This window comes from Schistocerca serialis, chromosome 2, assembly GCF_023864345.2.
Source record: "Schistocerca serialis cubense isolate TAMUIC-IGC-003099 chromosome 2, iqSchSeri2.2, whole genome shotgun sequence".
In the NCBI taxonomy this organism is placed as follows: Eukaryota; Metazoa; Arthropoda; class Insecta; order Orthoptera; family Acrididae; genus Schistocerca; species Schistocerca serialis.
This window is the reverse complement of record NC_064639.1, coordinates 966325654-966468184: the sequence shown is the minus strand read 5'-3', so window position 1 is coordinate 966468184 and position 142531 is coordinate 966325654. Positions and strand designations below refer to the sequence as shown.

The 142531-nt window shown below is 40.6% G+C and overlaps 2 protein-coding genes across 2 annotated transcripts in view; one reads left to right on the top strand and one right to left on the bottom strand.

Annotated features, from left to right (window-relative positions):
• The first annotated feature begins 44952 nt into the window (after positions 1 to 44952).
• LOC126458357 (protein OSCP1-like) lies at positions 44953 to 105637 on the top strand. Its single transcript, XM_050095328.1, has 6 exons — positions 44953 to 44970; positions 55049 to 55368; positions 57886 to 58045; positions 83007 to 83160; positions 100493 to 100729; positions 104006 to 105637. Exons 2-6 carry the CDS (start codon positions 55072 to 55074, stop codon positions 104166 to 104168), a joined length of 1011 nt encoding a protein of 336 aa, XP_049951285.1. The 5' UTR covers positions 44953 to 44970; positions 55049 to 55071; the 3' UTR covers positions 104169 to 105637.
• A 25089-nt stretch (positions 105638 to 130726) lies between these two features.
• Positions 130727 to 142531, bottom strand: part of LOC126458356 (enoyl-[acyl-carrier-protein] reductase, mitochondrial) — a 13017-nt gene continuing 1212 nt past the window's right edge. The window contains exons 3-4 of the mRNA XM_050095327.1: positions 135825 to 136099; positions 130727 to 131662 (exon numbers count right to left, since the gene is read on the bottom strand). Of these exons, the coding sequence (XP_049951284.1) occupies positions 131257 to 131662; positions 135825 to 136099 (681 nt within the window). The 3' untranslated portion in view covers positions 130727 to 131256. The remainder of the gene's footprint in view (positions 131663 to 135824; positions 136100 to 142531) is intronic.

The following is a 142531-nucleotide window of genomic DNA, read 5'->3' as shown; positions in this document are numbered from 1 at the left end:
AGGTCCAGTGTGTCTAGTACACAGTCAAGTTGGCCGCAGGCCCTCAACTAGACTCCTTCAAACCAACACACGGCCATCACTGGCACCGTGACAGAATCAGCTTTCATTGTAAAAGACAAGACTTCTACCCTGCCCTACAGCGAGCTCTCACTTGGCGTCACTGAAGTCGCAAATGGCGGTGGTTTGGGGTCAGTGAAATGCGTACTACAGCACTTCTGGCTTGGAGATGTCCTTGAAGTAGCCAATTTGTAACAGTTAGTTTTGTCACTGCGGTGCCAATTACCGCTCATATTGCTGCTGCAGATGCAGTACAATGCACCAGAGCCACGCTGAACATGATGGTCTTCCCTCTCGGTAATGCCACGTGGCCGTCCAGAGCATTGTATGGTAGTGAAACATGGACTCTTGGAAAACCAGAACAGAAGAGAACCTAATCATTTGAGATGTGGCGCTACATACAAACGTTGAAAATTACGTGGACTGATAAGGTAAGTCTTCTTGTGGGGATACATTCTTGTCACTACCACTGCCAGCAATCACGTACAGTGGCTATATTGCTGCCAAGCCTTTGCACAGAGTTGCAGAAGGAACATCCAGCCTCTCGTAGCCCTATTACATGACCTCATTCAAACTCAATGAGGTGTTGATAATGGCATCTTTGTTGCCTAAAGGCATTCTTGACCGACATCAACTCACCACGTTCAGTCTCAAAGGTAATAAACGCTCATGACCGTCATAGGGTGTATTTGAAGCAAACTTGATTTGCGTCCACATAGTGGTGCTACTAGCACCACTCTTATGTGACTGGTGCGAAATTTGAATAGACGTTAGCTTTCAGGTGTAGAAACTTGTCTGCCTGCTTTCGTTTGTCACACAACTACTTCTCAGTGTTGTGATTCTTTTCCTGTCGTCATATCTGAAACCTTCCAGTTCGGGAAGGGGTCTGACTGCATCCGAATGTACATACCGCAATCGTGCAGATGGTATCTTGAAGTGACCAAGGGCTGGGTGTGCATGACGCCCAACCTCCCTACATTGGCATGTCAGGCAGGTCTGCGTCCAGGTAGGACAGTCCCATTTGATACTAGGCCACACAAATTGTTTAGTCATCATGGGTTGTACACCCAGGTGGACCAGGTTGTGAATTAGCTCAAATAGCGTGCAGTGCATGGATGCTGGGAAGAGGGATCGCACCCAATTTTGTCAGATGTTGCACTGTAAATGGACTTTGGTGCCTGCCATAGTATGCTGTTCAACACTTAACTTTGATGAACTGTTATTGATGAAGTATACAATTGATGGGTCAAGTGCTTGGTCATGAGTGAGGGCATTACAGTCCATGTGGAAGGAAATTATTTTAATGCATGAAAGGTAGACTGCAAAAATCTGTGTGGCATAGAGCACCATAAAAATCGATATTTGTTCTGTGCGTAAGTGTGCTATCTTTGAGGAGAGGGCTTTGGAGAGCATGTTGGACGCTAATGGCAGTTAGCCTCCGGACTTGTATCTGTGTAGACGCTAAGTGTGAATAAATCTGTATATGAGAGAATTCTAGTTGTTTACCTACAACTATACCATATTCCCTCACTGGTGACCCCGTTTTTATGTAATACGCGTTGTAAGGGGTCCGTAGGCCCTTACTATAAGTTTTGCGACAGCACAGGTCGACAGGACAGACAATCGATAGTGTGTGTCGGGTTGCGAGAGCGAGAGCGAGTGTTGAGATAGCAGTGTGGTACGCGCTGCGGGCCGAGCCGGGTGGAGTTCTGTTGCTGGAATGCAAGACCGTACCGACAAAGGGAGTGGCCATCGCCGTGGTTTAACCCCTTTGTGTTAAAAATATACGGGAAAGTGAAAAAGTATAATTACTAGTGTGATTCAGTGACATTTTTGTGCCGATATTGTAATTACGCGTCTACCACGCCAGCATCATTTGGATTGCAGTGTTGGATTGTAGTGGTGAATTACAATGATTGAATTTGCGTGTGACGATAATGAATAACGAAAGGGCCTGTGCTGAGATTAGCCGTTATTAATTCTGTACGACGAAGGCAGTGGCTGTCTCCTTACTTTGTGTTTTTGTGATGAATATAGGTTGTTGATTAATGAAGCTGTGTTGTCGTTCTTCTTGCCACCAGACATTTTATTATTACAGCATTCGAGAAGGACAAAATGGAATGTAACAACTCCGTAGCAGTCCAATCCGATTGCCAGCCCCATTAGGTACACGGTCACATTAATTAATGTCTGTTTTGGGCTGCTATCAGATCTCGATCAAGCGGGATAAGTAAGAAGATTAAACCGGAGTGTTACAGCGTCCGAGTTACCGCCTGAAGGTTATTTACGCGCCTACCGTGTCGGGTTTCTCCGCGATCGCGAGGGCCTTTGTTCAGCTCCAGACAATGGCCTTTCAGCATTCACCGCCGCCCGGATTCCAGTAACATCTCTCCAGCACTCTTGCCTTCGTAGTGGACATGCCGCAAGAATCTTCGGAATCCTTCAGCCAGAACATGCAGTGGAATTCATCGAGTGCCACCAGTTTCTTCCAACCGCCAACGGTTGTGGACTCTGGCTTTGTTAGCCTGGACCTTCCCACGTGTTCTCCACAGAGTGTTGGTCGGAACATTTCTACTCCTGTGTCGAACACACAATTCAATACAGTTCGTGGCGTCGAGCGAGATTTTGCTACTTTGGAAAATCCAGTAGTAAATTCAAACTCGAATCAGTTCCCGCCACGTGTGTATCCTTCCGTGCCGGCTAGTCAACAGATGTTCAATGCTCGCCAAACAGCAAATATCACAGCGAGTGTGCATCCTAGTGGACATGTGTGGGATCCTTGTGTTGCTCCATTTCTACTCCTGTGTCGAACACACAATTCAATACAGTTCGTGGCGTCGAACGAGGTTTTGCTACTTTGGAAAATCCAGTAGTAAATTCAAACTCGAATCAGTTCCCGCCACGTGTGTATCCTTCCGCGCCGGCTAGTCAACAGGTGTTCAATGCTCGCCAAACAGCAAATATCACAGCGAGTGTGCATCCTAGTGGACGTGTGTGGGATCCTTGTGTTGCTTCTAATCAGGTCAACAATTCTGTGCTGGATAGTAATTACTCCGACATCTACAACCAGCCCCACCACTCACGGTCGAATGAATACTGTTTGCATAACGGACATTCACCGGCATACTTAAGCACTTGTGGCTTCTCTCCGAGCTACCACGTCAATGAGAATGCACATTTTGACTACGATCCTCACACCGTTCGAGCGTCCGTCGCTTCTCAGCCGCCCCCCCCCCCTCCCCCCAGCGTCAAGTGAATTTCGCGATTCCCGCATTATGGGACGCCAATAATCCGGACTCGCAATCTTCTGCATGCTCTACTTCCGTCCGAAGTAATAGGCGCACCTCCGCAGTGACTGCAGTGCCGAATCTGCCGAAATTACCAGACTTCAAACCCGCTCACCCGGAGTTCTGGTTTAACCTGGTTGAGCAAACATTCAATGTCTGTGCTTTGGATGACGACGCATGCTTCGCCTGCCTCATGAACCATCTTCACGACCACATCGATTTAATTTATGATCTGGTCAAAGCACCCCCCCTAGCAGGGAAGTATGCTGTGGCGAAACAAACGATACTGGAGCGCGTCTCTAAAACCAGGAGAGAAAATGTGCGACAGCTCATCTACGAAGAGCGTCTCGGCGACAGGTCTCCGTCCCAGCTGTGGCGGTGCATCCGTCTTCTCGTCGATGAGCAAGTTATGCCTGATGACATGCTCGCAGAAATCTGGACTGAAAAGCTGCCTTTGCCTGTCCAGACTGCAATCTCTGCGTATGAAAATAGGCCAGTAAATGAACGTTTACGCGCCGCCGACAGAGCATACTCCGCCAGGCAACGTGAGCTCCATGCACTGCATTCTGGACGTGACCGCACTAAGACGCTTTCTGACGCCACGCCCTTGTCTGGTACTGCTGATAACAAGTTTTTTAAACTAGCCGCCCTGCCTGCACCTTCAACTCCTCACAACGACAGTGCATCGGCCTCTGTGGAAGACTCTGGGGCACCTAGCAACTACCCAAAAGGGCCCAACCTTACTGTTTCTTCCACGCGAGATTCGGGGAGCAAGCTCGCAAATGCCAGTCACCGTGTTCTTACCCAAACTCCAACCGCAGGTAGGCTACGGTGCCACCTCCTGCGATGTAAACAACGGGCACCATCCCACGTTGCACTCCATTTCGGACAATAACAGTAAGTGTGGTCGAGTCTATGTTCGCAATTTACGATCAGGTGTATGTTTTCTGGTAGACACTGGCGCAAACGTCTCTTTGCTGCCGGTTGGCCTAGCAACCAATAAAGTGCAACCACACAAAACAGTACTTCGTGCAGTGAACTTGTCTACCCTACAGTGTTCGGGTTCCACTTTGTATGCAGTGAAACTTTCGCCCGAGTGCAAGCTGGAGTGGACGTTTCTAGTGTCAACAATTGAAGAACCTATTCTCGGAATTGATTTCCTCAAGCACTATCAGTTGTCACTAGATTTTGTGCAAAATACTGTGTTTTACCCCTCCCTTAACAAACATATTCCTTTCGCTTCGCCGAGTGACAGTTCGGATAACACCAAACATGTGTGCTGTGCTAAGAAGTGTGTAAACCTATCCTTGGAGCTGCAATCTTGGACAAACAAGTGGCTAGTGGAGTGCGCCAAGTCTTCTAAGTTGCGGATGGAACGTATGTAAATGCTGCTGCATCTCCGCGACATACACCACGAGTTGGCCTCCACACAACAACACCTCGCGGCACTACAAGCAGACGACTCGTCGGCTACAGACAAAGTCAGTCCATGCCAATCTGGTGTTCCCGTGCCCGCGCACGTTAATGACAATGTTGTGAACTCTGTAAACTGTGTCAGCACCCCATTTTGTAATGATAGGGTATGCCCGAGTGCTCGTGCTCCTTGCGTTCCGAATGGAAAATTAACCTGCCAAGCTTGTGGCAATAAACTACGGCCATCTGCTGTCCAGCCACACCCACTCGTGCCTACAGCGCTCGTAGCGGCACGGCCCGCTACCAAGAACCAGTGTACCAACCTTGCCCATGTTAACACGTGTGCGGCCTTTACGTAGCCTACGAGCGGGTGGCACACCTGTACTTCCGTGCCCTCAGCGCCACAGCTTGGCCCGTCCGCCACTGCCTGCTCCGCTTCACGGACGTCTGACTATCGTGCCGTGCCACGTATTGCAGTAGTCACTAACGGCACAGTTCATTGGTTACGTCTAACCGATGGGCCGCCCATATCGCAACGTCCACGCCGCCTCAAGCCGGAATTTATGAAAATTGCAAAAGAACAATTGGACGATCTGTTACAAAAGGGAATAATTGAACCTTCTTCCGGTTGCTGGGCTAGTCCTATCCTGTTTGACCAAAAGAAAGACGGTACTTGGCGTATGGTCGGAGACTATAGGCGTTTAAATGCCCTCACCATCATTGATAAATATCCGGTCCCACACATCGCAGACTTCAATCATGCGCTCACAGGTGCAAAGTACTTCTCTGTTTTGGATTGTAAGCACGCATTTCATCAGATTCCTATGGCTCCGGAGGACATTGAAAAGACTGCCATAACCACTCCCTTCGGGCTGTTCCAATACAAATTTATGCCGTTTGGGTTGAAAAATGCACCCCAAACGTGGCAGCGTTTCATCAATCAAACTTTATCCCATCTAGACTTTTGTTTCGTATATATGTACGACATATTGGTTTTTGCTTCTACTTTAGAACAGAGTGAGGAGCGTGTTCAAGTCGTGACAGATATTTTAGCAGCCGCTGGTATTGAACTGAACAATAAAAAGACTCAATTGCACCAGTCATCCGTCACATTCCTAAGTTATGTTGTGTCATTGGACAGTCTGACACCACCACAGGACAAGATCAAGCCTGTTCTCGAGATGCTACGCCCTCAGACCTACAGGGAATTATGCAGGTTCATCGGAACAGTTAATTATTACCGGAAACATTTGCCAGCCGCTTCTGCGGTGCAGGCTCCTCTCAAAGATGCTCTCGCTGGCCCACAAACTTCTGGCACCCGCCAGGTACCATGGACACCAGACATGGACAAGGCATTTAATGAACTCAAACAGCTGTTGGCCTCCGCTGTCACTATTGCTCACCCACGGGCGGACGCCACAATGTTTATCACTACTGACGCTAGTGACAATGCTATCGGCGCAGTACTGAGTCAGACATACAACGATGTTACGACCCCCCTGCAGTTTTTCTCAAAAAAGCTAAACAACGCGCAGAAGAAATACTCAGCATTCGACAGAGAACTACTTGCAGTTTACGAGGCCATAAGACACTTCAGAACTGATGTTGAGGGACGAGATTCCTATGTGCTCACTGATCACAAGCCGTTGGTTCCTGCCATAAAAAATCCTGCAGCTGATCCACCCCCACGACGCTTTCGTCACATCGATTACATCTTGCAATTTACAAATGACATTCGCTACATCCGAGGAGGGGACAATGTGGTCGCCGATTTTCTCTCACGTGTTGGTGCTGTTACAACCTTAATTGACTTAACGGACCTACCTCGGTTGCAATCGGCAGACCCCATACCATGCAGTTAATTTCAGACCACAGCTCCTCTCTCCAACTGGTACGCTCTACTTTCCCTGGCATATCTGACTTAGTATGGTGTGATGAATCGACTGGTACGTTGCGGCCATTCATTCCTAAGCCCATTCAACGCCAGGTCTTTGACAAACTACACACATTAGCACACCCCGGTGTCAAAGCTTCCACCCGTCTGGTAGCTGAACGGTTTGTCTGGAGAAACATGCGCCGTGACTGTCAGTCTTGGGCAAGGGCATGCATGGTGTGTCAACAGAACAAAGTTTCCAGGCACACTTCTTCACCCCTTGGCTGTTTTGCCCAATCTCCAGGCCGGTTTCACCATGTTCATGTCGACCTCGTAGGCCCTTTGCCCCCCTCCGAGGGTTTCCGTTACTTGTTTACAGCTATTGACAGGATGACTCAGTGGGCTGAGGCTGTGCCTATTCCGAACATTACCTCTGAGACAGTAAGTCGAGCATTCTTAGATTCGTGGATCTCTAGATTTGGCTCACCTGTTTACCTCACCACTGACCAGGGGCGACAATTCGAGTCTTCAGTTTTCTCTGACTTATGTAAAATGTGTGGTATTGTCAAAATTCATACTTCTGCATACCACCCCCAAAGCAATAGGCTTGTCGAGCGACGGCATCGCACCCTGAAGTCTGCCCTGCGTTGCCATAACTCACGATGGACAGAGGCACTGCCCTTCGTGCTTCTTGGCCTTCGTGCGACTTTCAAGGAAGACCTCAAGGGGTCCGTAGCCGAGTTTGTATATGGCCAACCTCTGGTTTTGCCTGGAGAATTAGTCACTCCGACCCCACTTCCACGGCCCTCTGAACTCCCTTAACTTCTCGAGCAGGTGCGCTTGCACTGCAGCAAAATTCAGCCACCACCTCCAGCTGCTCATACACCTCCGCGCGTGTACGTACCGCGCACGCTAGACTCTTGTGAGTACGTGTTTCTCAGAGACGACTCAGTCAAAGCCCCGCTTCAGTCGCCCTACACAGGTCCTTACAAGGTCGTCAAACGCTCTGAGAATAACATGGATCTCCTCATAAAAGACTCTGTAACCACGGTCTCACTCAACCAAGTGAAACCAGCTTTCATTGAGCCTCAGGTGAACCTCCCTGATTCTGCCCCTATTTCTCCCACTCCTGCTTCGAGCGGCCATCCATCTTCCCACACCATGCATTTAGGTATTGATTTTCCACAGCGTGTTTCTCTGCCGAGCACTGCTCCTTCTCCGTGTTCATCTAATTCGAGTGGCCAATCTTTTCGGGGCTTCACTCCTCACAGCCCTCGCATTCGAACTGCCAACCACTCGGATTCTACCATTGTGTTACCATCTTCGTGTGACAGCTCTTTGTCACGCCGTTCAACCCACGCTGGCTCCTCGTTGCCTTTGGTCATGCTCCCTCGTCTGTCAGCTGATCGCCCGAAGTTGTCTCCTGCACAGTCTAGTGCACCTGCCACCCCCCTCTTAGCAGATGTTTCCCCCTGCCATGGCTTTCCCACACCTCCCTGCCTCCCTACCATTGCCCGTACAGGTGCCATCCAAGAATTCACAACACATGTGCACCCTGATGACATACATAAATTATCTGTTGTCGTAGATGGCGATACAGTGTGTGTGGTACTCGCGTGTGACAATATTGAGGGAGGAAGTGCAGAATCTCGTGTGGTGCGCCGCTTTAAATTGAGCAGAAGTGCTGCGTGTGGCAATTTGCGTGCCTTTGTGTGCCTTTGTTAGGCCTTCTGGCAAGGTGATTCTCCGCCCGCCGGCTGACGAAGTGCTACACCTTCACTCCAGGACGGGACGTCGTCTTCAGCCGCCGGCGTCGCTTGCTGACTTCACTGTCGACGTACCGGGCATCACCCCCCGGTCTCCTACCAGTCAACCGCTTCTGCCTGACGCAGAAGAACTGTGCGTTACCTTCCTAACTTCTCACCCCCCCCCCCCCCATTCACAGGGACGTACTCCATACGCGCGGGGGGGGGGGGGGGGGCACTATGTGGCGTAGAGCGCCATAAAAATCGATATTTGTTCTGTGCGTAAGTGTGCTATCTTTGAGGAGAGGGCTTTGGAGAGCATGTTGGACGCAAACGGCAGTTAGCCTCCGGACTTGTAACTGTGTAGACGCTAAGTGTGAATAAATCTGTATATGAGAGAATTCTAGTTGTTTACCTACAACTATACCATATTCCCTCATCTGCATAGATATTCCGCAAGCTACGGTATGGAGCATGGCAGAGGGTACCCAGTACCACTACTAGTCATTTCTTAAGTCTGCAATATTATCAGCTCTGCAGAAATGTCAGACATTGGTTGTATGTTGATAGATGAATCACTAGAAACAGAAGCATGAGGTGTGACATCCTTGGACAGGTTGTGTATCACATCTGCCAGTGGTTTATGGTCCATATGTGTCACTACCTGTCTGCCTTCGATATCCTTCCAGAAGTATAGTACTACTGCATACATGGCTTAGAATTCACAGCCAGAGGCAGACCACTTCGATGTGAGGTTGTAAATTTTTTCAAGAAAAAACAAAGGAGTTACTGAAGAACTGCACTATTAGCCATAGCGCTTGTGTCTTTCCTGACCATGAGTGGTGTATCTGGGAGGGGATGGAGGTGCACCATTGCACGGTTGAATGCAATTTACACTTGTGATGTACATACCAATTTCTTCTTGCCATGTGTGTTTGGTCCAGCAAGAGTGTCATGATTTTTCTTCATTTATGACAACCTCGTGTGTCCGAGGGCAGCGAGAACTAGGTCAAGGTCATGGTCATGGTCTTGGTTGTTGTTGGAGAAGATCAGGGTCTCGTCAAGATATGTATAACAACAGTCTAATTCAAGAGGATACTGACTATGTATCTCTGCCAAGTTTGGGCAGCGTTTTTCAGACCATAAGGCATGAACACGAATTCAAACAGGGGGAAAGGGGTAATGATCACTGTCTTAGCAATGTTCTCTGGGTTCATCTGTATTTGCAGGCATGCCATTTTGCAGTCTGTCACAGTGAAGATTGTCGTACCCGCAAAGGAATATGTAAAATCCTGAATGTTGGGGATTGGGTAACTATCATATGTAGCTTGAGAACTGAGCACTCTAAGTAGCCACAAAGTTGGAGAGAGCTGTCTTTTTATGGAATGAGTTATATGGGTGGTGCACAATAACTGTCAGAGGGGCGAACAACCCCAGACTGAAGGAGGTCATTGATCGTCATTTCAGCTGCTCGCAGCAGAGCAGGAGCTAAGCGACATTCCTTGTGCCACACGGGCAGGCCAGCGGTAGTAAGAATGAAATGTATTGTGCTGTCGTGAATAGCTCATTGGCGAGCACTTGTGCACATCACAGAGAGAGTGGAATGTAAGGTCACTGGACTGGGAGACGAGGCCGAAGGCGGTAGACTAACCTGTATTTGCAGTATTGAGTTCAGCCCATTGGTGGCGGTGGTACAGCATGTAAGTGGGTGTCTGCAAGCATGTTGCACTGCTCAAGTCTGTGTGCAAGTTCTTGTGAAATGTTCTGAAGGTGTAGGTTTTCATTATCAATGTGAAGAATGGTTCTTGATAAGTGTCGAGGTACTGCTGATGTGTCATCACAATCACATCAATGAATGTTGCACATTCTTCAGTGATAGCTGAGCTTTCATTGTTGAAGGAGCTGGACCAGTGGACCCCATGAGGGTGTGCACCAGTTAAGGGGATACCAGAGCAAAAGACCCAGGCATGAGGTGTCGCATCATACGGTGTATGAGAGCTGCCTGTATGAGGTTAGTTGAGAGGCAGAAATGTCGAAGAAAGTCGAACACCTAACATCAGAAGGTTTACGTCGGTAGTGAGGAAGGTCCAAGGGCAGTGGAGATTTTTGCTAAGTTGTAACACATGGTCAACCATTCCATGTACAAAAATGATAGAGTCATTGGCTGCTCAGAGTTGAATCAAAGATGTCTCGTTAAACTTTCTGAACATCTCATTAGGGGCTGTTACATCACCGGAACCAATGTCCATGAGAAAGTATGTGTCTCAGTTGAGGGTATATAGTTGGCCGTGTAATAGCTTATTCATTGTTGAGGATGTGTGTCGTGCTTGGTACATGTGAAGGCGGCTTGTCATTTGCGTGCGGGGTGATGTGCCTACTTGAGTCTGTGCTTGGTGTTTGGAATGAGCGGGGAAGCCGGCAGTTGTGTGTGATATCACCGATTTGTGTACAGTACCAGCACAGCTGTTTACAGCTGGGCCACAGCCAGAGTCATGGCAGTGACATCACTGTCGAATATTCCTGGCTCCGTTCAGAGTGGTTCAGAATGTATTGCGTGTTGTAGCACTCTATGTTCTGTCATGGTATGGTGTCTTTGAAGTTTACACAGTGACAATCTTGTAGGACAGTAAACAATCAATCTGCTAGGGCAAATTTTTGATCAAGCAACTCCGCTTTGTGCGGAATCGGTGCTAATTGCTGAGGAAGTTTGACTGTCCAGAGCATATTGGTCAGCATGAGATTGGTCTCTAGCAAAGTTCTCAGCTGGCGCCACAACTGTTCATCATATATGACCTGTCACCAACTGCTGTTCGGGAATGTGCCAGCTGTTGTCATAAGGCAGATTTTGCTTTAATGTTTTATCACACACAGGAGGTGTGAGGAGACATCGCTAATGATCTTGGAATGTTCAACCAGGTCACAGTTCAATATGACAAATTTGGAACTGTTGTCCAGTATTCCCAGTGAAGCAAAGATGCAATCTGTCAATGTGACCCTTAAGGCTGATTGCTCAGGGCGGAATGGAGGGAGATTAGGTTGTTTAGGAAAGTCTTCAGAGGGTAGGCATGGTGTCCAGTTGTGATCGTCCATGAAATGTGTAAAATGGAGCGATTGTGGAAGTGTCATGGAGCACTAATGGCACAGATGTAGAACACATAATGGCATCTGGTATGTGATAACACTGGTGTCATACATTATCCAGCACGGCAGAGTGTTCGGCTGAATTTCACGGTCCAGTTGCTACAACTGGCTCAGAATTGGTCGGAATGTTTGAACATCGAGAATCAAGTCCCAGAAACAACTTGTGCAATGTTGGATCTTGTGCAAAGTCTAATAACAATAACTCACACGATGGGAACCATTTGTATTATGTGATATTTGCGAGGGCTTGGGCCTGTATCGCTTGCACACATGAATCACTGTTCCATTATTAAAGCACTCACTGCACTAAAAGTGCACATACTGAGGCAGAATCTGTATGGTGTCATCACGGGGAGCAGTTTATGTCTATGGCATAAATAAATAAATAGCACAAAATGGCTGGATTGATAGTGGTAGTTAGTTGTGGGTCACCAATGTAGTGGATCTGCACTACAGATATGGGGACATGTACTAATGACGTGGTTGATATAGTGACGAGTTAACAATTATTCATTGCGATGCAAAGCTCTGAACCAAACTATCTTTGACTCTCTGTCCTACAGGTAAGTACTGACTTGACCCGTAGTTTATTTTACCAGATGATGAGCGTGTTTTGAATATTTATTCATATTTCTTGTTTCATGTGTAGTTTGTAAATTATTAACAACGATAACTCACTCTGAGAGAGAGAGAGAGAGAAAAAGAGAGTGTGCACTCTATATGTACATAACATCAAATACTACAGACAAATTTCTACTAAATTAATAAGGAAGCCCCAGAACCGCTTAAAAACGTGAAGAAGAAGAAAAATTCGCATATGACAACAGGACGCAAAACAGCTACACAACTGCATCACAGTAATTTTACACTTATAACCGCTATACCAAGAAGAACAAGCGAAATTTTGATCTCTTTACTACAACGTACATCTCTTGAAAGCTTTACCCGCTGATGTGTCAATATGTGACGTTTAACTACAACAAATCGTTCCAAAAAGGCGTGTTTTAGAAAGCTACAATGTACTGTCGTTTTCAAATGGTGTACTTTCTTAATATGCAAGTTAGGATGCGAAATTACGAAATCCGGTATGGTGTGTACCAGGACCCCGCACTGAACGCTAAGGAAAGTCAATAGCAGTTACTGCTGTCTTTAATAACTTTGTGTGACAGTAAAATGATGTCACGTTTGCACAAAGTCTTGTTAAATGTAGGTCAACGCCACCTACGGAACAGGCCAGACATTGCTAACCATGCCTTTACCGCGTTTAGTACTCCTCCTTCCCAACTCGTGTTACGCATAAGATAAACTGACTGAAGTTTTGCTATGTGAAATTATGGAAATATCTCTCGTTCATTTTATTTTTACCTTTTCACTTTTTGTGGTTACATAGAAAAATAAACTTCATATTTCTCATAATAATATTAACATGAAAAAACTAACGTAAATATCGCATTAGTAAGCATGAAACTATGACGTTTCATTTCAAAAATATAATTGCACATTTTTAAATTACAAGGAATGACTTCAGTAAACAAATGAATGACACTGTGTAATGAAAGGCAAACAATTATTGTTTCTTTTCTTTACATAAAAGGTAACATTTTAGGCAAAGACACTCTTGTAAGAAATTTTTGGGATATTATGTACCAATTTTACACAAAGAAATGAATATTTTCGATACCGTACTTTCTTTTAAATAAACATTGACACTGTGAAATCTGAACTTCCTTACACCTCTTGCTCAAAATTTGGTACGTCTATAGTTCAGCTGTGTCAGGCATGGTTTGCCTTTACTTGATCAGTTTCGATTTAACGAAATTTTTTAGTACAACATCACTTGCAATGTGCACAGTTTGTACCTGGATCACACTAACTGAATGAGCAGGGCAACATTGTCCCCAAAAAATGTTAGGCAAACACCTTCCAGCCAAAATTTTTAATGCTCTGATTCACTCTTTGCAAAAACTGTACCCTGAAAGGGTTGAGTAACATGTTCATCGCAGCATATACAGTAGATGTCCCACTATCTACTGCAGCAGTTGAACTATCGCATGACATGTTTTCTCTTGCATAACGCTGTGCTGTCGTAAATACTGTATAGTAACTGCCTATTATCCACTTGCTAAAAATGGAAATGAGCGTAAGGCCTTGTGGGCCGGGAGTCCCTCATTCGGGGAAGTTCGGCCGCTGAGGTCAAGTACTTATTGCATCCGACGCCACGCTGGGCGACTTGCGCGTCGGAGATGGGGATGAAATGATGATGAGGACAACATAACACCCCGTACCTGAGCAGAGAAAATCTCCTGCCCCAGTTGGGAATCGAATCTAGGCCCCTTGGCGTGGCATTCCGCCGCGTTGACCACTTTTTTCCCCCTCATTTTGTTCGATATTGTTTGTTGCATTTGCTCGGTGCGGATGTCCCATGACACCCGTTCAAGTTCGGTGTTGAGCCGTTATTACAGAGGGCAGATGATGCTGGCGTTGGGTGTCCTGCCTGAGAGCGACCATGTCGCGCTACAAGATGGCTGCTTAGAGCCAACTAGCTGTTTCTATAAAACGGCGTCCCTAACCTGTAGAATACTGTAGCTGGAGAGTAAGGCTATAGAATTAGGTTTACTTAAGAAAATAAAATGAAAAGGAATGCTGTGCATGAAATTTACAAAGGGAGGAATCTCCATGGAGAATTTCATAAATATCATCAACTATGAGGATCACCAGACAAATTCTTCGAATACACGTGAATGAGCAGAGGAGCATTGGACTACCTCATCAATAAATTAATTACGAATGTTTTTTACATGATCAAGAACTTTTAACAGCCAATAAATGCGGAGGAATGACTACTACATGACTAACTACCCCAAATACAAGACATTGCTGAACAGAGGCTAGCTGTGGTGTAGGGGTAGCGTATAGAATTCCTGATTATGTGTTAGGAAAAAGTCCTGGGTTTAATTCCGGCCTGTTCTTATGTTTTTACTGACTCAGTTACAATTCTGTATACAAAGTTTTATGTATACTGTTTACACTGCATCGCTAAGTAATAAGTATATTTTTAAGGTCTTGCCAAAGAACTTGATCTTCACACCTATCCCAGTATATCACACACACTTAATTCCTAATAAATTACAATGAACCATGAAATTTTACAAAAATTTGATGTTGCAAGCGTAATTCATCAGCAGTCAATGTTAAGGCCAAGCGTTTCAATTACTCTAAATATTATGTAATGGTAAAGATTACAAAATTTTTGAAAAGAAAGTCAAACGTTTTGTGTAATGAATGATTTGTCTAAAAGTATGAAATAAAAAAAATAGGGAAACGTTTGGTGCACCTCTTTTTCTGTTCGTGATTTCGAGCATCATTCAAAGGCACACAGAACGTTTCTCTGATCTACTTATTTCCTTTACACAAATCATTTAATAAAATACTTGACTTCATTTTTAATTTCAAGTTTTATTCAGAAAGCATCATCTTACTGACTCCTCATTTGCTTTCCTAACATACTTGATTTGAAGGAAGCCTTTTTGACATTTAAATACCGCAGCAATGTATCTTTTTATGTGCAACACTTTATTTAAATAGCTTAGCAGCAGCTTTCTGTGAAATATTTCAATTTTTCCTCAGCTTATTAATTAAGTTTTCTTTAATTACCTTGATTACTTTCAAGCAGTTAAATGTTTTCATCTCAAACAAGACCTCATGCTGGTCACTGTGATACCCCGTTTACCTGTTTCTCTCCCTTTGTTTGGCTATGAAAATTTGGACAAAACGTCTTGGTGTAAGTTACAGGGAGTCTTGTTTTCATTCTGTTCACGCGTTTACAAACACGTATAGAGTGTTAATCATATGATAAAATAGTCCTTTCTGCGTGTTGTCATTTCCAAAATTCGTCTTTTCGATATCTTGAACCTTTTATGAGATACGACGATTTTTACGACCACTTGATTCCGTAGTGCAGGAAAGGTTCGAACGCCCCGCGAGCGACCTGTCCGCTGATATAACTACTAATGTTTCAAGAATGAAAAGAGATATCATTTCGGTCTCAACTATAAATACAATTTAGATATATTGGTTACATTTCATACACAATAATGTATGGCCATAAATGAACTACACAGAAAGACTACACAATGTGATTTTACTTCTGCAAATTCTTAAAAATTTCGTCCAGCCATTTACTCAGTTTCGTGCAGCATAGTAACTATGATGAACAACGAAAATAAATGCAGACTTTTATCGTTTAAAGACATCAAGCTATAGGGTGGGGAACATCAAATTTTTTCACCGAATAGTTTTCTAAAATCGGATGTTAAGTAATTGTGTTTATTAACATGGCGGAAAGTGTAAACTGCTAATGTGTTAGCTCTAAAAATATAAACGTAAATTGAATGAAAAATGTACGACATACGTAAAAACCAGTGAATACTGCAATCATAAAAGCATTGTGCGTGATATTATAACTCAAGTGTCCAGAAAATTCGGTCCAGAAATAGTGAATTACTGATACGTATATGAAGTCAAATGAAATGGCTCGCGAGTGTGATGTGCGCAATGTTATACCACGCGGAAATACAGCCGTTGAAAGTGAAAATATTCCATGTAACAAATGTGTAACAGATATGGAACATTTAAAAGAATGTATCATAAGCATGCAAACAGCGATTAACACTTTAAGGAATGATTTAACGAAACTTCGAAATGAAAATACCGAACTGTTAGGTTATCTGAAATCGAGTGCACCAATCAAAACAAAACCTACAAAAACTGTAAATAGTGAGAAAGAAAAGCAGCATTAATGGATTAGAAGCAAAAATACTACAGCGAGGGACTCAAGTGCTTGTGTTATGAAGTGCCCTGACAAAACCAACAGTGTTAATACAAATGAAAACTGTAAAAAAGGCAGTCGACCAGTGCCCCAACACAGTGATAACAAGAGACAGAACGTATTAATTCTTTCTGACAGTCATGGTAGTCACTGTGCAAAAATTATGAACAGTTCTCAAAATCAAAAACACTACATCTCTTCTGTAATAAAACCTAACGCACAGTTAAAGGACGTGGTTTGTAACATAGACGGGAAGACGAAAGAATATAGGAAAAATGACAGTGTCATCATTCTAGGTGGGACAAACGACATCCTAAAGAAATTTCAGGATTTCAAATGTGCCTTAACAGATTCTCTGCATAAGACAATCCACACAAAAGTCATCTTGTGCACAATTCCGTACAGATACGATGTACCAAAACTGAACAACAGAATCTATGCTGCAAACGAATTCTCAATGAGGACAGCAAACAGTTATGAGCATGTAATGGTAGTGGCCGTCAATACATTCTTCAGTAGAAGCGATTATACAAAGCATGGACTTCATTTGCGAATGGAAGGCAAAGAGAAATTATGGAGACATTTACAACTAGCAGTAGGTGCCAATCTGCAAATACCGGCTCTAACATACACACAATGTGAAGACCTTTCAGCAAATATGACAATGAAAAGACAAGAAAAATCAGCAGCAGAAATGGACTTACCCAACTCGATAGTTATGAAAGATAAACGAGGAGGATCGAAAAATAACTGTACTACACCTTCATCACTCAAAGAAGACACAGCGAAACAAAACTACCATCGACTAAACCAGCCTGTGATACCAGCAAAAGCATCTAACCCAAAAAAAGTAGCAGAACCAAGTTCCAGACCCGAAGATGTTCTAGATACAACAAGAAGAACTGGGCACTGGCAACCAGAAGCAGTACCTACAGGAAACCCACTAAGGACATCAGCATATCCAGTCTCAAAAGTATCACCAAGGACATATAATTTTACATCTATCAGTGAACACCAACAATCAACTAATACCACCCCAGCAACAGGAGGAAGTTCAGCAATTCCAGTGAGAAGAAATGTAAGGCAACCATGTCATCTACAAGATTTTTATTCCCAAAAAGCCTCAAGACCAAATTAGGATAACTAGAGCACCTATCAACACCACCTCCAGTAGCAGTCCTTGCATCAAAAACAGAAACCACCTCAACATCCACCACACAAGTAAAATGACCAGAGAGATGGAGAACTGCCCCTTTTCACCATTAGGACATTTTCTTATGACTAATGGAAAAAACCAACTCACGCTTCTAGATGAGAATGAAGATTTCTCACACAATTTAAATTCAGGAATAAAAGGTAAGTAGTCAACCAAGTACAATCAGCACAAACCTAAAATCTCACCAGGTCACTCTTCTTCATCAGAATATACAGTCACTTAGGAATAAAGTAAGAGAGCTTGAAATCTTGCTATCAAGTGAACTCAGATACGTTAATATACTGTGCTTAACTGAACACTGGCTGAAAGAAAATGAGTTAAAGACAGTGAAAATAACAGATTATGTGTTAACAGCACAAACTTGTTGAAATAAGTTTACACATGGAGGGAACTGCATATACATAAAGAAAGATATCGAATTCAATAACTTAGACAATGTTGAATCCTTAAACACTGAGAAAGATTTTGAAATGTCAGGCATAGAAATTCCAGCATTCAAGTTAATTGTAATATGTTTATATAGATCTCCAGAGACCCACCCAAAAAAATTCAATACTCGGCTAAATAAAGTAGTAACAAATCGAAAAGCAGTTCCTATATGTGGAGACCTAAATGTAGACTTTAATAAGCGAAGCCATTCAAAATCTGAGCTGCTGAACATATTAACAGCCAATAATTTGGAGATTACAATCCACTCCCCCACACGTGAAACGAATCATTCTAGCACTACCATAGACCAAATAATAATAAGCTCCAAAACAAAAAATAAATCAGTTGTAATTAAAGCTGTACTGGCGGACCATCATGCACAGGCAATATGCTTTTGTGTAAACACTAATCCATCCTATAATTATATGAGGAAGACTACACACATGGGCAGAACTTTCAGTAATACTGCAGTAAAAAAAATTCCAGAATTATCTCCAACAAGAATCACGGGAGATTGTGTATAGTACAGAAAATATTTCTGATAAGTTTCAGACATTCATGAATATTGTTAAATATCATTTTGATCTTGCTTTTCCATTGAAAGCCAAAACAATGCAAACCATTAAAAGCAACAAGTGGATTACTAGTGGTATAAGGAAATCTTGTGCCAGAAAATGGTACCTTCACAATATTGGAAGAAGCTACAACACAACTCAGGAGTTTGATAGTTACTTTAAAAAATATAAATCTATCTTAAATAAAATAATAAAGGAGGCAAAGAAACGAGACAATGACAAATATATAAAAGATGCTTCAAACAGAACCAAAGCAATCTGGCAAGTTGTAAAAAAAGAAACCAAATCTTACAAAAGTAGAGTTAATAATGTAGTATTAAAGGCTGGCTTGGAAAAAATTAATAACCCACAGGAAGTAGCTAGTATGTTTAATAACTATTTTATAAATGTAACAGAGAAACTACTACAACAGACTTCTAATAGAAAACAGCATACAGAAACAGGGAAAAAAGTCTCAAGCAGATCAATGTTCCTGTACCCAACAAATGTAGAAGAAGTACAGGTTACAGTAAAAAGTTTCAAAATGAAACACTCTGCAGGTGTAGATGATATACCTGATTTCATTATAAAGAAGTGTGGGGACTTGATTACTGAGCCTTTAACCCACCTATGTAACCTATCTTTTGCTACAGGAACTTTTCCTTCATGTTTGAAAATAGCAAAAATAAAGCCATTATACAAGAAAGGAAACAAAGATGATATTTCCAGCTACAGACCACTGGCACTTCTGTCTGTCTTCTCAAAAATATTAGAAAGGCTTTTCAATAAGAGGCTAACAGACTTCTTAGAGGTAAATGACATTCTGTCAGAATCTCAACATGGATTTAGAGCAAACTGCTCAACCGAATCTGCAGTTCACTCCTTTCTATTAGAGGCACTGATAGCATTAGACAACAAAAAACTTACCATGGGCATATTTTTAGATTTGTCAAAGGCATTTGACACCATAAATCATGACAAATTGCTACACAAGATAGAAAATCTTGGCATTAGGGGAACAGCTAACAACTGGTTCAGCTCTTATCTTAAGAACAGGGAACAATATGTGGAAATAGATCAAGAAAGGGACAAAGTCATTAGGAAATATAATTCCAAGTTACTGACTGTTAAATATGGAGTGCCACAAGGATCAGTAATGGGTCCTGTTCTGTTCTTACTCTATGTAAATGACCTATACATAAGCAATGACAGCAGTAAAATATTTCAATTTGCTGGTGATACGAGTGTTCTAATTACAGGAAACTCAGAAGAAACTCTTGTAAAAAACATAAAAGAAGTCACTGACAGGCTAACATGTTACTTTGATGACAATGACTTAATAATAAACACTGAAAAACTGTAGCTATGGATATACACACAGCACAAACAAAAAACCTGATATCACGCAATCTAGAGCTATACAGACAGACAATTGCCAAAACAGCCTGTACCAAATTTATTGGACTTCATCTACAAGACAACTTGAAATGGAAAGCACATATTGAGCAAATGAACAAAAAATTAAGTACTTCTTGTTTTGTGCTGCATACATTAAAAATTGTACCAGCTACAACACCCTTCAGTGTGTATATTATGCAGTTGTACACCCTCACCTCCGGTATGGGATTATGTTCTGGAGAAATTCTGGAGATGCCATCAAAACATTCAAAATTCAAAAAAAAAATTATAAGAATAATGGAAGGGGTAGATAATCGCAAATCATGTATACCATTGTTTCAAAAAAGGATGATTCTTCCACTTCCTTGCATATATATATACTTGAAAATATAATGTATTTAAAGCAAAACTTACACGCAAAAAGACCACTCATCACTCAAAATCACACAGTACACAGTTATGATACAAGACAAAAATTGAATTTACATGTTCAAAGCGCCAACACAAAGTTATTTCAAAACAGCCTTATCCATCCTAGTATCAAACCATACAATGCCTTACCAGATACCATTAAACACATACAAAACATTGGTCACTTCAAATCTAAACTGAAGTCGTACTTGGTTGATCACTGCTTTTACACAATAAATGAATACCTATAAAACTAAATTTTTGTGTGTTTACCCAGTGTAGTCTCATTCAGAAGAACATTTGTATTTTATCTCTCTGTATATAGCGTAACAACATTTATTTAAGTATTCATCATTAATTGATATATTAATGTGTGTTATTATGTACAAAGATATATTATATGTAAAACAGTTAACATTAACAAAAAAATCCAAATATCTCTTGCACATTGTGCAGCTGTAGATGAAAATGGATCAATAAATCAATCAAATCATAGCTGCCCTTGTAACACCTCCACTGCTTTTCCGAGAAGACATGTGGCTGTCGCTCACTATAGTACGTACTGCAGTGACAAGATCCAAACACGTTTGAATTCAAACGTCGCCAGTGGTAGCAGGAGACAGGCAGTAACAGATGTCGTTCGCGTATCACACTTTGTCGCCTGAAACTGTCGCGTGCTGTCACTTGCTTCTGTCGCTCATGTAGGACACAGCCTAACAGGGGCGGACATCCACTTGTTAAACACGTGGGAACAGTATCCTTCATTGTAATAAATGAGAGGCCACATTTCGTAAGAAATTTCACTCACATCATTTCCATCTACTGCACAGGAATTAAACGCTGACATATCTGTCATAGGGTGAAAAAATTGAAGAGTCACCTGTATCCACCTAGCCCCGAATTCTTATTTTCTTTTCTACCTCCAAAACATGTCGAACTAAAATATTATAATTTGAACTATGCCAGCCGTTGATACTAGCAAAATCAAGCCTACAAACTGTGTATTTGGCCTCTTCCTGGAGGAAAAAGTCTCCACAATCAATAAACCAATGCTTGGACAACTGCATGATACCTTCTGATAAATGGCACAAAGCAAAATGTGTCTTTTGTCAGTCTAGTATTTAGTTCCTTCCGCTTCTTCAGCCACTGGAGAAACTCCAAAGAAATACTAAATGAGAAGAATTTTTGTGATAAGCTCTTGTAATGGGTTTCTCAGCCTCTTTCCATTCCATAATATTTTAACGATAATCACATACTACGAATTACAGAGTACCTCTAAGAATTAAGCAGGCTGAAAAATGTCTGAGCTTCTGTAAAGGCCCTAACCTTCTTAATGCTACTGGGATACATTCATGAAGTATTCTTGAACCCAGAGAAACGTTTTGTCTTCCAAAATACGATGGATACAATGCTTTCAGAGAAAGAGACACTCAGTGTTTTACAAGTCAATTTTTCCCAATTGAATGCAAACATCTAAAGGTACCAAAGGATGCCACTGCTGCAGCAGTTCCTTTGAATTCTAGAAATATTATTTCCTTATCAGAAACATTCAGCTATGAGTTTCGCAAACACTTCAAAATACGAACTGGATCAATCATAAAAAAATAATTTCATGTTTGGGTCCTTTGGATGTGCATTCTGTGTCTTCAGTTCTCGTGGATCACATAAATAGAATATAGCCTTTCTATTTACAGCACTATCATCAACCACAGTAGCAAGAACTGTGAATATTGTGTCTTCCAGTCCAATAACAACATGTTTTGCTCTAGAGCAGAACTGAATATAATCAGCGTTTGCAAATGGTGCTATATGGGCAACATCCTTTAAAAAATTATTTTTGCAAGCTCACTTTTGTGCACAGCAGAACCTACACTAATGCCCTGCTTATGATCATTTGTGGCTTTATATGAACTTCATCCATTAATAATAAGACTAATTTTTCTTTCTGAACCAGAAATAGAAATTTTCGCTTTACATTGTGTAGAAAATTTTCATTCTGCTTTCTTTGAGGACCTATGTTTAATTCACAGCACACTGATCTCAGTGTCACTGGTGAGAGAATAATTACCAGCGCTCCTGACAGATTTGTATGCATGTGATGAAGCAAAATATACCAGGGAGGTAAAAAACTATTGTCTCCTATTAGTAATATATCATGCTCACCTTGTTTGATAAAACCATTTGTTCTTCAAGCTAAGCCAAAGCATTATGTCTTTCAGGAAATCTTTCTCCAGAATGATTAACTGCTTTTTTCACTGCAGCTACACAATGGTCAACTTGCTGCTTACCAGATAAACGCTCTACAAAGGCTTGTTGTACAGTATATTCTGGACCACCTTCCCACCTTGTTAATACATGACACAGTTACTGGAAATCTACTGTCCGATGCACGTTTTACCTCCACATTATCGAACAAAATCATTACTAATTTTGACACAGCACCTCGTTACTGGGTGAGGCTCCTCTCTTATAAATATAAACTATAGCACTTTTTCTTCCTGCGCAAAAGTCAGTTAGGGCGTACGTTTCGAAATTTAGTTTACTTTTTAATTCATTAATATCTCGAACGGTATCTTGCCAATGAGCTTCAAACAATATTTCCTCACTTCCTTCAAGTGCAAAAACTAGCTGTTCATTTTCTTTCCTTGTTCTTCTAATTTCTGGATCCTCCTTGGTTGCTGTAATCTTTGACATGTACACTGAGATGACAAAAGTCGTGGGATAGCGATATGCACATGTACACAAGGGCAGTGCACTGGCAGAGCAGTTGTATGTACTCCGGTGAGTCACATGGAAAGGCTTCCGCCATTGTTATGGCCGCATGTGGTAATTAACAGACTTTGAAAGTGGGATAGCAGTTGAAGCTGGATGTATGGGACATTTCACTTTGAAAATCGTTAGGGAATTCAATATTCCGAGATTCACAGGGTCAAAAGTGCGCCAAGAATACAAAATTTCAGGCATTAACTCTCACCATTGACAATGCATTGGATGATGGCCTTCACTTAGTGACAGAGAGCGACAGCGTTTGTCTAGAGTTTTCAGTGCTAACAGACAAGCAAAACTGTGTGAAACACACTCATCAAAAAAAGTTTTCCATCACACTGGCTTCCAGAACTCCTGAAGGTAGACACTGACTGTGAAAATTGTATCACAGACGCAGTCCCTTTGACTGTTCAGAGATGTCGCTAAACCCGCCCAAAGATGTAAACAAACATGAATGAGCAGCGCCTATTAGACGGAGGGGGTACGACAGCCGAACAATTCCAGTCATTCCACCAGGAAGGAGGTACACGGCTCGTGTTGCCTGTAGTTCAACCATGACTAGACAGTCAATACCGCGGTTCGATCGCGTCCGCATTGTTACTTTGTGCCAGGAAGGGCTCTCAACAAGGGAAGTGTCCAGGTGTCTCGGAGTGATCCAAAGCGATGTTATTCGAACATGGAGGAGATATAGAGAGACAGGAACTGTCGATGACATGCCTCGCTCTGCCTGCCCTAGGGCTACTACTGCAGTGGATGATCGCTACCACGTTGAACAATGTTCTTTGATGCAGCTACAGGATGTTGTGTTACGACTCAAACTGTGCACAATAGGCTGCATGATGCACAACTTCACTCCCGACGTCCATGGCGAGGTCCATCTTTGCAACCCCGACACCATGCCAGTGCGGTATAGATGGATCCAACAACATGTCGAATGAGCCGCATCACGTTCTCTTCACCGATGAGTGTTGCATATGCCTTCATCCAGACAATCGTCAGAGACGTATTTGGAGGCAACCCGGTCAAGCTGAAGGCCTTAGACACACTGTCCAGCGAGTGCAGCAAGGTGGAGGTTCCCTGCTGTTTTGGGGTGGCATTATGTGGGGGTGACGTACGCTGCTGGTGGTCATGGAAGGCGCCGTAATGGCTGTATGATACGTGTATACCATTCTCCGACTGATACTGCAACAATATCGAGAGCATATTGGCGAGGCATTGGTCTTCATGGACGACAATTCGCACCTCCATCGTGCTTATCTTGTGAATGACTTCCGTCAGGGTAACGACATCACTCGACTACAGTGGTCAGCGTGTTCTCCAGACATGAACCCTATCGAACATGCCTGGGTTGGATTGAAAAGGGCTCTTTATGGACGACGTGACCCACCAACCACTCTGAGGGATCTACGCCGAATCGCCATTCAGGAGTGGGATAATCTGGACCAACAGTGCTTTGAACTTGTGGATAGTATACCATGACGAATACAGGCATTCATCAATGCAAGAGGATGTGTTACTGGGTATTAGAGGTATTGGTGCGTACAGCAGTCTGGACCACCACCTATGAAGGTCTCGCTTTATGGTGGTACAATATGCAATGTGTGGTTTCCATGAGCAATAAAAAGGGCGGAAATGATATTTATGTTGATCTCTGTTCCAGTTTTCTGTACAGGTTCCAAAACTCTCGGAAACGAGGTGATAAAAACTTTTTTTGATGTGTGTAATTATAGTTATTAATGTTGGACATACAACAAACGAATTCGTTGGGACAGTGCAGCGAAATTTGAGATTAATGGGCTATGGCAGCAGATAAACAACGCAAGTGCCTTTGCTAACGCCACGACATTGCCTGCAACACATCACCTAGACTCGTGACCATTTCAGTTGACTCTAGATGCCTGGAAAATCCTGGCCTGGTCAGATGAATACCGATTTCCGTTGGTAAAACTGATGGTAGGGTTCGAGTGTGGTACAGATCCCATGATGCCATGGACACAAGTTCTCAACAAGACACTGTGTCTAAGTTGGTGATGGCCCCATAATGGTGTGGGTTGTGCTTACATAGAATGGACTGGGTCCTATGGTCCAAATGGATCGATTATTGACTGGAAATGGCTATTTTCGGCTACTTGGAGACAATTTGCAGCTAGTCATGGACTTTATGTTCCCAATCAACGATGTTATGTCACCAGGCCACAAATGTTCGTGATTTGTTTGAAGAACATTCTGGACAATTCGTGCAAATGATTTGGCCAACCAGTTCACCCGACGTGAGTCTTATCGAATATTTATGGGACATAATTGAGAAGCCAGTTCATGCACAAAATCCTGCACTGGCACCACTTCTGGAATTATGGATGGCTATAGAGACAGCATGGCTCAATACCTCTCCAGGATCTTCCAACAACTTGTTGAGTCCATGTCACGTCAAGCTGCTGCACTACGCTGGGCAAAAGGAGGTCTGGCACGTTGTTAGGGGTATCCTATGACTTCTGCCACCTCAGTGTATAATTGTCATTTTGGAAACTGTGATGGTACAGCTTCAACGGCCTTGCCGCAGTGGATACATCGGTTCCCGTGAGATCACCGAAGTTAAGCGCTGTCGGGCGTGGTCGGCAGTTGGATGGGTGACCATCCAGGCCGCCGTACGCTGTTGCCATTTTTCGGGGTGCACTCAGCCTCGTGATGCCAATTGAGGAGCGACTCGACCGATTAATAGCGGCTTCGGTCAAGAATACCATCATAACGACTGGGAGAGCGGTGTACTGACCCCACGCCCCTCCTATCCGTATCTTCCACTGAGGAGACACTGAGGTCGAATGGTCCCGGTAGGCCACTCGTGGGCTGAAGGCGGATTGCTGTGATGGTACAGCTGCTGTAACAACCAACATTGCGTAACGATTTCTTTTGGACTATTTATAAACAGTGTGCACAAACCAAGCTGACCTAGCCGGATCAATTCTAGCATCTGATTCCATAAGTCGACTTTGACCAATGACATAATGTGTGATGTTATTTTGTTTATGCCGCAGATTGTTGTTATGAATGCTAAATGATTTTTCCAGATTTCCTCGTTCTGAGTGTATATTAAAAATCCGATGTACATTGTTTTTTTTTCATATTGTAATTTGTTTTTGGTATCTTTTGGAGCAAAATATCTGATGATGGTCGAAGTAGAGAGGATGTAAAATACAGACTGGCAATGGCAAGGAAAGCGTTTCTGAAGAAGAGGAATTTGTTAACATCGAGTATAGATTTAAGTGTCAGGAAGTCATTTCTGAAAGTATTTGTATGGAGTGTAGCCATGTATGGAAGTGAAACATGGACGATAAATAGTTTGGACAAGAAGAGAATATAAGCTTTCGAAATGTGGTGTTGCAGGAGAATGCGGAAGATTTAGATCACGTAACTAATGAGGAGGTATTGAATAGAATAGGGGAGAAGAGGGGTTTGTGGCACAACTTGACAAGAAGAAGGGACCAGTTGGTAGGGCATGTTCTGAGGCATCAAGGGATCACAAATTTAGCATTGGAGGGCAGCGTGGAGGGGGAAAATCGTAGAGGGAGACCAAGAGTTGAATACACTAAGCAGATTCAGAAGGATGTAGGCTGCAGTAAGTACCGGGAGATGAAGAATCTTGCACAGGATAGAGTAGCATGGAGAGCTGCATAAAACCAGTCTCAGGACTGAAGACCACAACAACAACAACACCTTTTCTTGATGAAAGTAGTCGTGATTTATAAAATCTTGATTTCTCATGCAGTTGCTTTTCATTATGTATCAGTCAGATGTGTTTACAGCGGAAATTCTCCTTGAGAAATTGACTGACCATTAATCTAGTATAAGATTTTTGCAGTTATCGGACGTTATTGCAGAATTTTGCAAGTGCAGTGTTTGTGGAAATTATATGGTGTTAACAAAGGTTCCATCTTCACGAACGTCCAATGTGGAGGTGCAGAAAAAATAATATATCGAGGTAAATATGCAGGGGGACCTGGTTCGAAAGATCGAAGCTGAATTTTGAAGTACCAGTCACGTTAACTTACCATTTTTGCTATCAATATTCTTGTAAATCTGTCTTCATGAAGCAAGGGATTCATGTGGCACTGCGAGTGACTTGTTTTCATTTTGTAGAGAAGTCTGCAGGGAATTTATAAAGTATAGGGGATCGTTGGGGGGGGGGGGGGCAGGGTTTACAGTTGAAGTAGATGAGTCGCATTTTGGAAAGAGAAAGTACACAAGAGGGCATGAGGTGTTTGGGCTTTGGGTTTTTGAAGTAGTAGTTTCAGGGGGGATCGTACCAATGTTGTATCGACACCTGTGCCAAATCGTACAAAGGAATTGTTGACATGTACAATCCGATGTACATTGTTTTTTTTCATATTGTAATTTGTTTTTGGTATCTTTTGGAGCAAAATAACTGATGATGGTCGAAGTAGAGAGGATGTAAAATACAGACTGGCAATGGCAAGGAAAGCGTTTCTGAAGAAGAGGAATTTGTTAACATCGAGTATAGACTTAAGTGTCAGGAAGTCATTTCTGAAAGTATTTGTATGGAGTGTAGCCATGTATGGAAGTGAAACATGGACGATAAATAGTTTGGACAAGAAGAGAATATAAGCTTTCGAAATGTGGTGTTGCAGAAGAATGCGGAAGATTTAGATCATGTAACTAATGAGGAGGTATTGAATAGAATAGGGGAGAAGAGGGGTTTGTGGCACAACTTGACAAGAAGAAGGGACCAGTTGGTAGGGCATGTTCTGAGGCATCAAGGGATCACAAATTTAGCATTGGAGGGCAGCGTGGAGGGGAAAAATCGTAGAGGGAGACCAAGAGTTGAATACACTAAGCAGATTCAGAAGGATGTAGGCTGCAGTAAGTACTGGGAGATGAAGAATCTTGCACAGGATAGAGTAGCATGGAGAGCTGCATAAACCAGTCCCAGGACTGCAGACCACAACAACAACAAAGGAATTGTTGACATCTTTAATAGAAAAATATGTGGAAGAAGGTTCCATAGTCATGTCAGATTGGTTTGCTTCCTACAAGGGGTTGGGTGAAAGGGGTTATCATCATTTAGCCACGAATCACAATATTCTGCTTAAAGATTACAAACTTGGGGCATGTACCAATACTATTCAGTGGTATTGGGGGGATATATATGAGATCAATTACGTTTCCAACTATTTGAAGGTTCGTTAAATGAATCGTTTCTTTTTCAGCAGTTATGTCAAATGTAATCAGATTTTCCCACCCATAACTGCTCTCCGAATTACTGTGAAACAACTACAAACATTGGAATCAGTAGCTAGAATTGACTTATATATGAGGTCAATTCCAGTTACCGATTCTACCTACCTGTTCGATAGTTCATTAATTAGATTCTTTTTTCCTATTCAATGGTTCATAACAAGATCTTTTTTTTTAGCAGATGTCTCAAATTTATTAAGATTTTTCCACACGTAACTACTCTCCAAGTTACCGCGAAACAGCTACAAACACTGCAATCGGTAATTATAATTGACCTCTTATATAGATCAAATCTAGTTACTGATTGCACCTAACCCATAGTTCATTAATTAGATCCTTTTTTATATCGGATGGTTCATTAATTGGATTGTTTTCTTCAGCAGGTGTCTCATAAGTAATAAGATTTTTCCCCTCGTAATTGCTCTCTGAATTACCGCGAAACAGCTACAAATATTGGAATCGAAAATTAGAATTGACCTCTTATATAGGACAATCCTAGTTACCGATTCCACCTACTGGATAATTCATTAGTTAGACCTTTCTTTCTATTCGATTGTTCATCAACTGCATTGTTGTTTTCAGCCGGAGTCTCAAATGTAATAAAATTTTTTCGCTTGTAATTCCTCTCTGATTCACTGCGAAACAGCTACAACATTGGAATCGGTAACTAGAATCGACCTTTTATATGGGTCAATTCTAGTTACCGATTTCAACAATTTGGTAATTCATTTATTAGATCGTTTTTTCAGGTTATGTGTTAAATATAATACCATTTCTGCACTCGTAACTGCTCTCTGAACTTTTGTGGTAAAGTTAGTAATATTGGAATCGGTAACTAGAAACGCCTCATATATCGGTCAATTCTAGTTATCGATTCCAATATTTGTTAATTTTTAATGGTTTTTCGCTACTTGAATCCTGCTTTGTTTAGGATTTACAGTGTTTGTTTCTTTACATTTTTTGTTAGTAATTTGTATGTGTTATCATTCACTTTATTTTTCCGCTGTTCTGTTATAATTTAGTTTCTCCTCACCTAAAACCCCAACTTTCCTGCGCTTCTCCCGTTTGAATGAGTAATTAATATTAAAATTAACGTAATTTCATAATACAAAGATATAACCATGCACTATACTGGAATACAGTTAATGGTTCTCTGTGCCCCTCTATTCGCATAAACTATGATAATATTTCTAATTACACACAAATTTTTTACCCTCTTGTCCTTATTTATTTCGGTTATCTTTAACTCGTTTACAGTTAATTCGTGCATAAATAATAACCGCGTTAAATGTGAGTGTAATTTTATTGCACGCCATATTCGTTTGTTTACGAGTATGTTCCGTTCCGTTCATAGATTGCCTCTATGCAGAACTTTGCCTTAGGTATGATGTCATTGGTCAAAGGTGACGGGTGGACTCGGACACTAGAATTTATCTGACCTAAACTAATAATATAATGCTTACAACATATCAAAATGACTTATCTTTAACCAATCTAGGCTTCGATAAGTGCGCTGTTAACAGTTTTCCCCTTTTTGCTATTCATACACGCTGATTTCTTGTTACATGTCCTCTTGCTGAAAATGCACTTCGCAGATGTAGAAGATAAAAATGACATAATGTCATTTCTCAGTTACTTTTACAAATAGTATTAATGAATAATGGATGTTGTAATCTATTTAAAGATAATCATATTACTTGCCCTGGGATTATTTCTTGGATAAAAATCATCTCAAACATAGGTCGAATCCGCTGCTGCTTTTCTATTTTGGCTTCTGGGAACGCAAACACACTGACTTTTGGGTCATTTGTGTAATTCCCTCTGCAGTTAGGCACTGAACACCTGTAAAGCATTTTGAACAATGCCATACCCTACAAACAATAAAAGCTCTCACACTTCAAAGACGCTTGCAAAAATCAAAGCAAACAGCACAACAGTGGCAACTCGCTAATTAAGGACCAAATGCAGTGTCACTGTTGCTTGGACTTAGCGTTCACTTGACAGGCATGTTCTGTAGGTGGCGTTGTCTAGGTTACCCTTGTGGGAGTCTCTAGAAGAACATCTGTGAATGTATAAGAAACGCAGCATTATTCTGTGGCGACGAGTGCACGGGCAATCTGCTTTACTCTTCGATTTTTATTAGTATTCTTTGTATTGACTTATGTTTTCAGTTGATTGGTGTTCGAGCTTTAGTAAATAAAAAGTTACTGCTTGTATCTCTTCAGCAGACAGAGATAAGCTGTTGTTGACCAATACCTTAATCAACTAGTTTAAATTTCATTGAGTGGCTAACACACGATCTAAAGCGCTCCTTGTGGCAACCAATGTTAACTCAGCCCCCATGTTGAAGCGGTCAGAACGGTGACTGTGAGAGGAGCTAGCCTGTCATTTGTCTGTGTGGAAAGTGAACTGATTTATTTGACAAATCGTTTAATTTTCTTTGCAATTTGTTTGGCGAAATATGAATTATCCATGCCTAATGTGTATTCAGTATTCAATTACACAAATCAAAGTGACATGACCTAACAAAGAAATGGGTTGCAAATATGAAACAGGACAAATGGTTTCCAGCCACAATGAGCTACATCAGTTACTTCAAAGAGAAAGGCAATCCCAACCGTCTTTAATTTTTCACAACATTTACAAAAAAAGATGAAACCAGGATCCAGAAAGCGAACTTTCGACAATAATATTCTTAATGAGTCATCAACAGCACACAGTAAGTCTACAATTAATAATCATACCTCTTTTACATATTTTCATACAAACAGAAATACAGATTTTCAGCGCCAGTTGTCATTTCTGTTGTCTAATCTCAATGCATTTCAAAGTTTTCTCCACAAATTTCAGAAGGTACATGCTAGACTGCATTGTTTTACTTTCAGTTTGCGAGCAATGAGAAATTAGTAGATGAACGAAAATGTTTTGAGTCGTGTTGTAAATTATCTATGTCGAAAAGTTTATCCATATTTCGAGTAAAATTTTCGTTGTTGTGCACTGAAATCACTGCTGTTTACTGATTTTCGAGAAAAAAGCTAGCACGAATTATCTAAAGTTTGTCAGAGTCAGTTTCAAGAGGGCATGACACGGCAGACAACTTTGTTGACTACAGATAAAATGGTGCACTGGAATTCAGTTTGTTTCGACATAATGACAAATACCCATTCTATGAAATTTCAACTCATTGCTCTTGACGAGGAGGTGGGATGTGATAATTAACAGACCACCAATATTTCCGTTATTCGAGTATTCTTTATTTGGAAAAAGAGGAAATAAATTGAAATCTTCTCAAATAAACATTTAGAGATATGGATCGAAGGGATTACTGTGAGGAAGGTCAGTATGTCACCTTCAAAAACCTCAAAACTTTGACAGATATTGCCAATATAGTATATGCCTTACTAGAAGAAGATCACCATGTGGAAATGCAAGATTTAATAACATCTCGCAAAAGACAAGCTGAAATATTAAATATATTAGCAGTTAAGCCTACCCCCATGAACCATGGACCTTGCCATTGGTGGGGAGGCTTGCGTGCCTCAGCGATACAGATGGCAACCACAATGGAGAGGTATCTGTTGAGAGGCCAGACAAACGTGTGGTTCCTGAAGAGGGGCAGCAGCCTTTTCAGTAGTTGCAGGAGCAACATTCTGGATGAATGACTGATCTGGCCTTGCAACGCTAACCAAAACGACCTTGCTGTGTTGGTACTGTGAACAGCTGAAAGCAATGGGAAACTACAGACATAATTTTTCCCGAGGGCATGCAGCTTTACTGTATGGTTAAATGATGATGGTGTCCCCTTGGGTAAAATATTCCGGAGGTAAAATAATCCTCCATTTGGATCTCCGGGCGGGGACTACTCATTATCAAGAGAAAGAAAGCTGGCGTTCTACAGTTCAGAGCGTGGAATGTCAGATCCCTTAATCGGGCAGGTAGGTTAGAAAATTTAAAAAGGGAAATGGATAGGTTAAAGTTAGATATAGTGGGAATTAGTGAAGTTTGGAGGCAGGAGGAACAAGACTTTTGGTCAGGTGAATACAGGGTTATAAATACAAAATCAAATAGGGGTAATGCAGGAGTAGGTTTAATAATGAATAAAAAAAATAGGAGCGCGGGTAAGCTACTACCAACAGCATAGTGAACGCATTATTGTGGCCAAGATAGACACGAAGCCCATGCCTACTGCAGTAGTACAAGAGATAAAAGAAATTATTCAGGTAGTGAAGGGAGACGAAAATTAAATACTCGTGGGTGACTGGAATTCGACAGTAGGAAAAGGGAGAGAAGGAAACATAGTGGGTGAATATGGATTGGGGGAGAGAAATTGTAAGACATTTCCAGGGCAGATGTGGACTCTGACCACAATCTATTGGTCATGAACTGTAGATTAAAACTGAAGAAACTGCAAAAAGGTGGGAATATGAGGAGATGGGACCTGGATAAACTGACAAAAACTGAGGTTGTACAGAGTTTCAGGAAGAGCATAAGGGAACAATTGACAGGAATGGGGGAAAGAAATACAGTAGAAGAAGAATGGGTAGCTCTTAGAGATGAAGTAGTGAAGGCAGCAGAGGATCAAGTAGGTAAAAAGACGAGGGCTAGTAGAAATCCTTGGGTAACAGAAGAAATATTGAATTGATGAAAGGAGAAAATATAAAAATGCAGTAAATGAAGCTGGCAAAAATGAATACAAACGTCTCAAAAATGAGTTCGAGAGGAAGTGTAAAATGGCTAAGCAGGGATGGCTAGACGACAAATGTAAGGATGTAGAGGCTTATCTCACTAGGGGTAAGATAGATAATGCCTACAGGAAAATTAAAGAGACCTTTGGAGAAAAGAGAGCCATTTGTATGAATATCAAGAGCTCAGATGGAAACCCAATTCTAAGCAAAGAAGGGAAAGCAGAAAGGTGGAAGGAGTATATAGAGGGTCTATACAAGGGCGATGTACTTGAGGACAATATTATGGAAATGGAAGAGGATGTAGACGAAGATGAAATGGGAGATACGATACTGCGTGAAGAGTGTGACAGAGCACTGAAAGACCTGAGTCGAAACAAGGCCCCAGGAGTAGACAACATTCCATTAGAACTACTGACGGCCTTGGGAGAACCAGTCCTGACAAAACTCTACCACCTGGTGAGCAAGATGTATGAGACAGGCGAAGTACCCTCAGACTTCAAGAAGAATATAATAATTGCAATCCCAAAGAAAGTAGGTGTTGACAGATGTGAAAATTACCGAACTATCAGTTTAATAAGTCACAGCTGCAAAATACTAACGCGAATTCTTTACAGACGAATGGAAAAACTGGTAGAAGCCGACCTTGGCGAAGTTCAGTTTGGATTCCGTAAAAATGTTGGAACACGTGAGGCAATACTGACCCTACGACTTATCTTAGAAAATAGATTAAGGAAAGGCAAACCTACATTTCTGGCATTTGTAGACTTAGAGAAAGCTTTTGACAATATTGACTAGAATGCTCTCTTTCAAATTCTAAAGGTGGCAGGGGTAAAATACGGGGAGCGAAAAGCTATTTACAATTTGTACAGAAACCAGATGGCAGTTATAAGAGTCGAGGGACATGAAAGGGAAGCAGCGGTTGGGAAGGGAGTGAGACAGGGTTGTAGCCTGTCCCCGATGTTATTCAATCTGTATATTGAGCAACAGTAAAGGAAACAAAAGAAAAATTCGGAGTTGGTATTAAAGTCCATGGAGAAGAAATAAAAACGTTGAGGTTCGCCGATGACATTATAATTCTGTCAGAGACAGCAAAGGACTTGGAAGAGCAGTTGAACGGAATGGACAGTGTCTTGAAAGGAGGATATAAGATGAACAACAAGAGCAAAACGAGGATAATGGAATGTAGTCGAATTAAGTCGAGTGATGCTGAGGGAATTAGTTTAGGAAATGAGACACTTAAAGTAGTAAAGGAGTTTTGCTATTTGAGGAGCAAAATAACTGATGATGGTGGAAGTAGAGAGGATATAAAATGTAGACTGGCAATGGCAAGGTTAGCGTTTCTGAAGAAGAGAAATTTGTTAACATCGGGTATAGATTTAAGTGTGAGGAAGTCGTTTCTGAAAGTATTTGTATGAAGTGTAGCCATGTATGGAAGTGAAACATGGACGATAAATAGTTTGGACAAGAAGAGAATAGAAGCTTTCGAAATGTTGTGCTACAGAAGAATGCTGAAAATTAGATGGGTAGATCACATAACTAATGAGGAGGTATTGAATAGAATTGGGGAGAAGAGGAGTTTGTGGCACAACTGGACAAGAAGAAGGGATCGGTTGGTAGGACTTGTTCTGAGGCATCAAGGGATCACAGATTTAGCATTGGAGGGCAGCGTGGAGGGTAAAAATCGTAGAGGGAGACCAAGAGATGAATACACTAAGCAGATTCAGAAGGATGTAGGTTGCAGTAAGTACTGGGAGATGAAGAAGCTTGCACAGGATAGAGTAGCATGGAGAGCTGCATCAAACCAGTCTCAGGACTGAAAACAACAACAACAAACAACCAGTTAAGCAATTGGCATCTTAGACCTTTAACAACGATGGTTCCTTTAGAACAAGACCCTTCCAATCTCTAATGGGGGAGAGGTAAGAGTCACAATAAAGTTAGACTGTTTATGAGAAGCACAAAATCAACAGTCACGGAAATTTCCTAAGTTACTGTGAGGGTAATTCTACACAAATAGATTCACAACATGTAACAATCTATACAGATTTTACTAATATGCAACGATATGTCGGCACTATATCTCCAGGGAGTTCTACAAGTTTTCAAAGACCTAATTTTTACAAGCCTACTAATACTGGGCAATTTTTGGTATTCGTGGAAAGCCTGGACAAAAATATAGGTCTTTGTACACAGTGGTTTTACAGAAGCTTTTGCATCTCTCTCTGCCAAAAATAAAGAATGCAATCATCATCTCTTCTGTTGGCAAAAATATAGTAAAAGTACAAAGTATATCAATTTTTCGTTAATAACAAAGTAATGAAGAGCAGAAATATGGAAGTCCACATTCCCCCCTTTGTTTTTCATCAACCTGGAGTAATCATTAATGTCAACACAGTCCTTGACATAGAGACTTTGGAGATTGTACAGTTTATTCAGTTAATTATTAGTGTACACAGCTTTTCCAAGAAATATGGTTCAGATCAAATACTGAAATTCCAGATCTGTGTATTAAGTTTTGACTCACAAACCTTACTGGAGGCAGTATTAATACATGGAACAGGATGTTCCACCTGTCCATCAATGCTATACCAGTCTGCTTCATTAGCTGAGCGGTCTAATGCATGGCTTTCCGGGCGGGAAGGAGTGCCTGGTCCCCGGAACGAATCTGACCGCTGGACTTGTGTCGAGGTCCGGTAAGCCATCCAGTATGTGGACCGTTTTTAGCCGGTTTTCCATCTGCCACGCTGAATGCTGCCGGTTCCCCTAAATCCACCTCAGCTATACTGTCGGCGACTGATGTGGAAACAAGTACACCACCATTACTCTACCATGCAAACATAAGGGTTACACTCGTCTGGTGTGAGACGTTCCCTGGGGGGAGGGGGGGGGGGGTCCACTGGAGGCCGAACCTTACAGTAACCATGGGTTCAGTGTGGGGCGAAGTGGACTGCGATAGTTGTCGTGGGGTTGTGGACCACTGCGGCTGCGGTGGGGACGGAGCCTCTCCATCGTTTCTAGGCTTCCAGTTGACATACAGTACAATACAATGCTATACCTGTTTCGGAGAGCCAGTCCTGACAAAACTCTACCATCTAATGAGCAAAATGTATGAGGCGAAATACCCTCAGACTTCAAGAAGAATATAATAATTCCAATCCCAAAGAAAGCAGGTGTCGACATATGTGAAAACTACCGAACTATCAGATTATTAATGATTCACGGCTGCAAAATACTAACGCGAAATCTTTACAGACGAATGGAAAAAATGGTAGAAGCTGACCTCGGGGAAGATCAGTTTGGATTCCGTAGAAATATTGGAACACATGAAGCAATACTGACGCTACAACTTATCTTAGAAGCTAGATTAAGAAAAGGCAAATGTACGTTTCTAGCATTTGTAGACTTATAGAAAGCTTTTGACAATGTTGACTGGAATACTCTCTTTCAAATTCTGAAGGTGACAGGAGTAAAATACAAGGAGCGAAAGGCTATTTACAATTTGTACAGAAACCAGATGGCAGTTATAAGAGTCGAGGGACATGAAAGGGAAGCAGCGGTGGGAAGGGAGTGAGACAGGGTTGTAGCCTCTCACCGATGTTATTCAATCTGTATATTGAGCAAGCAATAAAGGAAACAAAAGAAAAATTCGGAGTAGGTATTAAAATCCATGGAGAAGAAATAAAAACGTTGAGGTTCGCTGATGGCATTGTAATTCTGTCAGAGACAGCGAAGGACTTGGAAGAGCAGTTGAACGGAATGGAAAGTGTCTTGAAAGAAGGATATAAGATGAACATCAACAAAAGCAAAACGAGGATAATGGAATGTAGTCGAGTTAACTCGGGTGATGCTGAGGGAATTACATTAGGGAACGAGACACTTAAAATAGTATAGGAGTTTCGCTATTTGGGGAGCAAAATAACTGATGATGGTCGAAGTAGAGAGGATATAAAATGTAGACTGGCAATGGCAAGGAAAGCGTTTTTGAAGAAGAGAAATTTGTTAACATCGAGTATAGATTTAAGTGTCAGGAAGTCATTTCCGAAAGTATTTGTATGGAGTGTAGCCATGTATGGAAATGAAACATGGACGATAAATAGTTTGGTCAAGAAGAGAATAAAAGCTTTCGAAATGTGGTGCTACAGAAGAATGCTGAAGATTAGATGGGTACATCACATAACTTGTGAGGAGGTACTGAATAGGATTGGGGAGAAGAGGAGTTTGTGGCACAACTTGACTAGAAGAAGGGATCGGTTGGTAGGACATGTTCTGAGGCATCAAGGGATCACAAATTTAGTATTGGAGGGTAGCGTGGAGGGTAAAAATCGTAGAGGGAGACCAAGAGATGAATACACTAAGCAGATTCAGAAGGATGCAGGTTGCAGTAGGTACTGGGAGATGAAGAAGCTTGCACAGGATAGAGTAGCATGGAGAGCTGCATCAATCCAGTCTCAGGGCTGAAGACCACGACAACAACCTGTTTTCGATATTGACACATCAGCAAACAATGTCGTTTACAGTTAAGACGTATCAAGTCATGTCCAGAATACTAAGATAGATGACGAGCTCAAGAACTTATCACATATAATAAAATAGAGTTCAAAGGTGCATTGAATTCAACTCGCTCTCCTACATGTGCGTCTGTCACATGGTAACATCAAGCATCCCTTCACAAGGTAGCAGCATTCCAGACATTCAAATTTCTAACCACTCTCATCACTCACGGATTCAAACTACTGGATTCACAGTCTGGTTATAGAGGCGATCTCTGACAATTGGAAATAGGACAACAGACTGACAACACTCATCAGACTCTCGAGAACTGGACAGAAATTGTAAAACATAATGAGGTCTGTTACTACTATCCAACGGAATGCATATCATCCTAGCTTGCAGAACTTAACAACACATCAAGTATCAAACCATTACATTACTCCTAATTCTACAAAAATGATTGAGAAAATAATAAAAGTTATTTATATGACAATGCAAGACATGAGACGAAATAACCACATGAAAGAAAAGACATCAGGTTGTTAAGAACAGGCAATTTCAATCTCATTCACTTTAAAACATGAAATCTTTAAAATACAGGCCACTAAACTCTAACAGAGAAAACTTAAAAATGAAATTATACATCAGTCAGCCTGATATACACTGACGCGCCGAAGAAACTGTTATAGGCATGTATTGTTGTTTTTCTGACATGTTCCACATCCTGGAGGACCTCCTCACTACAGATCAATTGGAATGAAAGTAAATCTAATCTAATCTAATCTAATCAGGTGTATTCAGATACAGAGATATGTAAACAGGCAGAATATGGCGCTGCAGTCGCCAACGCCTATATAAGACAACAAGTGTCTGGCGCAGTTGTTAGATCGGTTAGTTGGAACGTGGTGAACAATGGGACACAGCATCTCCGAGGTAGCATTGAAGTGAGTACTTTCTCATATGACCGTTTCGATTGTGAATATCAGGAATCTGGTAAAACATCAAATCTCCAACATCACTGCGGCTGGAAAAGATACTGCAGGAATGGGACCAATGACTTGTGAAGAGAATTAGTCAATGTGACAGAAGTGCAAACCTTCCACAGATTGCTGCAGATTTCGATGCTTGGACCATCAACAAGTGGTGGTGTGTGAACTATTCAACGAAACATCATCGATATGGGCTTTCAGTGCTAAAGGCCTACTTTTGTACCCTTGATGACAGTATGACACAAAGCTTTATACCTTGCCTGGGCCCTTCAACACTGACATTGGACTGTTGACGATTGGAAACATGTTGCCTGGTCAGACAAGTCTCGTTTCAAATTGTATCGAGTGGATGGATTTGTACCCCCCCCCCCCCCCATGAATCCTGGACCCAGAATGTCAGCAGTGGACTGTTCAAGCTGATGGAGGCTCTATAATGGTGTGGAGCGTGTGCAGTTGGAGAGATATGGGAGCCCTGATATGTCTAGACACTACTCTGACACTTATGTAAGTGTCCTGTCTGACCATCTGCATCCATTCATGTCCATTGTGCATTCCGACAGACGTGGGCAATTCCTTCAGGACACTGCGACACCTCAAACGTCCAGAATTGTTGCATAGTGACTCCAGGATCACTCTTCTGAGTTTAAACACTTCCGCTGACCATCTAACCTCCCAGATATGAAGGATATCTGGGATGCCTTGCAACGTACTGTTCAGAAGAGATCTCCACCCTCTCGTACTCTTACTGATTTATGGACAGCCCTGCTAGATTCATGCATGGTGTCAGTTCCCTCCAGCACTACTTCAGACGTTGGTCGACTCCATTCAACGTTGTGTTGCAGCACTTCTGCGTGCTCACAGGGGCCCTACACGATATTAGGAAGGTGTAGCAGTTTCTTTGTACTTCTTATATTCCACAAAACTAGAAAATTTCCCGTTAGGAAGGTGTACTTGTTTCTTTGGCTCTTCAGTGTAGTTAGTTTATATGAAATTTGGTTCATGTCATGTGATACTGTTGGAGTAATAAACTACGCTCTTCAGGAAAACCATCTCGATGAGAAGGAGGCATTGCCATTTTAATTAAAAACTCCTACACCACACAAAATAATTTAACTCTCTTCAAGAAATGATGAAGTCAAAATAGTTGTGGTACAGTAGTCTCCGCGTATGAAGCTCTGCACCATAGAATTGTGGAGACTGATTGGAGACATCTAATTAATCAAATAATACTCAGTTTATAGTAAGTGGAGACCTGAATTCTCATCGTGTTGCATTGGGAGGAGACTGGACTGACAGAAATGGTTGTGCTTTGATGAACGTTACAGAAGATTATAATTTGGTAATCATCAACAATGGATCTCCCATTATGATTTCTTCTCCATTCTGCCGACCTTCTGCTATTGATATAACACTCTACTCACTATGCATCACTGATATTTCTGACTGACATTGGATCCAGTCACTTGCCAATAGAGTTTGATATCAATGTATGAGTTAGAAACTACTCTTTTATACTGACAGCACATGGAAAATTAAAGAAGCTAATTGGAACTCTAATTGGAACACAGCTAGGTGAACAATTAAACAGTCATTTGAATATTTATCAAATGACATATGGAAGGTAGACGATTATCAAGCATTAACTGACTCTACAGAAACAGCTGCTTGAGTCAGCATTCCACAGGAAACATAGGTCGAGGTCATGAAACAACGTTCCCATCCTTGGTGGAAGCCAGCATGTGCAGGAAAGTAGCAAAATGCAGATTACCTCTATGATAGTATCGCCAGTATTCGACTATAGAGAACTTTCTGGAAGTATGTGGGTTAACAGATTTCTAAAAAAGAGTAAAAAGAAAAATTGGATCAAATTCTGATCATCACCCAATGGGTCAACGAGCACAGTGAATATAGGGAATAAGATTATGGCCTTTCCTCCCAGCAAACTGCCTTCACCAAGACCATCTACTAATCTGTGGCCAGAAAATTTTATTGATGCACTTGCTCCATACTTGAATTTCCTACCTCCAGTGAAATAGATAGCGATCATATATTACTTCTTATAGATTATGTTGATTACTTGATGCTAAAGAAAATGATAGGAAAAGAATGCTTCTGAACATTTATAATCATTTTTGGGTGATACAGGATCTGTTGTTGTCCTGGACAATCCAAGTAATTTTACCAATATAAAACAGGAGAAGATCCTAATTTGTACTCAAACTGTCAACCGGCTGTGTATCACAAAAGCTCCAGAGCATATGATTAAAAACTCCCTGTTAATAGCCAACATTCAATATGGATTCAGAAAAGAGAAGGGGATCATAGACAATTCAAATACGCTTACAGCTGCATTATAAGAGAAACAAACAGTAGTTGTGGCGCCTCTCGATGTCAAAAGGGCATATGACTTCGTACATATTCCCCTACTGTTAGATAAATTAGTGTAGCTTGGTGTACCATCTAGTCTGATATATGTGCTTCCTGATCGCTCAAAGAAAAATTTACGTTATATTCAGAGGTTTAATGTTCGGAGCCTTTCTAGTTTCCCAGGGTTTGTCACAAGGAATAATTTTAAGTCCCTTACTATATCTATATATACTATGCTATATACTATGCTATCTATGAAAATGCGCATTAAGCTTAAATCTACCAAGAAGAGTGAAGCAAGACAGTTAAGATTCAGAAACAAGGAATCTATTGGCAAATTTGGTGAACTTGTAAGACCAAAACTTCGCAAGATAGATTTGATAAGGAAGCATCAAAAATATGGGACCAAATGAAGAATGTTGTTTCTTCATCACTTTCGACATCAGAACAATTGCAGAGAGCAAAACATCGCAGGATATCGCACGCAGTCCACACGACAGTTAATTGAAGAGAGAAGCCATTTGAAGAAAATTGGTATCCACACTATCCGGGATCAAGACAGATACAAGACCCTGTGCAAAGTAATACAACAGAATTGTAGAAAGGACGAAGGACATTTCATTAATGGTATCTGTAATGATATAGAACAGCATCATAATCACAACCAGGTATGTGATCTCTTCAAGAAAATCAGCAGCATCACCAGTGAATTTAATCCTCATACGTGGGTGGTAGATGACGAGAAGGGTAGCCCTATTGGAGACAATGAAGACGTTGTTGCGAGGCGGAAACATTACTGTGAAAAGCTGTACTCTAGAATTAACAACAGTACGGACAATCAAGCAGTTGAGGAACTTACTTTGGAACCTACAATTTTACGCAGTGAAATAGAGAATGCAAGTCAACATCTGAAGAATTATAAAGCCCCTGGTGTGGACGATATATCTGGAGAAATGATCAAAGAAATGGGAGAAGAAGGTATTGATTTGCTGCCTTCATTGTGTAAAAGAATATGGGAAACTGGGGAGTGGCCGAATATCACGTCAAAGTCTTGCTTCATTCCCTTAGACAAGAAAGGGTCTATCAGGAACTGCTTCAACTACCAAACTATTGCCCTCATATCTCACACAAGTAAACTTTTGCTCTACATCCTGAACCAATGTTTGAAGCTGTACATTCAGCCTCATATATCCACAGAACAAACAGGTTTTGTTGAAGGGAAAGGAACTTGTGAACAGATACTCAACATAAGACAAATAACAGAAAAATCACCAGAATTCTATGTTCCTGTTTTCATCTGATTCCTTGACTATAGGAAAGCCTTTGACAGTATTGTCTGGGAAAAGTTGAGGCAGGTGCTTGCAGAGTTCGGTGTCCCACCACACTTGATAGCATTGATCAAAAGTCTAAGCAATAATCACTTCGCAGTTGTAAAGACAAGTGCTGGCACATCTGATTCCCTCAGAGTATAGAAACGAGTGAGACAGGGTTGTGTCCTATCCCCACAACTGTACAACATCTATGCAGAACACGTCGTTAGAAAAGCTCTTGATGGTTGGACCAAAGGTATCTCAATTAGTAGGAGAACTATCAGCAACCTCCGTTTTGCTGATGACCTGTGCTTTTAGCCAACAGCGAAGATGAACTTGCTGAGCCACTAACAAGAATAAAGGACATTAGTCTAGTATATGGATTAGACATCAACATCAGCAGGTCCAAACTCATAATAATTGATTGAGAAGAACAGATCCAGTTAAGAGGTCGATTAAAGGAACTGGAAGACGAGCATTCCTTCATGTATCTTGGGTCAACCATCTGCAGCACGGGAAATTGTGAAGATGAGATAAGAAGACAGATCACGCTAGGGCGAGTGAGTATGAAGAAGCTCACCAAGATCTGCTAGAGCAGAGCCGTAACAATTAGCACAAAGGTCTGGCTAGTTGTAACAGTTGCGTTTTCTGTCTTCTTTTATGGTTGCGAAACATAGACGCTCAAAGCCAGAGACAAACAGCGCATTGATGAGTTTGAGCTTTGAAGAAGAACAGATGTATCCATTACTGAACAACTCGATATCTCTAGACGCCATTCTCTTCGAGTCACCGAAAAATTCACCAGTTCTTTGGCCACATTTTGAGAAGAGATAGAGAAAATCTATAAAAATAATTTTGCAAGAAAAGATCGAGGGCACAAGACCAAGAGGAAGGGGAGCGAGCAGATGGATAGATCAAATCAAGAAGATCTCCAGTCTACCTCTTCAGCACGCACTAAGAGATGCTGACAACCGTCTGGGTTGGAGACGCTTGGTTCATGGGGTCACGACGCTCAGCAATGAGCACAACGACTTATGATGATGACTATATCCCCTTAATGCACACAATTAAGAACATTCAGTTCCTCTGCCTTCCAAAATTTTACAATATTTGGACGATATCTGTCTATATGCCACAGCAGGCTTATATTTTTAAGCCAAATCGAATCTGCTCACATCTATAACTCACATAGAGAGATGGACGTCTACTAATGATACCAAGATTTCGGCAAAGAAATCGGTGATCGTCCTATTTTCTAAAACCAATTAATGTTAAGGCAGATGACCAAATTCAGTTTGGGAGCTACACCTCCACAATTCAATCTCATGATGGATTCCTGGATGGGATTTTTGACATCAATAGGTCTGGGGCCCTCATGTTCGACTTTGATTATTAAATGCATAGAAGGTATAAATATAACTCGCTCACTAGTCTGTGTCTCCTTCACAATACGTACTCAGGCATTATTAGATCTTGGACTGATTATGACTGTGTGCTACAGCACACTGGTGCACAGATTCTCCTACAATTCAGGGCCTTCGTACTTGCCTTGGAGCTATATGATATACACTTAGAAATGCGCTGTTAGTGCAGGAGGGTATTAGTGCGGGGGGGGGGGGGGGGGGTGGGGGGAGCAGGAGGAGGGGAACGCCCCTTAAAATTCTACAATAAATGCTTGCTGACAAATTTTATATTCAAAGCATGGCATTTACGTACAGCTCAGCCTATAACAATTAGGAAAGCTTTCAACATATTAAGACGGCTTCTAACGGAAGAATTAAAAATCCAGTCATGTGCTCTAGTTTCAACACATGGTATCTAATTACTTCAGACATTAAACATTCCAATCTTTAACCAGTGTTTGAGTACGATCTAGATGTACTCAGCTTTCAAGTACCAGTATGTTATTTTAAACTGATTGCTTGGGATAATACATTTAATAAACTCAGCTTTAACTTCTACATTACAAAAAATGGGCAGAATTTATTTATCTTTATACTGTAGGATCAGAAAGGTAGATTAAACTGGACGTGCTTCCCAGCTTCAAGTCCAAGAGATAAAAAAATTTCCCAAGACAGCTTCTATATTCGCGGAGGAGATGGTGCCAATTTTAGAGGCCCTCGAATTTATATTTTCAGCTTCACTCTCTAAGATTTTAATTGTAACGCATTACTGCTTAAAAAGATCGAGCATCGGTGCTAGAATAAATAAACTAACCGATAATTTCCGGATGTGATTAAGGAAATTAATCGATGTTATAAGAAAGGACAAATTATTAATCTTGTGGGGGGTCCATTCTCATGAAGGTGCAAAATTCAACGAGGAGGTGGATATCTTAGGTAAACAAGTCATATCATTAAGCAATGTTCTTGACTAAAAACATCGAATACGGTTTATATGCATGACGTCAACCATCTTACTCTACTCCAATGGCAAGAGAAGTGGAATGAATCAGCACCAGAAAGGTAGTCATTACTCATTGCTACAACCTGGAGTCATCTGCATACCGTGCTCCAGAAGGGCTAAATTGAACCGTTTCACGACATCACCCATAATTCGTCTTCGATTCGACCATGCTTCCTTCCCACTTCAAGTAAAACGAATTGACATTTACAGTTGTCTTGCATGTGATTGTAACTCCGAGACAATCATGGATGTAAATCACATCCTCTTTTCTTGTACGAGATATGACAACGAATGGAAGGAGTTCATTAAATCGATACAGTCATTGGGTATCAGCTTCCTCTATCAACTGTTCAGGTATTATCTCCTGAAGACATTCGTCTACAACTCTACATAAACTGGAATAAGTCAATGTGACTGGAATAGGCTGAAGTAAACTTTACTTCACATTACCGATATGATCCTTTATATTTTATGAGACATTCGTTATTGTTGATTCTTTTCTAAAAATTGTAAATTTGGGCTTAAGAGTGAAGATTCTCTGTGGGAAGTTTCCTATCGACTTTGGTTATCGAACTGCAGTACTGTTTACAAACAATAACCGTGTCAGAAAAGGCACTGATAAGGTTGTTGAACTGTTTAATGTTGTAGCTGACGGACCGCGAACGTGAGGAGTATCCGTGCCTACTTGTTATTTAAAAATGTCGAATATTCATGCACTTCCTCTCTTATTTCTAAATTTAGGAGGAGAAATGATTTACATACTGGAACAGCGACTACATGCTCAACAAATTCCGCAAGACAAATCAGTGAAAGGCGAGTTCCATAATTTTAAATTTTTCACACTGATACAAAAGAGTTTGTTGACGTATTCAGCTAGGCAGCTCTCAGACAAAAAGCAGAACTTCGGTACAAATTTATAACAAAGGGAATATGTAGTGCCACTGATCTATGTGTTAATAATGTAATATCTTGCTCTGGTCTGACTATTGACATCAGGGTATCAGTACATATATTTGTGGGTGATGTAAGAATATTATCCAAAGCGCTTTCAGACTATATCTCTGGAGTTTACACACCACTGTTAAGTGCATGGCAGAGGGTACTTCTCATTGTACGATGTACTGGCGTTTGTTCCCTTTCTATTCGCGTTTGGAATGCAGAAATAATGCCTCTGTGCATGCTGTAATTGGTCTAAATCTCTTTTTCGTGGTCCTTGTGTGAGTGAAACATGAAGGATTGTAGTATATTCTTAGATTCCTCACTTAATGGTGATTCTTAAGAGTTTGTGAATAATCTTCTCCAGATTATTTGTATCTGTCTTCAAGCATATGGCAGTTTAGGATTTTCATTATTTCTGAAAAGTTCATCATTGACTCAAACAAAACTGTGCCCATTCATGCTACCCTTCAATGTGTACAAGATACGTAGTGGACCCCTCCACCCCCCTAGCATTTTTCAATATGCTGTGGACGTCTTTGTTACAGTCAATTTGTTACCACAACCAGATTTTCTGCTTTAAAATTCGTTGGCTTTGCCAATTTGTAACTATATTGCCACCTTCCAACCTAACCTAGACCTCGGGCTGTGCTACAGATCAGTCTGTCACCACAACCAAGATGTGGAAGGGAGGGGTGGTGTCCAGTACGTAACTTGTCCCACTTTTGTCACCAGAACCAGTATTTCATGGAGTAGGAGAGTTCAATACATAACTTCAACCACAGTCAGAGTCTCCTATAAGTTCTGTTTGGTATGTGTCCCACACACTTACACAATATTATAAGATGGGACACAAGAGTGTTTTGTGAGAAGACAGTGAAGGAGCATTTTCCCCAGTATCCTACCAATGCCAGCAGCTACACCTGCATCTCAGTATCTGTAATCATTCTATTTGATGTTCCTACAAATTGTTATATTCATGTAATTGTATGGTTCCAACAACTACGTGATATTGAAGTCATGGGATATCTTTTTTCATTTTGTGATGTGTACAAGTTTAAATTTTGAACATTTAAACAAAGCTGCCAATCGTTTCCCCACTTTGAAATGTGACAGACCTGTTCATTTTTCCAGCTTTTTTTTCTTTTCTTTTTCCTTCCAAGGGGTGTAAGATATATTATGGTAGCTAATTCTCTCACTATTCTGCACAGAATCCGGCAGGGTTTCCATTCAGCCCTAGAGTTTTCTTTAGCTAATTTTAGTGATTTGAACTGTTTCTCAATGCGATATGATGGCCGCTTAAGCAAGCATTACTCGTGCCTCTTGCTTTTAGATGTTGATTGTGGCAATGCAACTACACTGAAGTTGAAGCCCTTATAACTTCTCATAGTGTCAAGAAACTGTAATGTAGCTAACAGCCTCTCCCTGCAGCTTACAGCTTCTCTCAAGACTGTATCCTGTTTTTCTTTTTCCTTTTTTTTTCAAGTAAGGAGTGTTGATGATCCACATCTCTCAAAAGTATGTTTCACCCATTATTAGAAAATTCCAAAAATCATTAAATGCTCCTTAAGGAGCAGAAAGTGGGTGAATTTTTTGTCTTTGTATCAACAAACTGCAGCTTCTCCTCAGTATCTTTTTTTTTTTTTTTTAATTTTTATGTGCTGCCACCTTGTTAACTCTCAAACAGCCAAGGCAAAACTCAGTTTTTGTGTCTGTGAAATACAAAGTGGCATCTCGAAGTGAAGCCCCAGTGAATGCAAGATAAACGATTTGCGAGCAGCAGTACAAATGGGCTGCCACTGTAACAGCTGAATGCTGTTCATCAGGCAGTGTGGAGGCTGCCATGAAATTAGTTGATCAGCTGATAAATCAGTGCATGTGTAGGGCCCTTTATTATTGCACTAAATAATAGAGATTGTCTCGACAAAGAACCTCCCATCTTCTCATGGTTGCAGGCTGATTGTTTGTGGACTGCAAAGATCCACATAAAGTGAAAAAGATGATACCATGTTGTCACAATACCCATTAGCTCAACATTAAACAAATAATGAGATACATTTGTGTAAATATATTGAAGCATAATTATCATACATACAATCTTCTTTTTTCTTGTGCGTTAGTGCCGCACGTATGTGGGGTTGGCATGGTTAGTACTGGATTTGACGTGGTTAATTTAAGGGGTAGCTGGATGCCCTTCCAGTTGCCACCCCGTCTGCGTGTAGTGTTATTTAGGCACTTATGCAGTTTAGCAGGTACGGAAAAAATTTATCAATTTTTTTCAAAATTTGATCGATTATAGTCAAATTTGATACGCTGATTACGAATACGATATTTATTTTCGCCCCAGTCAATTATTTACATCAAAAAAATTGTTTTAAATTTTTTAAAAATTTTGTTATTTTTCAATATTTTGTCGATATAGTGAATTCTGATGCGCTGATTTCGAATATAACATCCATTTTCATTTTGCCTTGACCGTCGGCGATATCTTCTGCCCGATAAGCGCGGCGCTGCCGATGACGCAACATTGCGTAATACACTAACTAATCAGTATTTTCAAATCATAGGTGGCCGCTGCCGCGGCCGCATTCCAAAAAAAAACCTCCCAACCTAACCTCAAGTGGGCTACGCTACAGATCACTTTATCTATGAAAATACAAAGTACAATCACCAACAAACTTTACATATTCACCCACAAAGCTCTCCAAGCCAGATACATTTGGAATGAAAAATTTTTTCCGTACCTGCTAAACTGCATAAGTGCCGTTATTTATGTGAAAGAGTGTGAACAGTAATTGTGAATCATGTAACTGAAGCGAGACTTGGGTACCAGCCTGTTATTCACCTACTGGGATGTTGGAAACCACCTAAAAACCACATCTAGGCTGGCCAGAAAATTTGGCCCTCGTCGTTGATGCGCCGGGCGGATTCAGTCCGGATCCAGCAGACAGGCCCAAATCCTGGAAGCAGTGTGCTAAAATGTGCGGCCATTCAGTCTGGCAATTATCATAATTGCTACAAAATATAAAAATGTATGTATTTACCTGTCATCACCCAAGTGTAAATGACAGTATTGTTATTGGCAGTATACTGCATAGATATGCAAAATCTCAGAACAAATGTATTCAGTCAGAATAATTTAGTTCCTTTCACCACATGAGACCTCTAAAATTTGATGGATATGTATAGTGCATATGGACAACTCACAGTTAACCAAGGAAATCTTTGTATCATAAATGGCACCTAAAAACTGAAGTTTGATGGCTAGCCAATGCACAAAAGGACCACACAGAAGTTGCTGTTGTCTCATGGGCGACTATATGGACTACATACAGGCAGAAGATCTATTTTCATAAGTTCCAAGTCAAACTGCTGAATGAAAGGAGCCTGAAATTCAGAAACACTTGGAAATTAGAAAGGTGAATGACCATAGTGAAAGAGGAGAGAAAATTTGGGAAGATAATAACAACAAGCAGACTAAAGCTAACTAATGGCTCTTTATGCTCATTAAAGACTGAAACAAAATAATAATAATTATTTACCTACCCATGTTCTTCATGCAATTATGTGTGTCTTGATGGGCATTACATTTTGTTGATACACATCATCATCGTCATCAGATGAGACTGATGTACTGAACTGTCATGGGAACTGCTGCTTCATTTATCCTGCCCCCTATCCCCACCCCATGCCCCCATGTGGTCCAGCTGGTGGAGCTCCATCATGCTGTGACTCCTTGTGGTTGAATTACCAATGTCTGATGTCTCCTTTGTCACCAGAGAGTGCATCAAAGAAGTGCTACTTTTATTTTTATGGTCGTAAGTTCTGTTCCCTGTGCGCAGATGCCATTGCTCCTATAGTGATTTGAGCATAGGGCCTTGCTTGTTTGATAACCAGTGCCCTGTTTATCAGGTTTCTCCCAGCTTGATTGTAGTCACCTCTTTAATAATACTTTCCCAAACCGTTGTAGTTTGCTCCAGGATTTCATCTTACCACACTTCACAGAGTGTTTGTATTCCGGACGGCGTTCAGCTACTGCAGGTTTACTGGGTTGTCCCAGCCTAGTGTGGCACTGGCGTTTCACACATCAAACTTCCACTGTTCTGGTTAGTTGGCCAATGTACGACACGACACATTCACAAAAGATGATGTTGATGCCTGGCTTTTCTAAGCCTAAGTTGTCCTTTATACTCATAAGTAGACTGCTTGTCTTGGTGACTGGGGATGCCACATATTTTGATGTCAAACTTATATAACATTCTACTGATCTTTGGAGAAACTGTCCCTACATAGGGCATGCACGCCAAATTTTTGTGTTTGTCCTCTTCTGTTTCTTCTTTTTGCTTGGGAACGGACTGACATAGTGCACATTACATTTGGGTCATGGAGTAGCCACTTTCTTGGAAGACCTCCCAGAAGTGTTGAAGTATAGAGCCCAGACTCGCATCAACTGATAGGGTACATGTCCTATGTATCAAGGTATTCAACACACAACTCTTTTGTCCATCTTTCTCCAGTTTCATGGTGAATTCGGTGTTAGGGTGGTGTGAGTTCACATGAAGAATAACTCATTGAGCTTCCCCACTTCAGGGAGCCATATCGCAAACATTTTATCCACATACTGAAAGAAACAGGGTTGTTTGTAAGTGGATAAAACCAAGGCAGTTTCCTCAAAGCATTTTCCAAATAGTTTTGCCACCAGTGGGGCTAGTGAAAGACCTGTGTTTGTTCATAATATTATCCTTTGCACAAGAAGCAGGTAGACGTTAATACAAGCCGGAACAAATCCTTCACCATAGGGCCGAACTTTCTGCTTATTAGTTCTATCAAATCTTTTAGTGGAACTCTGGTGAACAAAGAAACTGTACCATAACTGACCATATTATCCAAAAGATTTTGGTCCTGGAAAACAAGCACTCCATGAAATATGACGAGGTGAAAATACTCGCACCACCTCTTGTGTTCAGGAGGCAACTGAAATCAAGCTGGGGGGGGGGGGGGGGGGGGACCCTCATCAATAGAGATGCTGTCTGGCAACTCAGCAAGGCATGGGACCTCATGCTTAAAGCACTGAAGAGTCAATGATTCCTGCTGCATGCAGTGAACAAAGTCTGCGACAGTGAAGGTGGCACTTCCTTGGCATATCCCCTTGTGATGGAAGTGTGTGCTCAGGTGCAGACCTGGGCACAGGCAACACAAAGGAGCCATAGCGGCTGGACCACAGGGGGTAAGTGATGGAGTTATGGGGCAGGTATGAAGGGTGGAGCAGCTCCTGCAGCAGCTCAGTATCTCAGGAGCACCTGGGAATATCCAGGAGGTATTTCAGTAAAATATTGTGCTACCCAGACATGACCATTTGGTGAAAAATCTGGGAAGATTCAAATCATCAATAATTTGTGTTTTCAAAGTTTACGAATTGACTCAATATTTGTCTGTGAGTGATGACTTATGTACATATAAAAATGTTAGGTTCTTGACAGAAGTGTAGCTTTTTTTATTATAGCATTATGGGAGGACTTGTTTATTGTCCCTCTCAAATTCATGTTATTGCTTTTATTTTTTGACAATATTATGAAAAGAATAAATTACTATTCATCGTATAATGGAGATACTGAGTCGCAGATAGGCACAACAAAAAGACTGTCAAACAAGTAAGCTTTCGGTGGAAAAGGCCTTCATCGAAATCTCTCTCTCTCTCTCTCTCTCTCTCTCTCTCTCTCTCTCTCTCTCTCTCTCTCTCTCTCTTTCTTTCTCACACACACACGCGGGTGCGGACTGTCTCCACTATGTGATGAGTAGTAATCTGCCCATTTCATAATATTGTCATTATTACATCCTGGATTTTCCATTGTTTGTTTTTTATTTTTCCTTTTCTTAGTAAGATACTCTAACTATCATCACTCATAACATCATTCTACTCCATTTTTATCTTCTGAATAATTAAATGAATGACATCAGTCTTTTTAACAGCAGGTTATTCAGGGTTAATATTGATGATGGTTAGGAGGCTTGGCTGTCTGCTTAGGTTAGCCTTAGGAGGTTGCCTTTCTTATTCTCCTAAGTACAGACATTGCCAAGTATGATCAAAGACCACTGATGTGTGACAATTGCGTCATACTATAACAATTTTAATTGCCATTCATCATGTTTGTCTTCCGTGTCTCACTGTGGGCATCTCCATGATGACAAGAAAGACTGTAGATTGACCCAAACATCTGAAAGAAGCTGGGCAGGCAACATGTCAGTAATATGGAAGGTCAGCTCTCACTGAAAGGCAGCTCTCTTCCCCCTTCTAGATGTTGGGATTGCCAGATGTGGGAATAGCCACACTATTATAGCTTGTGAGAAAAGGCTTCTCCGTTCAGCTTAATAAATGCAAACACACTATTCATCAGTCATCGTTACCAAATTAAGGTAACAGATTTCACCTTAAGACTGTGTAATTTATATATCTGAGTGGTTTATGTTGTGTTGGACTTCTCCGACAGAAGAGGCATCATTCATGATGATGCAGCTGGTACATTCATGTAAACATGAAGTGTAGGAAGTGGAAAGAGAAGAAAAGGGAAAGGATGGGTGACAGATCTTGACAGCTAGCAGTACTGGACATTGTTATAATGCAATGACAAAAGTTGAAAGTTTGTGCCAGACTGGGACTCAAACCCATATTTACCAGCTCGGCTGCTTCGGCCATCCGGATACCATCCCCAACTGGTTCAAATATTCAACTTACCGCATACTGGAATCCAGTGTCTCTCGTCCATTAAACAATCTACTTGCATATCCTGATTGCTGTAGGAGTTCAGACGACATTTATGCATTCACACTGAAACTCCTATGGGAATGAAGATTTCCCAGTAGAGAGATGAGGGACATTGCATTGCAGTATATGATAAATTGGAAATTTGAGTCGGTCAGGGACTGTGTCCGGATAGCTGAAGTGGTTAAGGCAACCACTCGTGAAAAGTGGAAGTCCTGGTTCAATTCTCGACCTGACAAATTTTCAACTTTCACTATTGCATTTCCGCAATGCCCTGTGTAGAGAACTGTTATTATTTCCCACCTATCCTTTCCCCTTTCCTTCTCTTTCCCCTTTCTACATTCCATGTTTACATTGTGTAATTTATCTTGCAAATCTGAGCATTGTGACACTAACAAGAATAGTTTAATCATTTCAGCAACATATTAAATAACTTAAGTGAAAACTACCTTCTTAAAATTAATTTTTTCTCTACCTGCAATTTTCTTCTTCACGTCAATGAGTAGGCTCCTTGCCTGTTTTGATCTCTGTCCAGTCTGCTTCTCCAGTGTCTTTTGGGATCTCATTTTCCTTGTGATTTGCAGTTCAATACTTGTTTTGTTACTCATCCTTCTGATGTGCTATCAATACATTTTGTTTTATTAATTCAGTAACTGAATAAATTCCCAACTTGGCTCTGGTGTCTTCATTTCTTATCTGAGCTCTCAGACTGCAACCTTTTGTGCCTCTTATAAATTTTATTTCATTAGCCTTTATGCATTTTTCTTCTTGGTTTCATATTATCCATGACTCTGAGCCATTGTCAAAGCAGGTGTAGCCATTACTTTATAAAATATTATTTTTATTACTTTCCACATTTTGCTGTGGAGTATTGTGTGTATTTTATCTGATATTTATTTAAATTTAATTATTTACTTAAAATATCTAACTGGAAATTGTGCTGAATTAATTGTTAATTAAGAAGAAATTTCACGCACTATAATTTTATATACTGTTGAAATCCCAACAGGTGTGTTCATTGTTTCTTTGTTTTCAAATCCATAACTTATATAATATTAGTGAATGAGTGGCCAGTATGCCAACTTCTCACATACCACTTTGAGGTCATTCCGAATGAGAATGAGTTTTATCAGAAAAAACAAGCCTGTGACATACATGATTGAACCAGATCAGAGTACCTTAAAGTACTATGCAGAATTTTCACTGTATTACATCACAATATTGGTCCATTTTAATGTTACACATCAAATGTAATTTGTTACTTCATTAACTCATTTTTGTGACCTCAACACCTAATTAACATGCAGAACAGCTGAACACAGAACCTGAGAGCCATATATACTCCAATATCTATTGCTGTCTATTACATCCATGAATCTCTATTCTCTGAAGGAAGTGTACTTTATCTAAGGAAGCTATTCCAAATAGGACTAACAGGTGATACTAAATATACACAGAGAGTGGCAGCACACATGGTCCCATGTTTGAGAAAAGCATATTTGTGCTGTCAGTTGTACAATTGTATGTTTATTCTCTGCTGATTTTGATTATTATGATAATCCCCACAGGAGAAAAATAGTGTACATCAATGGTTCAAACATTTTCATCGTATATGAGCCAACCAAATGTGAAACATATGTAATTGTCATAATAGTCTACCTTAACGCAGTCCATACAAACGTGCTGTGCCTTGACCCAGTTACAGTAAGGCACAGTTAATAATAATAATAATAATTTTTTTTTGCAAATTATCTGACAGATGTAAACAGTCATGTACGAAAAGGTCACAGATTTGTCTGACCCTTGGGAAAACATCACAGAGATGCTGAAACCTGAACTGGCAGGCACTTCAAGAAAGATACCAATACCCCACTAAAGCCTACTTAGAAAATTCCATGAACAAATATTAAGTGATGAATCTACCAACATACTTCAATCCTCTGTGTATCACTCCCATGGGTACCACAAAGACAAGTTTAGATGAAAATCTAAGTAGATGTGAGAGATGCATAAATTTGAAAATATTATTTAAAAATTTCTTCCTGAAACTGCTCTTGAAAATTTATTCCCAAAGTGCCTGGCCAAGTATTTGGATTTGCTGAACAATGCTATCTCGAAACCTGTATTTATTTTCAACTGAATTTAAGTATCTTTGGCTTTTTTTCTGCAGTTATTTTCAGTGATTAAATTTATGACTGTAGTCAGTAAATTCAAATGAATTTTGTTTTGCTATTTTCAGTGTAGACCATTATGGTACTTGCTGCAATTGCTAATTATGCTCAATATGTAAGAAATGTGCGTATTGTTTACACTGAATTAATAGTTGTCTCTTCGCCTTGTTTTATCTCTGTTCTATTCTGCATTCATTAAAAATATGTTTGATTTAAATATACCAGTCAAGAACTGCTTTAAATCATACACAAATACTGATATCATTTGGCCACTTTGCCTGCCTCTTGTCTTTATAAATGCTCTGTAAGGCTACTTGATGTAATAAATTATGCTGATGCTCTTGGGCAGTTCTTTGTATGCTGTTACTGAAACTTCACAATATTTCAAGCACTTGGCAGTGATCTTCTGCCAGCAGTGAACATTGTCACCTGAAGGTGTTGAACACGTACTTTCTGCCAGATTATTGTGGAGTTTCAGGCTTGCCACCTGAGTCTCAGCAGCAATTCTTTCATGCTGAGGAAAAAATAACACATCTCTTTGAAATTTGGGGTTTTTCTTTTTCAGTTCTGACTGACATTGTAACTGTGATGCTGAATGAAAGGTTTCTGCAAGAACTCTTCAAGCCACAGGAAATTTATAACAAGCAAGCATTAAAGAAACTATTTGAAGACCTTGCACATGCTTCAATAATGCGTTTAAATACAGCGAGCATGGATAAATTGTATGATTTAATGACAATGGTTTTCAAGTACCAAGTTTTTATGGCATCTCATCCTCATGACCTAATTCTTATCACACTTAATCATTTAGATGCCATATGGAACTATGTGAGAGTGCCATCAGTGCATAAGCAGATTGTTATTGTACATAAAATGATAATGCAAGTTAGTTGAATTATTTTTCAGTATTATTTTTATGCTGCACAGTTCACCATATGTAAAACAATTTTTATGCACTGCTTCTTCCGCACTTGTTTCAGTTTCACCATAAACACAATGTCCCAGTAACTGGAAAATTTAAAGGTATGTAAAATCCTCAGATAAGGGACAGGATGAGACTATAGATGTGAGTTATGTGACTTGTTCTAGTTCTTTTTTCCTCACTGTAAATGAGTGCTGTTTCTTATTGCCCATTGTTTGGAAATCTACATCAGTAAAAGTGCAAAAACAACAATTAAAAACAAAGTAACAGAAGAGACACAACTGACAATTAGAGCAAACTAAAGGAAACTGATGAATATCTGGCTTTCGGAATCTTTGACAGATGAGAGAATTCTGGAATCTGTATGCCAGGAAAGCCATTGATTGATGTTGTTCTTGCAGATATTAGTTAACAATAATAGTACCATTCATTAAAGTTGTGCCATGCAGAAAATTCAGCCACCCTGTTGGGTGATGGGGGAATAATTAAAACATTATATTGGTGTTCTGAAATTGTGCTGACATTCTAGGATTAGGCTCTCCATGTGATCTACCAACTAAGTTGGAACCACTGTGTCACTTTGTACATGGGCATGATAGCTAACAAGCTGTCTGCACAACTGTCCCCTTCCCTACTCCCTCTCGAGTACTTTGGACATCTATCCTGTCAACAGACCTACCAGTCCTTCCCCCCCCCCCCCCCCCCGCCCCCTTTTCACTAGCACAGGCTGGTGACAATGCACCTAACAGCCCTATCCAAGTCTTTGCACACTCTGCCTCCTTTTCACTGTCATCACCCATTCCAGCAGATTGCTGCTCCATCAGACACAGTCACAGTTGGACTGTTGCGCACTGAGAGAGTGACCAAGTCTGTGTAAATTGTGCTTGTGTGAATGTATGTGTGTTTTCTACTGCAGAAGAACAACTTTATCTGAAAGCTTTAATATTTAAGCAGTGTTTTTCATTGCGCCTATTTGTGACTCAACATCTTCTCTGTATGTTAAGTAGCAATCTTTTCTTTCCCTATTGTTATTGTTACATCATGGACTTTTTATTGCTAGATTAAACAGTGAAATTTCATGTAATTGAGGGAATAGTAACTATCTGCTAATTTTATTATGTTCTTTTTAATGGTTATAACACTTTAGAGCTATGTAGTTGTTAATAGAATGTGTAGAATTAGTTTGTGACTGCTGTCACCATTTAGAAATGTATAACTTGACTTGTTCCACAACCAAGAAGGTTCCTCTTCTGATGGGGACTACAGAACATGATGACTGACGGAGTGATAGCACCTCTTCCCAACTAGCTTCACAATGCGGCAATAGTTTCACAGAACTCTGTGCTCTAAATTCACATCCAGTTGGCACAATTTCATTGGTTGTTGCTAAGGTTTGCCTTTTCGTCCAGAAATCTAAGTGATGACACTTTTCCATCTTCAGTTACTTATATAATTGAGCTCAGAAGATCGGAATACCAGTCAGTAATTATTTGATTTAATCACAGGTAGTTATGCCACAGTAACTGCTCAACACTTTGTAAGGCCAATGGGCATAGAGTACTGCATACTTATTATTTTGATCGAGTTGCATAATTCCATGGAAAACGAAGGTTTTATTATGTCTGTAACACTTCTTTTTTTCTTTGTTTAGTGGCAAATCAATACAGCTGGCATCATGAAACCTTTATTGTATACTTTTTGTATTTAGATCTGTCTGATTTTTTCTTTTTAACACTTCAGTGTAAATTGTACAAATCTTACATCTGTAACCATGGAATGAATCTTTTATATATTTTTGTGCTAAGAATGGACTACCACAATAACCATAGTGCCAACATAATATAGTACTGCTCACAACTACTGCAGTTACACCCATAATATTGTGAGTGGTTTCCCCATTGGTTTTTCTATAGCCTATTATTTCCTTTCTTCCATCAGTGCAATAAGACATGCTCCTTTCATGTAGAGAAACTTGCTGTATCTTGAGATCAGTTTTGAGTTACTTTTTTGACTTTATAAAATCTCACAGATAGACCCTGTTTTGCATATGTTAGGTCCATGTTTGTTTTATTTTTTGATGGTCTATTTAACTTTTAAAAAAAGCTGTAGTAAATATGCATATCAAGATTTTATTCACTATGCCTGCAAGACATCAAGAAACAATTTGTGTGTCTGATGTGTGGGTCTATTATCAAAGTGACCACAAAAGTTTATATATAGAGGGAAAAGTAGTGAAGCAAAAAATCTGTGCGCCACAGGAATATGTTATCACCAAATGTCACATGATATACATCGTTTTCCCTACACAGATTATTTACATTCCAGTCCTAGAAAGAGGTGGAGTTTTGCCATTTCTGTGTATTTTCTTGTGTGATACAATATGGGCGGCTCAGTATTTGTTCATATAAATTTTATTTTTGTTAACAATTATATGCTACAACATTGGAATGACAGATTTCTGTACTTTCTTCCCCATCTAGCTGTATGGCCAAATGTCTGTTGGTGAGCTGCTAGATGTAAGGAAAAGCATACTTAATTTCTTTCAAGATCTTAAAATACGCGTTTCTGTGTTTATGAGACAGAAACTGCAAAACAGTGACGGAAAATTTGTAATTGATCCATCAGGATTAGTGCCACCAGGTGAGTACAGATATTACATAAATATAACAGAAGGCATCAGATAATAAATTACTTATTCTAGTAGCCAGATTTAAGAAATAGAATTATAACTTTTTTTAAATTAGTTTAATACAATTTTTTATTAGTGGCTGTTCATGTTTTGACACACCAGTCTAGGCACATCTCATATTTAAGGAAATACTGACTGAATCAAGTGGTTCAGTGTTTAAGACACTAGTCTTGAACTCAAGATGAATCAGATTCAAATCCCTGACTCACGATTCTGATTTGGGTGTTTAATGGTTTCACTACATCACTCGAGAGCTGGTTCCATAAATTTCCTTCACCATTATTGTTTAGTGAAAGCTTCTGCTGTATCTCTAGAGAGATTTTCGTCATTAGGGTCTTGAACTTCACTACATTTAATTTTTCTCCCAAAGAAGTACCAATGTGCTGCAGTCTTCACACATCATAGGTGCAGGCAGTTATCATAATTGAGCATGTGATTATATGCCACTGAATTTATATCAGAAGAGGTAAATGAGGAAGAAAAAATCTAATTAAAAACTATGGTTAATGGGGTTGCAGGAACCACTAGGAATTCCAGTGGCACGTAAAGAGCATGAAGGAGTAGGGGGAAAACATAGCTGCAAGTAATACCCAAGGATTCAGTACTTCCAAAAGATGGAAAAGAATGAGAGAAGCATTTTATTTTTAGGAAATATAGCCAAAAAGGGTGTGGGACTGACATATGAGCTTTGCTCTTTATTTTGTGTTGTCAATGTAATAGTAACCTAAGTCTTTTATTCTACATTTTCTACCAATTTTTTATTTCTTGAGATTTCCTTGTGACAGCATGAAATCAGTCTTGTTTTGCTTCATTTGATCCTCTCTTTATGTGACTATTTCTTTTTCAGTACTCTAGTGAGAATTTATTGACTTTGAATGTCTATATTTCCAAATTATTGGTCATGCTGGTGAAGTGGATGACTCTTATGACCAAATCAGCAAAACATCATCATGAGGAGGGTGTCACAAGACACCTCAGTAACTAGGCACTCTGTCACAAGAACTTATATTCAACAAACTGACATCGTGGAAGTCATCGCCCAGGGCTTCTGAAAGGAAAAGATCCATCACCATTACAATACTGCAAGGATTGTGAAATTGATGATGTAATGGGAAAAGTCAAGCAATGATGTCATGGATGTTCAGTGGTTGACCCTCACACCTTGATTTGGAGGGCAAAATTGCCAACTGTTCAAATATCTTATGGGAATGCAGCTGGGTGCCATTGCTACAGCAACTGTACAAGGGAATTTAAAACCTCCGTTTTCAGAGAAATTCTGGTAAGATCACACACACACACACACACACACACACACACACACACACACACACACTCTCACTCACTCACTCACACTCCCTCTCTCTCTCTCTCTCTCTCTCTCTGTGTGTGTGTGTGTGTGTGTGTGTGTGTGTGTGTGTGTGTGTGTGTGTAAACACTAGCAACCACAGACCGAAGATGACCAACATCAGAAGTTATTGGTAGTGCATTTAATAATCAATGGGTGAGGTAGCATTAACTCTGCCCTTCTGTTTTATGACAAGGGAGGGAGCAGGGTTCCATGTGGAATTGAAAGAAAAATGCTATTTCTACACTCCTGGAAATGGAAAAAAGAACACATTGACACCGGTGTGTCAGACCCACCATACTTGCTCCGGACACTGCGAGAGGGCTGTACAAGCAATGATCACACGCACGGCACAGCGGACACACCAGGAACCGCGGTGTTGGCCGTCGAATGGCGCTAGCTGCGCAGCATTTGTGCACCGCCGCCGTCTGTGTCAGCCAGTTTGCCGTGGCATACGGAGCTCCATCGCAGTCTTTAAAACTGGTAGCATGCCGCGACAGCGTGGACGTGAACCGTATGTGCAGTTGACGGACTTTGAGCGAGGGCGTATAGTGGGCATGCGGGAGGCCGGGTGGACGTACCGTCGAATTGCTCAACACGTGGGGCATGAGGTCTCCACAGTACATCGATGTTGTCGCCAGTGGTCGGCGGAAGGTGCACGTGCCCGTCGACCTGGGACCGGACCGCAGCGACGCACGGATGCACGCCAAGACCGTAGAATCCTACGCAGTGCCGTAGGGGACCGCACCGCCACTTCCCAGCAAATTAGGGACACTGTTGCTCCTGGGGTATCGGCGAGGACCATTCGCAACCGTCTCCATAAAGCTGGGCTACGGTCCCGCACACCGTTAGGCCGTCTTCCGCTCACGCCCCAACATCGTGCAGCCCGCCTCCAGTGGTGTCGCGACAGGCGTGAATGGAGGGACGAATGGAGACGTGTCGTCTTCAGCGATGAGAGTCGCTTCTGCCTTGGTGCCAATGATGGTCGTATGCGTGTTTGGCGCCGTGCAGGTGAGCACCACAATCAGGACTGCATACGACCGAGGCACACAGGGCCAACACCCGGCATCATGGTGTGGGGAGCGATCTCCTACACTGGCCGTACACCACTGGTGATCGTCGAGGGGACACTGAATAGTGCACGGTACATCCAAACCGTCATCGAACCCATCGTTCTACCATTCCTAGACCGGCAAGGGAACTTGCTGTTCCAACAGGACAATGCACGTCCGCATGTATCCCGTGCCACCCAACGTGCTCTAGAAGGTGTAAGTCAACTACCCTGGCCAGCAAGATCTCCGGATCTGTCCCCCATTGAGCATGTTTGGGACTGGATGAAGCGTCGTGTCACGCGGTCTGCACGTCCAGCACGAACGCTGGTCCAACTGAGGCGCCAGGTGGAAATGGCATGGCAAGCCGTTCCACAGGACTACATCCAGCATCTCTACGATCGTCTCCATGGGAGAATAGCAGCCTGCATTGCTGCGAAAGGTGGATATACACTGTACTAGTGCCGACATTGTGCATGCTCTGTTGCCTGTGTCTATGTGCCTGTGGTTCTGTCAGTGTGATCATGTGATGTATCTGACCCCAGGAATGTGTCAATAAAGTTTCCCCTTCCTGGGACAATGAATTCACGGTGTTCTTATTTCAATTTCCAGGAGTGTATTTATAAGATTACGTGCTGATTTAATTTCAACAGCTTTCTTAATAATACTGTCCCAATAGTTGAAAGTGCATGCCAGAATATCCATGTTGTTATATTCCATAGGATGACCAATACCAAGACAATGTTCTACAATGGTATATTTGCCCAACTGTTGTAAGTGTGTATGTTGCTTTCGCTCAGTAGACTGGTCCTCCACAGTCATGATAGTCTGACCAATATATGATGTGCCACAACTACAAGGAATATGGTAGACACCCACCTTAAACACTCTAATATCATCCTTTATGGAACCTAAATGGACCTTGATATTAGATGGTGGTCATAGACTTTGGGGCCACTTCAGTATTATCATCACTCTCACAGTGCACAGTTGGTCGATAGCGCAACTACGTCTGATCTGTCTTTCTCTATAGCCATTGTGACAAGAGGTGACTTTGAGATGAGCCAACTCAGCTGGGTCCGAAATGACATGGGCCCATCATGTTGAGCCGGATTGTGACAACTATCAGCCTGCAGATATAAGTCAGTGTGAGGAGGATTCCTATAAACAGCATGTTCCAATGTACCATCAACCCACCTCTTGACCAACACATCAAGGAAGGGAAGACAGCTATATTTTTCTAACTCTGTCATGAAACAAATATTCGGGTGGATTAACTTCAGCTGTTCTAGAAAGTCATTCAGATCCTCAGGGCCATGAGGCCAAACAACAACAGTATCATCTATGTATCTGAAAAAAAAAACATGCAGGTTTCAAAGCTGCTGACTCAAAGGCACATTCCTTGAAGCCATCCATACAGAAATTGGCAATAGTAGGTGACAATGGGTTTCCATTGCAACTCCGTCTGTCCGCTCATAGTACTGGTCATTAAATAAAAAGAAAGTGGAAGTCAACACATGTTGAAATAGATTAATTTATTCAGCACTGAACCTAACCTCCATCAGTCGTAACAAACCAGACAAAGGAGTACAAGTGAAGAGAGAGACCACATCAAAACTTAATAGAATATCGGAATCACGCAAATGCATTCCCTGTAATTGACATAATAAATCTGTCGAGCACTTAATGTGGTGCTCATACTGACCTACTATAGGGCTCAACAAAGTGGCAATATGTTTTGCTTAATGATATGTCTAAGCACCAATTTTACTCACAATTGAGTGAAGAGCAACCCGTTCTTGTCTACCTTAGGGAGGCCATATAACCTGAATGGAACAGCACAATAAGAATTAAGACTCTTGATAGTCCCCTGTGACAGGGAACTTTTCATCAGGAGGCTGTTAGTCTTTCTCTCAACATTTTTTGTGGGGTCAGCACCAATCCTGCAATACACTGCAATACACTGAATCATACAGTAAACTGTGTGTGTGTGTGTGTGTGTGTGTGTGTGTGTGTGTGTGTGTGTGTGTGTGTTCTCTCTTTCTGGAGTTTCTCTGAGAGTCATTTTAAATTCCCTTACACAGTGCTTATTTGCTGCAGTTATGCCTTGAAAATGACAGGGTGTGATCCTGCCAAAATATCGGCGGTTGTTGAAGACGTCACACAGCTGCATTCCTGTACTTTGTTTGAACATGCTGGGAGAAACTCAGGTCTCAAAATCGCTACCGTTTCAGTCTAGTATATATACCATCAAATTTAGGTACGCAGTCTCACTCATTGCCAGTGGCTAATCATGAAGGGAGGTCAACACTAGTCTTCAAGCTGAGATGAGTCAACAAGCTGCCACCACCAGATGCTGTCTTCACTATCCACGGGCCACAGCCTGTGCTAAGTCTGGATGCTGCCAATGTGGCATATTTCCACTTACAGGTCCTCCCACTGGTGACTGACATCTGCTGCCTACCACCTTCCCAGTGGACTTGCACATGAAGCGACTTAAACTTTCTCTCATTGGTGGTCACACAGCCCCAGCAGTCTCTTCAAAAGCAAAGGCCTCGTACAATGCACAAAGCATGATCCAAACGTATTTCCTTCCCTGGCCACACTGTGGGAGGAACACGCAGTTCTGCCCCGAATACCTCGTCTGTACCAGGCTGACGGGTACACCATTTTGGCCATGAACCCTTTATTTTTTTTGTGGTAAACATTGAAGATGAATACAGGGAAGTTTCAGCCATCTCTAAGATGACGAGTGGTTCCCTCCTCATTAAAACATCATCTCCTGCCAGTCACAGCCGCTGCTCTCTTGTGAAAAAGCTGGTTGACATTCCTGTGACTGTCACTCCCTTCAAGAGTCTCACTGTGGTCTAGGGTAGGTGTCGGCATCCTTTTGAGTCGGAAGAGTCAGAAATTACAATTTATAAAATTTCAAAGTTTTTAAAGAGCCACAAAAATTTTTCTTGCCTACAACAAATAGTACTTGCATTAATAAAGTTTTTTGACGAAAAAAGCCAATCTATTCATTAATAAGAAAAATATATGTTTATTTATATACTATAAGTAGTGTTTTTCACAACAAATGAGACAATATATATATGGTATTATTACATAATCACTTATTATTCAAGCAAAACATTAAAACAATTAAACATTCACTTACAACACTAACTTGTATTTCAATACCAAACAATTGAGCAAACAAATTCAATGGGAGTGATGGCTTTGCATTGGTTATTCAAGTAGAAAATTTAAACTTTACTAAACAATGTAACATGTACTTAAAAATGATAACATACATTCGAGTGAACAAATTCAATGGGAGCATTGGCTTTGCATAGTTTTAGAAAGTTTGGATAAATTTAGCTTATAACTTGTTGTATTAAGTTTCAAACAAGACTCTAAATTTTCATTCGTTAGTTGGCTCCTTACTTGACTTTTAATTATATTCATGCAAGAGAACACTTGCTTGCATGAATATGTCGATCCGAAGATAGTCAGCACTCCAAATGCCAACTTCTTCACATCACTGTAGCAATCTGGAAGACTATTCCATGAGTTGATATAAGTGCCTCAACTCATGGCATTTCTTTTAAAGCTGTCCACTTTTGTTGTGTTTCATACATACATTTATGGACTTCCAACTCTTCCAATTTGCTTTTCAACCTCGTGAATTTTCCACTCCACAAAGCTTTACTTTTTAAATCAATCAATTGCATTTCTAGAGATCCACTATCAAGTCAAAATGGCTTAATGTGGATTTCGTTACTATTTGTGCTGAGAGGATTTACTATGAATGCTAGAGTGAATTTGTTGGCTTTGAATTGCTGAAATCTGTTAGCAAATTCTTCTTTCATTTTTTTAATAACTGTGCTGAAGTAACTCGAGTCAACAGTTGCACTGGTTTTATCGCGATATTGCTTTAGAAATTGAAAATGAAGTAATTTACTGCTCTGAATATCTTCTGCAAAAACAATTAATTTTTCTTCGAAACAAACCAATTCTTCCACCAAAACATAGGCTGGGTTTCCCTTTCCTGGCAGTTTTAGATTCAGCTCATTTAATTTTGCCATCATGTCCACCATCAAGTAAAATTTTTAGCTGCCATTTGCTGTTCTCTAATTGAGGGTGATTAATGCCTTTTCCATTGAGGAATATATTTACTTCATTCAAGCACAAAGCAAAACATTTCAACACCTTACCTTTGGAAAGCCATCACACTTTATTGTGAAGGAGGAGATTGGAATACTGAGTCTCCATTTCGTTTAAGAATTCTTTAAACTGACAATGGTAGAGTGCTTTTGACAAGATGCTGATAACAATCTTGATTACCAAATTCATGACCTCAACTATTTCGGCCGGAAATGTTTGCGCACGAAGCGCTTCTGGGTGTATTATGCAGTGAAACGTAAGAATTTCGTGGTTTATTTTGCTATGAAGAATCGTTGTTGTCCCTTTATTTTTTCCTGTCATACTTCTGGCTCCATCAGTTGCTATTGAAACAATTTTATTTGAATCGATCTTATTATCGTCGAGGCATTTCTGCATGACACTCGCTATGTCTTCACCTCTAGTTTGTCCCAAGAGTGGTAGCAATCCTAGAAGTTCTTCTTTCGGACCTTGGGAAGACATATACCTCACAAAAAGGGCAACTTGTGCCGTGTCTTTTATATCACAAGACTCATCGATAGCAAGCGATAAGGCAGAAGCCAGTTGAATGTCTTCCATCCGCAAATGTGTTACATTTGAAGACATTTTACTTGTTCTGTCTTGTACTGTTTTAGCGGATAGTGGCAGATCTTTGATTTTTTCAAGATTTCTGGTTTGTTTTTGAAATCGCAAAATAGTTCTTCAGATGCACGTATGAAGCAGTCTTTGACATACCTGTCATCTGTGAATGGTTTGCCTTTTTTTTTTTTTTTCAATTTCTAGTGAAATATAATCTATCAAAAAACATTTTACATTGATATTTCCCAATTAAAAATACATAAATTGATAGAATAAATAATTCTCCAATAAGTGAATTATTAAAATGAATAATTCAGACACGAAACACTGTTTGTCTCACTCTGTGGTCGCCTCCCGTGTGCGGTGATCGCCGACCGGCATGCAAGGACTTGTCAGAACTTGGAATGTGCTTATCGCAGTGCGACAGTGACGAGTGTCACGGGGGAGGGGTGCGGTGAAAAGCGAGAACAATGAGCTGATTGTGAGTGATAGAAATGGTGCCTAATCCTCGTTAATTGATTCAGAACGATTAATTTTTTTTTCTTATAAAATAGATAATAACTGTGTATGGAACTAAAGAGCCACAGCTTCACATCCAAAGATCCACATGTGGCTCGCGAGCCACAGGTTGCCAACCTTGTGTCTAAGGCATCATATTTCATCATGATCTTCTTCTGCAATCTGACGATGAGCCGTGGGCCAACTTAGAGCGACAAGGTGTGCACTTTATCTGTCGTGTCCATAGGGGACCAAGGAAAAACAGAGTTGTTGCTGTGGCCTTCATCTTGGCTTTCAAGGGTGATACGTTGCCTGACAAGATCAAGGTGATGGTTTACCTATGTGACATAAAGCCCGATGTTCCTCCTCCTATGAGATGCTTCAGGCGAATGAAGTTTGGACGTATGTGTTCCTGTTGCACTACTACCCCTGCCTTCTGGGATTGTGGACATCTGCTGCATGTGAACATTTCTTGTGCCCCTCCCCCCACTTGTGTAAACTGCAGCAAGCTCCACTCTCTTTGCTCACCAGACTGCTCAGTTTTTAAGTGTGAGAAGAAAATCCAGGAGTATAAGGCCATGAACAAGCTCACATTTCGAGAGGCCAGAAAAAAGTGTGAACGTCTTAATCCCAGACAAATGACACAATCTTTCGCTACAGTTGCAACGTCATTGCCTTCTCTGCTGATGGTGCCTTCCTCTGTTGCACCAGTTACAGTGGGCCCTCAGAGCCGCCTGCTGATACCTGCCCCCATCCCCCCACCCCCCAGGTGGTTGGGGTCCCTTCTGGTGCTGTCACCACACCCACTTCAGGTGCATTGGCTCCCACCTGCTGGTGACACCAGTACCCATCCCCCAGCTGGAGGCACCTCATCCTCCTCCAGCTTCTCTTCCTTTCACAGTATGTGCTGGTCCACAGCCAGACGCCAGCTGATGACTGAAGTAACCACAGGCTGCTGGCTTCCTCTGTGAAATCAATTCAGGGAAACCACCTCAGTCCTTGTTTTCTAAGGAGGAGCAGGAGGACAGAAAGAAGCCCTCAAAGACACAGGGAATTCTGGTGGTCCCCCCCCCCCCCCCCCTTTCAGTATTCAGATAGTCTTATCCTCCAGTAGAATTGTAATGGATTTTCCACCACCTGGCTGAGCTAATGAGCTAAGGAAGGTTCTAAGCACATACCTTGCATTCTGTATTGCCATCCAGGAATTATGGTTTCCAGAAACTTGGAACTCTGCCCTTCATGGCTACTGAGGCCATTTTAAGAATCTTACCGACTTTGAGAGAGTATCTGGTGGAGTTTGTAAGTATGTGTTGGACTCTGTATACAGTGACTTTGTGCCTCCTGATACACCATTGGAGGCCGTGGCTGTCACGGTATGGGCACATAAAGATTTTACCATCTGTAATGTTTATCTCCCTCCCGATGATGTTGTGTCCCAGAATGTACTGTCTGCATTACTCTCTCCACTCTCCCCACCTTTCCTAATCTTCGGTGACTTCCCATAACCCTTTGTGGGATTGTACAATGATCACTGACCATCGATCAGAAAGACATCAAAACTTTACTGCTACAGCTTGATCTTTGTCTCATGAACTCTGGTGCCCTCAAACACTTCAATGTGGCACACGGAACTTATTCGGCCATTGATCTCTCTTTTGCAGTCCTGGTCTTCTGCCATCTATTCACTGGAGGGTCTATGATGATGACCTGTGTGGTAGTGATGACGTCACAGTCTTCCTGTCCCTCCCTCAGCGTTGCTCCTCTGGATACCTGCCCAGATGGGTTCTCCTTAATGCTGACTGGGATAGTTCAAAGACAGTACCCTGGTGGACCCCAGAGATCGCTGCCAGCTATTAGGAGTCATAGGCAGGCTCTCCAACACCATAAGCAGCACCCTTCACTGAGGCATCTAATTACCTTTAAATGGCTCCATGCCTGCATCTGCTACGTCATCAAATGACGAAAGCAAGAATCCTGGGAATGGTTTATTTCCACCATTGGATCACGTACCTCTCCATCACAGGTATGGGCAAAGATCAGACAACTCAACAGCGTCCAATCCCCTGCATGTGTACCAAGTATTTCCTTAGATCGTGCCATTTATACTGATCCAGTCACTGTTGCTGAGCATTTTTCTGAGAATTATGTTCAGGCATCTGCGTCCATGAACTACCACCCTACCTTTTGGCTCATAAAGCAGCGGGAGGAGCGAATGCACTTGTCTTTTACTGCCACCACCTGGAGCCATATAATGCTCCATTCAGTGAATGGGAACTTTCCAGAGCCCTCATCCAGTGCCGTGATTTGGCCCCAGGGCCTGACCGTATCCACAACCAAATGCTGAAACATCTCTCAGTGGATACTCAGTGTCACATCCTTGCCCTCTTTAATCAGATCTGGAACAGGGGTGAGTTTTCATCTGAGTGGCGAGTAAGTGTGATAGTACCAGTGCTGAAATCTGGTAAGAACCCCCTCGAGATGGACAGTTATCACCCAATCAGCCTTACCGTTGTTCTCTGTAAGTTGCTTGAATGCATGGTGAGCAAATGGCTATGTTGGCTCCTTGAGCCTCAGGGCCTTTTGGCTACATCTCAGGGCAGTTTTCTCAAAGGTTACTCCACTGGTGATAATTTGGTTCACCGGGTGTCCACCATGTGGATGGCCTTTGCACATTTCAGCACCTCATGACTGACTGTTTTGACCTACAGAAGACTTATGGCATGACATGGAATCACCACATCCTTACTGTCTTATATGAGTGGGGCCAGTCGACTCCCAGTTTTTGTTAAGAACTTCTTGTCGCACCATATGTTCCAAGTTCAAGAGGGTTCTTCACTCAGTACCCCCCTTATCCAAGAGAATGGGGTCCCACAGGTCTTTTACTGAGCATCCTCCTCTTTCTGGTGGCCATCAGTGGTCTGGCAGCTGTGGGGTCTTTGGCATCGCCCTCCTTGTATGCTGATGATTTTTGCTTTTATTATTGCTCCTCTAGTATGGTCGTTGTTGAGCAATGCCTACAAGGCGCCGTATGAAAGGCACACTTAAGGGCTCTTACCCATGGATTTTGGTTTTCAGCCACCAAGACTTGGGTTGTGCACTTCCATCACCATCGTAGTGACGACCCTCACACTCAGAGCTTTACCTAGGTGATCAGTTAATTCTTGTACACACAGCTTTCTGGGACTAGTCTCTGATTCCTGCCTGACGTGGCTTCCCCACCTTCACCAGCTTAAGCAAAAGTTCTGGAGACATCTCAAAACACTTCACTGCCTCATTAACACTAGCTGGGGTGCAGGTCACTCTATCCTTCTGTGGCTATATAAAGCTCTGATTCAGTCCCATCTTGACTACGGGAGTCTTGCATATGATTCAGCATCACCCTCAGCATTGTAGATACTGGACTCTATCATTGCAACAGGAGCCTTCCAAACTAGCCCTGTGGACAGCCTACTAGTCAAGGCTGGAGTACCTCTGTTTCCCATCAACTGCTGAATTATGCTACACATGTTTGTAGCTTCCATGAACATCCTAACTATGTACCCTTTTCCCTGGAAGGAAGCTCCACCTCCCACAGCAGTGTCCCAGAACTGGGTTTACAATTGGAGCATGCCTCCAGTGTCTCTGTTTGGAACTGCAACTTCCTCCACTGTCACCTCTGGTCAGGGAGACATCACATCTGCCCCCATGGCTTGTGCCCTAACCTGGGATTTACCTCAAAGTCTCCTTTGGCCCAAACGATTCTGTTGCCGCACGATTTTTCATCACCTGTTCTTGGCTGTCTGAGAAGTACCCGAGTTCAGAAGCGGTATTCATCAATGGCTCAACAATCGACAAATGAACAAGCTTTGCATACACACATGCACAGTGGGTTGAACTCCAATCTCTGCTAAATGGCTGCAGTGTCTTCACTGCTGAATTGATGGCCATTAAATTAGTCTGTAACAGTGTTCATTCTTGCACTGCAAGAGTATCTTAATCTCTTAATCTGTAGTGACTCCCTTAGCAGCCTTCTCCACGCCCACTAGTTATGGCTATCCACGATCTTGTCTCAGACTTCCATCAAGCTGGGCGGCCAGTTGTTTTTGTTTGGACCCCAGATCATGTTGGGATTTTGGGAAATGAATGAGCTGACTGGTTGGCCAACCTGCCCACCAGGATGCCAGTTCTAGAAATGGGGATCCCAGAAACAGACTTTGGTTGTTTATATGCCATCAGTTGCTGGAAGTCTGGAACTGAGAATGGTCTGCCCTGATTACCCCATGAGGACAATTAAGGAGACCACAGCCACTTGGCAGCCTTTCCTGCATGCTTCTCGCAGGGAATCCACTGCCCTGTGCATTTACCACACTTGGCTGACCCATTGCCACATTCTCAGACATGAGGATTCCCCTCACTGCTGATGTGGAGCCTGCCTGACGGTGGCCCACATACTCATAGACTGACGTAATTTGGATGCTTTGAGGTGGCATCTTAATCTTCCTGATGCTATCGCTGTTGCTAGCATACAATGCCAGCTTGGCTGACCTGGTGTTATATTTTGCTCATGAAGGTGGTTCCTATTCATCCCTGTAAGGTAGATTGTCTCTCTCCGGCTCAACCCCCACCCCTCCCCCCTTACTGTCGCCAGGGGTCCCTTGGCTGCCCTCGGTGGGTGGCCCAGCTGGTCCTCTATCTTTTCCACCATTTTGATTCTCTTTATTCTTTTTCATTTCTCAGTTTTAATGCTTTGTTTTGACTGATCTTTTAATGACTTATCTTTGCCGTCTTTTTTCTGGGCTTTTCAGGATTTTCCTTTCTCCTCCCTTTGACTACTACTCCAGGTTTGCCATTTAATGCACGAAGGGGCTGATGACTTTGCAGTTTAGTCCATTTTACTCCAAACCAACCAACCCAGTGGACTGGGGTTCATGCCTAGACTGTCCGGTCATCACTGGCCAAATTGGCAAACACTATTGATTTTCATTGCCCCATGCAGAACTCACGCTGTCACTGTTCACCATTGCTTTGTGTTGGTACATGCCGGGGGCCTCTGTTTGATCCTGTCTGGCCTGGTATACTTTGTTGTGATTCAGCATTACAGCTGCCGTACCACTGGCATTACCTTACTGGCTGCCACTTGTTTGAGCAATGGCCACTTTCTCAGTACTGAGTTCACTGCTGTAGCTTGTTATGAAATAAAGGGATATTCTTCAAAGAATGCTGTTTCCATGACCACTTGTCGCCACAGTACTGTAGCCATGCCCAAGTTGGTGAATTGCAGATATCCTGATTTATCACAGCCATCCTTACCACCAACCATAGCAGGCTCTCATACAGGCTGCTAAAAGTGGTGTCAGAAGTTTTTGGCTATTACGGATGGCTGGATTTTGGATCTTATTGTCAGCACCGACTTGATCCTTGAACAAAGTAACGTGGTGAGTGGACTTACTCTTTTTCCCTCCTCTGCTCAAGCGCAAGACTGCATAAGAACTTGAAGGTGGAATTTATGAGGTTGAAGAATCTTTTCAGTTGTGAGGAAATTCTAGGGAAGATTATGCTGGATAGTGGCCAGTGAGGTGCATGCAGTGCAGTCTATTGATCCACAGCATTCTGGTGTGCAGTCAGCACCAGTTAAATGTCACATGTGCTGGCACTGTGGTCATTTTACTGAGCACTGTATAGAATCAAGGTGATTTATAATCAGATGAAAAAATTAACACAGTGTGATACTACTACACTTGCATGTTCTGTTCGGGCAAAGAATCTAGAATGTCCGAGTTAGGGTGTTTCCTCACAAGATGCAATTCAATGCTTGGTAGATCAGGTAGATACCTTGACGCAGATAACTCACAGATGCATAAGCAATTAAATGCTATCTCCAGTTTAATTGCTCCTTCATTAGAGCCAACTACTGCTAGTTTAGTTAACCCATTTCTGAAAAACACCCCAGAGGATGTTTGGACATTGACAGGTTGTAGCAGTTTGCCTACTTTTGTTTCTTCATTGATTGTCCTCTGTGTCAACATACTGCGTAGATACACTGGCTGAAAAGTGGGGTTTGTAATTTGGACACTGACTACTGTAAATAATGTAGCCGACAGATGCACAGTTGCGTCTCAGTCTTTTACTTTCACTGTTTACCCCCCTCCCCCCCTCCTCCCCCCGCACTATTGATTAACCTTCGATAAGCCTCATTAGTAGGTTTCAGGCGAACTTCCACATACTGCTACAATAGTTTACTGTTGAACATCTACGAGCTGTAAAAACCTAACCACACAGTTCACAGTCTTTCAAATAAATTGAACAGTCCCTGTCATTGTTTTAACACATGGCCTATTGGTGTAACACTTGTTTCACTGTTAAGTTGATGCATTGTTGTCACTCTAACAAATACAGGTTCCTCGTCTGAAACTCAGCCATGGACTGACTGTCTCGTGACCAAAAATCGGGCCCTTATATATCATCACAATAATAGGCCCTGAAACTACACATTGTTTTATGTTTAATTTACAGAAATCACAATTAAAACTTAACTCAATAAATTAACTGAGTACATAAAAAATTGGTTCCTTTGAACAGTTTCTTCTACTACAAGAGTTAGGCCGAATTATTTGTTTAAATCATGAAATTAATGTATATCATTATGTAAACAGTACTTTTGACAAAACTGTTAATTAAATTGGAATTAATTAAGGGCTGGCTTTGCTAACATATTTTCAAATAGAGCCAAATAAATACTTAAAGAATGCTAGTGTTTTGTCTTCCAAACGTTTATAATTATTATAGAATTTATATTTGTCTATAAGTCAACAATAGAATTTAAGTTATGAAACAATTACTGATTTCACCCTATAGCAAGGATACTAACTAGTGACAGCCAAAATAAATTAGAAAATCAATTACATACATAAAATTAAGCACAAAATTAGATCTGGTGTTATATTCTTTAAAGCTGAAGGCTAATAACGTCTCTCTTTTATGAAAATGCAAATTATATTGACGTATGTTAATGGTACTTAATTCAAAAATGAAAAAATGAATTTTAAGGAGGCAGATGGCAAAACAAGAGGGGAAGTAAAATATCTCACCTTGCTTCATCAAAAGGTTACCTAGAAGCAGCTGCAGGGCTGTGTTTCTGGACAGACAAACAGCTGTTACAGATGACCAAGTTGTGCTTAACAGGTGAAGTAACGACATGTGTGATATATCGTGAGGAGCTGAAGACGGCTCATACACTCCAGCAGGGTAAGGAAGGGCTTGTGTAGCACAATAAGGAACAGAACTGTAAGAGTTTCTTTTGCAAGCAGCTGAATGGAATGTCACAGAGACAAAATAGATTAGTGGAAAGTTTTCTTTATAGGATAAGAATGATAAAAGCGTGAGTTGATGGGGAATGACAAGACACACAAGTTAATGTGCCGGGAAACAGAATATAGAGCACTGGATACTTTCCTAAGGGGACTTCTACATAATATTTGAAGGGAGGGTGCATACAGAAAACCCCAAAGACTTTCCTGCAGCCATGAGGATAGCCACAGGGGTACAAGATAAAAGGTGTATCTTCTCTGTGCACGTGGGCCGCATTCAGAAGCAGTCACCAACCAAAATGTAATAAGTGTGGAGTGGCTAGGTTCCATGAACAGAATTGTAACAGTAAAAAGTGAAATGGGTAAGGGCGAAGTAATCAGTCATTAAACACCATGGGAACTCTATATTCACTGGAAGGAATTTCCAGTAAGTTTCACTGGTATGAAGGCATATGCATAGGTGGAATTTTGCTTAATTGGTATAAAAAATGGTTGAGAGCATAAGGTAATATTGGACACAGACACTACATGTCTCTGGTAAGTATGGACCTCTTTGGTAAGAGGGAGTGGAAGCCTCTGCATTATAGTAAATAATAATGTGGCATTGTTAGGTTCAGCAATACTGGAGTTTTTTTAGTATCTGACAGTGGTTTGGATTCCTTACCTGGCACGAATATTGGTAGGGAGAACATGTCAGAGGTACAAACAAAGCTGTTGGAGGAACATACACAACTGAGCATTATAGTAGAGATTGAAAATACTGCTTCAGTTGTAAGGTTTTTTGCTATTTTGTCAAACACTGACATTTTGAGCCCGTGGCTATGTACAAAATATAGGTTGACTCTTACACAGAAGATTGCAGCAACTTCTTAGTGTGTGAGTGATGCTTTACATTATCTGCATTCATATACATAAAAGAGTGCATTATACAGTTTTCGTTGCTGCAAGATCTTAAGCAGTCTGCACTGGAACATAATGGTGTGTATTCTTCATCGGCACCACCACCCTAAGTCAGTTGGGGAAACAAAAGGCGAAAGCAAATGTAAAATGTGGACTAGCCATCTGAAGATGAACGTGTTAGTTTGGAACCGGTAACAGCACTGTTTAAATACACTCCTGGAAATTGAAATAAGAACACCGTGAATTCATTGTCCCAGAAAGGGGAAACTTTATTGACACATTCCTGGGGTCAGATACATCACATGATCACACTGACAGAACCACAGGCACATAGACACAGGCAACAGAGCATGCACAATGTCGGCACTAGTACAGTGTATATCCACCTTTCGCAGCAATGCAGGCTGCTATTCTCCCATGGAGACGATCGTAGAGATGCTGAATGTAGTCCTGTGGAATGGCTTGCCATGCCATTTCCACCTGGCGCCTCAGTTGGACCAGCGTTCGTGCTGGACGTGCAGACCGCGTGACACGACGCTTCATCCAGTCCCAAACATGCTCAATGGGGGACAGATCCGGAGATCTTGCTGGCCAGGGTAGTTGACTTACACCTTCTAGAGCACGTTGGGTGGCACGGGATACATGCAGACGGGCATTGTCCTGTTGGAACAGCAAGTTCCCTTGCCGGTCTAGGAATGGTAGAACGATCACCAGTGGTGTACGGCCAGTGTAGGAGATCGCTCCCCACACCATGATGCCGGGTGTTGGCCCTGTGTGCCTCGGTCGTATGCAGTCCTGATTGTGGCGCTCACCTGCACGGCGCCAAACACACATACGACCATCATTGGCACCAAGGCAGAAGCGACTCTCATCGCTGAAGACGACACGTCTCCATTCGTCCCTCCATTCACGCCTGTCGCGACACCACTGGAGGCGGGCTGCACGATGTTGGGGCGTGAGCGGAAGACGGCCTAACGGTGTGCGGGACCGTAGCCCAGCTGCATGGAGACGGTTGCGAATGGTCCTCGCCGATACCCCAGGAGCAACAGTGTCCCTAATTTGCTGGGAAGTGGCGGTGCGATCCCCTACGGCACTGCGTAGGATCCTACGGTCTTGGCGTGCATCCGTGCGTTGCTGCGGTCCGGTCCCAGGTCGACGGGCACGTGCACCTTCCGCCGACCACTGGCGACAACATCGATGTACTGTGGAGACCTCACGCCCCACGTGTTGAGCAATTCGGCGGTACGCCCACCCGGCCTCCCGCATGCCCACTATACGCCCTCGCTCAAAGTCCGTCAACTGCACATACGGTTCACGTCCACACTGTCGCGGCATGCTACCAGTGTTAAAGACTGCGATGGAGCTCCGTATGCCACGGCAAACTGGCTGACACTGACGGCGGCGGTGCACAAATGCTGCGCAGCTAGCGCCATTCGACGGCCAACACCGGGGTTCCTGGTGTGTCCGCTGTGCCGTGCGTGTGATCATTGCTTGTACAGCCCTCTCGCAGTGTCCGGAGCAAGTATGGTGGGTCTGACACACCGGTGTCAATGTGTTCTTTTTTCCATTTCCAGGAGTGTAGATGAATAGCATTGTAAAAAGTGGCTGATTGTTGTGATCTTCTATGTAAGAGTCAGTGTATAAGGTTTTTTATTTTTCAATGCTTTGACCAGTTTCAAGCTGTTACATACTCATCATCAGACGTGATACTGAAAATAAACAAGAGACTGAAGCTAATAGTAACTTTTACACACATTAGGACACATAAGAAAACAAAAAAGAAGTACCATGTAACATTTTAGACAACAGTGGCTGGGCTAGGTGTGGTAAAACTAAGTCAATGCCAAAGTGGCACCAGACAATGGAATGGATGACTTTCCGGGTAAAGAAGAATGGAATGAGCACCAGGACACTTACACTTTGTGCTGTGATCCTGAGAGCATGAAGTAGCATACACAGAGTGGATAGTAAAGTAGTGAACTAGCCTGGTCGTTCACAATTTGAATTAATAATTTACATGCAAAGGGGAAAATATAAAGAATTTCATAAGAGTTGTATGAAAAGCTTACGTTATGAGTGAAAAAGGAACATATTGAAACTGGGACAGTACAGAATTGTAGTAAAACTACGGATTAGGAGCTACTTAAAGCTTACAGCTTATGCATAAACCGCTACACTAAATGAATTTTTTCCCCTTTTCCATGAGAGGCAAATTTTTTTTTGCGGTGGTGGTGGTGGTGGTGGTGGTGGTGGTGGTGGTGGTGGTGGCGGCGGTGGGGGGGGGGGGGGGGATGTAAGGCGATGTGGAATGAAAATAGGAGCAATACAGCAAGGTAATGAAACTGCTAGCCGAAAGCCAGTAATTCAACAAGGCCTACATAAGATAAGATATAAGACAATTAAATTGTACATCATGAATGAATTTTAATTTAGTGGGGCACAATAAATTAAAAGAGGACTTTTGCAGCTGTGCTGGACAGAAACTGGGAAGACCTTGAAGTTCTCATTATGGGAATAGGCATGCGCCATTTAGTGGGTATCCCTAATTAAGGGACACTAAAGCAGTGGCAGAAAGACTGACCCAGTTAAGAAAAATACATGTGTAATTTCGATTTCCTCTAAAATATTTAAAATAGACCTCTTACGCTGGATATGTAAAATGCTGCTATCAGTGTTTATAACTGAGATGGAATTATTATGGTCTTTCAGGTGATTAGTGAGGGCAGATTTAGAACTGGTAAGGTCCTGATGCTTTCTTAACCATATGCTAAAGGAACAGCCCATTTGGCCTATGTAGGTGGAAGGAGACTCACTACATTGGGTGCGATAGACAGTTGTCATCTCTAGTTTCATGGTGCTTCAGTAGGTGTCCAACCTTACGGGGCATATGGAAGGTGGGTATAATCCCCTCTTTTGTAGGCCATTTACTGATCCTAGGAGGTACAACACCTACATATAGGATCCTGCCAAAACATGTTTTGGAATTATCAATACTAGTAGATCACAGGGTAATTTCGAACCAATTGTTGGATGTAACTTTTGATTGCATTGGGCAGAGGAGAATGTCAGTAGAATTTGGCTGGTAATCATTAGCATGTACTATAAATTTAATGATATCCAATTCACGCTGGTAGTTTTGTGTTGAGAGAGGGACTCTAATTGTGCCTTAAAGCACTGGATGAAGGGCAGCCATTTGGTTAGCAGTGTTATTACTTTGCTGTATTGCTCCTATTTTTAATATGTTGCTTTATTGCTATTGCTGCTAGCTATTAAATATTATAGGGGTTTCTGACTGTGAGGACTTAAAGCTTAAGCTACCTTCCATTTTGCTTAGTAGGAAGATTATTATTATTATTATTATTATTATTATTATTATTATTATTATTTTTTAGTAGGAATGGCACATGACTATTCTTTTAGCTCATGATTGTGGCAAATTATCCCACATCACCTTATGTGTCCCCATTAAATTAAAATTGCATTCTGCTCACAGAAGAGGAACTCCATTTCTTTCCTGATTCAGTGCTACATCCGCCATGCAGATGGCATCACCTTGCCCGCTGCTGCCATTGCTTGAGGGATGATGCCACACACTCTCTGTCTGTTTGGGTGCTTCTGATAGTTGCCTTCTCAGTATTTTCTTCACTGCTGTAGTTTGTTATGAAATAAAGGTATTTTCTCCTAGCCAGTACTCTTGCTATGTCCGATCATTGTCCACCACCTGCCACCACCAATTCAGCCATGCCCATAGTGGTGAATTGGAGACATCCTGATCTATCACACCTGGCATCACCACCCCCTGTAGGGTCACTAACCCAGGCTGCTACGCTATGGATTATTTAAAGACTCAACAGCTGTAGCTCTGAAGTTACACAAGATAAGTGTTTCTGCTTAAGCTTCAGCTTTCACCTCCCCTATCGTGCAGTGGCCATTGAGGCCAGAGCCCCCCGCCGCAGCCGTTGTCTCCTCCCCTACAATGCTGTCTGCACAGATACAGGCCAACTTGTTTTGTGTGCACTCTACCCATGACTTCAGCTTCTTAAATGCCACAGGCTTAGAGGCAGTGAAATCTTCTGAAGTACTGATAACTTGGCTTCTTGATAAATCATCTGAGTGATATTTATGCTAACAATGCATTGGAGGTAAAATATTGTTGTTTTGGACATATCGGATTTGTGATATATCTAAATGAGTTACTATAATCATTACTATTGTTATAGTTGTTAGGTTGAAAATATAAAATTGTTATATTTTCATTTGTTGTAATGATATGTAAGTCATTGTTGACTTACACACGTTTTGCCAAGATTTTTTTTTTTTGTAAAAAAAGTTTTTAATTTAAAAAAAAAACTATAAGGCAGGTTACTTACCCTTAACTAATATTAACCTAGATGAGTCGGAGAGGAAGTAGTATTTGGAAATCAGCAAAATTAACATAACTTTACAGTGTCTTAATTTTTTTATTAGGAACTGGAGGCACAAATGTGTGTGTGATGTCACGAAATACCTATACCACCAAAAAGTCAATATGAATTGTGTGAAAAAAATAATTAAGTACTACTTACCATTTGAATGTCAACCTCTGTAACTGATTGGTCAGCACAGCTGACTGTTGTGCAGAGGACCGGGGTTCAATTCCTGGCCAGGCCAGGATTTTTCATTGGTGGAAGGACTGGTATGGGGTGCACTCAGCCTTGTGTGGTCAACTGAGGAGCTACTCAACTAATTGGTAGTGGTCCCAGGGTCAAGAAACCCTACAATGACTGGGAGATTGGTATGCTGACTACATGTCCCTCCATACTGCATCTGATGATGCCATTGGCAGAGGATGATACACCACTCAGCTGGGTGTGATTAGCCCATCAGGGCTATCGGAATCACTATCAGAGAGGTTGCTGAGGATGTCGGAATATCCTTTAGGTCATGCCAGCAAGTTTTTCAGATGTTTTGGGTGTGAAACATGTAGCTGCAATGTTTGTTCTTAAATTGTTGAATTTCGACCAAAAATGACATCACGTAGACATAACTCAGTAATTACTGAATGAAGTCGATAATGATACAGAACATCTAAAGAAGGTTATAACAACGAAACATAGTTATATGGGTTTGACATTGAAACCAAGGCCCATTCGCCCCAGTGGAAACTGCCTAAAGACCCAAAACAAAAAGATCGACAAGTTTGATCATATGTGAGGAGTCTCCTCACTGTTTTCTTCGATTACAGTGGGATAGTGCATCTTGAGTTCCTGTCTTATAGGCATACAGCCAGTAAGGAATACTGTTTGGAAGTTATGTGTTCTTTGTGTGAAGCAGTCTGAAGAAAACAACGAGAATTGCGGGAAAACCACTCAAGGAAATTTTTTCATGGTAATGCGCCTGCTCACACCTCAGTGTTTCTTCATGCTTGTCTGACAAAAAACAAAATTGTTATGTTGCCTCAGCCACCATAGTCACTAGATATGGCCCTCTGCGACTTCTTTCTGTTTCGAGGATGAAGAGAACCACGAAAGAACTTCATTTTGCCACCACTGATGTGATAGAAACAGAATTGGCAAAGGAGCTGAACACCATAATGAAACGTGAGTTCCAGAAGTGCTTCCAAGAATGGAGAAAGCACTGTACAGGATTGTTATATCTGAGGGGTATTACTTTGTAGGGGACAAAGTTGATGTTGATGAACAAATATTCTTTCTTGAAAAACAAAATTCCTTTTACTTTTTGATCACACCTTGTACATTTTAATCTGAATGCTTTCTTCTAAATCTCTTACAATTAATTGGCTTCATCCAATCAGCTTGTGCAGGCAACGGCATTGATTGTAACACCAAATGAAACTATACTGCATTTCTGGGCTTTAAACAGTTGTGTAGCTAGAATTGCAATTTTCCCTGAAATATCTCAGTTTTTGCCATTTAACTGCCATGTTTTGCATTGTGTAACATCTTGTTCACTTTAGGTAAGGTGAAAATTACTCTAGCTACCTCAGTGATAGTGTCAGTATTAATGAATTTTGTTGTTGTTATGTCATAACATAAGTAAAATGTGAAACTCAATTAAAGATGCAGCCTCAGATTGAAAATACCTAATGAGAGCACTTCTTGTACCCATGGAATGAATGATGGATCTTCGCAGCCTCAAGAAGATCCAACTAATGCAAGACGAAACACTAATAAAGAACAAAAAAGTAGAACTGAACAAAAAGATAAAAACACTTGGGAGGGAGAACATTAAACGTAGTAATGTAGACTGGAAAGAGCGAATAGATTGTAGACAAGGTGGTGAGGAGAAAGATTGATATCCTTGGAATGAGTGAGACCAAATGGAAGGGAAAGAACTCAAAACTGCTGCGAGGTGGGTACAAATTAAACTGGCTTGGTCACAATAAAGTGGCAAAGAATGGAATGGGCCTTGTTTTTCACAAAGGCATTGACCCCACGACAATTGTAAACTTTATAAGTGAAAGGATAATTACAGAGTGAACATGGGGAAGAATAGTTTCACTAAGTTTATGTGCCTTAGTGAGGGTCCAGTGATGATAAAAAAGTGAAGTTCCTTGAAGAACTGGAAGACCAAGTAAGAGAAGATTAAATAATGGTAAGTGGGGATTTGAATGCTCAGATCAGCATTGATAAAAATGGATATGAGGAAGTGATGGGACCTTTTGGATATGGAAAAAGAAATGTTGAAGGTTTAGAAATTCTGAATCTGTGCACAAGGAATAAGCTTTTAATAAAGAATACATTCTTCAATGAACGAGATAGCCGTAAGATTAGTAGTATGGCTGGGATGGAAAATCTAAGACAGTTATCGGCTATGTCTTGCAGACAAACTAATTGGAGAAAAGCGAGGGACTCTAAACTTATACCAAGGAAGTGGTTGGATAGCGATCACAGGTTACTAGTAGCTGATCTAAGTTATAAGGTTAAAAGAGTGACTGCTCTACAAAGAATGCTTGAAATTCAGGAATGGAAACTGAAAGAAGAAGAAAATAATAAGAAAAGTTTTCAAAAGTTTGTAGCACAAAAATTGCCAGGAACGGAGACTGGTAGTGTGGACAAAGAATGGAACCTGTTTAGAACATCAATATTCAGTGGTGCCGTGCAAATATGTGGCAAAACAAAATGTAAAGTAAAGGAGAAAGAAACCAGTTGGTGGAACAATAGAGTACAAGATACAATTAAAGAATGCACTATAGCAAAGACGAGCATAAGGTGGTGATACTGGAACAGGAATATCGATAGAAGAAACTCCAAGCGAAGATAATAGTGAAAGAAGAAAAGAAGAGTTGGAAAATATTCACCAAGAAACTAGAACAACATAGCAGGAGGAACCAGAAACTATTACATAGGTTGTTGAAAAGTAAAAGATCTGACAGAAAAGATATAAAAGTGACTGAAACAGATTATGGGAATATTATCAGGGACAAAGAAGGCATCAGGGAAGTGATGAAAAATTATTTTGAAATCTTACTTAATGGATAAAATGAACAAGAAAGTGACACTGAAGTCATTCAAGCTTAGGAAGAACAGCATCCAATTTCATGGGGAGAAACTGAAAATGCTGTGAAACAAATGAAATGTGGGAAGGCAGCAGGAGTCGATGGACTGACAGTGGATATGATGATTAAGGCAGCTGGAATCCAAAGAATACAGTGGTTATGTCAGATGCTGGGGTTGATATGGAAAAAGAACAAAGTGCTGAATGATTGGGAAAATGGAATCATAATACCATATTTTAAGAAAGGAAATAGAAAGACATGCACAACTACTGCGGAATCACAATGCTATCACATTATCTAAAGGTAATGGAAAAGATCATGGAAATAGACTGAGAAAAATCCTAGAACATCAGTTTGAGGAACAACAGAACGGATTCAGAAATAACGGGGGAAATAGACTTCATGTTTTTCTTCCGTCAGTTAATGGAACAATATTGGGAAAAAGGAAATGAGCTGATATAGTGTTCCTGGATTTGGAATAAGCATATGGCATTGTACCAAGGGGTAAAATATGGAAATGTTTGAGAAAACATAATGTCCCTCCTTCATTAATTTAAAAAGTTCAGATACTGTATGAAAGTTGCAAAAGCGGTGTACAAGTAGGAGGTAAAAGATCAAAATGGTTTAAGACAAAGAGAGATGTTCGGCAAGTCAGTTCACTTTTCTTGTTACTCTTCATTATACTCATGGACACAGTCATGAAATAAAACAAGAAAGATCTCAAAATGAGCTCCACCATATGCTGTTGACACACTTGTTTTAATATTGTAAAGGAAAGATATCTCGATCTACATCTACATTTACACTCTGCAAACCACTGTGAGGTGCATGGCAGAAGGTGTGTCCCATTGTAGCAGTTATTAGGGTTTCTTCCTATACCGTTTACATATGGAGTGCAGGAAGAATGAGTGTTTGAATGCCTCTGTGCGTGCAGTAATTACTGTAATCTTGTCCTTACAATCCCTGTGTGAGTCATACATAGGGGGTTGTAGAATATCCCTAGAGTAATTATTTAAAGCCAGTTCTTGAAACTTTGTTAATAGGCTTTTTCGGTATAGTTTACGTCTTTCTTCAAGAGCCCGCCATTTCAGTTCCTTCAGTATCTCTGTGACACTCTCCCATGGATTAAACAAACCTGTGACCATTCGTGGTGCCCTTCTCTGTATACTTTCAATATCCTCTGCTAGTCCTATCTGGTATGGGTCCAACACACTTGGGCAATATTCTAGGAAGGACTGCACAAGTGATTGGTAAGCAATCTCTTTTGTAGACTGATTGCACTTCCCCAATATTCTGCCAATAAGCCGAAGTCTACCACCTGCTTTACCCATGACCAAACCTATGTGATCATTCCATTTCATATCCCTACAGTGTTACACCCAGGTATTTGTATGAGTTAGGCGATTCCAACAATATTATAGTCATACAGTCATAAAGTTATTGTGATATTGCTCAGTGAACATGTATTTAATCTGCCAGGAAGTTTCATGTGTGTTGTTTCAACATACTTTTGGATGTAGTCAACTTTCTCTTGTTCCTCTGTTCGCTGTGTAGCTTGTTTTCTTCTGTCAATATTTTAAAATATACAATACATTTTCCTCTTATATACAGGGTGTGATATTCCTGGTGAAATACGTTCATATGATGAAACTGGTGAAATAAAGGATGTAACAAAATTTGATGGTTGTGGAGATTACCAAGGCACCAGGCAATTGGGATCATTTGATATTCATGGCAATAGGAATACAGATTTGGGCTGTAATATGTAAGTATTCTTTGCGCCCATCATAAATTGTTGACTATATTAATGTTCTGCTATGATCTCTTATCTGAATTCAATTAACTTCTCATTTATGTATAATTTTTATGTTCAAAAATTTATTTGTGAACTAATTTTCACATACAGAATGTGGTGCGGTTTTCCTTACTGCCGTCATTATTCTTACAACAATGTAGTTAATACTGCAGAAATCTGCTAAGATGGCAGGTATACAACTTGAAGAGGTCGCGTAAATACACTCCTGGAAATGGAAAAAAGAACACATTGACACCGGTGTGTCAGACCCACCATACTTGCTCCGGACACTGCGAGAGGGCTGTACAAGCAATGATCACACGCACGGCACAGCGGACACACCAGGAACCCCGGTGTTGGCCGTCGAATGGCACTAGCTGCGCAGCATTTGTGCACCGCCGCCGTCAGTGTCAGCCAGTTTGCCGTGGCATACGGAGCTCCATCGCAGTCTTTAACACTGGTAGCATGCCGCGACAGCGTGGACGTGAACCGTATGTGCAGTTGACGGACTTTGAGCGAGGGCGTATAGTGGGCATGCGGGAGGCCGGGTGGACGTACCGCTGAATTGCTCAACACGTGGGGCGTGAGGTCTCCACAGTACATCGATGTTGTCGCCAGTGGTCGGCGGAAGGTGCACGTGCCCGTCGACCTGGGACCGGACCGCAGCGACGCACGGATGCACGCCAAGACCGTAGGATCCTACGCAGTGCCGTAGGGGACCGCACTGCCACTTCCCAGCAAATTAGGGACACTGTTGCTCCTGGGGTATCGGCGAGGACCATTCGCAACCGTCTCCATGCAGCTGGGCTACGGTCCCGCACACCGTTAGGCCGTCTTCCGCTCACGCCCCAACATCGTGCAGCCCGCCTCCAGTGGTGTCGTGACAGGCGTGAATGGAGGGACGAATGGAGACGTGTCGTCTTCAGCGATGAGAGTCGCTTCTGCCTTGGTGCCAATGATGGTCGTATGCGTGTTTGGCGCCGTGCAGGTGAGCGCCACAATCAGGACTGCATACGACCGAGGCACACAGGGCCAACACCCGGCATCATGGTGTGGGGAGCGATCTCCTACACTGGCCGTACACCACTGGTGATCGTCGAGGGGACACTGAATAGTGCACGGTACATCCAAACCGTCATCGAACCCATCGTTCTACCATTCCTAGACCGGCAAGGGAACTTGCTGTTCCAACAGGACAATGCACGTCCGCATGTATCCCGTGCCACCCAACGTGCTCTAGAAGGTGTAAGTCAACTACCATGGCCAGCAAGATCTCCGGATCTGTCCCCCATTGAGCATGTTTGGGACTGGATGAAGCGTCGTCTCACGCGGTCTGCACGTCCAGCACGAACGCTGGTCCAACTGAGGCGCCAGGTGGAAATGGCATGGCAAGCCGTTCCACAGGACTACATCCAGCATCTCTACGATCGTCTCCATTGGAGAATAGCAGCCTGCATTGCTGCGAAAGGTGGATATACACTGTACTAGTGCCGACATTGTGCATGCTCTGTTGCCTGTGTCTATGTGCCTGTGGTTCTGTCAGTGTGATCATGTGATGTATCTGACCCCAGGAATGTGTCAATAAAGTTTCCCCTTCCTGGGACAATGAATTCACGGTGTTCTTATTTCAATTTCCAGGAGTGTATATCCTCCCAAAAGTTAACAGTTTGAGACTCACCACTGCTGAATAATCTAGTTTTAAATTGTATGATGGGATATCAAAAAGTTCGTTACACATTATCATGGCAGGCCGAGTACAGTCCCCTTCAGAGTAGTTCCCTTCAGCAGTTATACACAGGCAGAGTTGTTGTTTCCTGTCTTGGTAGCAGTGCTGAAGGACTTCAATTGGTATGTTCTTTAACAAGTCAGTTACATTATTTTGAATGTTATTCAGAGTCCGGAGTTTTCAAAGATCCCAGTCACGGATTCCCCAAGTTTAACACAAAATGTGATGTCATAATGTTACTCCAAATTCCATTGTTCCATTTTTAAAACACACACAAAAAAACACAGCTTCACTGACGGTACTCTCGAAAACCACATGATAGCTGTATGAAGCTGAAACTTGGACTGAGCACTTGGAAGGATGAACACACCAGTCTACACAAGCAGAACAACACAGCAGCGCCAGGTTGCTCACAGTGTTGTCAGTCTCATTACTTTTCTCATACACCTTGTACATTGAGTGATGCGCTACACTTGAAAGAGACGTGGATACGTTAACCATACATTAGACAAAGATACATTAACTCTGTAAACAACAGTCAGAATGTTCTACCAATAGTTCAATCCCCTGATGATAGAAATTTGCACCTTAGTCAGAGTTCCATCCATGAACCGCTGTGAGGATCCTCATCATTGGAAAATCTCTCTCCTTCCAGATGTTTTTTCAGCTTGCCAAAAAGGGGAAATCTGATGATGCAAGATCTATACTTCCCAATAAGCATCACCGTCTGTGCAGCCTCAGCCAAATTGTTACGTTTCACTTCAGCTGGATGTGACCTTGCGTTTGGTCCATATACCAACAGATATTCATGGTGAATCTTTTCGCAATTTAGACTTTTGCCCACAAGAATTGTACAACACCGCATACTTCAAGTTTGGAGTATGTTTCCAAGTGCTGCATTACTTGAGTCACATGCTTTGATACATCTGTTGTCTGTGTCACAGCAGATCTGTCTCTGCAGGAAATGTGCTCTATTCCGACAATGTGCCACTCTGATTGTGGAATGATCTTAGGATGGGAAGATGTGTGTAAGTTACCTACCTGACATCGTTTTCCAAAATTTTTGAGAAAGTGATATATTCTAAAATAGTATCTTACTTGAGTAATAATCAGTGTGGATTTCATATGAGTTGTTCTACTGAGAATGACATTTACATGTTCACTCACCAAACTTTACAAGCATTAAATAATAAAATAGTGCCAGTTGTATTTTTTACAACCTGGTCTAAGGCATTTAACTGTGTGAATCACTATATTCTCCGAGACAAACTGAAGTTATGTGGTATTGACGGTATAACTTACCAGTGGACTAACGTCATACCTAATGAAAAAAATGCGGAAAATTGTACTTAGTAATTCTGGCAATGTAGTGTGGGGACTTTATTCTGACTGGAGAGAAATCATGCTCAATCTTAGGTGCACTATTGTTCCTCATATATGTAAATGATCTTCTGTCTTTTATACTAACAGCAGAATTAGTTTTTTTGCAAATGACACCAATATTGTAATCAATCCAAGCATACATACAGAAACAGAAGAAATGGTAAATAATGTTCTTCAAAGTATCATTGACTGGTTTTTGAGCATGTGGCAAATTTTTAAAAATTATGTTGTCATGTGTGTGCAAAATTGATCATGCAAATGATCCATGGGACATGAAGCTAATTAACTAACTTTCTGAAGTCTCTACATACAACACACTATCTGTATTTGTTTAGGGCCGCAGAATATGGGATGCTTTATGTCAAGGTAATCAGCTTTCTGTTTTTGTATGAACACTGTCAGTGATTTGAGGGCAGAGTGGATACTATTAGACAACAAACAAACTTTTTCATGTGCTTTGATGATCAACTTATACCATGTTGGAAAATAAAAGAAATATATTTTTTTAAATAGATTTTCCATTTTACCACCAACACATCAGACACATTTGTCTTTTCTGCAAGTGGTGCTCGTGATCCAGACAAATGGCTGAAAGAAAATGAACAATGACATCTGGACAGTTTATAAGTGCCATACATAACATTACAGTAATACTCGTTCTGTAGGTCATGAATACAACATTTCATAATGATGTGGAACATGTCAGTTTAACATAAGTTTTCTTTACACAATATAATTAATTATTTTTTTTACAGTTACTACTTCATATTGAAAATTCATCTATTAAGTAGATGGAGTTGCCATTCAGTAATTCTTTTAATTTGTTTTTGAAGGTTGGTTGGCTATCTGTCAGACTTTTAATGCTATTTCACAAATGACCAAAGATTTTTGTGGCTGCACAATTCGCCTCTTTCTGTGCCTAAATGAGATTTAACCCAGAATAGTGAAGATCATCCTTCCTTTTAGTGTTGTAGCTATGCACTTCACTATTACTTTTGAATTGGGATGTGTTGTTAATAACAAATTTCACAAGTGAATATTTGTATTGTGAAGGTACTGTGAATATTCAGAGTTCCTTTAATAAATGTCTGCAAGGTGATCTTGGGTGGGCTCTAGCTAATATTCTGATTACATGTTTTTGTGCAATGAATACTTTTTTGCCTTAATGATGAATGACCCCAAAATTTGATGCCATATGAAAGCAATGAATGAAAGTAGGCATAGTAGGTTTTTTTATTGGTGTGTTTATCAACAAAATTTGCAATAACGCTAATAACATAAGTAGCTGAACCTAACCGCTTCAGCAGATCATCAATGTGTTTGTTCCAATTCAATTTCTCATCAATTCACACACCCAGAAATTTTGAATATTCTGCCTTAGCAACAGACTTTGTTTCAAAGTCTGTGTGTATCAGGGTTTTTTTGTCATTTACTGTACAGAATTGTATATACTGTGTTTCCTCAAAATTTAGTCAGAATCCATTTGCAGAGAACCATTTAATAATTTTCTGAAAGACATTATTCAAAATTTCCTCAGCTCATTCTTGTTTGTTGGGTGTTATTACTATACTTATATCATCAGCAGAAAGAACTAGCCTTGCATCTTCATGAATATACAGTGGCAAGTCATTAATATAAGTGACATCATTCTTGAGACTTCCCCAGTTAGAGAACTCTGCAGGTATTTGCAGACTGTGTGTACTGTTAATTTCTTCCTTCTGCATTCTTCCAGTTAAATATGATTTAGACAATTTGTGCACTGTCCCATTCGTACTACAATATTTAAGCTTATCTAGAAGAATTTCATGATTCACACTGTCAAAAGCCTCTGATTGATGTAAGATAATGAAAGGTAATAATGTCAGATCTTCATTCCACTGTATCAAACACTGTATTTTCATATTCTGTTCATGCACAACTGATTTCAAGACTATATAGTCTCATCAGGTACAAATTCTCTGGTACTTATTTCTTGAGGCACGTTTTTGACCTTATGATGAGATTATGTAGTCTTGAAATCGATTTTACATCAAAATAAACTGTGATATAGTTGTGTGAATATACTGATTCTATGACTGAAATAAATGAAACAGCCAAAAAAAGTTCTACGGATGATGAACACACAAAGGACTTCATGAAAATAGTATCTGCTTCTTTCAGAACAGATTTGATGGATTATGTGAAAGGAATCAGATTTTCCTATTGATTGTCTTCTTATTTTAGTTATTGATCCATTCAAGTAATAGTGGCAAAAAGCAAGGAAACTGCATCGTTTTCTGGACGTCGAAAACTATGATTGACAAAATTATGTGCTACTTAAAGTGACACTGATTTTTGTTATTTTAGAGACCATTTCATTATTCCCAGCAACAAGTATTACAAAGTTTTTGAACTTTTCATCAATATTCCCATGTCCAACAATACACTTTTTGATTTATCAAGTATTCATGGCGTGGTTGATTAATGGTGTGCTCCCAGGTGTCCTGCTGAGTTGTCGTTTCCATTTTATGCACAAAATTTTGATGATCGAACCAGCCATATTCTTCAGGTGCTATGCGTTCTGCTGTTATGTGTACCCGCTGCTGGACTCCAATCAACCATGAGCTGTTGTTGGTCTCGTGCCTTTATTAATAGCTCAGTTCAATTCCCGACATCCACTATGTCCTTTGATGCTCTTTCGTTTTCAGAGCTCACACTGATATTCAGTGAATTGCAAATTCTCTCAGTGTTTTCAAACCCTGATGAATGTGGTGGCCAGCAAGATCTTAATAAACTGAGTACCAGATCTCATTGTTTTTCATTTTGTGATTATATTCAAGCTAGTGCTCAGTGACAGCTGATTGGCTTCGTTGGTTTAGTCAGGTGTGTCCCTGATACTGTTCGTCTTGGTTTGAGGGGGTGAAATACATTGAGTGCCATGTTTCTGCAGGAGTCTACTGATCTTTCTGGATATTGGACCAGTATAAGGTATATAAGTGATTGCTGGCTTCTCTTCCTCAGTCTTAACCTCTTCCTCAGGTGCTCTTGATTTTGTGTGCATTGTGCATTCAGTTTGATAATCTGAGTACCATTTCTTCAAAACATTGTTTGTAGGTGTTGTAATTGTTCAGTTAGCTCCCTGTCTTAAAGTGTTAGACCTCTATGCACCAAGGTCACTGGTACCAAATTTTTTGTGACACATGGTGATGGCTCAAGGCATGGAGATAGAGATCAGTATGCTTTGGTTCGCAAAGACTCTTTCCTTCTCGTCCTGTGTGGTAAGTCTCCCCTAGCCCACAGTTCTGGGTGACTTTCCCACAATCCACCCCATTTCCTAGACCTCTTCTGTCTTTTTCCTTCACCCTTCTTCCTTCCCCTTCAACCCTTCTGCCTGAAGAAGGAGCCTTTGGCTCTGAGAGCTTGCCAATCACAACAGTCTTTTATGTGTGTGTTCTGCCTCCACTTGGTGAGTAGATTTTTTTTCTATCCAACTAAATAATTTTATCAATAATTGATTGTCTTCAGATATTCTAATTTACTCACTTTATACTTTAGTAAAATAAGATCGGATGGCCTATATGTTAAAGTTATACTGACAGTAAACATATTTTGTGGATTTCTGAATGAGTTAATTGTATTAAGTCATGAATTTTATCACACAGTAATCCATTTGAGGTGCTGAGAATCATAAGGGCCTAAGCACTTCACTGTCAATTGTGAGATTGTAGCATTTATTCATGCTTTTGAAATCTGTTGACCTTATGGTGATCAGGTGCTGTAGGCCCACATTGTATTCATGAAAATTCACAAAAAGTTGTATCATTGGTTTCTCTAATATTCACATAAATGTGAGATTGAGGGTGGCGTGCTATAGGCACTTGTAGATCTCAGTGCCTCATTTGTATTCTAGTCAAGTGACTATGTTGGTAGACATTACTACTTGAGTTTAATCATTTCCATAAACGGTACTTTGTAGTTGAAGTTGGTTGTTACTGAGTGGGAAATGACTTTTGTGTGCATGTAAACATGAACTTCGTTAAATCTACTTTAAATGCTAACAGAAAAGTAAAGCTGTGAGGATGGGTCATGAATTGTGCTTGGGTAGCTCAGTTGGTAGAGGACTTGTCCGCGAAAGGCAAAGGTCCCAAATTTGAGTCAGTCTGGTGGACAGCTTTAATCTGCCAGGAAGTTTCATATCAATGCACACTCCGCTGCAGAATGAAAATCTCATTCTGTAAACAGAAAAATAAATTACCAGGGCAGCAAAGGAACTAGGGCCACTGACAACACATCCTTTGATTGGGAGAGTGATGAAATCAAATAAGTGTGACTACAAGTGAACATTTAACAAGGAAGTATACAGTTCGCACAAATTATTGTATGGGTACAGCGTAAGAGTATCTGATTTTCAACCCAGAAGTAAATTCATGAACTAATACATCTGTTGCCGGCCGGTGTGGCCGTGCGGTTAAAGGCGCTTCAGTCTGGAACCGCGTGACCGCTACGGTCGCAGGTTCGAATCCTGCCTCGGGCATGGATGTGTGTGCTGTCCTTAGGTTAGTTAGGTTTAATTAGTTCTAAGTTCTAGGTGACTGATGACCTCAGAAGTTAAGTCGCATAGTGCTCAGAGCCATTTGAACCAGCCAATACATCTGTTAGGGATCTTGTACATTTGTCCAAAAAAAAAAGGAAAAATATGAAAACTCTCACTTTCACAAAAATGTGAAATGGAGAATTGCAAAAGCTTACACATTATTTCATTATTGCCCTAAACTGCACTTAATTATGTACAAAACAACAAAATTCCGCAAAAACAATTCTTTCTCAGACTAATTTCACGCTCTCATATTTGTCTGAATCTAAAAATTTGTGAACAAACTGAATGTATACCCACGAGCCACCACTGCTCCTACAGAAACATGACAGTCACTCCATTTAACTAAGACAAAAAGTATTCTTTGTAATGTTAAAGATAATCTAGGCCTCCAAAAGCCAGGAGTGTATTGCATTTCATGTGAATGTGGGGCGAATTATGAGAACTGTCAAGGAGAGATGCAAGGAAAATCAGTGACACACATGACAAAAACAGCCAAGCAAATCAGATGTCGCTGAGCACTGGCTTGAATATAATCATGAAATGAAATACGATGGGACCAGTAGTGTGGTGCAAATGCCGAGTTCCTGGGACAGCATAATTAGAGAGTCTATTCAAACAAATTTATTAGGATCTCACTGGCTGTCACATGCACCAGAGTTAGGAAATGTTGAGAGAATTTGCATTTCACAGAACATCAGTGTGAGCTGTGGAAAACGTAGGGACATCAAGCGGTGTAGTGGTGTCATAAATTGAACTCAACTATTAAGAGCAGTACAAGACCAAAGCAGTTTAGAGTCTGGTTGGAGTCCAGGCAGGGTTACACATAACAACAAAACTGCAGCTCCTGAAGAAGATAGCTGGGTCTGCCGTCAACATATTGTGCATAAAATGAAAAACAACTATTGTGACTTGGCAGAACACACCACTAATATGATTATTGTTTCTAAGTGGATCAAGATGCTCTGATGTCTAACTTCAAACAGTATCTTACCTGGATTCAGAACCTCCTGATTCCATTGTCATAAAAATATAAATGATGCAAGGAAAATTCTTGGAGTGTAGAAACAAGAAAACCTCTTTCTAGAAATTATTAAATTTATGTAGAGGCATAAAGGCAATTCAGTATTTATCTTTAGTAGGCCCAACTCCCATTATAGCTGATACAGAATGCAAAAAACTACACACTACTCCTAACCTTCAAAACCATAGGCTCCTGCTTCATGACAAGAAAAATGTGTTACAGAGAGTCGGGTGAATACACATCAGTTAGCATTGTGTCAGCATCGGTTCAAAGATTATTGGAGAGAATAAAACAAAATAAAGTGCAATAAACAGAGAAATGGGGGTGGCCAGGAAGCAACACTGAGAAGTATAAATAAAATATATAAAAATAAAAACACTAATGGCACCAACAAAGAAAAGAGGGGGAAATAGTTAAAGTAGATCAAGTGTAGAAAGGTGGCAGAGTGAAAAGACATAACAAACAACAAAAGTTATTTATATTTTCTTCTCCTCTAGGTTCCTCCCTTGTACACTTCTTGTTAAACTGTAACTGTCCTCACTTGCCTCACTCTGTTCCATGTTTACTTCTCACTCTATCACTCCCTTTCTCATGATTTACTTGAAGCTGACATACCTTCTACACCCTGTGATGTCCTTTATTTCAATTTTGTAGTCTTTCCTTCTCAGACAAGATGGATTCTTGGGAAACATGCACTCTGTCCCTCCCCTTCAATGTTGACCAATAATTTTTCCTCCATGAATAATGAACCTGTGCAGGTTCAAAAGTTCAGTCTTCATTTGTATGTTGGGTCTGCTGAAGATAAATACTGGGCAGCTTGTCAGTATCTCTGTGAATTAGTGAAGAATTTCTCAAATTGAGGCCTGAACTGACATCATCTGTGACTGTCCTAACTTCTGGAACATACAGCAGAGTCCCACTAATCCGAACCCCAGTAATTCAGTTAATTGAACATGAAAAATGTTAGTCTAAGTATGGAAAACTGTGTGGTAAACTGCTTTACATACACATTATTTTAATTTACCCAGTACAGGAAACATGTATTAGAAAAATTGGCAAGAAAACATTAGGTTTAAACAATGCATAACAGTGAAAGAAAAGCTGTCAAACTTACTAAAATACAGCAGACATTTTATCCCTACTTTTTAGATGACAAAAACTCAGTCATTGTTTTTTGGTGTAATGAAGACAGTCTGTTATATGATGCTTAGTTGTGCCATCATCTCATAAACATCCAGTGAGCAGGTGTAGCAGTGGGCTGTTGCTTCCATTAATGTAGCGCGAGGTCAAGGGCTTCTACTGCGTCACTGTGTGGCACCAGCTCTCATTTGTCACTTTCAGGCTCGTTGTCACATCCGTCACAGCAGTCCACTTCTTGCTGGTCTCCAGTAACAGGAGCAACTAAATCTGCGTCAGTAAGGTTCTCCACAGATGCCGCATCCACTGCCATCCACTCATCTATGTCTCCTTCACTAGCTTCTTCACATCCAGGGATTGTATCATTTGTAGCAGATTTTCCCCTTCATTTTCAGCTAGGTTGTGCTGAAATTCAAGAGATGTCCACAGTTTTCTCTACTATTTTCTCAGAATATTTTCAGAAATATTCTGCCATGCCTCAGCGGCCCAATAAACAACATCCTTCACATTGGTCTTTTTTATTTTGTCCACTATAGGAATGCTATCATCTTGGATCAGCATTTGTAAAAACTGTTTTCTGTAAATCAGTTTTAATGTTTGCAGTATGCCCTGGTCCATTGGCTGTAGAAGTGGTGTAACATTTGGTGGCAAAACCTTCGCCAAAATTTCTCCATCACACAATTCCTCAGTGCTGGGGTGGAATGGTGCATTATCAATCAAAAGGATTGCACGGGGAGACAAATGATTTACCTTAGAAAACCCTCAAACAGAGGGAACAAACTGACCGTGAAACCATTCTTTGAACAGCTTGCCATCCATGCATGCTTTCATCTTGTTGCGATAATATACGGGCAGGGATTTCGTGTTGCAGTTTTTAAAAGCTCTGGGCCTAGCAGCCGATCAGCATTAAAGGCAGCTTGTGATTACCAGCAGCATTGCTGCACACTTATAAAGTCACACAATCTTTGCATATTTTAAAACCAGGCACATAGTCTTCTGCTTTTGATGACAGCCTTTTTGTTGGCAATGCCCTAAAATTAAGGCCAGTCCCATCAGCGTTATAAATTTGTTGGGGAGAATACTTTCACACTCTTATCATATTTTCAAACTCACCCAAGTATTCCATCTCTGCATGACAGTCAGAAGAAAGCTTCTCTCCAGTAATTGTTAGCTGACAGATTCCATGACGTTTTTTGAATCTGTACAACCAACACGTACTCACACTAAAAGACTCATCACCATTCATTAACTTGTTCAGGTAAACAGCCTTCTCCTGAATCAGTGCTCCACTCAAAGGAGTTCCCCTTTCTCTTTCCTGCATAAAGCAAAGGAAAAGAGCTTCATCTACTTTATCATACTGGGACTGTTTCAAAGTCTGCCGAATTTTGAGCGTTTACCTGATGACGTTTCACAGGATTGTTCAAGCTTTACTCAGTTCTTCTTCCAATCACAAATGGTTGCTTTACCAACACCCAGTTCTGTTGCCAATGTAGATACATTATCACCATTGTCTATCTGCTTCAAAGCATTCAAATTTTCTTTGAGAGTTAACGTTGTATGTTTCCGTTTACTCATGACAAAAATACGTACACCACTACACCTGAATGAATACAATACAACTGTTAAGAGTGCCAGCAATTGATAACTAACATAACCAAGCACTTTGCGAGCAAACTGGCAGTGCACTGATCTCAGAAACTTTGAAAGTCTCAACAATGCACAACAACAAGGGCAGGGAGTGAGGATGAGCCATTGTTCCCACACGTGTTCCCATTTGTTGCCGTGGTGTACCTACTTATTAGCTCGGTATACTTTATTCTAGAAAATTTGTCACCATAATTCTGGCTAATCTGAACAAATTGGTAATCCGAAAAAGGTCCGGTCCCAATTAGTTCGGATTAACGGGACTCTACTGTACTTCTGAAACCATATGACAGTCCCAGACCATTGTCTCTACCTGAACAGTTGTTACCATTTTAAAACTTGTTCATTCTTGAGCTTTTTACATATGAATGGACACAGAACTGTACATCTTCAGGACAGCCAGTAGGAGTGCTCTACAAAAACACTCAACAGAAGATAGTTCTGAAAGTTAGGATTAGTATTTTACCACTTTCAAGTATTCCTATTGGCGGTACAAGAATTTTTCTTCCTGGAGGTATTACTGGATAGGCTACTCTGCCTCCTTGTAATTTAACAGTTTTCTCAATTGGATTTTCTTACTGATACAAACAATTTATTAACAAAAATATTCAATTATTGATAATATAATGTAAATGGATGGATAAAAATATCTACCCACCAAGCAGTGGCAGGGGAACACACACACAAAAGGATTTAACTTCCATAAGCTTTTGGACCAATGGCAGAAGAATTGAAGGGGAAGGAATAGGGGTAAAGGGAAAGTACAACTAAAACAATCTAACAGCTCCTCATTTGATTAATACAGTTGTCATATACGATATACATTCCTCTTTGGATATTTTTGATCTTGTCACTCTGAAGGGCCCTTTTAGTGCTCGTGTGGTGTTGGAAGCATGACAACATACTTGCTATGACATAATAGCATCTGCTAGTAAACTCCAACTGTCACACACAGCCTAAGGAGCACCTCTAGCAAATAACATTATAACACAAATATCTGCACTAACATAGGGTATCCTATGCAAAAATGTGAACCTGGGTGCTATTTGAGATATCCCTTTAGTTAAACAGTAGTAAATGACGTGGTTACTCATTGATATATGACGATGAGGGTACTCTCTGACTTTTGAGGGAAATATCCAAAATTTAACTATGCAAAAATTGTGTATTCTCACACTTATCAACAGTCATGTGTTGATCTTCAGTCTTCCTTTCTTGTCTCACTGTAGAAATTATTAATTGATTGTCTTAGATAACTGTGGAATTTTGTGGTAAGAGTTGATAGCTGGCCTATAGGAAAGAAACACCCCCCCCCCCCCCCCTCCCCCGAATGGAGTTGCATACTTGCATTCATTGATACAGGCTACGAATGCCAATGTCTGGATTTGAAATTGTGTACTGCTAACAGTTTATACACTCCCTCTTAGCATCTTTCACTGATCATCTCAAGCAAGACAAAACAGGAATATTGTTCAAAGTCAATCAGTCGCAAGACACGCAAAAACACAAGACATCCAGCTTCCTCAGAAACAGATGGAATTCACTGAATTTAGTTATATTCTGCCAAGTTTGCCTCAGTCATTAAACGCCACCTCCAGCTAGCTATAGCAGTAGTGATCTGATATAAAGCAACTATCTACTGAACATGTGGATGTCCATGAAACCACAACACTTACCTAGATGATCAGAAAATGATTAATTATAATTAATGCCTGCACATGATAAATACACTTGGTCATTCATTTAAGCTTTCCATATTGAAAAAATAACTTCAATGATCACTCACTCTTGACATAATATTCACTATACTCATGAAATGTCACTTCTACCACACAGGGCCAAGACTTGTGACCAACGCTTCACCTTTGAGGACTGCAAGCAGAGTCCCTCAGTTTTATGAATTCCAAGCTGCTCCATGAAATTGTTCCAAGCTGTTCCAAGAAATTGTTGGATCATTTAGGCCTTTCGGCCAATCTAAGAAGGAGAAATGCACACATTTCATTGGCCAATTCATATGCAATCTTTCCTTTGACATGTCATCAGTGATGTTGTTCTCCCTGAAACTGTGTTTTATTTTGGGGTTTAGATTGCAGTTGTAGGGCAGGAAGCAGACTACTTCGTGGCCTCTGCTCTCAGCTGTTTTATCCACTACATACACTTTCATGGCTGGTTTGTTTCCCTTTATTTTAGATAATTGTTTGGCTTTCCTTATTGAGTTGCTGCAGTTTGTCTATCTTGAACCACTCTAACATCGTAGTCTTGAAATCGTATTTATTAGGCACTTTGTTGAACTTCCCACTGTGATGTGGTGCATTATCTGTACGTCACATAATTGGGTGGAATATTAGGAACCACCATATCTGCAACCTCCCCATCCCCTCCCGTTGACATCTGCTAGTTTCATCAACTTCAAGATGTTTGCAAGTTAGTAGAAACAGTTACTTGCATGAAATTTCCTGACAAAACTGTATGCCAGACCAGGTTCACAGGTCTGAGTCCTGGTCTCGCAAGCAATTTCAATTTGTCACAAAGTTTCTGATCAGCGCACACTTCACTACAGAGTGAAAATTTGTTCTAGTTTCTTGCGTGTTGCTGCAGGTACCCATCAGTTTAGTTCATGTAAGTTGTTTGTGTTCAGTACCAGTGTGAGAACATGAGTATCGAAAAGGAGAATGGGAAAAAGACAGATGGGTTGAAACAAATGCACAATTGCAATTGACACCACCAGTCAAACAAGTGCGAAATGAGTTTACCAATCAATTTGTTTTAGCAGAAGGGAAGGTAGAATGGCAGTACAGATGCCTTTAAATTTTAACTGATTTTTTTAATGTTACTGTAAACATAAATGCATTACAGTTGTGATAAAAATAGTAAATACTGCTTGCAAAAAGTGAAAATTAAAATGCTGTCTGGTGAGATACCACACTGCATTTTTGTTACCTGTTATCGAATATTTGATTATACAATAGACAAGAGATTTTCAAAATGTGCATACGACATCCTCAAAGTTTTTAATCGAAGTCCTTTGATTTTAATTAATGGAATAGTATGGGGTGGTTTGAAAAGTTCTCCGAATCACCACGAGAGGTCAGTGCTAGCGCAATGAGTTGTTCACATCATATTCATTGGACTGTTGCCTGTAAACACGTGCCACATTAATGCTCTTGCAAGAGAGCCGTGGCAGTGATGTGGCTCTGTTGCTGTTCCGTCATAGTGATTTGCAAAGATGGAAAAAGTCAAGATTTGAGCATTGATTAAGTACTTCATAAAGAAAGATATGAAAGCAATGGACATTCATGCCGATTTCCTGAATACACTGGAGGACGACTCTACTCCTTCATATTCAACTGTTGCCAAGTGGACAAATGAATTAAAATTTGGCTGGGAGAGCTTTGATGATGATCTGTGCAGCGGTCAGCCAAGATGTGTCACTACTCCAGAAATCATTGCAAAAGTGTACAAAATGGTCATGGAGGATCACCAATGGAAAGTGTGTGAAATTGCTCATGCTTGCCAGAGGTCATCTGAAAGGGTATATCACATTTTAACTGAAGAATTAGAAACAAAAAAATTATCTGCAAGATGGGTGTTGCTGGATCAAAAACACATGAGAATGGACATATCGGAACAATGTTTGGCCTGTTTTAGGAGAAACAAATAAGATTTTTTGTGCCAGTTTGTGACCACAGATGAAACTTGGGTGCACTGCTATACCCCAGAGACAAAACAACAGTCAAAGGAGTGGAAACATGCTGATTGTCTACCACCAAAGAAAGCAAAGACAATTCCTTTGGTGGGAAAGGTCATGGCATCAGTGTTTTGGGATTCGAAGGGGTTTCTGTTTGTAGATTATCTCCCCACTTGGCAAACAATTACTGGAGAATACTATGCTAACCTCCTGGACAAATTGCAACAAAAGATATATGAAGAAAGGCCAGGTTTTGCAAGGAAGAAAGTAATCTACCATCACGACAATGCGCGCCCGCACACATGTGCCGTCGCCATGGCAAAATTACATGAATGAAGGTCTGAATTGTTGCCACACCCACTTATTCACCTGATATTGCTCCGGCAGACTTCCATCCTTTCCCAAAACTGAAAATTTTTCTTGGTGGACGAAGATTCGCTTCAAACAAAGAATTGATAGCCAGAGTTGACAACTATTTTGCAAGCCTGGAGGAAACTCATTTTCGAGATGGTATCAAGGCACTGGAACATCGTTGGACCAAGTGCTTAATCTACGAGAAGACTACACTGAAAAATAAAAAAGTGTCTGTGATGTAAGTACTTTTTTTCTATTCCATTCCAAGAACTTTTCAAACCACCCTCGTATTTCGTGGTAACATCAGTATGTGCTATCCTAACATTTTTTTATTTTTGTGTTATGCCACAATTTTTATTCATTAATAAAAATGAAACAACACTTTTGACTGCTTGGGCTTTAAGAATAACTGCAGTTCTGCAACAAGTACTTGCAGCAAGTTCCTGAAACAAACTTGCCCCAGTGACTTGAAGAAGTAAACTCGAGTAAGTTTTTGTTCTAATGTAAACACCTCAGCAAGTGCTTACAGAAGTTATTTGTTAGTGGACACAAGCCTTTTTTAATACTTTGTGTCTGGGGGCAGCTTGATGTTGGCAGTGCTTGCAGCAAATGAATATCCTTCAAGTAGTGCTGATTTTCTCCACTTGTGGCAGCACTTGTAAGATGTGTTTTTTTTTCTCCTTTTTTTCCCCCATGTATTATGATCACGAAATGTTTTTCACACACTTTGGATGACTTTCTAGGTTTTGGGTTCTGCTATCATTCTTGTAATGCTGTCAGTACAATTTTACTGCATTTAATAAGATTATTTCTGTCTGTATTATTCTTAGTTGCCATAGGACCACTTTCCATTTGTTTGGATATATGTTCTTTAGTAAACATTAGTCAACATCATTCTTTGTGTATACATCAGATAGAGACATTAGGATAGAAACCTTTTCATTAATTATTCATTATCTTTTATTTAATATGTCTATTTATTTTATAAATTCACAATTCTAGCCAATGCATGGACTATTTGACTGCAGGATCACAACTACAAATTATTATTTGTAGCAAGTTAGCTGCTGAGCATGAAAGCAGATTTGTGAGACTCAATTATTGAGCTATTCTTTTTAAACAGAGCCATACATAGCTTAGTTACCTAAATTACAAGTAACCACAGGTAAAATCGCAATTGGTTTGCTTGTGTGGGATACCATGTAGAAAAACTACTACTCAGCATGATAACCATTACTTAAATTTGCATGCTGCTGCCACCCAGGACTTCTCCCACAAGTGCTAGAAGTTAGTAATCCTTAAGCTAGACAAACAGGCTCTGATCACATCCTACTCAGTGAAGTTAGACACATTCTCTCCAACTTTGGTGCCCACAATAACCAGGAGGACAAGTTCATGGATGCAGTCAGAAATGTTATGTTACAATTTAAATGACCAAAGGTATTCAGGACTTGGCATTATGGAACACATGACTGCACATTTTGAAAGAATTATTCCAGGACAAGGAACAGTAAACTTGTTGTATTTGTTGACGAGCTGGATTCAGGCAGTGAGCTGGAAGGAAAACATCAACTGCATGGATCTTTAGATATTCTTCATAAAAAATTAATAGGTGTATGGCTCTAGTGTATTTCAGTTATAAATAAATGCACTTACATTAAACTGTCTCTTATAGTACCTTCAATATACACTTTTCAGATTTCCTTTCAAAAAGGCAATGTTTGTTTGTATCTGCATATATCCTGAATTGATCTTGAACTGAATTGTTTCCAGATATGCATCTGCACCGGGACACAGTGACACTTGTTCAGTTTCTACTTGCCACACTGGAGAAGTGCCCTTGAAGCCAGCATCAGGCGGCTCTTCCAAAGGAGCAGCTAGTGTGAAAGCAGCACAAGGAGAGCTTAATCTATTAATGACACAGTTATTAGGAAACAGAACAGCTTTTGACTGCAACGCAACAAAAGACCTAATACACATAACTTTATTTGGTACAGAGGTGAACGAAAGGTAAGTAACGCACGTGTGCATCTACAGCGAAATTTAAACACAGCAAGCAACTGTGTGGTGTTTGTCAAAAGGTACACCATAATAATATAAGACTCTTTATCTCCCCCCCCCCCCTTTCCCCATCTCTCCCATTTGTGACCTGTATGTGAGAAGCAGAAAAGAACAAATGTTTGTGCACTATAGTTGAAATTTCTCTGACTTTATTCTAATGGTCATGTTGTGAGACATGTGTAGGAAGACTGATGAGCAGTTTTACTAGGGTTTCCTTAGCTACTTCCCACCGCAATTTTTTCCTTACGACTCTGTATCAGCAGACCATTAATCTTGTCAACTGTAAACACACAACACCTGATTAGCTCAAAACATTGTGAGGAACAGTCAGAGAAGCTAGCAGCACAAGCGTGTTACATTATGTTCAAGGATAGAAAGTGTCATAAGGAATAAAAACAAAAAGCAGTGCAGTGGATATTCAGTAATAGAAAAAGAGAAAATAAGAGCAATTAATAATACTGTGTTCATTTATCAAGGAAAAGCAGGCAGAGTTATAGTATTATATAATTCCATGTATTATTTTTGGTCAGACTAAGAAAATAAATTCTAAAGAAAGGATGTTGTTCTGAATGAATGGAGCTGACCCAGTGCATTTGGTGCTTTGCATGGAAATTTTGTTTTGCCCAATCATTCTGTCATCATTGGAAGAGATTTTAACCATCCAACAATGAACTGGGAAAAATTACAGTTTTGTAAGTGGTGGGCATGATAATATGTTCTGTGATACATTACTAAATCTTTTCTCTGAGAACCACCTAGAACAGATTGTTTGGAATATTGAAATATATTAAATGTAATAACAAGAAATAGACCGGGTCTCTTTGAGGATGTTCACAGAGAAACTGTTATCAGTGACATGGGACAATTGTAGCAACAGTGATTACCAAAGTATGGAGGGCAATTTAAAAAAGTAGAAGGGTTTATATTTTCAGCAAACTAGATAAAAAGGTAGAAGGTGATATCTCAATAAGGAACTTGAAACATTTATCTGTACAAGAAATGTGGCTCAGGTTTAGAAGAATAGTTGACTATGCACTTAATAGATATGTAACTAATAGAACAGTTCATGATGTACATTTGTATACAGTCACTGTAAAGAAACTCCTAAAGAAGTACAGTCTACTGCATAATATGTGTAAAACAAAGCAAAGGGCTAGAACAGGGAGATGTTGAATGAAAATCTTCTAGCTGTGGGCAGGGCAGTGTGTGAAGCATTCAGTGACTACCATAACAGAATGTTATTGAAGGATGTCGCAAACCCAAAGCGATTCTGATCATAAGTAAAGATACCAAAGTTAGTGTGCAGACACTCATGGGCAAGACAGGGATTGAAAGAGGGCATCAAAGCAGGAAAATTGAACTCTGTTTTCAAATCCTCCTCTACAAATGAAAAATTCGGGGATACTGCTCTAATTCAGTTCTTGCATCATTGCAAAGATGAGTGATATACATATTAGTGTCAGTGGTATTGAGAAGCAACAGAAATCATCAAAATTGAACACAGCTCCAGATCCCGACAGAATCCGCAGAAGATTCTACACTGTATTTTCTACTGAGTTAGCCTCTCATTTATCTCTTGAACAGGAAACCATGCCAGGTACTTTGAGAGTAATGATGACAATCTCCCCCTGGCAGCCTCACTCTTCTCCCTCATATTTACCACTTGTTCAGGCTACTCAGAGATGATAACACTATTGATGACTTCTAAGAACAACTGAGACTGCAACCAAAAATCAACTCTGCTGCTGGTTAATAAGATTAATGAATCAATGGAATAAGTGCCTCAATGTACAGCAAGTGTAATTACATTTTTTCCCACAGATAGTTATTTGCACATTCCATAATTCTGATCTCTCAGTATGATATAATGTTTGATGATAACTGAAATAAATGTCTGACGATTACTGTGAGTACCGTTGTGACTATTATTTCTATAGTTCACATTTTGGCATACCTCTTTACGACAATGGGAAGATTTCTGAGAATTGCTGCAATAATATGTTGAACGATAAAAGCTTCAGTTAAAACTGTTACTTTAAATGTGCTTCATGTACAGAAGCCAAGTGCATAAAGATCTGAAGTGGGGAAAAGCAGAATTAACAAAGTCAGCTTCATTTTTTGTAAGCATATGAACTAAATGAAAGATTCATTACAAGTAAGATTTCACAACTCTAGTGCTATATAGTCTGTTCACAAGAAAAAGAATGAATTCCGGGGCTGTGCAGGGAGAGGAGGAAGCATGCTCCACCCACTGATTTCCAACATATTGGCTGCAGATAGGGCGAGGGCCAGTGCAGGGGGGAACCAAGCAATGCTTGAGTCACACAGTACTGGCACTACACTTGTGATCAAGTATCAGTTTATGCTCCAAGTGGCACTGACAGTGCCTTCTGTTGGCCATTGTACCAGCTGTCAACTGCTATGTATTGTGCAGCAGTGAAAGTAAAACCTGAAACAGGCATAACAAAAGCTTAAAGGATTTGTGAAATCGAAATTGATGGTTTCATGCTGAATAATGGTGACAAAGAGAAAGGTCCAGATATTGAACATTTATTAAAAATGAATGCTGAATAGTAAGTAAACATAAGTCACTCAGAATCAGTCTTAAACATAAGTCACTCAGTATCAGTCTCATTATATTCGCCATTGGTTTATGAGTCATTATTACTGACACTACTGCTCAATTTATCTGTATCGATAAAGATTTCATCTACTGCTCCTGTGTACTTCACTGTTGCATCTCACTGAGTGGGAGAGATTGTGGACAACTCTTTATTTTTACTCTCCTGATTGCAAAATTCAGGGACAGTGTTAATTATTTCTCTTGCTCCATACCACAAAGTACTAATGATTACTCTTCTCTGAGGAGTGGATAGTGCATCTGGTGCTGCCCATGATGGACCAGGAACCACTCCATCACTTGTCAACAGATGTATTAATTTGCAACTCAGCACAAAAACCACTTCACAATGGCTGCATGCACAAGGTTTCATATTCAATTGCTGAGATTGGCTGTGGCTGGACACACAGCACGAGTAGGCAAAGTTATCTGACTTATGCCAATTCACAACTAGGGAGTCCTTGTTCCTCTCTTTGTGAGCAGACTATAATTATATAGCAATATAATTGAGATTGTAGATTAGAAAGAGTTGCCATTATTTTCATAAATGCTTTTGTTTAGCTGTAAATTCCAAACTCCTGGTGTGCAGTACCTTTCTTTTTCAGAGAAGACGACGTTCAGTTGAGCATAAAAAAAGAAATAAAGATAGATGCACGGAGACAGTCCAACTTTGCTGAATTGGATGCTGTTTCCAGAGAAATGACAGTTGATGATAACTGTGAAGAAACTCCTGGGGATTTACTTGAACTTCTTGACAGTCTGAATTGAAAGCTGTTTATTTGTATTGATAACATCCCGCAACAAATATATGTCCAGAGTATTAAGAAAGAAGAATAGAAAATGTTAACCAGTTAAATATATTTTTACCTTGTGCCTCAGAAGAAAAAAAGGCGCAAAAAGAAGTCTACCGGTAAACAGAAGCAGGCATTTGTTTGTTTCCAATCTTTTTTAGTGTAATCTTTCATAAATATAAGTCATAATATAGTTAACACTCCTAAATTTCTTTGAATATCTTTCAGGACAGAAACTTTGATATAAGGCTTCTGTTAAGGGGTAGCACACTGGTTTACTATTGCTTGAACATTCATTTGTTGTCCAGTGCACAAAATAAAAATTAATTTAAGCACTAAATGTGAGTTTATATGGACCATACTTTAGGGTGATGTCTGTTTATGATAGTATTACTGCAATATATGACAATATTATGGTATGTGCTTGCAGTATTGCTAATGGAGTGGGCTATTGCTGAGGTATTGCCCACAAGGTGTGGAGAACATTTTTGTATGGCCATGCCATACCTGCCATTGCCTTTCTCTAAAAATGCTTCCCTCTTGTTATCAGGCTTCTTTCCTCTTTCTCATGATGAAGTGCTGAAGTGTATAGTAATGTAATCTTAACTATGAAACAATATTTCACTGCAGTTCAAAAGTTGGTGGACATAAACAGAGGCACTTGATTGGTTTGTTGTCTGCAGGAAACTGGAAGTGGACACATGAGACAACCATCAATCTCATAAATGTGATACTTCGATCATCAGAACTATGGATCATAGAAAATAATATACATACAGGATATTCTCACTGCTGCTGTTATATCAGAATATCTGCAGCAGTGAGCCATTTGTCTGCATAGGTTCTGAGGACTTCAAAACTATGTGTTAGTTTCACAGTGTATGTTTCCCCATTCATGTACAGCAACTTGGCAACTTTTTCCTATTTCTATTGTCTCTTACCACATTCAATAACTTGGTTGTAAATTACTGCATTTATGAAATTCATAGTTCTCTCACTGTTCTGGTAAGCCACAATAAAATTGTAATGTTGATTATTATTTAAAACTTATCTTAATGAATTTGTTGAGGGTGGTGGTGGTATGTAGAGGCCACTTGACAGCAAGGTCATCATTGTGAATTCCTTGAGCCAAAGCATTACAAACTTCTGGGAACTGGAGGGACATTGGCGAGAAAAGCAAATGCCTGTATGAATCCCCCAGTAGCCAGAAACTGAAACATGATCATTAGTCTGGTTGCAGCTGATATACAGTCTCTCTCACATTGGTATTGACCTTATCAATTCTCAGATGAACTGCATTTATGATCTATCCTAAAGAGCATTTCTATATTCCAGTGAAATTGTGGAAAAGGTATATATCTAACATCAGTTTAAAGTGTCAGGAGCAGTTCACTCACTAAAAAAACAGAGAGAGAGAGAGAGAGAGAGAGAGAGAGAGAGAGAGAGAGAGAAAACCTATTTTTATTTTTCTTGCTAACAGATTTCCTTTGTGGAATGCAAAAGCAGGGGAGCCACAGTCACTGCCAATAGTGGATTGGGGTTTCTCTGCCCAGGGACTGGGTGGGTGTTTGTGTTGCCCTCTTCATTTCATCATCATCATCACTCATGACAGTGGCTAGATTGGACTGTGTAAAAATTGGGACTTTGTATGGGCACTGGTGACTGCATGGTTGTGCACCCCACAAACCGAACATCACCACCACCACTTCCACTTCCAATTGTTCAGTTTCATTCACCTTGTGGCAATACTGTGACCTGTGTAAAACATTTCTGGCCCAGAAATTGCTGGCGTGTTGCTGCAGTATTGTGAGCAGTTTGAAATTTCAGTGGCCTATGCAAACATTCAAGCATATTAATAGAAATAATTAACAGAATATCCATGTGTACTTAATATCAAACATTAATTAACTTGGATAACTGTGAATCTCTGCTATAACAATGTTTATAATGAGCAAGACTAAATTAATACAAAATTCAGACGTATTTCTGCCCAACATGCTTGATGCATTAAACTAACGTGGAAAATGCCCATTTGTAAAACAGTATATAATTTTTATTGTGATTATTGTTAGCAATGGGAAATCTTTATTGTACAAATGTAACTTCTTGCCTCTACATTCTCATGAAATGGTTCCCAAAGAGAGTTTTGAAAAGTATGTTATTTGGACTGCAATACATAAAAAGGTTTTTAAAAAATAATCCGATCATTTTCTGCAAAAAGTTACAAAAAGAATCCATTTTCTAAAGTTTGTTGCCAAGATAGTTGAATAATACACAGAGGGAATATAACTGAGATCTCGATTGCTATAACGAACAAAGGTAGAGAAATAATTTTAGGTTTTATTTGTGAAAGAAACAGTGTTAATAAAGGTTTTATAAAAAATGCTTGGAAAGTTTTGGCAGAATGTAATTTAGGACTAAAGGTAGCCTGTAAACAACTCAGTGCCTCTCCTTTGTGGCGAGTTGTTACCTTTACTCCTAAATTATATAACTGAGGTTTTGTAATTTCTCAGGTTTTCCCTGTATTGTACTTGGATGATGCTCCATATGGGTAGCCTGGTGACAAGCGTATTTTTTCACAATATTTCATTGTTATGTAGCACCTGATGATGGTGGTGAAGTACTTTGCTAGAAATATTTTACCATGAAGAAGCTAATTACTGGCTACACACTTGGGAAATACATAAACTTAAGTTTCACATTTTTAAAACTGCAGACCCTGTCTGACTAATTGCGCACATTATCAGTAATTTTTGCCACTTGCTCTTTTTAGCTTTACCATTTGGTGACAAAGGATATTTTGGAAACAAAATCTACAGTTTGTACTTATTCAGAAATTAATGGTGGAAAACTACCAGAGCATAACAAAACTGCACAAACAGTTTATCACAATTCATTATACATTATGACCAGAAGTAATTACTTTTAACTTTTGAGTTTATCTAAGTAATAAAAGAAATCTGGATATCCTTGTTTCATATTTGTGCAATAGCTTGGTGTATACCTAGGGGAATGATAAAGCTGAAGTCACATACAGTAAACAGGGCAAGTTGAAAATAACTGAAGGACACTGTATCTTTTGCATTAGCACCAGTTTACAAAGATAAAAGTGTTAATATGAGGCAAAAATTTTTCAGTTATATTGGACTTGCTGCAGTCACTGTCAGCAATTCCATCTTTAAGGTGAGTAGCAAGCTCTGTATCTATAAATAGGACATTTCTCTCTCACTTTTGTAAGTGATCTGAAGTCATTTTATGTAAATCATGCCTTATAATAGATCACTAGAATACTGGACAATACTATATATTTCAGAAAACTAGTGACATAATATTCAATTTTCCCAAATTTAGTATAAATCATACTCATCTATAAAAATCATATTACACATCAGTGAAAATATTGCTTATTTCCTTATGCATACATATTATGAGTACAGAGCAAAGTATATTACACAAAAGATTATAGTGGTATTTAACTTTATTTCATTGTTAGCTATAATAAAATGTAGTAGGACTACTCACATGGCCTCAGGCTCAGACATATTATCTATTGAGATTTTGCACTGAGTGCACTGCAAAATTAGTCTTTTTCTTAGTTCATATTTATCGAGACACACTTACGGAGTGGCAGAAGTACTGGTGTCTCCCGTTTAAGAAAAGAATAAGAGACTTTACACATGAGGCTGTATGAATAAAAAAGAGAACATTCTCTGAAAAAGTTCTCAGTTCATGTGATTAAAAAAATTTGAAGCATGTTCTCTGGCCAGGGACTTCTTTCTCACTACTTCTCCTCCTCTTGAGAAGGTCCTCAGTGTGTGTGTCTGCTGCATCTGGCACGAAACACATGCATAATCATACATATCATTCAACTCACTCAGACAGACAAACTATCAGTGTACAAGTATGGAAGTGGTATCAACATGTTCCAGAAGAGTGCTACTAAATTTTGATTTTACTTTTATGTGCAGCAACAAATTAGTAAGACAATTGTGGACAGTCTACACAAATGCATTTTCTGACCATGTTACCAAATTTCCGACATTTTGGGACTGCGGATAGCATAAAAATGTTCTCATTTTCAGTACGTCCCTCTCTGCGTTCATGATTTCCGGGAAGTAAGTTCGCCAACCAAACAATGTTTTTATTGTTAAACCTGCATAAACTTTTACGGTTTTTCTCTCCAATATTTTTTCGGTCAATTTATATAGTTTTTTGGCTTCGGAGCTACAGAAGTGTCGCCATTTTTACTAAAAAACATTGTAAAACTTCACCTCTACAGAACTTACACACCTCACTTCAAAGAACAGAGAATGCTCTTCACTTGCGAGAAACTTCTCTCTAGTTTTATTCATATGAAATCAAATAATGTTCTTCACATTGAGCAACTTGCCCCACCCTTTTACTCAAGCTGTGAGAACATTCTCAGGTGAAGTATATTCTCTGACTCCCTGTATTCATGCAAACCTGAGAATGTTCTCTGAAATTCTGAGAATAAAGTAAATTCTCTGTTTTATTCATTTGACCCATGATTACTTATCAATATAACTAACATCTGTTTGTTGTGTGATCCTAGAGCATGTTCTGAGCTTGTACGTTGTAACATTCCTGGAGAAAACAAAGCTTCTCTCAAAGAATTGAAAAGAGATTTAAGTATGAGGACTTTTGTGAAAAACATTTTACCTTAGTCACATACAATGTATTGAATATAGTGGATACAGCTGAACAGGTAGACAGTATTCTTAGGTCTCCAAAAGGTATTAAACACTGCCAACTGATGACCAAGTTTCGATAATGGAGAGTAGCTTCATAAGATGTGATCAGCTTGAGAATCTGACTAATAGAACAGAGTATTTTCAACAGATATGAAAATTGTGTGTGCCCAAGAAAGTGTAGCAGAACTGCTAATGGCCAGTGATAATGGTTCTGTCTACAGGAAAGTATCATTACTGGATGATGATATGTTACACAGTTTCTTACAATGTATTTCCATTTGGTGTATTAAATGACAGCTTTCTAAATGTGTAAAAATTTCTAAATGTGGAAAAATGCAGAATAATGCTTACCACAAACAGAAATAATTCAACAATAATCAGTTAGGAGCCAATATATCCATCTAAGGATAAGTCTACAAACACATGAAACACAAGAATGTAGCAGGCCAATAGAAACTGTGAAAAAGTAGCAGTACTGAAGTGGGAATATACATGACTAAACAATATTCAAGAATTTCTTTTTAATTTACATGTAAATCGAGATGGGCTAAAAGATTACCTTGAGTGAATGAGAAGCACTAGCAAATCGATGGAGTGTTTTCTTCTTCTTCTTCTTCATCATGATGTCAGTGTTGAATTTCTCAACAACAGATTGAATATGGAGAAAAACAGGAAAAATGTTAATATATCAATAAAAATAATTTTCAGCTTTGGAAAATCTAAGACAGAATGGAATTATTTGAATGGGACGGAAATCGGTAGATGTGATTACATTTGCAGACAAATAAATGATTACAATTTCAGAAAAAAATGGGTGATCTATTAAAGAGAGAGCTTCAAAAATTGAGCAAGAAATAACATGGTGATTCATCTATGGCCCTCATGCAAGCAGTTATTTGGTCTACATCTATGTGATTACTCTGCTATTCACAATTAAATGCCTGGCAGAGGGTTCAATGAACCACCTTCAAGCTGTCTCTACCATTCCACCCTCGAACAGCGTGCGGAAAAAACAAGCACTTAAATTTTTCTGTGCGGGCCCCAATTTCTCTCATTTTATTGTGATGATCATTTCTCCCTATGTAGGTGGATGCTAACGGAATGTTTTCGCAATCAGAGGAGAAAACTGGTGATTGAAATTTCATGAGTAGATCCTGTTGCAACGAAAAATGCCTTTGTTTTCATGATTGCCACTTCAATTCACATATCATGTCTGCGGCATTATCTCCCCTATTTCACGATAATACAAAACAAGCTGCCCTTCTTTGTACTTTTTCAATATCGTACGTCAGTCCCATCTGATGCGGACCCCACACCGCACAGCAATACTCCAGAATAGGGCAGACAAGTGTGGTGTAAGCAGTCTCTTTTAGTAGACCTGTTGCACCTTCTAAGTGTTCTGCCAATGAATCGCAGTCTTTGGTTTGCATTACCCACAACATTATCTATGTGATCGTTCCAATTTAGGTTACTTGTAATTGTAATCCATAAGTATTTAGTTGAACTTACAGCCTTCAGATTTGTGTGACTTATTGCACAATCGAAATTTAGCAGATTTCTTTTGGTACTCATGTGAATAACTTCACATTTTTCTCTATTCAGGGTGAATTGCCAGTTTTCGCACCACACAGATATCTTATCTAAATCATTTTGCAATTTGTTTTGGTCATCTGATGACTTTACAAGATGTAAATGTCAGCATCATCTGCAAATAACCTAAGAGGGTTACCAGATTGTTTCCTGTGTCATTAATATAGGTCAGGAACAATAGAGGGCCTATAACATTTCCTTGGGGAACTCCAGATATTACTTGTGTTTTACTCTATGAATTTCAACCTATTACTATGAACTGTGATCTTTCTGACAGGAAATCATGAATCCAGTCGCACAACTGAGGCAATTATCCATAGGCACGCAGGTTAGTTAGAAGACGCTTCTGAGGAACAGTGTCGAAAGCCTTCTGGAAATCTAAAAATATGGAATCAATTTGACATCTCTTGTCAATAGCACTCATGGGTATAAAGAGCTAGTTGCGTTTCACAAGAATGATATTTTCTGAATCCGTGCTGACTACGTGTCAATAAATCATTTTCTTCAAGGTAATTCATAATGTTTGAATACACTATATGTTCCAAAACCCTACTGCTAATTGATGTTAGTGATACGGGCCCATAATTCAGCGGAATACTCCTATTTCCCCTTTTGGTTATTGGTGTGACTTGAGCAATTTTCCAGTCTTTAGGTACGGAACTTTCTGTGAACGAACGGTTGTATATAATTGCTAAATATGGAGCCATCACATCAGCATTCTCTGAAAGGAACCTGACTGGTATACAATCTGGACCAGAGGCCTTGCCTTTATGATGTGATTTAAACTGCTTTGCTACACCAAACATAACTACTTCCATGTTTCTCATCTTGGCAGTTGTTCTTGATTGGAATTTAGGAATATTTACTACGTCTTCTTTGGTGAAGGAGTTTCGGGAAAACCGTGTTTAATAACTCTGCTTTAGTGGCCCTGTCATCAGTGACTTCACTGTTGTTATTGCGCAGTGAAGGTAATGATTGCGTCTTGCCACTGGTGTGATTTATGTATGACCAGAATCTCTGCCAGATTATGAGACTAAGAGTTTCATTGTGGAAATTATTAAAAGCATCTCTTATTGAAGTATGAGCTATATTTTGAAGTTCTGCAAAACTTAGCCATTTTTGGGGATTTTGCATTCTTTCAAATTTGGCATGGTTTTTTCATTGCTTCTGCAACAGCGATCTGATCCATTTTGTGTACCATGGGGGATCAGTACCATCACTTATTAATTTATGTGGTGTATATCTCCCAACTGCCGTTAATACTATCTCTTTGAAATCATTCCACATCTTTTCTATGCTTACGTGATCAGATCGGAAGGAGTGGAGGCTGTCTCTCTAAAAAGCGTTAAGAGCATTTTTATCAGCTTTTTTAAATAGATGTACTTTGCGTTTCTTTTTGATGGTTGTACATGTTACGGTATTCAGTCTTGCAGCAACTACCTCATGGTTGCTAATCCCTGTATTTGTCATGATACTCTCTATTGTTCCAGGATTATTTGTTGCTAAGACTTCAAGTTTGCTTTCACAACAATTTACGCTTTGAGTGGGCTCATGAACTAATTGTTCAAAATAATTTTCTGAGAAAGCTTTCAGTACGATTTCAGATGATGTTTTATTCCTGCCACCAGTTTTTAACGAATAACCAGCATATTGAAGTCGCCACTGACTGTAATTATATGAGTGGGGTAGCTATTTCAAATGAGACTCAGGTTTTCTTTGAACTGTTCAGCAACTACACTACTGGCCATTCAAATTGCTACACCACGAATATGACGTGCTACAGACATGAAATTTAACCGACAGGAAGAAGATGCTGTGATATGCAAATGATTAGCTTTTTAGAGCATTCACACAAGGTTGGCCCTGGTGGCGACACCTAAAACGTGCTGACATGAGGAAAGTTTCCAACTGATTTCTCAGACACAAACAGCAGTTGACCGGCGTTGCCTCGTGAAATGTTGTAGTGATGCCTTGTGTAAGGAGGAGAAATGCGTACCATCACGTTTCCGACTTTCATAAAGGTTGGACTGTAGCCTATCGCAATTGCGGTTTATTGTATCACAACATTGCTGCTCGCATTGGTCGAGATCCAATGACTGTTAGCAGAATATGGAATCGGTGGGTTCAGGAGGGTAATATGGAACATTGTGCTGGATCCCAGCGGCCTCGTATCACTAGCAGTCGAGATGACAGGCATCTTATCCACATGGCTGTGACAGATCGTGCAGCCACGTCTCGATCCCTGGGTCAACAGATGGGGACGTTTGCAAGACAACAACCGTCTGCACGAACAGTTCGATGACGTTTGCAGTATCATGGACTATCAGCTCGGAGACCATGGCTGCGGTTACCCTTGATGCTACATCACACACAGGAGCGCCTGCGATGGTGTACTCAACGACGAACCTGGGTGCACGAATGCCAAAACGTCATTTGGACGAATCCAGGTTCTGTTTACAGCATCATGATGGTCGCATCCGTGTTTGGCCACATCGCGGTGAACGCACATTGGAAGTGTGTATTCGTCATCGCCATACTGGTGTATCACCCATCATGATGGTATGGGGTGCCATTGGTTACACGTCTCGGTCACCTCTTGTTCGCATCGACGTCGCTTTGAACAGTGGACGTTACATTTCAGATGTGTTACGACCCGTGGCTCTACCCTTCATTCGATCCCTGCGAAACCCTACATTTCAGCAGGATAATGCACGACCGCATGTTGCAGATCCTGTACGGGCCTTTCTGGATACAGAAAATGTTCGATTGCTGCCCTGGCCAGCACATTCTCCAGATCTCTCACCAACTGAAAACGTCTGGTCAATGGTGGCTGAGCAACTGGCTTGTCACCATATCCCAGTCACTACTCTTGATGACCTGTTGTATCGTGTTGAAGCTGCATGGGCAGCTGTACCTGTACACACCATCCAAGCTCTGTTTGACTCAATGCCCAGGCGTATCAAGGCCGTTATTACGGCCAGAGGTGGTTGTTCTGGGTACTGATTTCTCAGGATCTATGCACCCAAATTCGGTGAAAATGTAATCATATGTCAGTTCTAATATAATATATCTGTCCAATGAATACCCGTTTATTATCAGCATTTCTTCTTGGTGTAGCAATTTTAATGGCCAGTAGTGTATATCTTCTGAGTCGGGGCATCGGTAAAACAATCCGATTAATAGTCTAGTCTGTTTGTCAAGTATAACCTCTACCCATACTGTTTCTCAGGAACTACCTAATTCAATTTCAGTAGAAGGTAAACTACTTCTGACAGCAATAAATGCTCCACCACCAACTGTATTTAATCTATCCTTTCTGAACACTCATAGGTCGTTTTTAAAAAAATTCGGATGAACTTATTTCCGGCTTTTTCCAGCTTTCCGTACCTGTAACTATTTGAGCTTCAGTGCTTTCTGTTAAGGCTTGGAGCTCTGGTTCTTTCCCAACAAAGCTATGACAATTTACAACTATAATACCGATCATTTCTACAACTACCTTATTGTGTTTTACCTGCCCCCTTTTAGATGGACACCCTTTCTGTGGTTTCCTGAGACCCTCTAACTTAAAAAACCGCCCAAGTCCCTTCCACACAGCCCCCACTACCTGTGTAGCCGCTTCCTGTGCGTAATGGACTCCTGACCTATTAAGTGGAACCCAGAAACCCACCACCCGATGGCTCAAGTCAAGGAATCTGCAGCCAACACGGTCACAGAACTGCCTGAGCCTCTGATTCAGACCCAACACTCGGCTCTGCACCAAAGGACCACAGTCAGTTCTGTCAACGATGCTGCAGATGATGAGCTCTGCCTTAATCTCGCAAACAAGACTGGCAATCTTTACCATTTCCGCTAGCTGCCCAAAACCAGAGGGAATCTCCTCCGATCCCAAGCGATACACATCATTGGTACCGACATGGGCCACCACCTGCATCCCGTACTCTTGATGCCTCACCCTCTGTGAATGCTCAGACCTTGCAGGCCAAGAAGATCTGGCAGTTTCCGGTGACTAGAGGGAGCAGTGCACACTCCCACTCCCATTTTATTATTGAGCTTACATGGAGTTGTTTCGCCGATCTTCTTTTCAGGATAGCCTGCTGCGATTGTCTTCCCAACTTCTTCTCCGAAGATAACATGCCATTTTGGAGGAATTTTTTATACTTTTAAACCAACCTCACTATATTTTCACTTCCACAAACATGTCACCATATAAATGATTCATTTTTTGTAAGCCCAACAATTACCGGTCTGACAGATACTCTTACATACTTTATACCAAATACAATCTAGAAAGAACTAGCAAGTCCACCATCCGGACCTCACGAAAGTAAGTGAATAAAGGAAGTTTTTTTTAACAACATTCAACTGTTCTCAACAATGACCGATGTAGCACCGTCACAGAGTACGTCGTGTTTGCTCCTTGTGCTGGGCGTGTAACTTCTGAGGTGAGTGCTGCGTCTACCTGCCTGCGCGGATCAACCTTCCGATACACACCAGTCATGCACACACGTAATCATGGCGCAGTAGACACAGTTCCACTTTCACACACAATCATCTTTAAAATAATGTGTGTTCGAGACTGTGAAAATATGAGTGTCTCTAGAATTTACCCCAAAATTCTCGAGGCACTACATATCCCTCCCCTTAGCTCGAACAAACGATATTTTATACGAGGCGTGTTTTTTTTAAATAAGTACCGTTTTGCCACACTGCGGCCGCCACGCTGTGGTCGGCGTTCTGTGCATGCGCAGTGGGTACCTACATCTGTTTTCTATGCACTGATGCCATTACAGTCTGATTCTTCCTTGTTTACATTGTGTACTGAGTGTTTAAGGTACCTCCGATAATAGTGAGTCCCGCCGACTGTGAAGTACGGGCTATTATAAGATTTCTTAGTGCTAAAGCGATATTCATCGTGAGATCTGTGCAGTTTACGGAAAAAAAAACATTATGAGTGACGGAATGGTAAGAAAGTGGGTGAGAGCATTTAAAGATGGCCGCACAAATGTGCATGATCAACAGCGGAGTGGGCGTCCTTCGGTCGTTAATGAAAGTTTGGTGCAGGAAGTGGACAATAAGGTGAGAGAAAACGGACGCTTTACGACTTCCTCCTTGCGGGATGACTTTCCTAATATTTCTCGTAGTGTTTTGTATGGCACTGTGACCGTGCACTTGAATTACTGAATATTGTGCGCACGTTGGGTACTGGGAATGTTGACGGATGTGCACAAAACCAAATGTTTAGACAGTGCATTGACTTTCCTTGAGCAGTACCACAATGATGGTGATGATTTCTTAAGCCAAATTGTTATGGGCGATGAAACATGGGTGACCTACATCACACCAGAATCAAAACGACAGTCCATGGAATGGTAGTATTCAGATTCACCCAGAAAAGTGAAGTTTAAGCAAACAATTTCTGCCCGGAAAATCATGTGCAGTTTTTTGGGACAGAAAAGGGGTATTGCTTGTGGAATTTCTGCCTCATAATGAGACAATCAATGCAGCAGCTTACTGTAAGACACTGCACAATCTTCACCGTTCAATTCAGAACAAAAGACATGCAAGTTGAGCAAGGGCATCGTTTTGCTGCAAGACAATGCCCGTCCGCATCTGGCGAATCAGACCAAAGATCTCATCGCACCTTTTCATTGGGAAATTCTAGATCATCCTCCGTACAGCCCCGATCTTGCACGCAGTTACTACCATCTGTTCCTGATCTTGAAGAAACACCTGGGCAGTCAGCATCTTCAAGATGATCGTCAAGTCAAAACAGTGGTGATGCAGTGGTTAACAAGTCAGGCGGCAGACTTCTATGAGGAGGGTATTCAAAAACTGGTACAACATTATGACAAGTGCCTCAATATTGAAGGAAATTATGTAGAAAAGTAGATTAAGGTACAGGCTTTCATGTAATAATACAATTATTGAGATATCTCAGCACGCCTTTTTTAAATTTAAAAACAGTACTTACTTAAAAAACACGCCTCGTAGGTGTTTATTATGTACATCAACATCGTATTCATAGAACATTAATTTACAGTTCAATCAGTTTGCATGACATTCCTTTTAACAATTGTGTGCTTAATCTATAGCTCTCCTTTTTTTTGCCGTTTTACTACCATTATAAAACTTGAGCCTTTGATCAATGTTGGAGTCAGCTCTTTCAAAATCTAAAATTCGTGAGGACAAGAATCTTTCCATTTTCTGTTCCCTTTTCCAATCGTAAATTCGAAGTGTGCATGACCCATGTGTATTCTGTTGTTTGCTCTTACTTTTCTTACTACTTTTTCTAAGTATGTATTTATTCCTTATTACAATCTGGAGGAACTCTGGGTAAATAAAGGTGCTCTTTTCGACCCTTGTAACTTCACATAACAATGCAAGTGGAAAAGAGAATTCAAACTAACCAGAATAATCTCTACCAAAATGTGTGACTTTTGTCACGATACTGCCCTTTTCTTTATAGTCACAGTACCTATACCTTACATACAGGTTGATCCTCTGAATGCACTCCCTCCTTCCATTTTGGTAGGTATCCTACAGGTCAATCCCCTTCTTGGTGCCCTTGCCTGCACAGTATAGGTCAGCCCTTCTTGGGTCTGTGCCTACCTGCCTGTTTCCATCTAATCACTGCTGGGTGCGCCATCCTCCTCCTTCCTGAGTAGGTTTCATAGTCCATTGCCCTAGTATACATCTTTATGTACACTGTAATTCAGAACTACCTCCAAGAAAACCTAAAACTCTACTTTACCCCCCCCCCCCCCACTCGCTACTCAATACTCCCTTTAACCCCTTAAGAGTCCTCCCTTACTCTTCCAGTCCTAAGTTTCCAATAGACACCACACCTGGAAATATTATATATATAAAAAAACAAAGATGATGTGACTTACCAAACGAAAGTGCTGGCAGGTCGATAGACACACAAACAAACACAAACATACACACAAAATTCAAGCTTTCGCAACCAATGGTTGCTTTATCAGGAAAGAGGGGAGGAGAGGGAAAGACGAAAGGATGTGGGTTTTAAGGGAGAGGGTAAGGAGTCATTCCAATCCCGGGAGCGGAAAGACTTACCTTAGGGGGAAAAAAGGACAGATACACACACACACACACACACACAGACACAAGCAGACATTTGTAAAGGCAAAGAGTTTCGGCAGGGATGTCAGTCGAGGCAGAAATACAGAGGCAAAGATGTTGTTGAAAGACAGGTGAGGTATGAGCGGCGGCAACTTGAAATTAGCGGAGGTTGAGGCCTGGCGGATAATGAGAAGAGAGGATACACTGAAGGGCAAGTTCCTATCTCTGTGGAGTTCTGACAGGTTGGTGTTAGTGGGAAGTATCCAGATAACCCAGACAGTGTAATACTGTGCCAAGATGTGCTGGCCATGCACCAAGGCATGTTTAGCCACAGGGTGATCCTCATTACCAACAAACACTGTCTGCCTGTGTCCATTCATGCGAATGGACAGTTTGTTGCTGGTCATTCCCACATAGAAAGCTTCACAGTGTAGGCAGGTCAGTTGGTAAATCGCGTGGGTGCTTTCACACGTGGCTCTGCCTTTGATCGTGTACACCTTCCGGGTTACAGGACTGGAGTACGTGGTGGTGGGAGGGTGCATGGGACAGGTTTTACACCTGGGGTGGTTACAAGGGTAGGAGCCAGAGGGTAGGGAAGGTGGTTTGGGGATTTCATAGGGATGAACTAAGAGGTTACAAAGGTTAGGTGGATGGCGGAAAGACACTCTTGGTGGAGTGGGGAGGATTTCATGAAGGATGGATCTCATTTCAGGGCAGGATTTGAGGAAATCGTATCCCTGCTGGAGAGCCACATTCAGAGTCTGATCCAGTCCTGGAAAGTATCCTGTCACAAGTGGGGCACTTTTGTGGTTCTTCTGTGGGAGGTTCTGGGTTTGAGGGGATGAGGAAGTGGCTCTGGTTATTTGCCTCTGTTCCAGGTTGGGAGGGTAGTTGCGGGATGCGAAAGCTGTTTTCAGATTGTTGGTTAATGGTTCAGGGATTCCGGACTGGAGCAGATTCGTTTGCCATGAAGACCTAGGCTGTAGGGAAAGGACCGTTTGATGTGGAGTGGGTGGCAGCTGTCATAATGGAGGTACTGTTGCTTGTTGGTGGGTTTGATGTGGATGGACGTGTGAAGCTGGCCATTGGACAGATGGAGGTCAATGTCAATGTCAAGGAAAGTGGCATGGGATTTGGAGTAGGACCAGGTGAATCTGATGGAACCAAAGGAGTTAAGGTTGGAGAGGAAATTCTGGAGTTCTTCTTCACTGTGAGTCCAGATCATGAAGATGTCATCAATAAATCTGTACCAAACTTTGGGTTGGCAGGCCTGGGTAACCAAGAAGGCTTCCTCTAAGCGACCCATGAATAGGTTGGCGTACAAGGGGGCCATCCTGGTACCCATGGCTGTTCCCTTTAATTGTTGGTATGTCTGGCCTTCAAAAGTGAAGAAGTTGTGGGTCAGGATGAAGCTGGCTAAGGTAATGAGGAAAGAGGTTTTAGGTAGAGTGGCAGGTGATCGGTGTGAAAGGAAGTGCCCTATCGCAGCGAGGCACTGGACGCGCGGAATATTTGTGTATAAGGAAGTGGCATCAATGGTTACAAGGATGGTTTCCGGGGATAACAGACTGGGTAAGTTTTCCAGGCGTTCGAGGAAGTGGTTGGTGTCTTTGATGAAGGTTGGGAGACTGCATGTAATGGGTTGAAGGTGTTGATCTACGTAGGCAGAGATACGTTATGTGGGGGCTTGGTAACCAGCTACAATGGGGCGACCGGGATGATTGGGTTTGTGAATTTTACGAAGAAGGTAGGGGTGCGGGGTGTCGGTGGGGTCAGGAGGTTGATGGAGTCAGGTGAAAGGTTTTGTAGGGGGCCTAAGGTTCTGAGAATTCCTTGAAGCTCTGCCTGGACATCAGGAATGGGATTACCTTGGCAAATTTTGTATGTAGTGTTATCTGAAAGCTGACGCAGTCTCTCAGCCACATACTCCCGACGATCAAGTACCACGGTCGTGGAACCCTTGTCCGCCGGAAGAATGACAATGGATCGGTCAGCCTTCAGATCACGGATAGCCTGGGCTTCAGCAGTGGTGATGTTGGGAGTAGGATTAAGGTTTTTTAAGAAGGATTGAGAGGCAAGGCTGGAAGTCAGAAATTCCTGGAAGGTTTGGAGAGGGTGATTTTGAGGAAGAGGAGGTGGGTCCCGCTGTCAAGGAGGACGGAACTGTTCCAGGCAGGGTTCACAATTTGGATAGTGTCTTGGGGATTTGGATCATTAGGAGTAGGATTAGGATCATTCTTCTTCGTGGCAAAGTGATATTTCCAGCAGAGAGTACGAGTGTAGGACAGTAAATCTTTGACAAGGGCTGTTTGGTTGAATCTGGGGGTGGGGCTGAAGGTGAGGCCTTTGGATAGGACAGAGGTTTCGTATTGGGAGAGAGGTTTGGAGGAAAAGTTAACTACTGAATTAGGGTGTTGTGGTTCCAGATTGTGTTGATTGGAATTTTAAGGTTTTGGTTAGAGTGGAGCTGGGAGTAGATGGGAGAGACTGGGTTTGTGTGCAATGAGAGGAGGTTGACGTTTGTTGGAAAGGTTGTGAAGGGTGAGTGAGTTGCCTTTCCGGAGGTGGGAAACCAGGAGATTGGATAGTTTTTTGAGGTGGAGGGTGGCATGCTGTTCTAATTTGCGGTTGGCCTGTAGGAGGATGCTCTGAACAGCCGGTGCGGATGTGGAAGAGGAAAGACTGAGGACTTTTATTAAGGATAGGAGTTGACGGGTGTGTTCATTGGCTGGGTTGATGTGTAGGTGAAGGATTAGGTGGGTGAGGGCAATGGATTGTTCAGTTTGGAATTGGTATAGGGACTGATGGAAAGAAGGGTTGCAGCCAGAGATGGGAACTTTAAGTGTGAGGCCTTTGGGGGTAATGCCAAATGTCAGACAAGCCTGAGAAAATAAAATATGGGAGCGTAACCTGGCTAGGGCGAAGGCATGTTTGTGGAGGGCATGTAAATAAAACTTCATGGGGTCGTTGTGGGGGTGACATGGTATTAGAAGGTGGAAAGTGTAACATGAGGCTGAAATGAAAATAAAAATATATGGGGAGAGATAAAGGTGAACTAGAAAGCAACTGGAGATCTGGTGTGAAAAAAGTGTTGGTTAAAGCTGGGCTATTTTGATCCTGTGGTGAACTTGGGTTGGTAGACAACGATGTGCACAAAGGTTAGGTGGTTGTGTTGCCACCAAAACACGTTAAAGGGTGGATAAATTCGGGAAAATTTCGAAAAAACTGCGTGTAAATGTATTAAAAGGAGTGGTTTTGTGGTGACAGATTATGAAAATTAGGCTAACAATTGTCTGACGAAGAAATAATGACGTTAAAACCTGTGGCAAGCTGCTAAAAATGATCAGTGATATGGGAAAAACGGAAATGGAAATAAAGCGAAAGTTATTAGAACTAGCCGAAATGGTTGTTTAATAGGTGAAAGGAACTGTTTGTGAACTAGAAACGGTGGATTTTATAGCAGCGATAGTGTTGAAAGCGGAAATTTTTTTTTTGGGCTGTGGTTTGGAAGTGGGTTACGTATTATTGAGTATATATAGGCGGGATAAAATTGTATAGTAGATTACGGTAAAAAGGAGAAGGTGAATACAAAGTGAAACTAGTGGCAAAAACAGAGAGAGGAAATAAGACGACAGAAAAGATTTCGAAATGTAACAGTGACAATAACAAACGTAATTGTTGGGTTCAAAATAATGATATGGATATAATAGAGGGAAACATTCCACGTGGGAAAATATATCTAAAAACAAAGATGATGTGACTTACCAAACGAAAGTGCTGGCAGGTCGATAGACACACAAACAAACACAAACATACACACAAAATTCAAGCTTTCACAACCAATGGTTGCTTCATCAGGAAAGAGGGAAGGAGAGGGAAAGACGAAAGGATGTGGGTTTTAAGGGAGAGGGTAAGGAATCATTCCAGTCCCGGGAGCGGAAAAGCTTACCTTAGGGGGAAAAAGGGACAGGTATACACTCGCGTGCGCACACACACATATCCATCCGCACATGTACAGACACAAACAGACATATGTAAAGGCAAAGAGTTTGGGCAGAGATGTCAGTCGAGGCGGAAGTACAGAGGCAAAAATGTTGTTGAATGACAGGTGAAGTATGAGCGGCGGCAACTTGAAATTAGCGGAGGTTGAGGCCTGGTAGGTAACGGGAAGAGAGGATATATTGAAGGGCAAGTTCCCATCTCCAGAGTTCTGATAAGTTGGTGTTGGGGGAAGTATCCAGATAACCCGGACGGTGTAACACTGTGCCAAGATGTGCTGGCCATGCACCAAGGCATGTTTAGCCACAGGGTGATCCTCATTACCAACAAACACTGTCTGCCTGTGTCCATTCATGCGAATGGACAGTTTGTTGCTGGTCATTACCACATAGAATGCATCACAGTGTAGGCAGGTCAGTTGGTAAATCACCTGGGTGCTTACACACGTGGCTCTGCCTTTGATCGTGTGCACCTTCCGGGTTACAGGACTGGAGTAGGTGGTGGTGGGAGGGTGCATGGGACAGGATTTACACCGGAGGCGGTTACAAGGGTAGGAGCCAGAGGGTAGGGAAGGTAGTTTAGGGATTTCATAGGGAAGAACCAAGAGGTTACGAAGGTTAGGTGGATGCGGCGGAAAGACACACTTGGTGGAGTGGGGAGGATTTCATGAAGGATGGATCTCATTTCAGGGCAGGATTTGAGGAAGTCGTATCCCTGCTGGAGAGCCACTTTCAGAGTCTGATCCAGTCCTGGAAAGTATCCTGTCACAAGTTGGGCACTTTTGGGGTTTTTTGTCGAGTGTATACCTGTCCTTTTTTCCCCCTAAGGTAAGTCTTTCCACTCCTGGGATATATTTTACACACACACACACACACACACACACACACACACACACACACACTCTTACCTTACTCATACTCTACTCGTCCTACTATTCTACAATTTGTCAGAATAGTCATTAGACTGACATCAAATCCAAATATATTTCTGTACACTTAGGTATACGATGTAGCATAATGAACCACAGTGTGTACCATCATAACAACCATGAATACTCTTAGTTCTTACATATATAAATAAATCCCTGTACATACCTGTATGTGATGTGGAACCGTCACCTCACATAACCATGTGCGCATACCCATCATTATGTGCACAATTTTGCCCCTCCAACACAACAGTTCTCACATTGTCTTTTCTGTTTGTATCTTTGTGTTTCATTGTGTGTATGCCATGGTAGTCGTGTAGCATGATTCTTCACCCTGCTTATGTAAAATAAGTTGAAGGTTATAGAAAACCATGGAAATCGAGAAGGACTTCAGCGATAGAAGTATATGCATGTGGAAAGAGGGAAAGATAGACTGGTACTCAGATGAGAAGTAAGAAAGGAAAAGATAAAAATGGTTGCTAAGATCAAAGAAGTGAAAGAAGATAACCCCGAAGACAGGGAAAGATAGACTGGTACTCAGATGAGAAGTAAGAAAGGAAAAGATAAAAATGGTTGCTAAGATCAAAGAAGTGAAAGAAGATAACCCCGAAGACAGGAAACCCTTCCCTTCCCCCCCCCCTCCCCCCCCCCCCCCCAACGCCTTCCCCAGGATCCCTACTTCACCAGTACTTGAGGGAGAAGCCGGAGGAGGTATGATGTTAAACGTCTCCTGCAGAACGGACATTCTCACCTTCACCTTTGAAGTCCCCAAAGAAAGAATTTAGCAACTCTTATGGAACAGCAAATGGCGAAGAATCAGTCAGACTTGTCTGCAAGGGTTGTCTGAAAGGTGGTGTGTGTGTGTGTAGTCATGTTTGTGCCTACACTACCCACCCCTTTCAAAATTTGCATAAACCCTCCCCATTCACATCATATCTCACAAAAGGTATAAAATATTCAGTAGTAAGTAGAAAACTGTGTATCATATCATCATAAATATATAATTAGTATATTAGCGCTGGTAGATAGGCACAATAAAAAACACACAAACACACACACAAAATTTCAAGCTTTCGCAATCCCCGGTTGCTTCGTCAGGAAAGAGGGAAGGAGAGGGAAAAATGAAAGGATGTGGGTTTTAAGGGAGAGGGTAAGGAGTCATTCCAATCCCGGGAGCAGAAAGACTTACCTTAGGGGGAAAAAAGGACAGGTATACACTTGCACACACACACACACACACACACACACACACACACACACACACACATCCATCCACACATATACAGACACAAGCAGACATATTTTTCATATACTTTTTAATATACTTTTTCCCATGTGGAATGTTTCTTTCTATTTTATAAATATATAATTATTCATATTAAATCGTATCCTCCCAATACTTTAGGCCCAAACCAGACCTAACTATACGTTGGTTGGCTAGGCAAAAATATGACCTAACAGTCCGTGGAGATTGTGTCGGCTGCTGTTGACACTACAATCGAGACCCCAGGACAAGTCACGAAGACCAGCAATGGTGCCCCTGGAATAACCAAGGAGGACGTCAAAAAATGTTCCAGTGGGTATAATTTTTTTTTATCCATTACCATCTATGAATACCTCTGCACACATGTTCGTATGGATAACTGGTGAAGAGATTACATTCAAAGACTACTTTCAACAAAAATAAAACCTAACTATGATCGGATTCGAGATCCTTGATGACTAGAGCAGAGCATGCTGTCAACTCACTTTTACATCGAGACTAGAGCGGAGCGTGTGTTTCACTTACGTATTATGAGACATCATCAAATGCTTCAGTCTTGACTTGATACAACAGCAAATCCAACAAGGTGATTACATAACTGGGGATCCTAGCACCCGTAAAACAAGTAAGACTGTGTATAATGACAAGATCACTTACTGCTGCCTCCACAAGAAGCAGTATGACCTTGATATCAGTGATTTGCTGCAACTCTTGCTTGTCTGCCACATCGAGACGAGTATGCTGAAGTACTAAACTATATGACAGTATAAGAGGGTGAGAACAGAATACAGAATAGTATAAGACTTGAAGAGAATTCGGTGTGGGAAAATGAATATTGTAGTAACATCGAACCCTACTCGGGATTCGAAGATTGTCACTCCGCCCGTTAACACGGAATGTTAATGTCCCTGGGGAAATACCACTTTATATACTTAACATTATATTACCCTTTTTCTCCTCCTGTTGTAGGATTCACTAAAAATGAGGTTTTTGGGTGGATTACCAATTGCACCCAACAAGGCCCCACATACTTTTGAAAAAAATTGTGTGTTTGTTTCTTCAGGGCAGAGCTCTGAAGATACTGTTTTACTAGGACTAGGTCATCGACCTTATACTGAGTTTCTATAGCCTTCTCGTTATGTTTGCTTACTTGTTGTTGTGCTTTCTTAATTAAGTTCTTAGCAGCTATTGTTTGGTTCAGTTGGTAATTAGTAGTAGGTTGTTCTGGCCAAGTAAAACACTTTATAAGTGGTTCACCTACAAAGGGTTTACCTACTACTTCCAAAGGTGTTAGTCCAATTGATAAATGTGGTAGCTCATTTAAAATAAGCTCAAAAACTTTAATTTTTGTTGCCCATGACGTATAGCTTTCATGGCAGTAAGTGCGGCATAGTTTCCTAATTTCCTCCATAACTCTTTCACATGGGTTAGAATATGGGTTATAGTTGGATATTAATATTTGACAAATCCCTTCCCATGTTAAAAACTCTCTAAAGTTGTTACTAGCAAATTAAGGTCCATTGTCAGAAAGAAATCGTTTTGGTTTGCCTACTTCGAGACAGTATTCTTGTAGACACTGTATCACTATCGGTGTGTATGCTCTCTTAATAAGGTAGAACTTCACATACTTTGACCAACATTCTATGAGGACAAAAATGTAAGCTACTCCTTTCTCTACCTTATTCTGGATAAGTTTAAACTCTTTCCACAAATCGTCCATGCCTGTCTTGGTACCATCGAGTTCTGAAGGTAAACGTGATGGAACACTGTCCGGATTTACCCTCTCGGCAACTTTTCGGTCGATCATCTCCTTTACCTGTTCCTCCAGACTGCTTATATTTATAGTGTCTGAGGTTGCTAGCTTTTCTTTAAAATTTCTCTCCACATAATCTACTCGAGTGTTGACTCCTGCAATTTGCGATTGGACAATAGGGATCAGCTTATCCTGTCTTTCGATACTATCTTTTAAGGTATGTAGTTTTTGTTTCACTGCATCGAACATAACATTACGTATATTTTGAAATGTTCCTAATTTTTCATGAAATGCAGACACTATATTATTGCACTTGTCTTCAGTATCAAATTCTAATCTCTGGGTCAACTGCTGAAATTGATCATCCTGCTTTTGGTTAAAGTCCGTAAAAATTTGATTTATTTGAACATTTAAAGAATTACTTAATTCATTCTTTAAATCTACTTGTAAATTTTCCACTTATCATTTAATACCTCAAATTTAGAATTTAAAGCTTCACACTGTGCTTCTAATTTTTCCCTTAAAGTTGTACTTCTCATTTCTCAAGGAGCCAATTTGAACAGTTGCAGCTACACTTTGTCCCCTTATTTTTTCCCTTAACGAAGCATTTTGAGCATTTAGTTCTTGTCTTAAAGAAGCTGAATTTGCATCTAATCTTTCACTTAAAGCGGAAATTTGAGCAGTTATTAAATTTGCTAATTTAGTCCAATATGGGATCTCTCTATTAATTCTTATGCCCATGCCCGGTTCGGAAGTTTCTGTAGGTTGTTGTTCCTGCTCCATATTTTTATTCTTTTTTGACCTTGTGATCATTATAAAAAATCACCTCCGTGAATATTGACCAAACATTCAAATAGTTATTGTCTTTAGCAAACCTGGCATTGAGTTCTAAGCTGCGTTGGTGAGGTGTAGTATCGGCACCAGTGAATAGCACGGGCGCCGGCAGTGTCAAACATTGGGCACGAAGTCAGCAACTGAATTGGGGCAATGCTGGCGGGTTACTGCATCGGCTGGTTACTGTTTTGGCGACAGCTGGTTACAGTGTGTATGAGGATAGCTTCCTTCCCACACCCAAATCTTCTTAATCGAATCCTACAAACCAATGTCTCCGTCTTGTTATTAAGGATTGCTACAGCAACTCTCAAATTCTTCTTGTCTCAGTTTACTCCAAAAAATTCCTCATTTTTGAGTCCTGATCACTTTGGTCGCCACATTCTGGCGGTTTCCGGCGACTAGAGGGAGCAGTGTGGTGCTGGTGTGCCCGACTCACACTCTCATTTTATTATTGAGCTTGCGTGGAGTTGTTTCGCCTATCTTTTCAGGATAGCTGACTGCCATTGTCTGCCCAACTTCTTCTCTGAAGATAATATGCTGTTTTGGAGGAATTTTTTGTACTCTTAAAATAACTCTGTACACTCAGGATACTTTTAAACCAATCTCACTATATTTTCACTTCCTCAAACAAGACACCATATAAATGATTCATTTTTTGTAATCCCAACAATTACTGGTCCACCACATACTATTACATACTTTATAACAAATACAATCTAGAAAGCTCTAGCAAGTCCACCATCCGGACCTCACGAAAGTAAGTGAATAAGTAAGTGTCTGATGTAGCACCGATACGTTGTTCGTCGTGTTTGTTCCTTGCGCTGGGTGTGTAGCTTCTGAGGCGAGTGCTGTGACTACCTGCCCGCACCGCTCAACTGTCCGATACACGTCAGTCCTGCACACACGTAATTGTGGCGCAGTAGACACAGTTCCATTTTCACACACTCATCTTTAAAATAATGTGTGTTCGAGACTGTGGAAATAAGAGTGTCTCTAGAATTTACCCCGAAATTCTTGAGGCATTACAAAGCTTTTGCTGGAACAGTGTGGACGACTGCATCTGGCTCAGAGACTTTGTCAGCCACAGATAATGCCTGAAACCTATTCGTCAAACAAACCGGGGAGGCCCTATGATCGGCCCCTCGGAAAGTCTTTCACTGCCTGCCAGACTTTGGAATAATCTCCCACTCGACCACGGATGAGGGACAACCTCAGTGCAAGCAGTACTGGGGCAGCCACAGCAGTGGACCAATTGGGGGACACGTGGGACTTGCTTGATATCCCTCGCATTCCTACGTCTGAATCCCAACACAGTGATACCCCCTGGCAGCAGCCTCAAACTGTGTGACGGAAGCCAACACTGCCTGGAGCTGTGAGTGAAGGGTCACCAAATCAGCTTGCATCTGTACACACCAATCACAGTGCGTATCCGTTACTGAAGTCACTCCTGTTTGAAACTTGTAAAAATATGTAATAAATGAATGGTTTACTCGCTTTATTAGCAGTAGGAACTCGAGCAGCTCTGTCACTGATGGTCTAACCGACACCGAGCTGTTTTCAGCAAAAGAAACGAAAGCCTGTATGATACAAGGGTCGATAGCAAAGGCGGTACTGTATGTTACACTGTTTTTAAAATAAAAGTAACCAAACAAGAAATTACAAAAATATACAAGTAACTACACAGGTAACTGAAAGTAAGTCGTTCCTGTTTGACGTTCATAAAAATATGTAATAAACAAACGTGTACTCACTTTATTGGCGCGTTAGATCATCAGAATTGTGAAATGGTTATAGGGCCCCTACCCATAATGCTCCAACTGTTCTCAAGTGGGAAGAGATCCAGCAACCATGTTGGCTAAGACAGGGTTTGGCAAGCACGAAGACAAGCAGTAAAAACTCTTGCCGTGTGTGGGCAGGTATTACCTTGATGAAATTTAAGTCCAGGATGGCATGCCATGTAGCCCAACAAAACAGGGTGTAGAATACCATTGACTTGTGCTGTAAGGGTGCCACAGATGGCAACTGAAGGGGTCCTGCTGTGAAAAGAAATGACACCTCAGACCATCATTCGTGTTTATCAGGCTGTATCGAGGGTGACAGTCAGGTACCCCATCGCTGTCTGTGGCGTCTCCAGACATGTCTCATTGACTGGACTAGAAATGTCCTCAGTGACGAGTCCTGCTTCGAACCCGATGATCAGCAGAGATGTGTCTGAAGATGTCCCAGAAATAGGCCTGATACCGACCTGACTGTCGCCTGCCATATGGCCCAAAAACCAGGATGATGGGCTGGGGTGCCATTTCTTTTCATAGAAGGACCCCTTTGGTTGTCATCTGCAGTTGTTGCCCTTCATGGCAAGCCATCTTGCACCAACATTTCAGCAAGCTAATGCCCACCTGCACATGGTAAAAGTTTCTACTGCTTGTGTTCATGCTTGCCAAACCCTACTCTGGCCAGCAAGGTCACCGGATCTCTCCCCAACTGAGAAAGTTTGGAGCATTACGGGCAGGCCCTTTCTACTATCTCGGGATTTTGACAATCTAACACACCAATCAGGCAGAATTTGGCACAATATCCCTCAAGGGGATAGTCAATAAGGCTGTCAATCACTGCCGAGCTGAATAAATGTTTGCATAAGGACCAGAGGTGGACCAATGCATTGTTGACTTGCTCAATTTGTAAAGCTCTTTCTCTTGAATTAATCAGCCAATTTCTCGGAAATTGTAATCATTTGTTTGTCTGTACATGTACATCACAGCTACCAATTTTCATCCCACTCAGGTAATTCCTTGGGGGTTCTTTTTTGTGTTAATGTAACTAGATAGACAGAAAAATCTAGTCAACAGCTGGAGGAGGAAAACACACACACACACACACACACACACACACACACACACACACACAAGTAACGAAGAACTGAAGAGGAGGAAGAGGGACTGACAATGTTTAGGAAATAGGGACAGTTTGTAAAAGTCACCCATGTCAGGAGAGAAAAATGTAGTCACAAAACCAGGTACAGGAAACTAAATGGGAGAGAAGACAAGAAAAGTTACTGAGAAGCAATGTGGCTAGGTGGATGAACCAAGCATGTGTTGTAACACGTTCCCACCTGGCCTTAATTTCTTCAGTCTCAGCCTTTCTTCTCGGTAACTTTTTCTTTCTTCACTCCCTTCCAGTTTCCTACACCTTTTATTTTCTGACCTGTATATTTTTCCCCACCACCCCATGTCTACCACATACAATGCACTTTGATTTCTGCTCTTATTCACTCTTGAACAATGTTTTGACAGTCAGTTTTCATATCTTGTTCAGTGCTGCCCCCAATAAGCAGTCTTTCCTTCCAATCCTGTCCAGTAAATCGCCCTTTATCTGGGGTTCTGGCACTTTTCCCAACTCTCCCAATCTTCTAAACATAAACATTGCCAGTCCTTTTTCTTTGTGCCCTTTCAAACCTTCTGCCAGAAGGATCCAATGGCTCTGAAAGTTTGCAAAGAAAAATATATCTAAAAACAAAGATGATGTGACTTACCAAATGAAAGTGCTGGGAGGTTGATAGACACACAAAATTCAGATGTATATGTGTGTGTGTGTGTGTGTGTGTGTGTGTGTGTGTGTGTGTGTGTGCGCGTGCGCGAGTGTATACCTGTCCTTTCTTCCCCCTAAGGTAAGTCTTTCCATTCCCGGGATTGGAATGACTCCTTACCCTCTCCCTTAAAACCCACATGCTTTCGTCTTTCCCTCTCCTTCCCTCTTTCCTGATGAAGCAACCGTTGGTTGCGAAAGCTTGAATTTTGTGTGTATGTTAGTGTTTGTTTGTGTGTCTATCAACCTGCCAGCACTTTCATTTGGTAAGTCACATCATCTTTGTTTATATATATATATATATATATATATATATATATATATATATATATATATGTGTGTGTGTGTGTGTGTGTGTGTGTGTGTGTGTGTGTGTGTGTGTGTGTTCTCCTGCTGCCTCCTGATGAGCAGATTTCTTTATCTGTAACAGGAAAATGGTTAAGTTACACATGATTTCAGATTAGAGAGAAAAAGTCCAGCACAATTTGCACAAAAGAACCAGTTAGTTAGAGTGTCATCAATGTGACGGTCTTGTGAAAGCCCATGTAAGTCTTGCTTGAATGACAATGACAGGGTTACACTGAGTATTTTGCTTGCAATGGTTACTTACCAGTTTCATATTATTGATGTATTTATCTGCACAGAATCTTCTCTATTGTTAATCTGTTAACAAATTTTCTGTGCACAAGTCCATTCAGAATTACTGTAGTGGGAGTGGGATAACATTGTTACAGTCATTACAATGCTAAAAAAAAAGGTCAGTTTGACTGTACAGCATACAGAGGTAAAAGACTGAAGTGTACACCATTTTATTAACAGTTATAAAAACCATATATTTCCTTCTGTCAGATGAAATTACAATACAAAATATTAAAGATTTCATCCAGACAGTAGCTAACAGTAATCACAGTTCTCTGAGCGACCTGAAGGTGTACTGCAGGTACTGTGTATATCCAGAATGTTGATTTCACTTGAGAATTGGCTTGTTTACATAATAATGTGTGTTACAGTATTAATCTGTGGTATTATATCATCTACATACCTCTCATAAATCATAAATGCATAATGGAATCAATGTAAACACCAAATACACTGTATTTCAAGTGTAAGATGACAAGCTCTAAATTAGCAGTTGATTTAGCTACACTATAAAATTAATCAGTCCTCAAAGATTGTTGCAGTGCAATGACTGTAGTATGCTTATTGTTTTCTGTGCTTAGACAACATTCTCTCCATCCTTGGAGGGACAAAACTGAATAACTGGTAATTATTCACATGAACTGTACCAAACACCAAACTGGATTTTTGACAAGATGTTTTAGATTATTTTTGGAAGTCAAAAATATATTTCATCCCTACAAATCCTTTGGTTGACATTGCATTTGACAGTGCTTCCTTGTACCTTTCAAATCCAATCAATGTATGTTTTGGAGGATTCAATTTCCTTTCGATTATAAGGTTGGTTAATTCTTCAAACATTCTAGATCTTTCAGGGCTGTTAGCATTTTCATTACTCCATCTTGTCATCCAATATCCACGGACAGTTATATCCTTAAATATAAGAGCTGATGTAGGCACAGTCACAGGTTCTCGGGACATCCCCCCGTATGTAACCATAACACCACCACTGTCCAAATGTCTCATCACTTCAAGTGCATTTTTGCCTCCAACACAATTTAGTGCTAACTTTGGTCTTACCAAAACACCTTTCTTGAAAAGATCTGTAGTCCTGAAAATATTCAATATTTTAGAGTCTTTCTTAGATCAGAACATGTCATCAAGATTATTTACCATATAATGCAGTAAAGGAAAATCCAAGGAGGAATATATGCCCATGAGGATAGATCACTGTTCTCCAAATTCAACAGGAACATAGGATGGATACATAAAAAGAGCAATAATTGCTTCCTTAGTATTTAGAACAGGGTATCTTGGTCTAACATTCCTGATACAGAGAATGATAAAACCAAAATTTCTGTAACATATACTGGCTGATGAAGAAGCAACATAAATTAGTGCATCATGTTAATGAAATGAGCAGTAATCCCGAAACTGTACAATATTTCTAACTTTCAGAATTATCTTTCATTAATGCTTAGGCAGAGCAGAAACGTACAGATACTGCAAAAGTTTTGGAGAGTTTCATTGAATTCACCTAAGTCTTTTTATTTGTTTGCATTTAAGTTCAGAGGAAGTAAAGATATGAAGAAGTCTGCAGAATAAAGTGCTAACCCTCAATTTAGTAATGATTAGTCTGATCATGTTATCTGTTATGTTTCCAAATGCTCCACACTGGGACATAGTACACACACATGTAGTATTAAAAAAAGCACTCTCTGCTATGTAATTTCTCCCACCTCTTTATATTTATGTTCTAGAATCTCAATTTTGCCACATAATACAATATCTCAAAATACACCTTGTACATTAGCACTTTCTTCCACTAATCATTTTATATTTAAATTTATGTACATTACTCTGTTATCAGTTGAGGATTGCAACTGTATAACATGTTACAAAACTTCACTTTCTTTTTATTTCCAATAACAGTTTGGCATAAAGTATTCCAATAACACACTGCCATATTTGAGTGCCAATTGTTATCATTACATTATTTTGTGTAGAACACACTTCTGCATGGCAAGTGAAAAAACTCTGCATTGCAAGTGAAAGGAATGTGTACTAAATGCCAAAGTATTGCTGAAACCCTTTGTGCTGTACTGTCATTGGCAACAAAATAGTGACTGAAGGAAAAAAGTGTGAAATTTTGTATAAGTGAAGATTTTTCAGATTAATGAAATGCAGAAACAAACTGCCCAAATTTGATGTGACATCTGAATGACTTGTCGTCTAGACAAGCCCTCAACCAGCACCGACAGCCTGCCAGTCACCTCCAACCCTGTGTGCCTTTATTAGCAAGTAGAGTGTCTCCTGCTGTTGTATAAGAAATCAGACAAGACTTGCACCAAATAAGGTAGCCCAGTGGTTAGCACACTGGACACGCATTTGAGAGGACAGTGGTTCAAACCCTGTCTGGGCATTCTGATTTAGGTTTTCTGTGATTTCCCAAAATGCTAGAGGCAAATGCCAGGATGATTCCCTTGAAAGGGCATGGCCAACTTCCTTCCCCATCCCTCCCTAATCCGATGGGACAGATGACATCGCTGTTTGGTCCCTTCCCCCCAAATCAATCAATCAACAAGATTTGCAGAGTTAACAATTGCTTAATTGTTTTCTCTGAGTCTGAAATCATATTTATATACAGGGTGAAACACCTAACACTAGCACCACAATATTGCAAAAATGGAAAGTGCTGTTGATGTGCGGTTTTCACAGAATGCATTGGTAGTTAGGGGCCCACATTGTTAGAGAATCAACAGATTGATGTAATACCTAGAAAGCGAGTTTTTGTGCAAACACACACTCTTTCAAAAGGAATAATACCTACTGACATCAACTAAAAGTAGAATAAATTAGAATGTCAGTGGTGTTTGTTGCAAGACTCTCATTTACGAGATACTTGTATAATACCTATGACACCTGCTAAAGAACAACACAAGTGCATATGCTGGTTACGTGGATTCTGACCAGTAATGAGAAACTGACCATCACAGGTTGTGTTCAAACTGACCACCAGCAGCAGCAATACAGGCTTCCGGTCTGGTATGGAATGACAATTGTAACTTGCTAGCATTCCAGCAGAGATGTCCGAGCAGGCTTCAGTAGTATGTAATTGCATGTCACGGGTATAGTTGATGAGTCCTTGTTGACAGTGTCTTTCAGTTTTCGCCACAGACAAATGTCTGGAGGTGTCAAACCCAGAGAACGGGCCAGCCAAGGTACAGGGTCCTCTGTGCCCAGTCCAACTACAAGGATTTTGAAAAGTTCTCGGAATCACCACAAGAGGTCAGCACTAGCGCAATGAGTTGTTCATGTGATATTCATTGGACTGTTGCCTGTAAACACGTGCCACATCAGTGCTCTTGGAAGAGAGCTGTGGTGGTGACATGGCTCTGTTGCTGTTCACGCATAGTGATTTGCAGGGGGGAAAAAAAATAAATAAATAAATAAAAAAAAACTAGATTTGAGCTGTGATTAAGTACTTCATAAAGAAAGGTATGAAAGCAAAGTACATTCTTGCCAATTTCCAGAATACACTGGGGGCTCTCTGCTCCTTCATATTCAACTGTTGCCAAGTGCTCAGACGAATTTAAATTTGGTCAGGAGAGCCTAGATGATGACCCGCACAGTGGTCAGCCAAGATGTGACACTACTCGAGAAATCATTGCACAAGTGCACAAAATGGTCATGGAGGATCGCCAACTGAAAGTGCATGAAACTGCTCACACTTGCCAAAGGTCATCTGAAAGGGTACACACATTTTAACTGAAGAATTAGAAATGAAAACATTATCTGGAAGGTGGGTGCCGTGACTCCTGATGCTGGATCAAAAATGCTAGAGAATGGACATATTGGAACAACGTTTGGCCCGTTTTCCATAACTGCGCCACATAACTGGAGAAGTTTAATTGGTGCATTGATAACAGTGACTGTAGCAGCAAATTTTGTTGTGAGATCCTTACCTAGTACCAAATGAAAAAACAACTTTCAAACCATTAACAACATGGCAAACTAATAATATCAAAACTGAAAACAAATCAATAACCCACAGCTAATAACATAAACCTATCTCACTGACAAGGCAACAAAAGCCAACCCCCAAACCACTAAGTAACTCACAGCACTAAGTCCAACACTGCACTAACATCTCTCTGACAATTAAAGACATAAACATCCCACACTAGAATGTGCCAACACGTATTCCAACATGCCCCCTACAAACATAATCCATTTCAAATTTACTGCACCACAATGATGTTAGACAAAAAAACAGTGTTATGTCATGGGTCAAAGCACATGGGTGGAATCAAAATTTTTGGTTAACCCCGAAAAAGGTATGAAGATCTGGGAGGTCAAAGATAATATATCTGCAATTCCTGTACCAGTTCCTGTTCAAAGCTATTAGAAGGGAGAGATAGAATGAGAAGTAAATATGAATCTAAAAGAAAAGAAATCGATCGGAAAGGATAATAGAAATACTGTGTAATAAATATATAAATAGAGTAAACTGGGAGTGAAGGAAGTGGATTGGTGGGACGCTATTTTACGATGGGTCTGCAATTATGACAGAATAAAAGGACATGTTGGAGTATAAGTTCATATCTCCCACGTTCAGAGGAACTGCTGTTGGTTGAAAAGGTTCAGATGACATATGTGGTATACCACATATTCAGGTTTATGGAGTTTAGAGAAACTGTCGTTGTGTGGAACGGTTCAGATGACATATGTGGTATAGTATGTAGGTTTACAAAGTTATTGTGTAACACACAATCCAGGATCATTACTGCTATCCAGAAGATGGATAGTCACATTAGGCAGGTTTTTCAGTAGTGGTTTCGGGGCTGTTAGCCTTGAGGCAGTGATGATGATCTGTGTTATTAAAGCTTTTTTTGCCCTGCCCCCTCCCCCACCCCATCACCGCCGCCGCCACCACCACCACACCAAAAGTTTTAAATTGTAGTGTGCACTGTTCAATAAAATTAAGTTAAAAATTAATAAAACAACAGCATATCAAGCATTTTATAATGAGTAAATTTTGGGGAATTTTTATAAGTAATTCTGGAGAATCACATAGTTCAAGTGAATGTTTTCATTACCAAATACCAAGTACTATGTTACAACCTGAACACAGTCGTGTGATTCAATGGCAACATATGAGTGATTTTTACAATTTCACTTTCTGAATACGTGTGAACAGCATAATGTTCGTATCAGGTTAGTATTATCAACTGAATGATAATTTGCACAGAACGAAATAAATATTTTCATACCTGAGTTCTTCCTCTGTCAGTACATATGTAGCTCCAAGCTCCGTCAGAAACTTCTTCAGTTCATCAATATCACTCCTGTTCCGAACAATATTGACAGATTTTATCCCCCAAGCTTTGCACAGCTGTATCACATTTTGCCCCGCTGCACTATTTGCACCATTCTGAATCACTGAATCTCCCTCAGATAACGGTACAAAGTCTTTCAGCATACGGTATGCTGTACAGGGGTTAACAGCAAGTGTGGCAGCTTCCACAATGCCAATCTTGTCAGAAATCTAAAAAAAAAAAAAAAATCATGCATACCATAAGGAAGGGGGACAGAGAAATGACTTTACTTTTTCCACATCCAACTGACATCCAGGATTCAAGAATTCCGTAAATAATGTATAGAGACATTACTTGTGAACATAAACCACAATTTTTCAGGCTGACTGTTATTTATATGATTTCCTAATATTTTATCCATGTAAGTGGTTTTAGTCAATAAAGATCCTAACTTTCCATGAGGGATAATGCAGTGAAATTGCTGGAAATCAAAGGAACAACAGATTTACTGTACGTGAACCTAGTGACAGACAGTAACAGTGTGTTTCATACTTACCTTTTTTCAAGAATCATATATTGCTAGAGTACTACTTGTGACATCATGTATTATGAGAAAGTGTAAGCTGACCCCAATGCTTCGGCCACCAGCCTCTACCAGTCTAGCAGCCACCAGGGCAAAGCACCGCAGCATAACCTCACTCCACATGAGCCAGAGACTGGCACCCGACCACACCTGTGGGATGTGGACATCTACCAGTCTCTTGTCAATGTACCTAAAATTATGTATTAAAAAAAAAATAAAAAAATGAGTTCAGCCCAGGTGTTTGCATTTTACTGACTGGTTTCTGCCTTCCATGACTCTCATTCAAACCCTTAATGCCTTTGTAGGGACCAGCCACACCATACTAACACCAAAAGAGTGGCTACCACCACTCCAGTGGTGGTCACATAAAACCAACCACATCTACATTTTGTGTAAAGGCTACATGCTTTGCCTCCATCCCTAATTCAGCTTACATGGAGTTCAAGTACTGGGGTAGTGGGAAACTCCAGACCTCAGCATGCGAATGGTGGTTGGTTACGAATAACAGCTACTCCATGTGTGCTGTACGGATGGATTCAGCCTCTAGCTGAAATGGACAATGCACGGCGACTGCCTGCTCAATGCCCTCATGACTGAATTAGTGCATATAAATAGTATCTTGGCAACTGTTTCCCTGCAGCTGGAAAGAGCATCAAGCAGTGACACTGACCCAGCACCCTGCACGTTATGTTGCTACAAGGCCATCATTATAAGAACAATGGTCAATGCTTCAGCGATATTGTCAGCTGTGAAGCAACTCTCACAGTAGGAGCTAAAAGTGTACTGCACCGGGTCTTAACATTAAGAATTTAGGTGGATGACCAGCATTTGTTCCATGTGTACAGTGTTGCTATTTGGATTTCTAAACCCTGTCCATTTTGGAAACAAAGCTATATGGTGAAACCAAACAATGGAATGTCCAGGTTAGAATATCAACAATATTATGTAAAGGATAAACTGCACTGTGAAGATGATACCTTGAGTTGCAGACATGCACAACAAAGTGACTGTTACACTTTGAGCTTTTGGCCCAAGCCTTCTTCAGAAAAGAAAATACAGACATATTCACACAAGCAGGTGTACCTCATGCACATATGCCCACATCTTCACCCAATTCAGCCAGAATACAACTCTTGTATTAAACAAAAGCAAGATTGCTACCTTTGTTCAATGTGAGAATTAAATTATGCATTATGGCCGCAGTTGCTTGTGTGAAGGGGTGCATGTTTTCTATTCTGATGAAGGCTTTGGCCAAGATATGAATGTGTAACAGTCTTTTTGTTGAGCCTGTCTGCAATCCAGTGTGCCATCTTTACGGTGAGTAGCAATCTACCGTTTGCATAATATAGTTGACATTTCAGCTATGAGACATTCCATGTCAAATCAACACACTTTAAATAAAAATTTTACCTCACCCTCTTAGATTTTGCTGAAAGTTGGTATACTTATAGTGGGTGCTGAAACTAAGAAAAATACCAAATTTCAATTTTTACCTCAAACCATTCCTGAAATATGGTCATGTAAACTTTTCAAAAACTGGCCAAAAATGTGTGAACGGACTTTTTTTAAATTGCCCTAGGAGTGCCCTAATTGAGCTAGAGAACTGGGAAAGGTGTCATTTTGCAGCATTTTTCATGCTCTTTCAGTGATAGACAAAAAAACATAGCTTCTAATTAATAACCTTTTTCAAAATGGTAATTATATTTTGATTTAATTTTTTTTTACAAAAAGTACATAATTGAAAATTTTCAAAATATTTCCATAACTACTTCATACGGTTGTAAATCACATGAAAAAATATAAATGTAGGATGATGATGGGTTCATTGTTAAAAAAAAAATTATTCTGGGATCTTGTTTTTCACTAATGGCCCTAGTTTGACCAAACTGACCTTTAAGGTAGTATGTCAGTAGAGGACTGTATACATAGGGCTTGATGTCTGTACAATAATTCAGAGACTGGAGCCATTGTTGAGATGATGTAGTCTGCATTGTTACCTTCTAAGGCTTTGTGTGCCTACAGCATTATTGTGCACTGTGGTTTTAGTGCAAATCAGTTGTTACTTCTGTGTTGACCAGTCTGTATCTATTATATTTAATAGTTCTATTTCAAGTAAAACTACACACTACACATTGAAGGACAGTTTATAAGTGGTTTTTGTATAAATATGGAACCAAGTAAAAAATGCAGTTCTGTAAGAGTGCAGTGTTGTAACCCATTGAAGAAGTCAAATCATTTTATTAGAGGGAAAAAAAAAAAAAAAAAAAAAAAAAAAAAAAAAAAAAAAAAAAAAAAAACACTGAGAAATGTCACAACATGGATGCCCAAATTATTTCCTCAAATACCAAGTGGTGCCAAGATTTGTGATAAATGTAGGATAGATGAAACCAAATTGAAAAATACACCAGACCCAATCAGTGATGAAAGTGTTTAAGAACTGATGAAAGTGTTTAAGAAGAATCTTCTGGACCAGAGATAATCATTCGAGACCAAGACCCTGACTTCAATCCAACTTCAATAGCTATTAAAACATTTAACACAACACTTCAAGAACTAGGTGAGTCCCCAATTGACAAGAGAAAACTAACATCTAGGCATTACGCCAAATCAAAAGTGAAGAAAATCTCATCAATGACACACAAACTTTTTGTTGCTCCTGACACTTCTTCATCAGATACTGATAGTGATGAATCCGTTCTTGAAAATCTTAAAAGAAACTTTAAAAATTCTATAAGTAGGGCAAAAAAGCTAATGATTCTTACAAGTTTACCCGAAAAGTACAGTGTCAGGAAAATAATGAGGGAATTTAATGCTCCTAATTACATTGTTTGGCAGTCCAAAAAAATTTTGAATCAGAGGGTATTTATGGAAGGTCCAAACCCAAAACCAGGGAAGTGTTTACCAACAGAAACTGTACATTCATTTTATGAAACTGATGAAGTTAGCAGGGCAATGCCAGGTATTAAAGATTGTGTGACAATTACAGAAACAAGTGAAAATAAAACAAAAATATCAAAAAGACTTATTTTGTGTAACCTTAAAGAAGCTTACAAACATTTTAAAGATAAGTTTCCTAACATAAAAATAAGTTTCTCTAAATTTGCTGAGTTAAGACCAAAACATTGTGTATTAGCTGGTCGGAGTGGCACACACACTGTCTGCGTGTGTACAACTCACCAAAACATAAAATTAATGATAGAAAATGCCAAACTAAATACAGTAACAAACAGCAGCTTAAACAATTATAAGCAGTGCATTGCAAAAATACTTTGCAGCCCATCATCAGTTGATTGCAACATGGGAAACTGTGACTACTGCCCAGGAGAAACTGTCATACATAAAATTTTAAAAGACTCTTTTCATGAAAACTTAATTGAACAAGTTCAGTTCCGACACTGGATGTCAGTTGACCGATGTAATCTGGAAATTGTTCAGAAAACTTCTGAAGAATTCATATATTTATTTTGTAGTAAGATGTCGACTTTGATTCGGCATGACTTCATTGCCAAGCAACAACGAACATTCCTTAACTACACAAGAGAAAACCTTATGGAATCTAAATTTGTTGTTAAATGTGATTTTTCAGAAAATTATAGTATAGTTTTACAGGATGAAGCTCAGAGTTTCCACTGGACAAGACAACACATTACCATTCATCCATTTGTTATATATTACAAACAGGAAGACAAAATTGAGCATATGAGCTTTGTCATAGTTTCTGATTACCTGGAGCACAATACAACTCCAGTTTACACCTTTCAAAAGAAATTAATTTCATATCTAACAAACAAATCTCAAAAGATTCCAAAAAAGATATACTATTATTCTGATGGTTCTGCCACTCAGTATAAAAATAAGAAAAACTTCCTGAACCTTTGCCTTCATGAGGGAGGCTTCAACATAAAAGCTGAGTGGCAGTTTTCAGCCACAGCATGTGGGAAAGGGCCTTGTGATGGCGCAGGGGGTTCAGTAAAGAGACTGGCAGCTCGTGCAAGTTTGCAAAGGCCATACCAAAATCAGATCCAAACCGCACGAGATCTATTTGAGTGGGCAGTAGATAATACCACAAATGATGATTTTGCATATTCCACTCAAGAAGACTATGCTGATTCAGAAATATTCTTAAAAAGCCGACTTGAAGAGGCATTGACAATCAAAGGAACACAGCAATTTCACGCTTTCATTCCCAACAATACATCAAAATCCGAAGAACTTGATGAAGTGAAAATAACTTTTCTTCATCCATGTGGACCAGCTAAGTCATTCTCTTATCCTTCACATGCAGATGTCCTGTGGGTGTCAGTTGTGGATGTTCTCACAAAAGCGAATCCATTTACTCCGACAGGGAGTACATTCATTCTTAATGAAAGTAATGTAAACCAAACCCAGTCAGCTATATCAAAATGTAATATATGAAGTTCCAAGACAATTTATTGGGAAACTGCTTTCAACTCAAAACTTAATTTTTGTCTCAGGTTAGTGTTCATGTATATCTTATAGAAAGTTGTTTCAAAATTATTGTTAGTACCTATTGTGTTAACCATTTCAAACATCATGGACCAGAACTATTATATAAATACTTGTACTTATTCATACTTTATTTCAGTTTGTAGTTAAATGCTCAATTTCTTGTTTTTGTTATATAGGTTAATATACTGTTATCGAAGTTTTATGAAATTAAAATAAGCAATCAACTTAATTATAAAATATGTTTTGATATTTCTAATACTTTTTTTACTTACCTTTCAGTATATTTTAAAGAAATTCCTGTTTGTTAAAGGTCAATTTGGTCAAACTAGGGCCGTTAGTGAAAAACAGAGAGTCCGGAATAATTTTTTTTAACAATGAACCCATCATCCCATCCCAGATTTATATTTTGCCATGTGATTTACAACAGTATGAAGTAGTTATGGAAATATTTTGAAAATTTTCAATTATGTACTTTTTGTAAAAAAATTAAATCAAAATATAATTACCATTTTGAAAAAGGTTATTAATTAGAAGCTATGTTTTTTTGTCTATCACTGAAAGAGCATGAAAAATGCTGCAAAATGACACCTTTCCCAGTTCTCTAGCTCAATTAGGGCACTCCTAGGGCAATTTAAAAAAAGTCCGTTCACACATTTTTGGCTGGTTTTTGAAAAGTTTACATAGCCATATTTCAGGAATGGTTTGAGATAAAAAATTGAAATTTGGTATTTTTCTTAGTCTCAGTGCCCACTATTATAAGTATACCAACTTTCAGCAAAATCTAAGAGGGCGAAGTAAAATAGGTGTGTTGATTTGACGTGGAATGACTCCTATACGGTGAGTTGTTTTCTTTGTTCCTCCATTTATTTGTTTTACATCTCGGATTTGATAAGTACGAACAAAATTATTTTTCTGTAATAAATCTAATCCTATGAAAAACATTAAACTTTCATCAGTGTAACAGATGGGAACAGTTAAAAGCTGCAAGTATGAAATAGGAGTATCCTGATTTGTGCAAGTGTTCATTAAACGCATTCCTTGGTAATCTTTTTTCTATTTATCATTTACCAACACAAGGGACATTTTTCAGTCACTGTGTGTTTCCGTAATTTGGAGATTATTCATTTACCATCAGAGTCACACAAGTTTCAGGCTTCAATGAACACCTTTTTCCACCTATGAAATTTTAAAACATTCATGATCCTTGCTGAGCACCTTTTACCATTAAGAATGTCATCCCCCCCCCCCCCCCCCCCCTACCAGTTTTTGTTTCCTATACCAGTTGGAGTGATTGTCTTTTCACATACCAAGTAATCCAGGGCTTTATAATTTATTCACCAAGCAGCGAAAGAATGTAGACATAAAGGGTTATAATTAGGCAAGCTTTCAGAGCCAGTGTCTCCTCCTTCAAGCAGAAGGGTTCAATCTTTCAACCCTTCTGCCTGAAGAAGAGCCACTGCCTCTGAAAGCTTGCCCAATTACAACCGTATTTTGTGTGTGTGCTGCTGCTTGGTGAGTAGATTTTTGTCCATCCAATTAAATTATATTGTCAAAAATCGATTATTTTCGTTGTTATATTAGGGCTTTATAATTTCTCATAAACAATTGT

Coding starts and splice junctions, on each gene's coding strand:
- LOC126458357 (XM_050095328.1), top strand. CDS start 55,072: ATGCTGAATGAAAGGTTTCTGCAAGAACTCTTCAAGCCACAGGAAATT. Junction 55,369..57,885: donor TACATAAAATGATAATGCAA/GTTAGTTGAATT, acceptor TTCCCCATCTAG/CTGTATGGCCAAATGTCTGT. Junction 83,161..100,492: donor ACAGATTTGGGCTGTAATAT/GTAAGTATTCTT, acceptor AATTGTTTCCAG/ATATGCATCTGCACCGGGAC.